The sequence below is a fragment of the Antennarius striatus genome, chromosome 2, assembly GCF_040054535.1.
Source record: "Antennarius striatus isolate MH-2024 chromosome 2, ASM4005453v1, whole genome shotgun sequence".
NCBI lineage: Eukaryota > Metazoa > Chordata > Actinopteri > Lophiiformes > Antennariidae > Antennarius > Antennarius striatus.
In genome coordinates, this window is record NC_090777.1 from 21,597,695 (window position 1) to 21,734,860 (window position 137,166).

General features: G+C 43.2%; 15 protein-coding genes, 1 long non-coding RNA gene and 1 pseudogene across 28 annotated transcripts in view; 8 read left to right on the forward strand and 9 right to left on the reverse strand.

Moving 5' to 3' along the window:
- Nucleotides 1-7,582: 7,582 nt before the first annotated feature.
- ccn5 (cellular communication network factor 5) lies at nt 7,583-13,098 on the forward strand. Of its 2 annotated transcripts, none has more exons than XM_068328581.1 (5): nt 7,583-7,837; nt 8,473-8,689; nt 8,912-9,301; nt 10,532-10,773; nt 11,589-13,098. In XM_068328581.1, exons 1-5 carry the CDS (start codon nt 7,775-7,777, stop codon nt 11,874-11,876), a joined length of 1,200 nt encoding a protein of 399 aa, XP_068184682.1. In that variant the 5' UTR covers nt 7,583-7,774; the 3' UTR covers nt 11,877-13,098. The 2 variants fall into 2 exon arrangements, with proteins under 2 accessions (XP_068184682.1, XP_068184691.1); XM_068328590.1 differs by having other exon boundaries at nt 7,588-7,837; nt 9,053-9,301.
- A 332-nt stretch (nt 13,099-13,430) lies between these two features.
- On the forward strand, nt 13,431-14,813 carry si:dkey-78k11.9 (P2Y purinoceptor 1). Its single transcript, XM_068328602.1, has one exon. The coding sequence runs from the start codon at nt 13,633-13,635 to the stop codon at nt 14,680-14,682; it is 1,050 nt and encodes a 349-aa protein (XP_068184703.1). The 5' UTR covers nt 13,431-13,632; the 3' UTR covers nt 14,683-14,813.
- A 447-nt stretch (nt 14,814-15,260) lies between these two features.
- LOC137604645 (UDP-glucuronosyltransferase 2C1 pseudogene) lies at nt 15,261-19,751 on the reverse strand (annotated as a pseudogene).
- A 4,022-nt stretch (nt 19,752-23,773) lies between these two features.
- Nucleotides 23,774-31,803, forward strand: pfkfb1 (6-phosphofructo-2-kinase/fructose-2,6-biphosphatase 1). 4 transcript variants are annotated; one of them, XM_068342277.1, is made up of 14 exons: nt 23,776-25,034; nt 27,604-27,729; nt 27,826-27,922; nt 28,073-28,139; nt 28,429-28,503; nt 28,584-28,640; nt 28,726-28,847; nt 28,939-29,146; nt 29,228-29,374; nt 29,501-29,605; nt 30,080-30,209; nt 30,308-30,370; nt 30,635-30,699; nt 30,827-31,803. In XM_068342277.1, the coding sequence occupies exons 1-14, from the start codon at nt 24,755-24,757 to the stop codon at nt 30,884-30,886; spliced, it is 1,602 nt and encodes a 533-aa protein (XP_068198378.1). In that variant the 5' UTR covers nt 23,776-24,754; the 3' UTR covers nt 30,887-31,803. The 4 variants fall into 4 exon arrangements, 3 of the variants coding, with proteins under 3 accessions (XP_068198378.1, XP_068198395.1, XP_068198386.1); XM_068342294.1 differs by having other exon boundaries at nt 24,844-25,048; XM_068342285.1 differs by lacking the exon at nt 23,776-25,034 and adding an exon at nt 25,745-26,757.
- A 244-nt stretch (nt 31,804-32,047) lies between these two features.
- Nucleotides 32,048-41,174, forward strand: itih6 (inter-alpha-trypsin inhibitor heavy chain family member 6). Of its 2 annotated transcripts, XM_068330143.1 has the most exons (19): nt 32,048-32,199; nt 32,282-32,545; nt 33,145-33,180; nt 34,216-34,370; nt 36,001-36,111; nt 36,230-36,477; nt 36,692-36,861; nt 36,966-37,082; nt 37,189-37,360; nt 37,450-38,490; nt 38,587-38,994; nt 39,090-39,116; nt 39,229-39,246; nt 39,372-39,419; nt 39,499-39,528; nt 39,659-39,703; nt 39,790-39,903; nt 39,987-40,373; nt 40,673-41,174. In XM_068330143.1, exons 2-19 carry the CDS (start codon nt 32,444-32,446, stop codon nt 40,930-40,932), a joined length of 3,489 nt encoding a protein of 1,162 aa, XP_068186244.1. In that variant the 5' UTR covers nt 32,048-32,199; nt 32,282-32,443; the 3' UTR covers nt 40,933-41,174. The 2 variants fall into 2 exon arrangements, with proteins under 2 accessions (XP_068186244.1, XP_068186235.1); XM_068330134.1 differs by having other exon boundaries at nt 37,450-38,994.
- A 180-nt stretch (nt 41,175-41,354) lies between these two features.
- On the reverse strand, nt 41,355-47,939 carry gdi1 (GDP dissociation inhibitor 1). The gene is made up of 11 exons (XM_068330154.1): nt 47,632-47,939; nt 46,713-46,820; nt 46,423-46,522; nt 46,187-46,321; nt 45,904-46,102; nt 45,610-45,741; nt 45,423-45,522; nt 45,153-45,324; nt 44,342-44,486; nt 44,167-44,221; nt 41,355-43,772 (listed from the first exon to the last, which is right to left on the reverse strand). The coding sequence occupies exons 1-11, from the start codon at nt 47,674-47,676 to the stop codon at nt 43,620-43,622; spliced, it is 1,344 nt and encodes a 447-aa protein (XP_068186255.1). The 5' UTR covers nt 47,677-47,939; the 3' UTR covers nt 41,355-43,619.
- A 1,012-nt stretch (nt 47,940-48,951) lies between these two features.
- Nucleotides 48,952-53,139, forward strand: atp6ap1b (ATPase H+ transporting accessory protein 1b). Its single transcript, XM_068334349.1, has 10 exons — nt 48,952-49,109; nt 49,969-50,089; nt 50,501-50,575; nt 50,643-50,836; nt 50,918-50,955; nt 51,057-51,142; nt 51,233-51,459; nt 51,549-51,584; nt 52,000-52,237; nt 52,332-53,139. The coding sequence occupies exons 1-10, from the start codon at nt 48,982-48,984 to the stop codon at nt 52,542-52,544; spliced, it is 1,356 nt and encodes a 451-aa protein (XP_068190450.1). The 5' UTR covers nt 48,952-48,981; the 3' UTR covers nt 52,545-53,139.
- Nucleotides 53,140-53,385: 246 nt separating this feature from the next.
- si:ch211-66i15.4 (uncharacterized protein LOC560315 homolog) lies at nt 53,386-55,662 on the forward strand. Its single transcript, XM_068324137.1, has 5 exons — nt 53,386-53,535; nt 54,468-54,566; nt 54,737-54,870; nt 55,011-55,128; nt 55,528-55,662. Exons 1-5 carry the CDS (start codon nt 53,386-53,388, stop codon nt 55,591-55,593), a joined length of 567 nt encoding a protein of 188 aa, XP_068180238.1. The 3' UTR covers nt 55,594-55,662.
- A 74-nt stretch (nt 55,663-55,736) lies between these two features.
- Nucleotides 55,737-59,256, reverse strand: taf8 (TAF8 RNA polymerase II, TATA box binding protein (TBP)-associated factor). Its single transcript, XM_068338146.1, has 8 exons — nt 59,101-59,256; nt 58,284-58,443; nt 58,031-58,129; nt 57,887-57,949; nt 57,628-57,752; nt 57,233-57,380; nt 56,995-57,137; nt 55,737-56,128 (listed from the first exon to the last, which is right to left on the reverse strand). The coding sequence occupies exons 1-8, from the start codon at nt 59,146-59,148 to the stop codon at nt 55,988-55,990; spliced, it is 927 nt and encodes a 308-aa protein (XP_068194247.1). The 5' UTR covers nt 59,149-59,256; the 3' UTR covers nt 55,737-55,987.
- Nucleotides 59,257-62,645: 3,389 nt separating this feature from the next.
- LOC137608966 (calcium/calmodulin-dependent protein kinase type 1D-like) lies at nt 62,646-69,863 on the reverse strand. Its single transcript, XM_068335627.1, has 13 exons — nt 69,704-69,863; nt 68,544-68,652; nt 66,446-66,571; nt 66,279-66,353; nt 66,053-66,191; nt 65,694-65,817; nt 65,325-65,400; nt 65,009-65,121; nt 64,841-64,919; nt 64,577-64,664; nt 64,002-64,351; nt 63,669-63,759; nt 62,646-63,404 (listed from the first exon to the last, which is right to left on the reverse strand). The coding sequence occupies exons 2-12, from the start codon at nt 68,627-68,629 to the stop codon at nt 63,702-63,704; spliced, it is 1,314 nt and encodes a 437-aa protein (XP_068191728.1). The 5' UTR covers nt 68,630-68,652; nt 69,704-69,863; the 3' UTR covers nt 62,646-63,404; nt 63,669-63,701.
- A 1,674-nt stretch (nt 69,864-71,537) lies between these two features.
- On the reverse strand, nt 71,538-85,446 carry mical1 (microtubule associated monooxygenase, calponin and LIM domain containing 1). 5 transcript variants are annotated; one of them, XM_068337456.1, is made up of 24 exons: nt 85,203-85,446; nt 82,897-83,186; nt 82,340-82,547; nt 81,941-82,048; nt 81,726-81,821; nt 81,428-81,583; nt 80,402-80,502; nt 80,013-80,270; nt 79,748-79,863; nt 79,475-79,601; nt 78,894-78,966; nt 78,616-78,763; nt 78,330-78,520; nt 77,347-77,453; nt 77,115-77,171; nt 76,780-77,029; nt 76,499-76,566; nt 75,203-75,974; nt 75,008-75,117; nt 74,830-74,937; nt 74,374-74,467; nt 73,736-73,829; nt 73,462-73,535; nt 71,538-72,715 (listed from the first exon to the last, which is right to left on the reverse strand). In XM_068337456.1, the coding sequence occupies exons 2-24, from the start codon at nt 83,152-83,154 to the stop codon at nt 72,522-72,524; spliced, it is 3,768 nt and encodes a 1,255-aa protein (XP_068193557.1). In that variant the 5' UTR covers nt 83,155-83,186; nt 85,203-85,446; the 3' UTR covers nt 71,538-72,521. The 5 variants fall into 5 exon arrangements, with proteins under 5 accessions (XP_068193557.1, XP_068193548.1, XP_068193520.1 ...); XM_068337447.1 differs by having other exon boundaries at nt 73,456-73,535; XM_068337419.1 differs by having other exon boundaries at nt 73,456-73,535; nt 74,830-74,943; nt 85,203-85,442.
- A 1,668-nt stretch (nt 85,447-87,114) lies between these two features.
- LOC137602780 (uncharacterized) lies at nt 87,115-88,306 on the reverse strand. Its single transcript, XR_011037201.1, has 3 exons — nt 88,236-88,306; nt 87,511-87,537; nt 87,115-87,431 (listed from the first exon to the last, which is right to left on the reverse strand). It is a non-coding gene; the product is annotated as an uncharacterized lncRNA (long non-coding RNA).
- A 3,164-nt stretch (nt 88,307-91,470) lies between these two features.
- Nucleotides 91,471-94,476, reverse strand: LOC137611800 (L-rhamnose-binding lectin CSL3-like). Its single transcript, XM_068339897.1, has 12 exons — nt 94,376-94,476; nt 94,143-94,169; nt 93,951-94,019; nt 93,697-93,808; nt 93,363-93,469; nt 93,239-93,283; nt 92,791-92,917; nt 92,586-92,689; nt 92,410-92,454; nt 92,177-92,309; nt 91,974-92,097; nt 91,471-91,696 (listed from the first exon to the last, which is right to left on the reverse strand). The coding sequence occupies exons 1-11, from the start codon at nt 94,398-94,400 to the stop codon at nt 91,974-91,976; spliced, it is 918 nt and encodes a 305-aa protein (XP_068195998.1). The 5' UTR covers nt 94,401-94,476; the 3' UTR covers nt 91,471-91,696.
- A 3,319-nt stretch (nt 94,477-97,795) lies between these two features.
- Nucleotides 97,796-100,867, reverse strand: LOC137611789 (L-rhamnose-binding lectin CSL3-like). Its single transcript, XM_068339887.1, has 12 exons — nt 100,765-100,867; nt 100,531-100,557; nt 100,339-100,407; nt 100,085-100,196; nt 99,752-99,858; nt 99,628-99,672; nt 99,180-99,306; nt 98,975-99,078; nt 98,799-98,843; nt 98,566-98,698; nt 98,360-98,484; nt 97,796-98,021 (listed from the first exon to the last, which is right to left on the reverse strand). Exons 1-11 carry the CDS (start codon nt 100,787-100,789, stop codon nt 98,361-98,363), a joined length of 918 nt encoding a protein of 305 aa, XP_068195988.1. The 5' UTR covers nt 100,790-100,867; the 3' UTR covers nt 97,796-98,021; nt 98,360.
- Nucleotides 100,868-104,159: 3,292 nt separating this feature from the next.
- Nucleotides 104,160-106,965, reverse strand: LOC137611809 (L-rhamnose-binding lectin CSL3-like). The gene is made up of 10 exons (XM_068339909.1): nt 106,826-106,965; nt 106,482-106,508; nt 106,293-106,361; nt 106,056-106,100; nt 105,594-105,711; nt 105,396-105,499; nt 105,208-105,252; nt 104,975-105,107; nt 104,771-104,895; nt 104,160-104,391 (listed from the first exon to the last, which is right to left on the reverse strand). The coding sequence occupies exons 1-9, from the start codon at nt 106,848-106,850 to the stop codon at nt 104,772-104,774; spliced, it is 690 nt and encodes a 229-aa protein (XP_068196010.1). The 5' UTR covers nt 106,851-106,965; the 3' UTR covers nt 104,160-104,391; nt 104,771.
- A 10,790-nt stretch (nt 106,966-117,755) lies between these two features.
- On the forward strand, nt 117,756-135,445 carry LOC137604019 (cryptochrome-1-like). 4 transcript variants are annotated; one of them, XM_068327934.1, is made up of 15 exons: nt 117,756-117,895; nt 119,307-119,470; nt 125,019-125,127; nt 125,326-125,468; nt 125,557-125,741; nt 126,431-126,519; nt 126,622-126,762; nt 126,896-127,207; nt 127,392-127,543; nt 130,511-130,713; nt 130,882-130,983; nt 131,073-131,258; nt 131,694-131,814; nt 132,036-132,157; nt 132,410-135,445. In XM_068327934.1, the coding sequence occupies exons 2-15, from the start codon at nt 119,313-119,315 to the stop codon at nt 132,526-132,528; spliced, it is 2,142 nt and encodes a 713-aa protein (XP_068184035.1). In that variant the 5' UTR covers nt 117,756-117,895; nt 119,307-119,312; the 3' UTR covers nt 132,529-135,445. The 4 variants fall into 4 exon arrangements, with proteins under 4 accessions (XP_068184035.1, XP_068184044.1, XP_068184052.1 ...); XM_068327943.1 differs by having other exon boundaries at nt 132,413-135,445; XM_068327951.1 differs by having other exon boundaries at nt 131,694-131,774.
- A 1,309-nt stretch (nt 135,446-136,754) lies between these two features.
- Nucleotides 136,755-137,166, forward strand: part of rps21 (ribosomal protein S21) — a 2,945-nt gene continuing 2,533 nt past the window's right edge. Inside the window, exon 1 of the mRNA XM_068341061.1 lies at nt 136,755-136,782. The gene's annotated coding sequence lies outside the window, so the exon portion shown is untranslated. The remainder of the gene's footprint in view (nt 136,783-137,166) is intronic.

Below are 137,166 nucleotides of genomic sequence, written 5' to 3' on the forward strand. Positions count from 1 at the left end.
GGATGTCGAGATAATAGAATCCATGTTTTTTTTATTATTATGACTCGTGAGTGTCTGGACTTCAGCGCAATGGATGAAAAACCAGGCCAATAATCTCCACTGAGTTGCTTTAAGCGAAAGGCTAACAGCAGCATGCGAACATGTGCAGAATGACAATGCTAACATACTGATGTTAATCAGATATCATAGTTAACTTTTACTCCACTTTAACATAGTGCACTTGGATGCAACAACATGCAAAAGACTAAGTACAACTCATGCTACTGATCATAAACCAAAACCATTGACAAGCTAAAAATGTGACCTGTTGGTGGCGCTAAAACTAACCGACAACGTTATTCTAACTGATACTATTAGGTCCAGTATCAGTTAGCGCTGTCACCTCACAACACGGCAGACCCAGGTTCGAGTCCCGCTCTGTGCGGAGTTTGCATGCTCTCCCCGTTCTCCGGCTTCCTCCCACCTCCAAAAGCATGCGCTTCAGGTTGATTGGCCCTTCCAAATTGCCCGTAGGAATGAGTGTGTGTGTGCATGGATATCATAATCCTCAGAAGCTAGATGAAAAATTTTAACCCCACTGACCAACATGTATGAAGAAGCTCTGGCTAACAAAGTCTTCCCAATTCACTGGAGACAGTGACCATAATGTTCTTATTTTCCTTACTGCTTTTCCCTTCAGGGGTCGCCACAATGAATCAGTTGCCTCCATCTAACTCTGCCTTCTGCATCCTCTTCTCTCACACCAACTATCTTCATGTCCTATTTCACTACATCCATAAACCTCCTCTTTGGTCTTCCTCTAGGTCTCCTGCCTGCCAGTTCAAAACTCAGCATCCTTCTACCAATATATTCACCATCTCTCCTCTGGACATGTCCAAACCATCTCAGTCTAATATTACTTCAAAAACCAGGCAAGGACCATCAAAAATGCACTTCCTACTGTCCCCTTAGCTGAACTGCTGAACTGCAATTATAAAATTTTATCAAAAGCAATTGCATTAAGAATGGAAATTTTTATTCCAAAAATTATCAATTTCACCAAACAGGTTTTGATGAAAAACTGTTATGGCTCTGATGACATACGGAGGCTTCTACATATAATTGAAACAACTCGTACGCAGAGAAGCCCTATGCATATTATACTATCAATGGATGCTGAGAAGGCTTTTGATACAATTGAACCTAGTTTTCTTTTACAAACTCTTAAAGCAATGAATTTTGGAGATAGATTTATTCAATATATTGAAACCTTCTTTAAGGGTCCTAAAGCACAAATGCTAACTAATGGGTTCCTGTCGAGTGCTTTTTCTCTATCCAGACAAGTTCGCCATGGTTGCCCTAGTGACCCTGTATTGTTCTCAATAGCCATAGAACCACTGGCTCTTGCCATTCCCTCCAACATCTCAATTAATTGTATTAGCTTTGGCCCACATGAACCCAAGCTAGCTCTCTACGCTGATGACCTCTTAGTTTTTTCATCGAACCCATCAAGCTCATTTCCCGCTCATATACAGTGCTTCCATCAATATAGCGCAGCATCAGGATGTATGTTAAATCTCTTAAAAGGTGAAGCTACGTCATTCAATATACAGGACAATGGTATTAGAAACCGTATTAATCCTTTACAGTGGTGCCCAAATGGATTTAAATATCTAGGTGTAGAAATAAGAAGATGTACGGAAAAGATTTGTGAAGAAAACCACATCATGCTATTAGGTCAAGTTAAGTTGGACCTACAAAAATGGAGAGAATTGTCCTTATCGTTGATTGGAAGAGTGAACACAGTTAAAATGACTATTCTCCCTAAGTTCTTATATCTATTCCATTGTCTCCTAATTAGAATTCCTAAGAGTTTCTTTAAGGAAATAAACAAAGCTATTACTAGTGTTTTATGGAAAAATCAAACCCAGAGAGTTAAATTTTTAATTTTGCAGGCCCCATACGCCAAGGATGGACTGAATCTTCCTAATTTTAGACACTATTATCTTGCAGCCCAGTTTCGTTCAATATACTGCTGGTTACATGGTAAAGAAACTGAAACAAAGTGGCTGCCTATAGAAAAACATTTAATAGAGAATGTCCTATTAGAGTTTCTTCCCTTTTTTTGGCCTGTAAAAAGTTCTTTCAGCTATCACTAAGAACTCCATAATTTTAAATTCATTCAGTGCATGGTATGAAGCTCAAATGAACATAGACTTAAGTACGTCACTACTCCTTCATACTCCCCTTTGGGACATTCCCAACGTTCCTCAGGAGATAGCAGACAGCACTTTAAAACAATGGACTAATAAAGGTATAAAGACAGGCAAAGATTTATACATAGAAGGTGATTTTTCTACCATTGATTAACTTTCCAGAAATTTAAATCTTCCGAAAAACAACCTATTCAAATATCTTCAAATCAAACACTGGGTGCACAAGAGCGACAAAGATTTTCCACTAGAATCTCCACTAGAAGAACACTTATTTAGTAAATCTGTACACCATGCAAAAGGCCTTATTTCCTCCATTTACTCCATCCCAAATAATAACCTTCAAGCTTATGATAAAATCAGTATAAAACTCAAATGGGAAGTAGATCTTAATAGTAAGTATTATGATGTCAATTGGAATAATGCCCTTATATCATCACAGACTGTATTAATCTCATCAACCCACAGGCAAATCCAGTTCAATATTATTAATAAAACCTATTACACTCCGCTTAAGCTACATAAAATACATCACAACACCTCTCCCCTCTGTCAAAGATGTAAAGTTCATGACGGATATGTTATGGAGTTGTTCACGTTTGGATGAATTTTGGAAATACAGTACATTGCCAAAACATCTTCATACATTGTGGGGTGTTGAATTCCTCTTGATCCCAGAATCTGGATTTTGGGTGACATAAAGGCCCTTAATATGAGTTATACTAAAAAATATTTCATACTATTAGCTAGCACAGCAGGGAAAAAATGTATTCTACAGACCTGAAAGGTGGAAATCTCCGCTCCCGGAGGCAATGGCTGATTGAACTTGCATCTTATAGTACACCTGAAAAGATGTTATACAGCGTGAGGAAGAAACCAGCAATATATCAAAAAATATGGGGATAATTTATGGAATTACTACCAATACTACATGTGCAATTACTCTTTGAAATGTCTTAAAGCCTATATGTTTTATTTTTAATCGAGCAATAAAGGAATAATCCTGTTTAATTTAATTTAATTTTGTATGTGTCTTTCTTTCTTATTTTTTTCTTTTCTTTTCTTTCTTTTTTCTTTTTTTTTAAAATTTATTTATTGTCGATGTGTGGGGGATAGGGGGTATGGGTTCCTGATTTTGTTTTGTTTTACACAATTTCATTTTGCTTGAAATTTTATGTCGTGTGAAATTAATAAAAGCTTTAATAAAAATATCTTTTAAAAAAAGGCTAGATGAAAGTTTGTACAAAATCAAGGCCTTCATAAGTTATCAACAGGTAACCATGAGTCAACATAAAATCTGCTAGTTAATGTGGTAGGTGATGATATAATTCAGTTAATAGATGGTGCACAAGAAAAAAACTCATTTAAATCTATATGGGTTCATCATCTATATGGGTTCATCATCAATGTTTGTAAAACCTTTAATGGTAATCCATCTTTTCTTAAGTCTATTCATCTCAATGTAGCGCTATCACTAAATCTGGGAACCATGAATCAGTCCAAAAGTTAACTACAATACACTTTATATTTCATGGAATAAATTCAGTGTTTGAGCTATTGGTGATGCAAAATGAAAAAGTTCACTAAAGTTCACATGGATATGACCTCTGGGCACGTCCAGGAATAACAAATGTCAGTCTCATTTAGAAGAGTAATCACAAGGTGGATAAATAGGAAGTCAAGTTGATAAATTCTCTGTGAGCCACGGTTACACAAACGCTTCTGGTGGCGTTATGCTGACACTTGTTTGCTGACAGTATCTTTTCATGCGTCTGTCATGATGTAGGTATTTCCATACGCACAGCGCTGACCTCAACCCTGCGTACGTCAGGAGGCGACCTTTTGGTCAGGACGACGTCCTCAGTGTCGACTCTTGGCGTTCCTGTGGTAACTTACAGGGATTTTCGCACATCGAGTCGGAATGATTGGAATTCCAGGTGTAGTATTATGGAAACATTTTGTGGCTGGAGTTATCCATGGTGGAGGAGCATGAGTGTTTCCTGCACAAGGTGCTTCCATCTGGACATAGTCGCTTGTTGAGAAAACACCTTTTCTTTATGAACTTTCCATTTTGTGATGCTCATTGTGTTCCAGTCTAGACGGTTTCAGACTTTTGGTGTGTGGAATGTGGGTAATTGCAGTATTTATTCTCTGGCTGAGCTGCTCGGTGGAATTAAATCATGTCTGAGCTCGTAGTTTTGGACATTTTTAGACCACTCATCAGGAGTTGAGCTTCTTGTTACATCATAAAATGCCTGCGCACCTGTAGCATTTCAAAAGTTTAAACTTTTCCATCTGCTTACATGTCCATCCCTTCCTCTTCTTTCCCATTTCAAATTCTTTAAAGTTATTCCTCTTCTGTGGACCTTACTAGTAACAAATCCATTCAGATTTCATTCAGCGTTGCCATTTTCAAGTACAACGAATGACGACATTCTAAATGAAAGAACCTTCGTAAGAACAAACTGTCTGAGTTGGAGGACAGACGACAGGAAGAGAATCAGACATTCATTGTGCTTTGAATGGAATGGGACAGCTCAGGGTGCGGCGGTGATCAAGTGATGCCCGACATTACATTACCTCTCCAAAATTCTTACTGGAATAATGAGTCAGTGTAAGTCAACATCAGCATCATAAATAGACATGTGCTCCCTGGCTCAAGACGGCAAAGTCGCAGGACTATTTCCGACTGTTCTGAAAGTCTTCACACTGATGAAGCATAGCCAACCTACCGACAGCTGTAAAGCTTTCATTGACGCAAGGTGCCAAAACCTCAGACACCAATTACTGAGTGCACTTGGCCCTGCTCTGCATGTAATACACGTCTGAAATTTTGTCCTGGTAAAAGATTTAGGTATTATTTGTGGCTTTTGGAGCCGCAGCCTGTTTATTCTGAGTTATATTCAAATCAGTTGCAGCGAATTGGCACCACCCAAACCCACAAATGGCCAAAGCGGTATATTGTTTGGGTTTGCTGTGGTCTTAAATGTCGGGGGGTACAAAATAAAACGCACAAATGTGAAGATTTATAGAGTATTAATAGGATGCCTTTAATGTGATGTGTATTTTTATGTGTATGTACCTGCATTGCATACTGGAAAGTATTTTTAAACCAATGTCAAATATGTGGTGTGCCTGTTTTTATTCTAGTTGTTGGCCTGTTTTAATAAATGAGCTGACACAGCCAATGATATTTAACCTTAGATGGTTAGATATCAGCTAACATTTCAAATAGCAAATAAGTTAAAATTCATTATGAAATGCATAAAAAATGAGGTCTCAAGGGGGTTGATGCCTCATGCTGTTTTTGATCAATTTCTTGACCTCTCAAAATTATTATCGGCTCATTCAAACTGGAGCATTCTAAGGACATTTCACCAGATTAATATCATCCAGACTTTTCCTCCAGAGGATCTATCCTTAAGGCGCCAAGAAAGTTCTATCCGGACCAATCTGGAACGTTCCACAGCGTAGCCAACAGACGAGGAGGTCTCATATCTGTGAACGTAATTAAGCACTGCGCACATCTGTATTTTGTGCTGCTTCCACTCAGAGGTATTTTTGGCTTGTCTGAAAGCTTCTGTGAACATGTGTTAGACATTTTTGTTTCACAACCACTGATTTTTTTTTTTCTTCAGCTCTTCAGATCACTTCATCCTGGTTTTAACATTTACAGGACAAATAATATTTTCATTACTTTGCCGTGCAGGTTTTGCATTCATGAATCAACAAGGGATCCACTGGGTTTTCCCTGCATACCGTCACATACCAAAACAATATCCACCAGGACTGAATGAGGGTCATTGTGCAGGACTCAGGCTTTCTTTAGACACTGTCTGAGTGATACTTGACTGTCTGGAGCCCTCCAACATCTGGATGTTCTGGAAAATGTGCCGGGCCTTCTATCCCTCTCTTGGTTTGAATTGGCATGTCCTGTATGATCTCATTATGACTGATACCGGCTCCACTTGTTGATGATATGACTCGAATAAATCCGTTTTACACAGTAGCTTTTCACGGATTGGGAATAATGGAGACCTTCTATTCGTGCCATGTTTCCCATCAAGTATATTTAGGATCTTTCAAAATCTTGCATTAATATTTTGAGCACAGGAAGACTTTTTTTCATACAGAACAACACTGGAAGTCCAACTGAAGCAGTCTGTTTGTTGAATGAAATAATTTGAGATCTCCCTCCATTACCCTGAAATCCTTCCTTGACATTCTCGGAGAGCGGGAAAAACATGTGGAAGCACAGATTGGAAAGAAAGCTCCACGCTGGTTGGTCACCTGGATCCCACCTGCCTGGATGCATTCTTTCATTCTTTCCTCTCCTCTTTCTTTCCTTCTATTTATAGCTCCTCTCAGAATGCCTGCGATGCCCACCCAGTTGCGTGGGAAATGTCTGAGGGTGAAATTCAGGAATCTTTTGTTTCTTTTGACTGAATCGTTTAACCCTGAGGCGCCCGTCGTCTTTTCAGCCACATCAGCTGCTTTGGGAATACTGATATCAGCAGGTGGGATTAGTCCTGGTGGAGATACATTAACAACCGCAGAGTGCATTGTGGTGAACTGTGGTTCATGGTGACCAGAGGATGAACCCTACTTTACTATATTTTATTATAACGCCAGCAGCACTGTTTACTTGGAGGAAGTGCAGGTATATTAGTTTATCTATAATCTGATGTAGTTCATCCAGTGGAAACCTTTATGTCCCTTTTCAATGAATAACTGCTTCATGCTAATTAGCTAATAGCATGTCAGTGATTATGGTAAGCATCATGTTTGCACTGTGTTTTTGCATACTTTTAGCTGTTAACTCTCAGTCTGGGATTGAAATACCCTGCTGTACAAATTAAGGAAACATAGACTGTATCCTGGGATGAGCCGGTCCTGGAGACCTGCTGCACATCCATCAACCATTTTCTGATCATCTCAGTTGTATTCAGTCTAATGTTTCCTTCGTTCCATATGTTTAACATCTTTTACCCAGGCTGCTGTTGGAACTCTCTTTTAAGTCCAAATCGCGTCACTCTCAATGAAAGAGATGTCAATAAGTTCAGGCCAACCTCAGAGTTGAGAGTCCAGAAGGAAAGATGGATTTGATCTCTTTTACATCTGACTGCAGTCACAGGCTGTAGGATTCCGCCCCATGTTCATGCTCTCCAGAGGATGAATGACTGAAGCCATTGCCTTGCGAACACATCAGATAAAATCTGGCCACAAAAGCCCCTGGCGGTTGTTGGACTCGTAGACAACCAAGCTAATGTCTTTTTCCCCCTTCAGATCCCGTTAAGCTGTGTAAACTCAGAGCGCCACAAGACTGGAAACAGGAGGAGGAGGGCTAGAGGACAGGAAAGACTTGGGGGTGGAGGTGTAGAGTGTGAGTCTGGAAGTGGAAAGCAGGGAGGAGGAATGTGAAACATTTGTGATGCCGGTCCGGCGCTTGTTTACACGGTCGTCAGCCTGTGACATCAGAGTCCAGACTTTATAAATGTCAGCATGGGCAAAAATGAGCAGTTAGCAAACAGCTGCTCTGGTCGCACCACGCCGTCACGACACCGTCAGCTACACCAGCTCCCATGGACCGACCGCTGCGAGACGCTGTGATAGTTCTGGTTGCACTGACATGTTTGTCGGCACAGGTGAGGCTCAGTCTGGTGCTTCATTGGGAATGGGATCATATTCTGGTCTGTCTAAGCTTTCATGTCTCTATTATAAATGTCTTATATTTGCTGGCCAGGTTAGGTGATAAAATATCTTTAGTTTCTAACTGCATGTTCATGATTTTCATTGTCCATTTGGTTTGGGTTTTTTTTGTCTTTTCTAATTTGTTGTGGGTCAGGAAATCCAGAATTGATGGAATTTTTGATGTTAATTTTCAACAAACCTTAAATAGTAATTAAATTATCATCTTTAAGTCAAAAGACATGCATCAAAGGCTCACAGGAGCAAAAGATTTTTTTTGGTATTTTTGAAAATGAAAAAAATGACAAGCATTACCTCAGATAAATTATCTGGAACTAGGTGGCATCAATCCTAAATATATTTTAAAAATGCATTTAATGTTGATGTAACTTGATTTTTCTCCTGCATGTTGCTATTGATGCTTTTTTAAGTTCATTGTAACTGTTAAATTACATCATAGTTGTTTATCTGGTTCTATTTATGTCATTACGTCTTTAAAGCTCATGTGAAGCAGTCATGAGGACAACAATAAATGACACCCAGGATGGAATCATAGTGACATCACTTCCTGTCTCCCCCTCCATCCTTGCAGGTGTTGTGCCAGCTGTGTCACATGCCCTGCCATTGCCCTGGCCCCGCCCTCAGGTGCCCCGCCGGCATCCCATTGGTCCTGGATGGCTGCCGTTGTTGCCAGGTCTGTGCCCGGCAGCGAGGTGAACCCTGCACCCCCGTGTTTCCCTGTGATGGCATCAAAGGACTGCGATGCGACTACAGCGCCAGCTTCCCCGGAGGCCCTGGGGAATGTGTTGGTGAGTGTGGGTAACACACACACACACACACAGACACACACACACACACACACACACACACACACACAACTACCAGAACCCTTAAACATTTCAGCTTCCATTTCCAGGACTGCTGTTGACACGGCTGGTCTGACGGCGGCGCTTTGAGTTTGATAAATTGCAGCATCGCTCTGATTGAAAAACAGGTTTGCTCAGGAGGAGCTTGTTTTTCCTCAGAGACAGCGGCTCCTGTGTCCTCGCTCTTCTGGTTTCCCTCCCCTCCCTTCATCATCACGCCATCCTTCCTGTTTAAACTTCCCCACATCACAGAGGTGCAGGTGTGGCCGACGACGCTGAGACGTCTGTGCTGTTTGTTCCTCGCAGGTCAGGAGCATCTGGCTTGTGAGGTCAACGGCGTCAGCTACCAGGACGGCCAGTCGTTTCAGCCCTCCTGTGATATGTCCTGCCACTGCAGGGGTGGAGGGGTGAGCTGTGTGCCGGCCTGCCCCCTGAACGCCCGTCTACCCACCCCAGACTGTCCCAACCCGCAACACATCCGCCTGCCGGGGAAATGCTGCAAGGAATGGGTGTGTGAAGACCTGGAGAACACGGTCATCCAGGACGCAATCACAGGTATCATCGCCTTCAGAGTGCGGGGGGAAGGGGGGGCAGTCGGTGAGGTCTGTCTTGTGGTTCAGATGTTTCACATTTTGGTAAATAAAACTATAATTAATAAGAAGTGGGAATAGATGGGCCGCACTTCCTTTAGCTCTGGACCTCCGTGGAGCATAAACTCTACAGGTGAATGCATGAGTTACCAAACACCAAACATCCTCCAGGTGGCCGCTGGAAGGAATCGTGAGACTGGCTCTGAGTAAATCAAACAAAATCTGCCTGCTAGCCGCTATAATGTTCAACAACTGGCATATTATAGCTATAATAATGTATAATTTGGGCAATTGCTACAAAAACCAAAGACACATTTTGTTTATTACCTTTGGACAGCACCTGGCTCATTTTTAGCCTAGCTGTTGATCTTAATTCTAAGCTAACGTCTCCTAGCTGCAGCTTCATATTTAATTTCTCATCAAATCCTGCAAAAATCAAAAACTTATTTCAAGAATCTTCCTTTACATTAGTTCATAACAAGTTTCCACATATTAGCCGGGACGTACATCCTCGCGTGCATTATCGCGTATTTCTCCGCCTGTTGATGACCTGTTGCTATAGCAGCAGGTTCCTTCCATCATGTGTATGAGATTTGTCATTTGTGGTCATGTCTGGAAGTTTTTACTGGAGCATGTCTTCATCAAACTGGGGCGTGTCTGACCACAGGAAAACTCACAAAGTTCAAATATAACCCACAATTCACTGGAAATGTCACCAGCCACTGTGTGTGTGTGTGTGTGTGTGTGTGTGTGTGTGTGTGTGTGTGTGTGTGTGTGTGTGTGTGTGTGTGTGTGTGTGTGTGTGTGTGTGTGTGTGTGTGTGTGTGTGTGTGTGTGTGTAAGCTGGAAATGAAGCCACTCTAAAGCCCATCTGGTATTCCAAACACCGTCGGACTCAGACATCATGAGAACATTTTGTCCTTGAAGACAAACGTTGTGATGTCATTCCTGAGGTTCTGCTCATTATTATGTCATAAACTTATTGCATTTGGCAGGAACAATATGTCACTTTGGATTTTTACATTCACAGATGTTGGATTAGATTTCAGTTGGACATTTCTGTGGGTGAAAAGTAATCAGGTTAGACATTAACGTCCCTGGAGGGGATTGATTCCAGTCCACAGGTTCTTGATTCTGGAGCAACATGAACTCTGGATGGGACTTTTATTGGTTCTAATTTCTTGTTTTTTTTCAGCCATGAGACCCACCTCGATATGGCCGTCCCTCCCGCGGGGTCACTCTCTGAATAAACTACCCCCACCCACCTCCACCTGTCCAGAGCAGAGCACCCAGTGGAGCGCCTGTTCCAAGAGCTGCGGCGCCGGGGTGTCCACTCGGGTCTCCAACCAGAACCCAGCCTGCAAGCTGCAAATGGAGACTCGCCTCTGTAAAGTGCGGCCTTGCCACCCAGTTGGACCCCCCCAAAGGAAACCTGTGGTGAGTCTTGATCACAGCGTGGCGCTATGTAACAGACGAACAAAAGAGGGTTTTAGTTTTAGTCTTTAAAACCTAAACACAAAGGAGTATTTCATCAGGTTATAAACGACCTTGATTATTTCAAACTTTCTACAGTTTCTAAGGTTGAACTAATCTGGTGTTCAAACTAACCCACTGCGTGGCATATTGAATGTGGTGACAAATAAACACAATAAAAACAAACTGTTGTCAACACGTCAACTAGTTCATTACTTTGTAAACTGCTTTCACTCAAAGTGTTTACAATATTCAAAGAGCAGAACATTCATCTACAAAATACGTCCCATAATTAATCTAATCAGACAGAGAATAAAACCAACAACAGTACTAAAATAAATGGAATGGATCAGAAGTTCTCATAAGACAAAAAGGACAAGAACAACGATGCAAGAATGAAATCTGAAGTTGAATGTTTTTAATCTGTGCCTATAAAGATGTGAAAAAAGGGTTCAGACAATACAGTTTTAAAATCCAGTTTTCTTTAATTACCATGCGCTTTCCTCCAAACGGCCTTATTCCTATTTGTGGGACATTTCAAGCGCTCTTTGGGTCCCCCTAGTGGCCCCTATGGGGATTGCATGCATTTTATATATGAAGCCAACTCTGAAGCCAGCGTAAGAAGATGGGACATAGAAGGCGTTCAAATAGAAATATAAAATAAAACAAGAATATAAGACGTGATGAATTTTGGATGAAGCTGTTAAAAAAAACTTTCACCTCCATCACTTACCGGAACCTTTATGTTCTTTTTTCTGTCTGCATGCTATTCTTCCCAGGGGGGGCAGCAGAGTCGGTGCGAGTCCAGCTATATGTCACCAGGTCCGGTGCGGCTTGTGCACCAGGGCTGCTACAGCACCCGCACCTACCGGCTGCGCTACTGCGGGCGGTGCGCCGACTCCCGCTGCTGCACACCCTTTCACACCTCCACCGCCAACGCGACCTTCCGCTGCCCCACCGGCAGGCTGCGACATCGAGCCGTGATGATGATCCACTCGTGCGTTTGCCACGACAACTGCCCCTACTCACCGTTCACCAACCCCGCCCTGTTGGGGGTGAGGCCCTGACCGGCCTGGTGACGTCACAGACCGGGTCAGGGGCTGGACGCCGACCATCAGCATTACCATGGAGATCCAGATCAACCAATCAATGGAGACGATCACAAAAACAAAATTGGATGAATCTGATTGGACGATCATTAATTTTCCCATTCAAAGGGTTTAAAAACTCACCGCTGTCTTTGAGGAGTCTCTTCACAACCTCTGACTTTTTCTTCAGATTCTAATCAGTACCAGAAACATTAGATGATGGAATTCTGGCTAGTTCTCTAAAATTTGAGTTTTCAGACTCTAAATCAGTCAAGCTTGACCAAACATACCCACTGATGCACTACAGATTATTAAGAATTATAAGAGATTGACCAAAATCCTTTAACTCCCTTAACCTTCTCTTATTCACAAACTATAGCACTTTTTTTTTAAAAAGAAGAATTTACAAAGTGCTTCACAGCAAAGAGAAAGTCTGACAAGAACAAAGAGAAGTTGATGTAAAACCTGTTGTTGTTAGATAAAAGTTGTTTTTTTGAGAGGATGTGCACTGATTCGCTCTTTTTCCTCCTGGATGTCAAAGGGCACGATTATTCCTTTAAGTATGGAGGTGCCTGATCAGGTAACGTGAAACTAAAGCTGATGTTTGATTTAGATTAATTTATATTCAGTCTTCAGCAGAGACAGAGAAAATCTTCTGCTCGTTTTTATTTTTCTACTCACGACATTTCACAAAACGATAAAGCAGGACTGACTTCTACTTTTTTAGGATCTGACACTTGGAGAAAGCAGGTTTGAACTAGTTCAACATTTATTTTTAGATCAGGTCATCTTTGGATTAAAGTTTAAATTTCTCCATTCTTGAAGTGAAGCAGATTTTACGAGATGACAGATCAGTTTGGTTTGACCACAGAGATATTTTTAAGACGTGTTTGACCGACGCCCTCGCTGTTTTTCTAACCTGTACAGTTTAATGTGTGTGTTTGTGCTCAGATGACTTTGCACTTTTGTCCTTGTGTTTTGTTTTGTTGTAAATAGTCCTGGATAAACATCTCCTATGTACAGTAAAAAAAATCCTGCATTTTGTTGCTGTTGATTTATATTTTTCATGTATAATATTCACATTTAGAGTATGATTGTGTATATAATGCTTTACATACCTCTATGTCATCATTTATCAACAATTCTCCCTTCCCAATTACTTGTTTCTGGACAAACCAACAATGAATGAATGGATATTTCATTGCTTTTTTGTTGACTTCTTTCCTGGAAAATATTCCAGATGAATTTAAGCACCAGTCTATAATTTTAAATTTTAAATTCCTTTAAGTTTTGAGTACAAATCATCTGATAGTTTGTTATCCATCCATCATTTTTTATCTGGAAAGCCTGTAAAACTGATTAATTTGTTTCCTCCTGGTATTAAACACTTTTTGCTCTCAATGTGACTAATAGCACTTTTAAGCACTTGACAATCAGTGTTTTCCACAGCACCCAGATCCAGAGGACCAGGAATATGTTAAACAGACATTACATATCTAATCTTGTGTTTTTTACTAATTCACATTTTAATGAAACTTGTAACCACAAAGCCTCTACTGAGGGACTCTGTGTGTTTCTGACATTGCTTCCTCGAACCACTTTTTCACCACAATTCACACGTCTAGCAGAAGAAGAAAGATGCATGATCGACCCCAAAGATGCTTCTGAACAGCTCTTATATTCAAGCCATGTTCACCTGGAACTCAGTCACAGAGTGTGAAACAGGAAGTCCTATATGAAAAATGCACCCACCTCACCGCAGGTCACTGCCAGTAAAGGCATCGTAGCAACTGAGAAGATGATGAATGTCTCCTGCCCTCGTCCTGGCTTTGAGTTCACGAGCAGATTCCTGCCTCCTGTTTACATCTTGGTGTTCATCATCGGCCTGGTGGCTAACGGATGGGGGTTGAAGTCTTTGCTGCACAACTGGAAGAAACTGGGTAACATTAACGTGTTCGTTCTCAACCTTGGACTCGCTGATATCTTGTACCTGCTGACGCTTCCATTCCTGGTGGTGTACTACTTCATGAAGAATAAATGGATCTTTGGCGCTACATTCTGCAAGATTACAAGGTTCTGCTTCAACCTGAATCTCTACGGCAGCATTGGGTTTCTGACTTGCATCAGCGTCTACAGGTACTTGGCCATTGTGCATCCCATGAGGGTGAAGGGGAGGATTACCCTCACCCACTCTGTAATCATCTCAGTGGTGGTTTGGCTGCTGGTGAGTGCTCAGAGTCTTCCAGACATGTTCTTCCCCAAAACATTTAAATATAACAACACTAAAAAATGCTTCGATACAACCAATAGCAAGCACATTGAGGATTACCTGAAATACAGCCTCGGATGGACTCTCGTTGGATTTTGCGTCCCGTTCTTCATCACACTGGGCTGCTATGGACATGCGATTGCCGTCCTTTATCGCATAGAGACCACTGACAAGATGATGAAAACGAGATGCTTGAAGCTGTTGCTCATCTTAATTCTCCTCTTCTCTGTTTGTTACATCCCCTACCACGTCTTAAAGAACCTCAACCTCTGGTCCAGAGTTCTGTTCAGGCAGAGGAAGTGTCATGGATGGTCGAATGGAGTCTTCATCGCTCGCCAGATAAGTCGTGGTCTGGTGTGTTTGAACAGTGCTCTCAACCCTCTTGTTTACCTGCATGGGAATGAAGACTGGGGTGTTGGCACTCAGCTGAGACGACTGATCTGGCCCTGCCGTCAGGTCCTCGTGGAGTCGTCTGCCCCCCCACAGGCAGAATTGGCACAAATGAGAGCAAAATAGTGCCATTGTATTGTTTCACATGACCAATGTATTTTTTCACATGACCATTTAACACTGATGTTTTCAGTGAACTCTTGAGTTTTTGGTTTTGGTTCATTGCTGTAAAAAATTCTTGAAAATATCAAATTAAAAACCAGCCTTCACGTCTGGGATTTGCTCATCTTCTGAGTGTGTGACTATGTTATACAGAGACTCAGTCAGACCCAGTAAGACAGGAAGTCAATGGTTTTGTCATGTGTAAAAATTGTGGTTCTGGTTCTCTGTGTAAACCCAAACCTGGTTTAATTGATTTTATTGATGATCTGGGGTTTCGGAATCAAACGTGATGCTTCCTTTAAGTGTATTTCAAGTCTAGGTTCCTCGGTTCCTCTTTTTGATAAAAATACACGTTCGTTTGGGTTTTGGCAAAAGTGAAAGTTATTCTACACACAGATATAGGATTGAAACTGAACACAGAGTCTCCAGCCCAGATAGTTGCATTATGAGACCATGCTATATGCTAAATTCTAATGTCAGCATGCTAATATCCTTACGTCACGTATGTTAGCATTCTAACAAAATACAGCAGAAACCAAAGGTAAGACATAAACTACATTTTTATTAACCTGTTGTTAAAATAAGGAAAAAGTAAGTACTTTTGTCTCTCGGGGGAGTTTTGTGCACGTTTGAAAAAAGGCAAATTATTTTGCTAAAATGACAACTTGCAGAGCTCAAAGAGAAAATTCTTCATCATCTGTAGGGTACATCTTCTGGGGACCATGAATGTGATAAATGTGTAGTATTTTCAACGCTGACATCCATGGAGTCTGCCACTAGCCTTGTTAACCAACTGGTAAATTAGCCATTTTATTGCGTTTCACGAGGAGGGAAGAACAACAAGTAAACAAACACAGAGAGATATTTAAGTAGTTGATAGTAGAGTGTTGTAGAACTGACTTGATTGATTGATTGACTGAGGGATTGGTTGATTGATCGATTGATTGATCGATTGGTCGATTGGTCGAAAAGCTGAAAAAATGATAAAACATGACATAACAGACGCACTTCAATAATCAAATGTGAAATCTGCACATGTTACAAAACAATTACTCGTGACATTAATTTTTATTTCAATGAAAAAATTAGATTTTAGATCAGAGTTCAAGTAGTTTGATCTTTTTAAAATTGCTGTGGACGACGATGACTGCTGATAAGTTCATGTGTGCCTTGTTGTTTCATTATAAATTGTAGGTCAGGTGATCTGATGCTCATCAACAGATGAGGATTTCATTCATTCTTAGACTTGGATGAGGACTTCTTCATCTTCCTCAAACATTTGATGAGACATTTACAGGAATTCCAAAGTAATATGATTACTAATAAACCCAACGCTGCAAAGACAGCCATCACGTCTAGACAGTAATAGGTATACCAAGGCAATTTATACGACTCTGTGCGCAAATGCCCTGCTCCTTTGTTCCTCATGACATACTCAATCCAGAAGATAGCACTCTCTATGGGTTTAATTGGTTTGTCACGATGAAGTTGCGACAGTTTGAGCATGTTCTTTTTGTATGGCTTTTGTGGATCTAGAATATTCCTCAGAGAGCTCGTCAGAGACTCAACAGTCAAAGTCGTGACCTCAACGATCTCAGCCACGCCCCGGGCTTGCAAACGCACCATGTTGTCATACTGGTCAAAAATGAGAGGTATGCCCAGAACTGGGACACTGTGGTAGATGGCCTCGTAAATCCCATTTGTGCCCCCATGTGTGAGTAAAATCTTGGTTTTAGGGTGACCCAGCAAATCGTTTTGAGGCATCCATTTAACTATCATTGTGTTGTTTCCAAGGTTGGTGGGTCTTTCGCCGGTGTGCCTCCAAATGACCTTCTGGGGGAGGTTGGCAAATGCCGATGCGAAGATTGCTGATATCTCCGGGCCAAGATCACCCAGCAGCGTTCCCAGGGTCATGATGATCACTCCGTGTTCACCAGAACTCTGGACAAAGTCCTCTAAGTCTGACGGAAGAGGGTCAGAGGGTTTAGCCTGGAACCCTCCGATGTAAATGACGTTGGGCATGGTGGGACGAGGGAACTCGAAGGTAAAGTCCATCCTCATCAGCCAGAGGTCAGCGCTCTGTGTGAGCGACATGACACTGACATCAGGCCCAAAGTAGCGATCACACAGAGCCTGATAAGGTGGACTGCAGATGAAGTGGAGCATGTACAGCAAGGCGCTGTGACGGAATATGTTATTGATTCTTTGGAAAAAGCCCATCTTGTCGGTATTATAGGAGTACAACTGAGGGACGTAGGACAGCGGTGAAGGAGCAATGGCAAAGTGGGCCTCTCCGTTCATAATCCAACGCACGTTGAAAACCAAGGGTAGCTGGAGGTAATGTCCCAACAGCAGTCCACCTGGAAATGCAGGGTCAGTCAGACAGAGGTCAAATCCAGTCTCCTTCAGCTGCTTAATCAGCGTCTCGTTCTCAAAGATGCTGACAACCATGTTTGCCACCCCGCGCTGGGTTTCCCGCACCATGTCAAAAATGTTCCCATAAAAATCCAGAAGCGTCCAAAGGGAGCCTTCACTCCGACGCATTTCTATCCACTTCTTCAAGAAGGAGGTCATGAAGGCTTGGCTCTCAATGTTTTCCGAATGCTGCTGGGGGATGGTGATGGAGGTGTAATGGGGAGAGGATTCCGAAATGTACCAGCTGGTGGAGGAGCGTATCACCGTTATTTGATGGCCACGAGAATGAAGCACCTCTACCAGGAATCTCATGTTGATCCAGTGACTCCCATCTAAAGGATAAACCAGGACTTTTCCTCCATCACACACAAAGGAGAGAGCTGCTGAGAAGAGCAGGAGGAACACCAGGGATGGACACGACCCCATCACTGCAGGGAGAGAGAACGTATGGTTCATGTAGGGTTCATAGAAGGTCCATGGACAGTTCATAGAAGGTGAAATACCTGCTGCAAAACCCCACTGATTAAGTTTGATTATTATTTTATTTTATTGCAGTTAATTAATAATTAGTTTTTAAAAGCTTAGTCACCAGGGAGGAGCTCGCATTACAGCTGCTGCTCCTCCATCTCGAGCGGAGACAGCTGTGGTGGCTCGGACATCTGTTCCAGATGCCTCCTGGATGCCTCTCTGGGGAGGTGTTCCAGGAATGTCTTACCAGGAGGAGACCTCGGGGAAGACCTAGGATGCGCTGGAGGGACTACGTCTCTCCGTTAGCCAGGGAACTTCTTGAGATCCCCTGGGAAGAGCTGGAAGAGGTGTCTTGGGAGAGGGAAGAATTGGCCTCGCTGCTGAGACTATTGCCCCCCGTGACCTGGCCCCAGTATAAGTGGATGAAGATGGATTGATGAATTATTATTATTGTTGTTATCATTGAATGGACAATTTGTATTTTATTTTGCAGTTCTCTCTTGGTGTCTGGTGTTAGTTTACAGTTCCTGTTTCTACCTTTTTGCGCAGTTAGTTTCTGCTGACCCAGTTTAACCTCCTGAATCTTTCTTTCTCCCAGCATTGCCTCCACCTCACCAGTTTGTTCTTTCTTTGTCATGTATTTCCTATTTGAGAGCATATTTTAGGGTGACAGGAGCTCAGTCCACTAGGTTTTGGCCTTTGGACCTGAGGGTGGACCCGTGTGGATCAAAACATTTGGAGTGTTTGCTGACAGTACAGAGGTGCCAGTTCACCTACTGAGCACCACTGAGGTGCCCTTGAGCAAGGCACCCAAAAAGTTACTCATTGGTGCGCCCCATGAGATATATGCCCGCCTCAACATTTATTTGCATGCTTATGGGTCCCCTCGTGTGTGCATGCTATACGGCCTGTACATACACAGCATATACGTGTGTGAGTGGAAAAATAATTTCCCAACGAGGTTAATTAAAGTCTGTTTCTTCCTTCTTAAACTTTTGGATTCTTTTCTTGTTGTCTGCTGGGTACAGCAGATCATCAGCTGTTCAGGAGCAGATTGGGAACAGCAGATCCCATCCTCCAGAGCCAAACAGGTTCAGTACCAGCATCCATTCTCAGTTTACGTGCCATGAGTTGCCAAATATGACCTCTTCTTTTTTTTTATGACACATGCAAGAATGCATCAGCGTGTGCATGCCTGTCTTTCAGGACCATCTGATCTGAATGAGGCTGATGATTCGAACTTGACCTGTATGAAGCTTAGATCGGATGAAGATTCTGGTCAATCACATGTTTCCAACCCCTCATCTCTCTCTCTCTCGCCCTCTCTCTCTCTCTCTCTCTCTCTCTCTCCCTCTCTCTCTCTGTCTCTCTGCAGTTTTCTTGTCCGAATTCACCCATTTTGATCTTTGCCCATTGCTTCCTTTCCCCTGCGGCTTTTAATTAATGTTCAACACCCAAAGTTCTCCAAAGTCATAAAGTTGTCTTGCAACCTCCAAGTCTGAACAGGTCTCATAAGAGTTAGTTGACCCTGCAATTTCATCCTAGCATATAGTTACTTGGTTACTAATGCAATCAACTTTCTGATTTATCTACATGGAAAGTTTTTTCTGTGTGGCTACAAAGGAAATCACCGTATCTCAATCTGTAATGTGGAGCAGAACAACACACCACTGCACAACGAAGCACACAAGTTACAGCAAGATAAAAGCCATACTAGATCAAACGCCCAGTAACAGGATGTGGTGGTGATTTTTAAGAAAGATTTTGGTCTCAGCACATACACAAAAGATGCAAAGTCTTACATAACAAAATGACAGGCTGGTCTGTGGCTTGTTTGTGCAGTCAGGTTTGCATGGTGTGATGTAATACCTTTAGAATCTCAGGACAGAAACCACATCGCTCATTAAAAGCAGCAGCAGCAGCAGCTATTTAGGGTAAAACAGCTCCTCACCTCAGCTCCTCTGTCCAGAAAGAATGAAGTTTGTCCTGCAGCAGTCAGTGTGGACAGCTTCTTGCTGTCTGTTTGTAATTAGCCTGATCTGCCTTCCCAACCCTCCACCCACATATTGTCCAACTATTGCTTTACAAAGTTCCGGTCCGGAATGCAGGATTTCAAGTTCAACCAGCAACAGGTTTCTAGATTAAAATGCTAAAAAACCTTCCTTCTGCAGCAGCGTCTGCACTCACTGCACTGAGCTGGGACGGCTTTTATCCCCCACTTCAGCTCCACACACACACACACACACACACACACACACACACACACACACACACACACACACGCACACACACACACACAGGTTCAGAGTAGAGGCTGGCAAACTGGACAGATTATTGGTTGAGGTGGATTCTGATTGAAGCCGGCTGTCTCCACTGGTCCGGTTCAGGTCACCTAAAATGATCTTGATCCTTGGAATATTCCAGAAAGTTTAAACAAAAAATCTTTAAAAAGATTTTTGATTTTTTTTTTAAAAAATCACTACTGTGATGAACAATAATCATGGTGGAGATGAATCAAAGGTATCCAAGCCAGGTCAGACAAGTGGACAATTTTTTTCTAGAATTACCTTTAAAACCCACCAATGAGGCAGGTTTTCGTTGTCAAAGGTAAACTGTAATAAATTTAGATGAAATGACAGAATTTATAAATAGTACCAAAAAAGATTTGCCCTTGTATGATACTGAATGGTTTCCTTAAGCCAGTTTCTAAGAGAATTACAGTAATGGGCAGAAGGTCTTGACTTAAGGTTCGGAATGAATTAAAATGAGCTGGCATCCTGTACGGGGTGTACCCCACCTTCGACCCGTAGGCTGCTGAGACCTGTGACCCACAAGTCAGATGAGTGGCTGTAGACGACTCGATAGCAATCTTCTTGTCTCCAAGGAAATGGGTGGAAGTTATGTTCAGCCTCGCATTAGATTGTATCTGAAGTCATATTTGAGCCGAAACTCAGAATGATGTGAGTTTTGGCTTCCCCCTTCCCCCATCCCCCAAAACCCCATCCCTTCCCCCAGGGATGAAATGAACTGAATTTATTTCTCTCTTCTTGCGTCATCATCAGTTATTTTTTCACATTTTTGCTGGTTGAAAAACATCATGTGATAAATGTTGTGCCACCACAAGAACACACAAAGAACAACAATGTTGCTGCCCTTAATATTCTCTTACACCTTTCATCCTGAGATAAAACAGAGTCCTGCTCGCTGTAGATTATAGATGTCTATAAACAGCTCTGCACCAGATTAAATAGTCTGTTTCTCTAAATGAAGTCTGATGTGGATGAGTTCCATCCCACAGTTTAGACTAGGCCGATTGACTTAAAAGTTCTTCTAGACCAGGGGTATTCAATTAAAACTTACAGAGGTCCGGACATAAAAATTTCCTCTTAGTAAAAGGTCAAAACCCAAGTCCTGTTTGTGTCTTATAGCCAGCACCTATATCCACATTATCATTTATTATCAATTTTCAATGCAGGATATGTTTAAGTGAGTGCACAGCTAGCTCTTTGACCTCACAGCTAGCTCTTTTACCTCACCATAAATAAAAGTGGACCCAGGCATATAAATTTCAAGCCTTTATGCTTGATTGAAGAACACACAAGCCTCATAATTAAAAAAGTGCAAAAAGAGCTGAATAATCCTTTTTCTCGTAAATTAAAGACGTCCAAAGAATTGAAGGCCTACACTTCAAGTAAAAACATTAACATGTTCAGAAAGCATAAATAAAAACTGGCTCTTTCACAGAGGTGTGCTCTGTGCACTAAGAGCTCCTTATCTTTGTGAAGGGACCCGACACACACACACACAAAAGCTGGACATTACCAGCAACATCTGTCGACTCATTAATGGCCACAGATATGCATGATGCTCTCTGAATAGCTGCATCAAGCTGTTGATTATTTGTGATTTTCTGTTTGCTGTTGAAGTTGACACCGGGATTTGTTTGATTTTTTTCACACATTTCATCTTTCTGTTTTCCTTTGAATAATGTCTCAACAACAGTGTTTAAGCACTCCTTCATAACTGTCCCATCACTGAAAGATTTTTTATGTTGCCCCGAAATCCACCATGCCTTTAGTGAACTTTCGTTGCATACATTTTGCTCCGTTATTTTTCCCTCAGCTCGGACTTCAGGGGATAACTTTGCTCAAACGCTCTGTGCTTTTCATAGCGGCTCTTCACGTTACCATTTTTAATTAATGCTACGTGTTCGGACCATATGAGGCAGGATGGTTTTAAACCACCTGACGAAAAAATAAACATTAATTTCGTCTACTCATTGTTAATCAGCGGTTTTCCTCATTAACCTCATTTTTGTTTGGAGCTATGCTGTCCTCACTGTCTCCCCTCCTTTGTGCTCCGCTGTAGCGATAAACTCACAGCGCCAGCGATCTGTCTCACTTCCAGGTGCGCTGACAGAGCAGGGTAAAGAAACGATCTGATTGGCTGAACTGAGTGGAGCTATTACCGTATTAACTTGAGGAGTAGCGCCCTCTGTCTGTAGCCGCGACCGTCAGAAAAATTCTCCAAGAAAATCTACTCTCGTGAATTTATTGTGGAGTGGTCACGGGTCCGAACAGAACCATCACACTGTCTGGCCATTTGGTGACCCCTGTTAAAGACCCTTGTGAAACACTGAAGTGTCTGGTTAGCAGCTTATAAATGGTGTCATCCATGTACATGCTGTCTTGCTGCTGTTTTACCCAAAAATGGCAGCAGAGGTAAAATCCCTGGATGGGGACCGTCTCAGTCAGGAGGTTAATGGGCCAATCTAACGCGTCATGTCTACGCCACTGCGTCCACCCTGTAGTATCTTTGTTGATGGATTCACCCAAGGTTCTGAGGCTGGTCTGATTTACAGCTGCTTTTAATCGGAGCTCTGATAAAACCCAGGGAATACCGCTGGCTCAGAACCAAACAGCCAGCTGGCAAAGGTAGAGACTAGCTGGTAAACAAAGAGGAGCATTCATCATTCAAAGAGTCACAGGATGTCTTGTGTTTGTTAGATCTGAGTATCAGCTACATTTAGTCCTACATAGTAAGGAGTTGAAGCTCACTTTCGCCTCCCTAACAGTTTTTACATTAAAATCAAAGAAAACAGATGCAACTTTACAAACAGCTTCCACAATCAAAGAGATCCAGCTGGGTTTGATAACCGTGGCCTGGGTGTATTACGTTACCAGACTCACCTTGATCTCAAACATTCAGTCCAAAAAATGCAATCAAAGTTTTAATTTAAGTTTTTAAATAATCTTTTTTGCAGAAAATGTCTGTTAACGAAATTCAAACAGCATCACATAATGTGTGGTTAAAGAAACTCCTGAATTCCCAGAGCCAAAATAACAAATCTAATGTCCGAGGCCATCAACAGCTGCAGAGCAAGTGAATGGTTAATTTCGCTTGCAAGGAATCCTACTAAAACTTTCAGCCAGTTTTGTTTTGTTTTTTTCCAGGGCTGTTTAGCCTTAATCCCTCAAAATGTTAACTATTGGCTGGGATGAAATTGCAGAGTCATCTTTCAGAGAAGAGAGTTAATAAGACAAGGAAATGAGCAAACGAAGACAACATGACAGAGCAAGTATGGATGAAACCAAGGAGTGAAATAAGGTCAGCTGTCAAGAGAAAGAAAGACTGTCAGGATTTCTACGGGAAATATACTTTGTGTGTGTGTGTGTGTGTGTGTGTGTGTGTGTGTGTGTGTGTGTGTGTGTGTGTGTGTGTGTGTGTATGTGTGTGTGTGTGTGTGTGTGTGTGTGTGTGTGTGTGTATACATACACATTTACATACATATATATAGGTATTTATACATATACATATGTGCATACTGTATATACAGTATATACAGTATATGCATATATATATAAATACACACACACGCACCTAACACAGACACACATGCACACGCACACACACACACACACACACACACAAACAGCTGGATGCCCTCAGGCTGGCAGAGGAAATGATGCAGTTTGGCCAACAGTTGAGAAGCACAAAGAGAAAAGCATGAAGGCCAAGAACGTAGCCCTGAGGTACACCATATATCACATGAAAATGATTTATTATTCTAGGAGAAACACTGTATTCTGTCATCCAGGTATTTTATACTGGATAATGAGGAGGAGGAGGATGTTGTTATCAAAGCCAAACTTCACTTACCACTTAAAATTTATTGATTATAGTTAGCAATGCAGGCAGAAAGTTGTTGAGGCGCACCTATAAAACAATATTGATAATAGAGGAGGTTCGGCTCTGATCCAGCTGAGTTTTGGTTAGGACAGATGTTAGTGATAAATTAATAATATTGAACAAGGCAAGTCCCAATGAGACTCGGAGATCTTCAAAAAGGTCATATGTGAGGTCAAGAGAGATGTTTTCAGCATTCCTGAAACATGAGTGCAACAGACTTGGCATATTTAATTCGTGATTGTACAGAGGTTCACGGAAAATAAATCTGAGACCACGACTCCTGAGCAGGTGAGCAGATGACAGATGCCTGTTTTTGTTACGTAAACTCGCAATGTCAAAATGAACCTTAATTTATTGCTGGAGGGGTAGCAGCCCGTTCTGCAGCAAAAACTTTGATTCAATGCAAATTATGGGAGGAAGAAAACGACCAGGTTTTAGTGCATGTTCTGTCTGTAGGCTGGCATCTAGACTGGGATTACCATAAATGGGAGACTGAACGACTGAATTTGAATTTTATGAGGGGTTGGGTCAAAGGTCAGCAACAGACCCGTTGAAGCTGATTGAGGGTCAGATAAAGACATTTGTTCATTTGCATTGTGAATCTAACATGAAAAAATGACTCATATTATTAGTATCTATGAGTGTGTGTCATGTGGTGCAGATAACAGCCTTCTGATTAAAGGTGCATATTTATGATCAAATCACCAACCAGTCCCGTCGCAACAACCTGCTGATCCAGGAAGAAGAACGGGAAGAGTGTCTTTATGAACTTTTTGTCATTTTTCTTTGTACAACAAGCTGAATTACGTCAATTTCATCATTGATCTTTTGAAAAATAAAGCAGGATTCGGGTTATTTCCGTTAACACATTTAGGCCAACATGACTGTCAGCTGATGACCGTATTTGGCTACATCAATATTTATTGAACCAGACATGAGCGCTGAGTGATCAGTGATTGTCTAGATGTATTCCTGTGCAGCAACAACCTTTGCTCTTGTGGCGTGTGTACGTCATGAACTCTGGCCCTGGCAGACATTAAAGGACAAGCCGTGTGTCCTGCTATCATATGTCTGTGCAGGGGTGGGAGGAAAACACTCAAGGGGGGGGGTGTTAGCTTCTTTAAAAAGAGCATTAGATCTGTTTACAGTGAACACTAAATCCCGCGGCTCGATTGTGTCATGGTCCTTGCCGGAGAGCAGCAGAAAATGGAGCCTCCCGAGCTCGAACATACGACGCTCCGCAGGTGTGACAGCGCAGGTGAGATCGCAGATGACCTGCGTCTGCAGAGAGAACATATAGACATACTATCAGCCAGCTTTCTACCCATACAGGATGCATGTAGGCCGCAGATATGTTCATACTGACCAAGCGCAGTTCAGACAGGAGTAAAAATAGACTCCACGTCTTGTCATGGGACGCTTATGCTACGATGAAATGTCTTCTGCACAGATAGGAGCACATGTAGATGATATCAAATAGACTGGCATGAGGAACCTGCTTTGGCTGCTGTTAAAAAAATAGAATTGTTGCTTCCTGTTAGTTTCTTAGTTTCCAGGATGCGATGAGTGATTATAAAAGGGGCTCGATCAATCATGTCTGAGTCTGGATGTAAACAAAACAAAATGTATGTTGTTTTCTAAAAAACTATAGCGCAACCTCCTGATGTTGAGATCTTCGTTAAGGAAATTTGTATATCCTGATGTGATTCTGGATCTCAATTTAAAACTTTAAGAAAAATGTCAAACAGGCAGTTAAAACCATACAATAAACAGCAATTTGAAACACATCAGAAACTCTCTCTCGTTTGGATGCAGTCAAGACGTTTATGCATGTGATGATTGCACGCAGACGTGTGTCGCTGTTGTGGCTATTATGATTATTCTCAAATTCGTGTGAGAGAGGAAGGCCGCCAACTTTGTCCCTCGTGGCTGCTGTTCTGGAGGACGTGCCAAACTCTAGCCTGGACATGACTTCTCTGAAGGGTCCAAAAACAGGAAACACAGACCGTTAGCGGCAATTACTGCCCAAGAGTAGCTGTCTGCTTATACTCAGATGAAATCATGTCCACCGGTTTGAGTTTTGTGTTCCAAAATGTGTCAGTTTAAGACTTCATGTTCCTTAAGCGATGAAATTGGAAGTAGAAAACCCTCATGCAGGGGAATCCCCTGTAGTTTCAGCAGTTTACATTCATTCCTTGGTGATATTTCCACCAGCAGAGGAGCAGATGTCACATTACTATTATTTTACAATCCATGTTTGTTTAAAAGATAAACAGCATTAACATATTTCTTTGAGCTTTTGTGGAGAGTTGGGCCTCAAGTTTCTAGAAAATTAGTACATGAAAACAATAATCCCATTTTTATTGTTTTTGTGAATCTCTCCATACATACTATTTCTTGTTACAACTTTGTGCTAATTGGATATTTGCTTGTTTCCACATAAAAGCATATTTTCAATTATTTTATTTTCATATTTAAGATTCATCTAGTCTATATAGACACTTAACTCAATGCCTCCGAGGATCAAGTGCTCCTTGTGAAGCTCTAAGCCGCCCTCTAGTGGTGAGGGAGGAGAAGACCCCTTTCTGGCTGTTACTCCTTCATTCACATGAGGTTCCTGCCTTTCTTTTCTTTGTTTCCCATGACTCCCTCTCAGAAAACTCAATGCCGTCTGACCTCACAGCAGGGATTCTGGCAGATCCCCTCGGGTCTTGGGTTTTTTGTTTTTTTTAACAGATGGAGAGGCCTATCGGCCGTGTCGCCTCCCCCCACCAGACTACCAAGTGCTTCTCCTAAGCAACAGTCAGCTGACCTGCAGTAGGACAGAGTTCAGTGACGCTCACACATGCACACAGATCACAGAGCTGTGCGCCATGAACCCAACAGACCAGAAGAAGCTGACGCAGACGCCTCTGCTGAAGATCTGGGTGCCGTGGATGGGCCGCAACCTGAACCGCAGGAGAGGATGTAAGTGCCTGAACCGGGCCGGATCAGCTCAGGAGAGGAGTAGAATAAATTCTATCCCAAAAACGCTGTAAGACCTCCTTCAGTGGTTTGCCCGTGAAATCCTCCTCTCCTGATCTCAGTCTCAGAGATGCTCTTCACAGATGACCAGGCTGGACCGAACTGGAGCATCTGCATGGAGCTTTAAGAGTTTTGCTGATGCGGCAAAATCCATTCATAATGGAACAGCCTGGAGGCTGCCTGTCTTTGAATGGGAGCGCAGCATAAAGTGTTTTTTTAGGCGTGGGGGGCAGTGGGTATGCAGCTACATACAGCTGGTCAGACAAACACGCAACACGTGTGTCATTGCCGGGTGAGAAACACTTAAAGAATAATCTTCAAACTGGGTTGTGTTCTTCTTCTTATTCTTCTTATTCTTCTTCATCTCAGGATCCTTGTTTTGTTTGGGTCAGCTGGTTTGGATTATGTGTGGAGAAGAGACATTTTAACACACATGAACTTTATCGTGTTCTTGTGATTGTCAGATTGTGATTTGTTGTTCTGTTGGTTTCTGAATGAGACTCCACTCTGAATAAGTCTTTCTTCGCTCCTTTTAAGGGTGCATTTGTGTTCTTCGTGTATCCGTTAATGCTTTCTGTGTCAGGATGTCCTGCCAGTGACACCGGTTTACAGATCAGACATCTGAGCTGCACATCTTAGCTCTTATTCTCTCTGTTAATTAATGAGAATTACCACAGCAGGGACACACACACAACACACACACACACACACACACACACACCACCTGTCCGCCTGAGCAGCACGATGCTGCTGCTCCTGTTAATCCATGATATTCTGTGTCTATTCCAGCCTCGGTGCCTCAGTTTTGTAATTCTCCCACTATGATTGTGATGGTGGGATTGCCGGCCAGAGGGAAGACGTATATCTCCAAGAAGCTCACCCGCTACCTGAACTGGATTGGAGTGCCCACAAAAAGTCGGTCCTCTTAATAAATCCATCATGATTGTTAGGTTTTTTTTTCTGATGTTTTAAATGGAATGTATGGTTTTTAATCTCCGTTAATCCCACCAGTGTTTAACGTGGGCCAGTACCGCAGGGAAGCTGTTAAGATCTATAAGAACTTTGAGTTCTTTAAGCCGGATAACGAGGAGGCCATGAGGATTCGCAAGTAAGATGAAAATATCCAGATGGAACACAGAATTTTTGGAATTAATTATCTGATGATCAGAATGTGTACAAGTCATTTGAATTTCATTTATATCCACACCTCAGTCAGGCATTCATACTTCTTCCTGACCTTTAACCTTTTCTCCCTCAGAGCTTGTGCTTCCGCTGCCCTAAAAGATGTTGCTGTCTACTTTGCTAAGGAACAGGGACAAGTAGCCGTAAGTAGAAGGACAGCTGGCATGGTCTCTGTATTCAGAATAAAATAAGTGGTAATTTTTTTTAGGTGTCAAATTTATTTGATAAAAGACAAACCGGCTTTTAAGAGAAAAATAATATGTAGTTGGATAAAATGGTCTTTACTTTCTTAAAAATATGGTACACCCCAAAAAGGTCATCTTCCGCACAGCCCCATGTTAACGGAAAGTTGACAAAACATTTCTGGAGCTTCAAAGTAACATAGCATAAAACCCCACACACTAGACTTCAATCTATACCCGTCCCATCCAGGTGTTTGATGCCACCAACACCACCAGAGAGAGGAGGATGCTCATCCTTAACTTTGCAAAGGAAAGAGGTTACAAAGTGAGTGCATGTGTGAATTTTGTTCATCTGCCTTCTTAACAAGACTGAAATCAAACTCCTGAATGATGCTTTGAATACAGGTCTTCTTTGTGGAGTCAATCTGTGACGACCCAGAGATCATTGCGGAGAATATTAAGGTCAGACGCCTCACACCAAGATGTGTTTTCCATGTGAATGCCAGCAGAGTGGAGGTCACATTTCAAATCTTCCTTCGTTTGACAGCAAGTCAAATTTGGGAGTCCAGATTACATCGACCGTGACTTTGATGAGGCCATGGAAGATTTCATCCAGCGCATCAAGTGTTACAGCACCTGCTACACACCTATAGACGAAGAGAAAGACAGGTGCTGAGCTTTAATTCTGGCGGGATTGAAGAAGGAAGTGGATGAATGACAGCTGATTTATGACAACGTCCTTTGTTTCCTCGACACTCAGGAAGCTCTCCTACATCAAGATCTTTGACGTTGGAACCAGATATCTGGTGAATCAGGTCCAGGACCACATTCAGAGCCGGATCGTCTATTACCTCATGAACATCCACGTCACGCCCAGATCCATCTACCTGAGTCGCCACGGAGAGAGCGAGCTGAACCTCTTGGGTCGCATTGGGGGCGATACGGGCCTCTCGCCTCGAGGTCAGAAGGCGAGTAGAGCTCCGCCGTTCAAATCATCACAACTTCAGACATTCACAACATTGTTAAAATGTAGAAATTACTCTCTCTAGTACGCCAACGCCTTGGCAGCCTTCATCAAGGGTCAGAACATTCGAGACCTGAAGGTGTGGACGAGCCACATGAAGAGGACCATCCAGACCGCTGAGGCTCTGGGGGTCCAGTACGAGCAGTGGAAGGCCCTCAATGAGATCGACGCTGTGAGGCCATCTCTTTGTCTTAAACATGTTCTGTATTCATGCACACACTCTCAATTATTAATGCTTCAAAGGTCAAAGATAAGCCTTTCCTTCCTTTAACCATCACTCCCACTGTTTCTCCTTCAGGGAGTTTGCGAGGAGTTCACCTACGAGGAGATTCAGCAGAATTTCCCGGAGGAGTTTGCACTGAGAGACCAGGACAAGTACCGTTATCGTTATCCTAAGGGCGAGGTAGGCGCTTCCCTGAGCATGCTGGGATTTTTAAAAAATTCTTCATTCATCTAGTAAGCAGACTTGTGGTTTTCTGATGTCATCTTACAGTGACAACATCATCCCAGGGGGTCACTTCATGTTTGAGCATATTAAAGACACAGAATAGGTACTTAAATTTAACAATATCACAGAGGCTTTTTATAAAAGAGACATTGAAAAAATATTCAAAACAAAACAAAAGTTTGCAGATGACTGAGACTAATTTATAATAATATATTAATGGTATATCGCAAATAAATTAAATTCATTTGAAGGAATAAGAAGTGTCATATTTATCAGATACATTTAGAATAATAAATAACAATAAAAGTATCATTCTACTTTATTACTATAATTGAAAAAGTATATTTTTATTCGCTTTGGAGCCTTTTTTATGGCTACTATCGGACAGAGATAGCGTGCTAAGCTAAGCGATGCTCACCTCTTTCCCAGTCCTACGAGGATCTGGTCCATCGCCTGGAACCAGTGATCATGGAGCTTGAGCGGCAGGAGAACGTTCTAGTGGTGTGTCATCAGGCGGTGATGCGCTGCCTGCTGGCCTACTTCCTGGACAAACCTGCGGGTACAGAAATCTGTTTCTTCTCTACATATGAGACTCTAAACACTATGTTGTGATGTTGTATCACTTCATGATAATCTCATTTACCCTTTCCTCTGAAGACGAGCTGCCTTACCTCAGATGCCCACTTCACACGGTGCTCAAACTTACTCCGATAGCCTACGGTAGGTGTTAAAGAAGCAGGTCAACACAAAGTGAAAGTCAGTCATTACCTAATTACCCCATGGCAAAGGAAACAGCATTCTCTGATGAGATCAAGAAGATCCCTGATCCCTGGATCACAGGTCACAATCTGTGCAGAATGATTTTGTGTTTGGTCTCAAAATGAGTCCCCATCTTCCTTAGCTGAGAAGTTCATGACTCTTTTCACTTTTGGGTGAAATGTTCTTACAGAATATCAAAAAGTAAATTGTTGTTCTTTCCTACAGGCTGTAAAGTTGAGTCATTTTTCCTCAACATCGAAGCGGTGAACACCCACAGAGAGAGGCCGGGGGTAAGATTCCATCAACACACATTCATCTAACAGACATGTAGGGTCGTTCTATGCTACTTCGGATGTTAGTGTGCAGAAAGAGTTTGGAACGTGTCATTTCTCATTGGATTTATTTCTGCCACCACAGAACGTCAACATCAACAGAAACCCAGAGGAAGCTCTGCAGACGGTTCCCGACCACATATAGAGGTCACATCCGGGAATGTGGGAACGAGGATGGCGTGAACCATCTATTATTCACCTTAGACCTGGACTGTAGTCCAGTTAAAGGTGTGAAAATGTGGGCGTCGGCCAGTCGATAAACATCTCAGAGACGCCTGATTTCAGGTTTCAGATCGAAATGTCTCTGACTCAAATGTACTGTCATTAAAATGTTTAAGACTGTTTGTTTACAAAGAATTGAGAGAAAAAAAATTGATTCCCAGAGGAAATGTCTTATAAATGCAGGATCGCCATGGTAACCTGAGCCACGATGTGTGTGGCTGTCACACAGATAACGTGATGATCACTTAATGACAGAATCAGAACTGTGGACAGTGCCCAAAGGAACAATATATTGTGTTGGAAATGCACCTCTGTCTTAATTCACAATTTTACCTGGGTAGTTTTTGTCATTTGAATGATAACAACTCAAGTTTCATTTCTTGTTATCTTTTACTGATTCTCTTCATTTAACACCAGAAGTATAAGTACAGTATCCTAAGTTTCTCAGCTGGACACAGCTGGAGTCTCCGAAAATGTGAGTACAATAGTAATCCTCCTCCTCATGGACCGGTGCAGCCTCCAGATGATGTCATCCTGTGGGATGGCTTTCTGATATTGCTGCTGCGTCTGTGGAGGACAGTGATGATGTCACACTCCACAGTTTCTTTTGATGATGAAGTCAGTATGAGCCACAACTGTGTCATCACTCTCCTGGTCGTGGTGTCCCATTGGTTCAGCAGCAGTGTGAGGTCATCAGTTCCTCATTGGGCTTAAGTGTTTAATAATATGATTAAAATAAATGAATGTCACGAGTCCCTTGAAGGTAAAATTAAGTCTTCAATGTTAAATGAAATATTGTAAATAAAGCCCCAGAGTGTTATTGTACATAAAATAAATCTACTTCACAAGTCAGGGACGTGCTGGTGTTTGCTTGGCAGCCGTGTGATGTCGACAACTCTCCCACAGAGGAGAGAAACTGAACCAAGTTATTTCACCTCAATGCAGCCTCTGTTCGTTTCAACCAGCGGGAAATAAAAAGTCACATTTGGGAGCAATTTAAGGAATAAAACTCCGGCCGGAGAATGTCCAACAGGAGGAGGAGGTGGAGGAGGAGGTGTTTTGGTAGGGGGTGTTTTCTCCAAAAATGGTTTAGCGGGGGTTAATAATCCCCCATTCCTCGAGAACTTCGGTGGAAGCAGTGCGCGAAATTTCCAGTATGCCTGAACGCAACTAGGGAGCTGCTTTCTTCCAAACCCAGCGGGAGTCAAGCAAATTTCTGAGTTTCATGCTTTTCAGGTTTGTTTGTTTTTTGTTTTTGCTTTTTAACTAACGGATATTTAACTCTTAACTGAACGTATTCTCCTCTTTGAAACCTCAGTGGCGCCGATTTAAATCGAACTGAGGTGAAGGAGTGGAAGGAGGAATAACTTGTGCGTAAAATGTGAGGTATGCGCACAGCGCCCCGCCGCAGAGCTGCTTCAGTCCCGCTCACACCTTGAGACCGATTCACTTCACCTCGGAGCCCTAATCCCGAATCATTATGGATAGGATGAACTTCACACTTCGCTGCTTTCTTATTTTCATCTCTTTGTATCTGCGAGAGGGATTATCGGTGGAGAATGACGCGAATCTTGGTTCACAGGTATGTTTACTTTTTTGGGGGGTTTTTTGTGTGCGTCAAAAGTCATCGCAGTTCGTGAAACACACCCCCTCTGTGGGACAGAAAAGCCACACTTCTTTTGAATTGAAACTATAAAATAATAACAGCTCCTCCAAAATAAAATGGTTTTTAGTGACGTTTCATTGAAATAACTTTCTTACTTCAGCTTTTGCTGCTTTAACAGTCGCGCACTCAGAGGAAAGCATCATATAGTCCCTTATTGTATGGATTATATAATATTTATATTTCTCTATAAAGGTTTTCCACCCTTCCAGGTATTTATTTATGTTAACTCTGCAGGATGTGTGGTAATGCATTAACAGCAATGACCTGTGTGCTAAATGAACCTTCGTGCAGCCCTCACTGGGCCTGTGTACAGTGAAAGCTTTTATTTCCAGTTCCACTTCCCTTCCATTCATGAATGGCTTTAATTCACGGGACTATTTTGACCCAACCTTCACATATAGGAAGATTGTGGAGATTTTTGGGTAACCGAGAACTTCTAGCACGCTACGTAATATTCCAGCAGTCATCAAACTTTTTTTTTTTTAAACTCTTTCCTTTCCATGTTTCTTTTGCAGAGAGCAAAACGTCAAAGCAGACCAACAAAACCAGCGGTAAGTTTGAAACAGGGCTAAAACATGATGTAATTCTATTTATTTCAAATGATAAGATACAAACCTTTAAAACACACATAAATCAGTTTGTAAAGCACAAAACAATTCAGCTACACACCAGTGAGCAAAAGGTGTGTGTGGGGGGGGGGGGGCTGATGTGGGTCCATCCTGCTGTCATGTGGTCGATTTGGAACAGACTGGTCCCAGCAGGAGATCAACAAGAGGGGAGGGGGGCTGGGAATTACTTTGTTTGTTTCTTAACAGCTCATTGGTTTGTTTTTTTCTAAACAGGAAAAAAACAATGCAATCAGAGACTGCAACATCCTGTGACACCCCTGAATTCAAAATTGTACGTACTATGCAAGTACGTATTTTACATACTTGCATAGGTCAAAGATCAAAAATAGTGCTCCAACCTACTTTAATAAATCAAAGCAGTCTTATCTTATCCGGTTCCTGAGTGTACAAAAGTTAAAATTTGACCTTGACCTAGTTTTCTCAAGGTCAAAGTGATCATTTCATTTTCATCCCCTTTGCTGCCCGAGTAAAGTGCTTCTTTTTTCATCTTGCTATCTGCAACGGGCACCAAGATATTTGGTAGACTAACAGACGGATGGACAGATGAATGGACTGACTGCATTACATCTCTGCTTTGAAGCGGGATGTAATGAACAAACCTTTGTGGCTTCTGAGATGTAATCAATGTCTCCTGATGCCTTGAGGTTTGACAATGTGAGAAGACATTACTTACAGTTGAAACGCTGCCTGGAACATCCAAGCTAGAAGTGTTAGCACACACAAATCATCTGAGGAGAGGAATTAAGCTTCAGATCACCTTGATCTTTCTTGTGCAGAGAGTGGATCAAACATTAAAAACATCTTTTTCAGGATGTGGTCTCTTCTGGATCTTATTAAGTCAAAGTGAAGCCATATAAACACATAAATGTCTTTCCTGCGTTCAGCGGAACCCGGCTGTCTCCTCTGTGGTGCTTTTACCTCTTGAAGGACTGACACCTGTGTTTGTGCCACCGCCAGCTGAAGGTGACAGAGTACCATGTGAGGTGTTCGGTGGTGTCCCGCTACGCTGTGACAACAGTCCAGAGCTCGGTGTGGAACCAGCTCCCCATCACCAAGGAGGCTGCCTTTGAGGTGGATCTGCCCTCATCTGCGTTCATCTCCAACTTCACCATGTAGGTCAGACGTTCTCCAACCTCCAGCATCTGCGTCAGTTGTTATCGGTCATTGGTTTTCTCTAACATCAGAGTTTAAGTCAGGAAATTAATACAGCCAATTACTGTCTCAGTGTGTTTCAGATTTTAGAAACTATTTATTGTCTTTTTTTTTTTTTTTAAAGACTAAAACTAATCCTTACGTATCAAGATATGTCCAGAAATCTTCTTTATATTCCAATAATTAACAATGATTCAGAATCATTTGGCAATATTTACTCCATTAAATGTGCTTGATGTCTTTCATTCATGCCTTTAGTTTTCAATGAGAAATCAAACCACAGTCCTGCATCCAGTGGCGTTTCCCTGGACACTCCCATGATGTTTAACCTAAGGCATTTAAAGGCCTTCAGATACCGACAGGCAGACGGGCAAAGATTATTGTCATTGGCAATTATTTCCAATGCATTCTAGTTAGAAAATTAAAAAAATAACAAATGTCCACTGTCAACAATCTAGACCTGAAACTTACCAGAAATTATGTAAGCAACTGGAATTCCAGTCCGGAGGAGATGCTAAAAGAGAGTTGTGGACCGCTCTCCTTCAAATAAACTAAATATAAACCAAACAAATAAGTCAACATTGGAGGCCAAACAGCAACCCTGGAGCTGGATTTGGAAGCGGAAGCGGGTCAGGAGGAGGGGGAACCCGAGAGCAGATGAATACCAGGCTTTGTGAACGGGAGTCAGAAAGTTAATAGAGAAAATGACAGGAGTTTGCTTGCCCCCCTTTTTTTCTCCTCCACACAGTTTAATAAGGCAGGCTGCCAGCTCAGTGGCGTCTACATGGACTGGACGCACGTCTTACCTGGAGCTGGATGTGGACTTAGATTTTAAAGTATGTGTGAGTCTGGAGCTTTTACAGCTTCGTACATGCATCGCTCTTTCCCGCTTCTGTCTTCAGCGTTTTCACACGACACTCCAAAGCTATGCAGCCGTTTGCACGCCACCAAACAGAGAAAAGCTTTCGCCCGATGCGTTACGTCTCTGGCATTCCTGTCTGACACTAAGAACCCTGTGTTCTGTGCAGGTCACCGATGCACAGCCGGTCCTGAACCCCGTCAGCCGGCCACATATAAATACAAGCGCCTCCATTTTCCACGTTCCTTCCATTCTGCTCTGTTTCTCAAACAAGACCCGTTTCAAGCTATAGGGTTTATTTTTGTTGGCCCTTGATGTTTTTTCTCTTTGGATAGATTTGTTCAAAGGACTTGACCTTAATTTGGCACCTTGTCACGCAACACCAGTGGTTACCAAAGTCTACGGAGAGCTCTGTGAATTTTGGGTCGTGGTTTTGGTTGGGATTTTGCTGTTTGCAGCGACTCGGGAGTGCCGGCGGCTGCACGATTTTCATTAATGTTGCTTTTAGAGGGAAATGAGTCTTTTCTGCTCAACCTGTTTATGACCCCGCTGCTCCTCCACAGGGTATGACCTCCATCTGTAAACAGGCACGATGTTTGTGAAGCAGCTCAAGAAGCAAAATCAAGTAAACCGTGCTGGACAACTCAGTGCACGCCTGGTTTCTGAAATATAATCTGGCTACTGTGAATCACACAGAGAGCTGTTTCTTCTTCTTCTCTCTATCCCATCAGCACGTCCAGCGGCAAGGTGTACGTGGCCCAGGTGAAGGAAAGAGCTGCTGCCAGGAAAATTTACGACGCTGCGAAGAAGCAAGGAAGAACGGCCGGACTTGTTGCTACCAAGTCAGTCCCCAGCAAAAAGTGCTCCTTTATCTAGAAAAAATGGGTTATTGTAAAGAATCTCTTTATTTTCAGCGTCCTGCTGTATCTAATAAACTCCAATACTGTTGTGTCGTTCCAGGGAGAGAGAGATTGAGAAGTTTCGTGTAGCGGTGAGCGTCCCATCAGGAGCTCGGTTGCTGTTCTCCTTGACATACGAGGAGCTGTTACCACGACGACTTGGCCGCTACGAGCTTGTTCTGGGTCTGAGGCCCGGACAACCTGTGCAGAACCTCACGCTAGATGTCAGTATAACAGAGAGGACTGGCTTCAGTTTCATCAAAGTCCTTCCTCTCAAGACCAGCCGGCTCCTCACTGGCACAGCTCAAGGTAACAGCTCAGAAAAAGGCGATTAACCTGTCATGGTATGTTTAATAAAGATGGCTAATTAGCATGAACAAATTTCGCGGAACAAAATCCACCCTGTTGTGCCGAACACGTAAAGTGCCTTCTGCAAATCTTCCTCAAACCATTCCCAGAAAGAACTGTTGCTGATCATAACTTTTCTAGGTGAAGGATTTATTCACGTATCTCCTCCCCACAGGCGACACAGATGTCCCCGCCTCCACTCACCTGGAGCAGAGCGCCGATTGTGCTCGGATTCGCTACAGTCCTACTTTACAGCAGCAGAACAGCATCTCCTCCAAAGGTCTAAACGCGGACTTCATCATCCAGTATGACGTCGAACTGAGAGACCTGATCGGGGAAGTCCAGGTTGGGATTATCTTATAAAATACTCCAGATTGCATGTTTATCTCAATGCGGAAATATATTTGATGTTTTAAAAGCTATCAACTGGTATTGCTCTCCTCTCTCAGGTGCAGGATGGGTACTTCGTACATTACTTTGCACCCAGGGGACTTCCTGTGGTTCCCAAGGATGTTATCTTTGTCATCGATGTCAGCGGATCGATGATTGGCACCAAGATAAAACAGGTAAAGTGGGCAAAACTGTGGACCGAGCTACAAAAAAATAAATAAATAAACAACGCCTGCAAAGATAGCAAGGACTGTCAATAATTCCAGCCATGTCTGTCAGTAGACCAAACAGGCCATGAGCACCATTCTGGGGGACCTGAGAGAGGGAGACCACTTCAACATCATCACCTTCTCAGACAAGGTTCACACCTGGAGGAAAGGACGGACGGTACGGGCGACTCGGCAGAACGTCCGAGATGCCAAAGACTACGTGAAGAGGATCATTGCAGAAGGATGTAAGACAAAATGTGAATCACATTATCCTCAATCATCTCATAGTTTCTCATTGGACGCTGAACGTCGCTGTTGTCCCTCCTCATTCTAGGGACCAACATCAACGCGGCTCTGCTTTCAGCCGCCCAGCTCGTCAATCCTCCGTCCTCTTCCAGCCACCTCCAATCCCGTCGGGTTCCTCTGGTGATCTTCCTCACCGATGGGGAGGCAACCATCGGCGTAACCGCTGGGGACACCATACTCAGTAATGCCAAGAGGGCTTTGGGTGCCGCCTCTCTGTTCGGCCTTGCCTTCGGAGATGATGCGGACTTCCTCCTTTTGAAGCGGCTCGCTCTGGATAACCGAGGTGTGGCTAGGATGGTGTACGAGGATGCAGATGCAGCCCTGCAGCTGAAGGGCTTCTATGATGAAGTGGCCAGTCCCCTGCTATCAGACATCCAGTTGTCTTACCTAGACGATCAGGCTTTTGACATCACTTGTTCCCTTTTCCCAAACTACTTCCAAGGCTCCGAATTGGTGGTGGCCGGAAAGGTCAAACCAGGGGTCAAAGATTTGAAGGTGTCCATGTCTGCCATTGATGCAAAGCAACACGTCAAATTGGAGAATGACGTGTTGATATCGCAAACGGAGGGGAATGAGATTGAGGAGTCACCGGATTGTTCAGCAGGCCTGGAAGGAATCGTTAGCTTTGTGCACCGTCTCTGGGCGTATTACACCATCAAAGAGCTGCTTCTGGCCAAAATGAACACTACTGATCCCGCGACTCAAAGGTTACTGGCAGAAAAAGCCACCAACCTATCCCTCAAATATAACTTTGTAACACCGGTTACTTCTTTAGTTGTGGTGAAACCAGATGAAGATGGAGCAGCACAAATATCAACCACTGCAAAGCCCACCACCATAACCACAACTGCAACGACTACCGCCATCACCAAAATAGCATCTACTGTTGCCAAGAAGCCCAGCTCACCTCCTAACCTCAGGCCAAACAAAACAAAACCAGATCATCCCCAGCCACCACCATCTAAAAAGTCATCACAGCCGACTTCCAAAGAAAAGACGGCGCTTTCCAAGAAAACCGCACCAACCTCGAGTCCGAGCTCTGTCAAAACCGCCCCGGCACCGTTCTCCGGTAAAAAACCACCAGGAAACGATTCCAGAATTGCTCCCCCTCCATCTCCTCCTGCTGGTAAGATACTTACCTCTCTGCTTAACGCTCTGAAAACAGCATCACCCCCCGCACCTGGGAAGGTCTCCACCCCCCAGCCCTTGAAAACCACTTCCTCAACACCCGCCACGACATTAACATTCACCACCAGCGCCACACCTCCAGTCTCTTCAGTGAGAACTGAAACTCCACCCCCACCGGGAAGACCATCTCTAACACAGCACAGCACAGCCCTGCCTACCGTCAAAGAGGTTGCGCCCTCCCAAGAGGCAGAAAACAGCACATCTGCCCCAGATGTTCAGCAGCATGCAGTTGTCACTGCTCTGTCTCCGTTCACCTCCACTGTGGACGACACCAACTCAAGCTCAGAGATGGACTCGAGCATTGCCACCTTGGTGTCGGCCACCTTTGCCCCTATGCCCTGGGTAACAGATGGGCCACGGCTGTGGGAAGCAGCAGGACTTCTGGGTACGTTGATCACTAATTTGAAATTGTGGCCGTTGAGGACCAGGTAGACAGATTTCCATTTGCTTCTAATTAAATGTTCCTCTTCCCTCCACTAGATGTCTCTACTTTCATTCAGAGAAAAGGTAAAATAGATCTCTTCTATTTGTATTCCAGAAACAGATTTGTTTGATTTTTTTAAATGACCAATTATCTGAGAACTGGATATAACTTTATCCTGTGTTTTATCTTTTACAGATATCGACCTTGTGAAAGGTGAGCATCACTGTTAAAGTATCACTTCAACCAAAAATGAAAATCAAGTCATTTGACCATCAGGTGATGCTTCTTAGTCTGTTGCTTCACAGTAACTGAACCCAGGCCTTGTTTTCCTTCCCCAGATTATGATGCGACGTACGACTACGACTACGACCTGACCTACGATGCCTGTAGGCCTCAAACATCTTTCATTTGCTTTGCAGTTCTTAGAAGTTTTATGTCTGATAGTTTTTTCTGACTTGTTTGCAGGGGATGATACGGCCGACACAGATTCATTTGGTAAGACTTCAGTGGGGGTTTTCTTCACAGCTGTGACGCCTAAATAATCTGTCCATTCACACTGGCATGGTCCTGTGACTGGTTTCCCTTCTGTGGGGTGTCTCTTAGTCAAATGTCTTGTGCTTTCTAGATCCTCCATTCAGACTGAGTACTGTACGGGTCTTCTCCTCATCAGGTCAGGAAACTGGAGCTTCCTTCATGACATCATCAAACACCTTCAATATTTTGAGTTGTATTAACCCTTTTTGATGGTTGTTGCAGTCGATGGAGATCCTCATTTCGTGGTCCAGCTACCAAAGCTGCATCAAAACCTGTGTTTCACCGTAGACGGCAGGGCCAATGACGTCGTCCGACTGTTGGAGGACCCAGAGAGAGGTGTGTCCTATTTTACTTGTGTATCAATGAAGATTTATTAATACATGTCACCTTTACAAAACTGTTTCCCCATTATCCTGAAGGAATCATCGTTGACGGCCGCCTGATGGGGGCTCCTTCCAAACTTGGCGCCGGAGACCGCTCCAGGACTTACTTTGACCTGCTCACCATTTCCTCATCCTCCCCTGGAGGCTCAGTTGACATCATGATCACCCTCTCATTGGACGATGCCGTGGTGGAGGGGGAGGGGCGGGATACCCTCCCCATTAATCAGCAGGGGTCTGTAAGGAGGAAGGGAGTGGCTGTCACCGTGGATGACCATCAGAGCTGCTGGATTGAGCTGGATCACGACGTACGGTTTCTCGCCCTGTTCCACCAGTATAAACACCCCAGCTATCTGCAGAAAGCTCATCTGGGGTTTTACATCATAGATGGGCGGGGCTTGTCCACTTCAACCCAAGGCTTACTGGGTACGTACTCACCAGCTGTTCAGGAGTTAAAGTATCAATTTAGTATGTCAGAATAAATCATTATTATCAAAAAAATATTGCCTTCCCAGTGAGTGGCAATTACCGTAAACATTATATGTGACATCATTATCTAGAATTTCGGAAAATGCTTCAGTTAAGGTCGTGAAAGCAAATGACCGTGAGCGTCAAATATTGATCTCCATGTTCTATTTGATGCTTGATGTAAACATGGGGTCGTAGAGGTCGCATGAAAAAACGTCAGAATGACTTCCTGCTGTTGCTTTCCTTTCTGTCTCCAGGCCAGTTTCAGCATTCCGACATCAGCGTCACCGCGGTGAAGGACCACCAGGATGGAGTCGCTAACCAGGAAGCATCTTCATCCCGGGGCATCTTGAGATGGGGGTCAAAACACATGTCGGTCACCCTCCAAGACAAGATGCTGAAAGACACAACGCAGAAACGCCACACGGGCAAGTGCTGGGTGGTGCCTAAGGCGGAGGTGGAGAGACTACTGGGCCATCCATACCAGAGCTACGTGGTGGATCATGTGGAGTTCTAGCCGAGGCTGAGGCCACAGATATTATCAGGGCGTGGTTACCGGACGATGAGCAAGAACTGGGACTCTGTGGCGAGTTCCTCGTCTCCAGTCGAGACCTCAGGCTGTATTTAAAGGACTAATGAGGACGTAGTTTGATGACTAGAACAACGCCACTGTTCTTCAGTCTGAGTCATGCTTCATGTTCTGGTGCAACTTTCTCCTGTTGGCATGGCAACCACAAAATGTATTTGTGCAGCAGCAATTTATGCCTGCTCCGAGATGTGGAGTACACAAACCAGATTATTCTTGTATTTCTTCATGGATTAATTAAAAGGCCAAGCCATATTTTTCTCTGTAATCATCTGTGATTATTAGAACATATATGTGTATATAAAATATAATTTTATTTGTCAGAGGATGATTGCATCGCCAAAAAAAGAAGAAGAAAAAAAACCATAACAGAATCGGGATCTTTCCAGGTTTGCCATGTGCTTTTTATTTTTTATCACTTCATTCAGTTTAATCATTTTATTTGTTACACAAGACATTAGGCATTGTTCACATACTAGTGATCAAACAAGGACAGAAAGTTTTCTACTGAACTATTTCTTTTGCCAATTTCATGGGATATAGTAAATAGTGGTTTCCAAAGGCCAAACAGGATGGACATTAAAAGAATACAACCACACAGGCTTCTGTTGTCAATAAATAAAAGAGAGGCTGATGCTGGGGAAGGGCAGGGGGAGGGGGGGGCTTCAGATATCTATGTTCCAGGAGTAAACAAACGGTATTCCAGTTTGAAAACCACCACACACATGATGTTGAAACGACGCACAGTGTGAACACGGAGCTGGGTAGATTTCCGCTGAATAACCGGCCGTTGGTCGTTTTCCTTCCTTCAGAACCTGTTTACGAGGAGCGCTAACAATCAACAACAAAAAAAACAACAACAAAAAAAACAAAACGGAATGATCACGAAGCACGATGCGGAAAATAATGGAAATATTCTCGAGTGCATAATATAGCATAGCATAATCAGCGTCTGACGTAAAGGTTTCCACAACACGTCAGTGAAATTTAAATAAATAGCGCGTAAACAATAAGACACGTTAACACCCCAAACACACAGGGAGTTTGTTTAGAGCTTTTTTTTGTTGTTAATGCGTAGGAAGAGGATAAATAAAACCCGTTTGTAGCTACGAATTAATCTTGACGAGGAACCACCTAGCGTCTAGAATAGAAACAGCGTCTCTTGGTTGGCATCCAGACCAGAAATAGGAACCAACAAACTTCAGCGACGCAAAGACGGACCCGCCTCCAACGCTCAACTAAAACAAAAGCAGTTCAATTTACAGGAGCTTCATGTTTTAGTAAGACCCACAAATTAAGGCTAAAACCAAATAAAAGCATCTTGGTTCATGGTCACGGGGCGGCGGCATCATTTCAGTCCTAAACCAATCGAAGTAGTGGGAGTGTCCAGCTTTTCCCTCCATTCACCACTATTAGATTTAGGACTAAACAACAAACATGAGGGTAGAAACAACCGAGACATGATCTGGTGCGTCCACCACGAACCGAAATTTCAGTCTTTGCCCTTCTCAACGCCTCAGTGAAACTTTCCGAATCATTCCCGCGTACATTCTGTGACCTCACGGAACACTTTCTCTCACGGTCCTCATCACTCATCCCACATCTTCCAGAGCCTCGCCCGTCACTTCCTCTCCACGCCTCTTTCGCTCCACATGTTCCCTCACAACTGTAAACTTCATAACTTCAGCCGGTGAAAAGTGCACCAAATATATAGAATTAAAACTCTTCAATAATTTAAAACGATAGAAACTATTCAAATTCAGAACCCGACATCATACAACATAGATAAACGAGGGAGATGGGGGGGTTTTTGGGGGGGAGGGGTGAGGATGACAGGTTAATAGCCACTGGTTAGTTTGCCTGCTAGCACAGGGAACACAACAGCGTTGCGAAGTGAGCACGATCAGTTAAACAGCCCATGTAGATTCATAGATTCATTTCTATCAAATTTTTTTCGTCTGACCGACAGACGTCAGGGAGAGTGGCGTGTTTCTGAAGTAACAGGTAAAAGACCGAGTAAGAGAAAAGTGAAAGCAGGGTTGACAGGAGCGATACGTGGAATGGTCCAGCCTCCGTGCAGCAGTGTCGTTTCAGTCTATGTACAACGGTGTAAAAGATGCATGCATGTCAACTGGAGGTGCCCCTCCCACAGGATTCTACGCTAAGCCGTTACGGGTATCTCGTGTCGGAGCTTGCGGTTCACATCTCGGTGCCGTCCATGTTCCAACCTCTCGTGTGAGGAGAGAGATGATACAGAAAGAATGAGATGCTTCGAAAATTAGCCACGAGTAATAAATTCACCTCTAATGATAGTTAAGACAAGATTACACTGTAAATTCTACAATGAATTAAAGACCCTATCAACCCTGCTTTTTCGGTGACAGAGGAATGTGAGTGTCTGTACGGTGTGTGTGTGTGTTTGTGAGAATCTATGTGTTTGAAAGTGTCAAAGAGAGGATCGTAAGGAAAAAAGAGGCCGAGGACAGGCAGAGCCCAGAAGGGCCTCGCCCTCCTCAACCCCCCAGGGCCCTCGATCGCAGGCTCTGTCTCCTCTTTTGCCCCTTTTTCGCCCCGCCTCCTCTCCAGGCCCTGCCCTCTCTTGGAAACCCCTCCCCCGCTCACTGCTCATCCTCCCCAAACACATCGTTCTGTTTGCGCTTCATGTTCTCAAAGTCAAAGTCGCTCCCGGTCATGCGCTTGTAGATGTCCTTGATGTCGTTGCAGGTGGTCTCGAAGTGAGTGGTGGCGTCGTAGGACCGCGAGGCGAACACCTAGGGGGGGGACACACAACAGGACATCTTATATGCTTACTGATCTCTTTGCATGTGTTTAGAGGGATGTGTGAACCTACATCTATCTGTGTAATCAGATTTGTGAATGTGTAGAATAACTTGTCCCGCAAACAATGTTTCTGCTGCTGTACCACCACCACGCCACTAGGGGGCAGTAGCAGCATAGCTACGCAGACAATTTCTGCATTTCCAAATTGGCACACGCTAACATGACTGATGCCTCTTGGCAACAAAAATATTTTTTAGCCATTGTCATGTGCAATTTGTGTACATTTATGCAAATCTCATTGTACACACAGATTGAATACACACCTCCAGATTTTTGCACACAGTCATTTTTCATAATTGCAATATTGTTGGAGAAACATCTCACCTGGCTCTCAGTGCCATCATCTGTGGGCTCATAAAGGTCACTAATAGCCACAAACCTGTCAAAACAAAACAAAAGAATACACTTCCATTACTAGCATTAATCTCAAGGACCCATCAACAGGTTTCATCATGTATAGTTTGATGGCATGCTGATAACATGAGGGTGAAATACTGACTTCTGGTCGATGGGTTCCAGCAGCTCCAGGGCCGGCTCTATCTCCGCTTCGGGCTCACTGGTTTCCACTGTGGTGCTGACAATGGCGATGTACTTTCCCTGCGCCGCCACATTGTGAGCATAGGAGATCATGCACACATAGATGTCTGGAGGGGCGACAACATGGTTAAAAACATGTCAAATTCTACCTAAAATGAACATTCACCATTGTTTTGACCACTTGAGGGCGGTAGAGACAAGATATGATGTTTCCACAGGAAGTGATGTTGCTAAACCGTTATTGTGTTTCTGAGGACAGAAGATGGACATCCACTGTCCTTTTCGCTCTGCTCTGATTGTGACAGCAACATACAGCTCTTAATCTATTTATTAATTTGCTATGTTTACCAGCTAGTCACTAACTTTGCCAAATGTCGTGTCATCGAAGCACAAATGTAAAACACTGAACTGAAAGACAATAAAACGCTTCTTAGAGTTCTCTCTGTTTGTTATCATTAACAACTCTGTTCATAAAAATGTATCCTGTAATGCAAGAAGAATAATTACAACCCACTTAAAGATATGCAGTAGCTGCAGAAGCATTACCATAGTCTGTAATGCTTCTTAGTGCATCAGGATAATAAACTATTGTTCAAATGTCTTAAAAGTACCGGCGGCTGGGCTGCTTCTCTCAAAGGGTGCATTCTGGATCCAAGCAAACCTTCAGGGCTTTAAATCAATCATTTACATCCAAGAATAAAAAAATATTTACTGTAAAGACATTAAATGATGAACGTTTTAGCTGACCTGAGAAACGTGACGGTGATTCCTACCTGAGTTGCGGTTAACCTGATTCTGAGGGATGATGATCTGGCAGGAGTTTGCATCATTGGTGTTTTTGATGGGGTGACTGAGGACGCAGATCACGCGGATCACCTGACCCGCCTTACGGACGCGGTCTGGGATGTAGCTGGGGTCGCAGATGAGCTGCTTACAGCGAGCCACCTGCAAGAAATGCAGGAATTAATGAAAGCGGCGTTCAGCATTTTAAAGGGCTTCCTGGGCTAAATTGCACAATAACAACAAAATCAGTGCAGCCGCACCTCGCCCTCGGACTTCACTCCAACCACGTGGCCCCCCTCCATCACTATCTCATCGACTGGTTTGTTCAGCATGTAGGTTCCACCGTAGATGGCGCTCAATCTAAAAAACAACAAATGGAGGAGTGATTCTGTACATCTTTATCTACGTGTTTACTCTACAAATACAAGCACAGTAAAATTCAAACACCTTGCAAATCCCTGCGGCAGCTCCCCCAGACCATACAGGGGGTAGAGGTAGGGGCTCTTCCCATAGCGGGCCAGAGATTCACTGTACAGCTTAATACGATTGATCGTCTCCAAACAGGCAACGTCCAGATAGCTGAAGGAGGAAACGAGAGGAAGGTCAGACTTGAGAAGTCTTAACATGAGGTTTTCTCAAGTTTGCGTGATTTTAAATTAATCAGGAAAGGCATTTAGATTGTAATACAGCTCCTATATTTCAAAATGTCGGCTGATGACATCAACATTGTGTGGTTCTCACTCATCCGTCCTGTAGAGGGCCAGGGCGTGGCCGGTGAAGTCAATGACGTCCTGACCAAGGTCAAACTTCTTGTAAACATCTCTCATCGTGGTGGCTTTGGGATCCATGCCCTCAAAGGTCTTGGGGTCGTTCTCATCAAAGTTGGCCACAAAGACTAAAAACTTCCGAAACCTACGCTTCTCAAACATTCCCATCAGATCTGGAAATTCAAACAAAGGTTTCATGTCGGGGTGTCACGCAGTAGAAGAGGGTTTAATCACATCAGTGCTAAGGAGACGCTTACTTGAAGCTAGCGCCTCAGTCTCGGTCGACGGCACCTTGTAGATCTTTCCTCCTTTGTAGACAAAGCTTCCCTCCACTACCTTGAAATCCAGGTATCGTGTCACCTCTGTGTATAGCAGCATCTTCACAAGCTGGCCTGCAGTCATGCAGACAAACACGTCACCTCATTTTGTCTGAATAGAATTAAAACGGAGCATGCCACATAACAAAAATCATAAATCGTAAAGTGGTTCTGACCGTTGGCCATCAGGAACTTGGGGATAAGGTCAACATTCCAGTCCCTTCCTCTGCCCATGGACTCAGGTGGAGTGTCTGGAAGATTGAAGCGTTTGTACAGCTGTGGAAAAAGACAGGAAAGAGTAACTCCCTCCAGTCAGGCTGGGATCCATGAAGCTGACATTATTTGAAGCATCAATGAGGGAATGGCAGCCAGCAAATGCAGACAATATAATAAATGGCAGCAGCACGGGAAAGACGAGATGTACTGAGGAGCATAAAATACATTGATTGGTTTTATAGATTTTTACCTCCTCCAGAGGGGTGATGGACGAGCTCTCGCCACCGTAGTAGGGGTTCCTGTCCATGTGTAGAACCTTTTTCCCATTCACAGACATGATCCCGGACAGAATGCATTCCTGCAGGAGGGAGATTTTAACGCCCCAGGTCAAAAACGGAACATCAGTATGAAAGTAAAGGGACAGCAAATGAATGCGATTTAGGGGAAACTGCCTCTCAAAAGGAAGGAGGATTAACAAAAGCCATGAGGGAAGTTGGGTTTGAGCAGAAGGCTGCAGGGAGGACAGAAGTAACGCTGCGCGCATGCGCGACTCGCTCGTTTCAATGTTATTACAGTATCATGATCGTTATTATTACTACTACCATGTGTAATCTTATGAACAATAACCGATAAGACATGACCGCATCACTAATTACAAATCATCACCCACGAATGGACAAAAACCTGTTTGATGCCTTTTATAAATCGACTTTTGCGCTGGTGAAAATCCACGTTAATATCGTGAATCTGGTGTATTTCTGCCGCACTGGGTGTGACTTGTGAAGCCAGGCCGGCAGCAGTAGGAGGAACAGGCGTGAAATAAACCCGAACACAGGCCCTTCGACAACCTCAGGATGGAGGCCCGTCCGTGGAACAGGACCATGACACCGTGGGGTTACGCCTAAAGATGTTGCTGGGTGGAACACCGCCCTGCGCCGGCGGAGATCACCGTCAAATCCACGCCCGGTGTTGTGTTTGCTTCATGACACGCACAAGGAAGTGCGTTTAATCCCGTTTTACCACCGTTTTGTCATAATTTCCCAAATGATCCAGTCACAGAAGGATGCAGGAGGCTTTTCCCTTCTGCACACCCGGATAGATTTGGGATTATAAAATCTGCTTTAAATGGCGACAGGGTTATAATTGCTGTGAATGAATTAAGCACTCACCGTGAGCCCGGTGCCCAGAACGATCACATCATATTCCTCATCCATGTTGTATCACCGCCTTTTCCCGTCTCGCCCTCTTTTAACGCCGAAAGAAATGAAGGGTATTGAAGGAAAAGAAAAGCCAGCGAGTCCACGAATCCGGGTTCGGCTCCTTTTCTCCGCCCAAAAAAGCGATAAACGGCTCGTTTGAACTGAAATATTATTGGTGAATCATTCAGGCTTTAGTGACGAATGGAATATACTGTCCACACTGTCACCGGCGAGGACGACCAAAGATGGCCCTGACAGTGGAGCGCTCCAGAACACCGTTAGTGCGCGTCAGCAAATAGTGCGCAGCCTCCGTCTCTCTCTCTTCCAATTCCGCTACACAATGGATTCAGGCGGCGAAAAAGACTCACGTTAAGTTTAAACTGGCTTCAGCGAGAGATTGTGCATATGTTGGTGTTAAAATTCGAGGTGTGTTTTAGTGCAAGGTTATAAATACATAAATGAAGTCTGTGCGGCTTTTATTTCATTTTCTGTCCTTCGTTTCCAGTTGTAGGCGCAAGCGTTGCATGGACGCAGGCAGTTGTATCCCTCCGCCACCACAGATGTAACTGGGAGTTGCTATGGCCAAAGGTCTTTCCAGTAGGAAAAAAAAAAACCCAACAACTTAATTTTTCACTTGTTTATTTTTGTTTTGGTGGCGATTGAAGCAACATCTTTGAATGAGGTGAAACGATGACACAAGTGGTTGAAAAGCCACAGTTTCAGTTTGGCTCAGCAGTAAAGCCAGCTGCAAGTTTACCTCTCCGAGGATAAAACGGGGTTGAACCCACCTACGTCACGTGTTTGCTAATGGCGCTTTTAATGTTTGGCGGTGCAGTTTTAATGTCATAGCAGCTGCTATTCTGCTATGCGCTAAAATGAAGCACAAACCAGAGAGCAATAGCATTAGGGGAGCGGTATTTAGACCTTATGTTACCTGTGTCAATATAAATTAAACTAATCTTGAGTTTTCTATGTGATATAGCTGCAGTCCGTCTATTAATGTAAGGACAGATGCAGGCAGGGCAGAAAATTTATTTATCCTACTATGATGAAGCAAGGTCCCGCCCTACTGCTTCCCTTATCCTGGTAGTCTCATCCTAACCAATTAACGCGCTTAGCTGATTTAAACCAATCCTATCAATGAAGGCAACAAGTATTAGCCAATGACAAGGGGAAGGGGGCGGGCCTTACCTTCACCGTAGTAGAAATCGAAATGAAGCGGCAGTGCTGGCCGGATGAGAGAAGCAGGAAGTCTTGACGTCCGTGCGACTTCACGTGTGTGTCAGCTGGTCTGCGTCACATGAGCAGAGTTTTACGGAAATGAAAATGTCAGGATCGAGGTGCAGGAGTTCGAAGAGATTAATAATTTTTCATGTCTTTTTCTTCACTTTTGCGGCAACAGGCAGCTCAACCCCACAAGTTCCGGTTCTGATATGGTCCAGTGAAGGGTACTGTGCAGTTTATAACGATTTGTTCATTCCGTAAGACTCACTTCAAAGCAAGACCAACTTTTTGCGGCGCTATTGCTAGCACTTGTTGCTAGCTCGGTCCTACTTCCATACGTTAGACTTGTCGGCCGATCAGGCTAACAGCTAAAATCAAGTTAAGACGTTTGTATTTTTAAGCTGTCGTTGATAATATTGGAGTCAGAATAATATCAAAACATTGTAGTTATTAATCATAAATCGAAAGTTTGATGATGAAAAGAGTTCAGCTGTCGTTTCCACGCAAAACAGAAACGATCTAGTGATGAGTAGATCGATCAAAATGAGAATAGATATTGCTCTAATTTCGACATTCTTGGTTCATTTCGTGCAAATGTGATGACGTTCAAACTGATCATTATTAAATATTCTAGTAGTTAAGCCTGTGAACCACAGTGGTATCGTTAGCCATTTACTCATTTAGAGCAGGTGAAACTGGTTTTACATTCAATATTTATCTCAGTTCCTCAGTATGGAGCAGACAGACATGTATCGGGACAACTTTTATGCCTGCATAACATAGATTTTAATCTATGAATACATTTATCTTTATTCATTTACATGCATTTTACACTGTAGTTTATCTGTTTGATTATGATATGAAAACAAGTTAATGGTAACAGGAAACTTGGAAAAAGTATTTTTCTATTCACTGTTCCCCCAAATATTAGCCTCCTATGACTATGTACGAAGGAGATGTAAATATAAACGTATGGTGTTAGTTCTGACATGTAGGGGTCAGTTAAAGGGTTCCTTTTTAAAGGCCATGCACATTGACTTGGTCCTACACTCACAGTTATTCTTTTCCTTTATGTGTTTCCAGCCTTCCGCCTCTGGCCTCACCTGCAGCCGGTCACATCACCACCCATGACCAGTTGGCCTCCTACCTGAACTCTGCCTTTGGCTCCGGGCCCCACACTGTTCTACTGTTTCTGCAGGACAAGGTCAGTTGTCCACAGATTGAAGCTCTGCTCCAGCTCTGTTGCAGTCACGGCTTCATTTGCACCATGGGGGGAAAAATGATGAGGACAATGACTCGGCTTGTGTGGTCAAAGATTCTGTGAGATTTTCATGGATTTCAGAACATGTGATAGAAAGACAGCCCTTGGAAATATAAGTTGGGTAAAACTGGGTAGCAGTGAGTCAGGACTCATGTGACCCAGACTTCTTATTCTGGTGTGACAGTAAATATTTGAATTACTTCCCCATCCCAGTTCCTCTGTAACACCGACATTTGTCACATAAAGTCACCAATGAAACTGGCTAAAGAGCTTTTTTTTAATGTTTTCTGTTGAATATTTTCCACTCCTTTTTGGTTACTTGTGATATTTTTTATTGTACTTTTTTGGATGCAGTTAAGTAAAGATGACTTCACAGTCTTCGGCGGAGTATATGGAAACAAGCAGGACAGCGTCTTTCAAAACCTGGAGGTAGGTTTTCTAGATTTTGTCAGACAAACAACGTTGATGTTTTAATTTTAAACCCACTCTTCCTCAGGCTGCCCTGCAGTCCTCTTCCTCATCGGTGACGCTTCCAGCATTAGCGTGGTCGGGCTATTCTGCCGTCCCGTCTCTGCTGGAGGAGAAACTCGGCGTCTCACCTCTGCTTGTAGACGCGGACACTCTGTCACATCTCAGCATCAACAAGTCTGTCAGCAACCTGCTGCTGATCAGTCTTTCATACTGCACTGGGTAAGATTTGTGTTTTCACTGAAAACCAATTTTCTACTGTAAGGTAGCTGATTGTGTAAAGGTTCCCTGTGTTTTTTGTAGGGCGCAAATGTCTTGCAAGGAAGTTCTACATGCCAATGGTAGGTTTGAAGTGATTTAGCATTTCTAATTGTTTTTGTCATGCTGTGAGTATTATGAATTAAAGTTTAATGTGCATAAATGAGTGTGTTGTTTTCAACAGATGTGATTATTGGGGAAGTTATGAGTATCATGAAGCTCAAAAGTGTCCCATACACTGCAGTTTACACCGGACGCCAGCCATCACGAGTAAGAGTCCAAGTAGACTTAGCAGAATCTTACCGTTCTTTTCAATGTTTCCATCTTCTGCTGTGTTAAAAAGAAGGCTTATGTCTCCAGGTGATTCCAGAGTCCTCCATCTCTCACCGGCCTATGGGGCGGACTTTGCTTCAAATGGTCCAATCAGATGACAGGCCACCCATCATGTATAATTCATCCAATTCTACTTGCATAATGCTCTGGGCTCAGAGTCTCAACATCAGCCTCTCCAGAACATCATCATGGATCGACCTCATGAACGAGACTGCTTCTCTGGAGGGGTCTGTATGTAACGGCACACACTCACGGTGAGTGGACCCACGCTTGTTTCTTTAGGAAAGATCCTCGGCTTGAATGAACAGATAGAAAAATAAGTGTTGTTTTCTTCTCTCCCTAGGCTTGTTCTTAATTATGCAGACCGTTATGTACTTAGGTAAGAAACTGAAGAGGTGGTTTGAGTCTTTTAATCTAATCCAAGACAACCAGCAAACAGTGGTGCACAATCATTTTAATATTTATTTTTAAGGCTCCCTTTTTTAACTTCAATTTCTCGCTGTTGTCTCTCAGACTTGTGATCCATGTTTGTGCCCATGTCTCGATTACACATGAAATCAATCTGTAAACTAAATATTATCGTCCAATTTCTTTCATTGTGTTTTCTGGACCTGGAGCATTTTTGAAAAGACCGAAGAGACTCTTTTTCTTCTTCTAGTTCAGAAAAATAATTATTTGTGTCTTTCATCACCAGCTGTATCATTCTTTTTGTCGTCCAGTCAGTATAGCCTTTGTTCCAGCTGGTCTGCTACATTCATCTGCTGTATCTAAGATGCTCTTCTTTTGATATCCAGTTTTGACATGACTCAGCGGATGTATCCTGTGTCTGGGCGGAACTGGTTCACGCTGGACACGGTGCAGCTGCAGGTTAACGGTCAAACTGCCACGTTCAACGGGGGACGGGGTATCTACGCCCCTGCTGAGTATTCCTTCCACTGCGAGTCTGTCACCAGCTTCCGAGATGCTCTGCTCGTGCCGAGCGGCTCCCTGGGGAACTCCTCAGACTGGAGGCTCAATTTTGTCGACTTCCAGGTGCGGCTTTAGCAAACGTCTGGGAGGTGGGACTTTTTATCACACATGTCTGGCCTTTCATTGCGTGTTTTTTGCGTTTCATTTTCCAATACAGATCCAGGGCTTCGGTTTGAACAACGGTACAGTTTTTTCCTACGCCAGTGACTGCGCCAGCTTCTTCACTCCAGGGATTTGGATGGGGCTTCTGACGACGCTGCTCCTGCTGTTGATCTTGGTGTATGGTCTGCACATGATTATGCAGTTAAACACCATGGATCGATTCGACGACCCCAAAGGTCCCACGATTTCAGTGCCTCAGACGGAGTGAAGCGCTCCAAATCACAAACACTTCATTGATTCAGTGCCTCCCAATAGATGATGGACACCAGCGTCCCTTGGCTTTTAGCTGTTGTATTTTGAAGATATTGATCTGACAGGTTGAGCATCCCTCTTTCTTGAATCCTGCCACAGGTGTCTGGGATTACAAGACACATTCCAGGTCACCTCTCCACATGTGCAAGTGCTGAAATGAACTCACCTTTGTATGAGTTGATTGTGAGGGCGTTTGCTGAAAGAGAAATTCCTGCTGCTGTTGGCTTGGCACAGCGGATATTGTCCCAAAAATGATTTTTCAGTGATTTCTTTCAACAAAAAAATGTGCCAACACTGAATGTTTGCTGTAGGAGCCTTCAGACCTCAGTTCTTCCTTGTCTGTAATTTAAAATGGTTGTGAAAGAATTGTCTGTATATAAAGACCACAATGCTGTTGAAGGATGTTAAAGACCCTCACAAGTGCCAATAAATAAAAATTAATTTATTTATACCTAAATGATTAACTTTAAAGTTGACTTCCGGCTTCAAGATAATGCTTTTAACGTGCCTTCATTTCCTGTGACGTCAGACTCCGTGACTTGTACACTGTCAAAATGAATATAAAATAAAAAATAAAAATATGTAAATAAATTGATGGTCTTATTTGTGTTTTACTGCAACGAATATTACGTCATCACTGACGCGGAAATGCCAAAAGGTGACAAAGCTGTTGTCATAGTTACACCAACTCACAACACGGGGAGGCGGAGACTAGAGCTAATAAATTCTACTCTGAGCCAAGCTGAGGTGTTTCCGTTGCATTTACTTTGCTTCCCGGTCTTTAAGTTGTTCCCGGAATGCCAGCAGCTTCAGGGCCGAGGATCTGTTTCGGTACCGGTCAGGAGAGGAAACTCTTTCCGCTCCATTACGCTCCGGACCGGCTGGGGAACCAAATGTCACGACAGGTAGCGCCGCTTCTCGGCCCTGGTTGCTATGGTAACCACGAGGTTAGTCCCTGTTCATGTTTGTTTAAATGTGAACGAATTAATGCAGTGAAACTATTACCCAGTGTAATCTGTGTTAGTGTGATACACATGTGTGTAGTTGTATTTATGAAGGTGTAAAATAATATAAATATTTACTGAGATTTTAAATTCTGAGGGAATTAAATTCACAGCAAAATATCAAGATCTTTCTTACGTCATCAATGATTTAAAAATCACAATAAACTTCCAGTTCAAATTGACAAATTTTTAGTGGTAGTCATAATCATAGTCAACTTGACTGTCAAATGTAGCATTTATGCACGACATACAGGACAGATGAAATTACAGTCCTCTCAGACTCACAGGTAGTAAAAAAAAACACACACGAAAGAACCAAATAGATTTGTTGCGGTGAAACCCAACAGAACCTAACAGAACCCTCCAGAGCAGGCATAAGTGACAGTGGCTGGAAAAGTCCCTCATTGAGGAGGAAACTCCGGGCAGAACCCATACTCTGAAGGGCGGATGAAGGGCGGTCATCCGGAAGAGAGAGAGAGAAAGAGAGAGAGAGAGAGAGAGAGAGAGAGAGAGAGAGAGAGAGAGAGAGAGAGAGAGAGAGAGAGAGAGAGAGAGAGAGAGAGAGAGAGAGAGAGAGAGAGAGAGAGAGAGAGAGAGAGAGAGAGAGAGAGAGAGAGAGAGAGAGAGAGAGAGAGAGTGGCAGATAGTTGCTGAAGTAGGGATTTCCAGGCCTTTGGATTTCCTGTCTTCCATAATTGTTCACAACCTGTCGAGCAGAAGCACAGAGACAGCAGCAGCGTCTTGCGTGGAAAAAGCCTCTAACCGCCTAACAATACTCACATTTCCACACATGAACATTTGCAGATTCCTATTCATCATAATTTGTAAGTAATTCCACACACGTGTACGAATATGTGATTTCATATCATTTCCAGTTTGGAACCATTCTTTACGATCTACTGAAGAAGCCGCAGAGTAAGAAAGGATTCGGTCTGTCTGCCAGGACTGCAGCTCGGTTCCCTCCCTGTGTTCAGGTACATGAAACAGATAAAACCGACCCATTCATGCAGATCCAGTTCTTCTGGACCTTGACCGTTTTTGCCTTGATGCTTTAATTTTTCCAGTTCTGTTTTAAATGTCTTTTTAAAGGAATTCTGTAACAAATCATATCCAGCAATAACTGATTCCCCCCTCCCCCCAGCAGAGGGTGACACCTTCCCCCCAGCAGTACCAGCCGGATCAAAGTCAGTCTACAGTCCCCCCACCCGGTAGGACACCCTTCAACTCGACCACACGGAGGTTCAGGAGCAGGTGGAGCACAGCTGAGGACACCCCGGGGTGAGACCCAGTCTCCTGCCACCACATAGTCCTACCCAACTCCAGCCAACCGAGGCCAACACACACGCCGGGTTTTGGGTCGTTGGTCCTTGGTAGGCTGGTATGGATAGGATTCACCTCCTGCTCGTTTTGTGATGCAGTCCCGGGACCTACGCTCATGATGAGGCCCGGAACAGGAAGGTTCAGTGGCCCATGTGCTTCGGGAGGCCAGACTGGTCCAGGCTGCCTCAGCTGGAGAAGAAGTCGCTCCGGGTAAAGGTGGGATGAACTTCCTGTCAGTAAAAACCACGACTCAAGAGAAATTCTGATATGTGACACCTTTTACCTGAGGCAGACACACATTCGCATTTTACCAAGCAAAAAAAAAATTTCTGGATGCAACAAAAAATATACAAACTAAAGCTTGAATTTGTCCGAAGTTTCAATAGAAGTAATTTTCCTGGAAGTGATTTTCACACTTCGGACTTTACAGGATTGATCCGTTCCAGTCAGGTGTTGATTGAGATTTCCTTTTTTGTTGGAATCAAATTCAGAACAAGCTTTTTTCATGAGCAGTGGAGGTGAAATGTTAAATATACTTCTAAATGTGACCTTTCTGTGATTGTATTTGTGTTCCCAGCGTTGACCATCTAACTGTCGTGTTTCTGTTCTCTTCAGCTGCAGCCTGACGAGGCGTTCGTGAAGCACAGGAGCAGAGTGGCATATTTGAATTTGTACTATTAACTCTAAAGCTGTTGGATTCAACTGTCTGCCCCTCCCTCCCACACACACATACACACATATATGTGATTGTGTTGTTATTCTTATGGTCCTGAATGGTTGCAAAGGGTTCATCACAAGGATATTTATGAATGTAAAAAAAAAAAGAAACTTAGATTTCTTTATTCACAAAATGACTGTTTTACATTGAATGATGTTACTTACAGAGTGAACGCCTGCTGAACATGAATGAAAGTTAACACAAAGATACAAAAAGTCAACAGCAGTGCAGCTCCCAGTATCCAGGGGGTGGGGGTGGGGTCGCCGCTGGTCCCAGGGTTCCACCGCCGGCGCTCCTCCGTGGAGGACCGCTGGCAGCACCAAACAAACAAGTCTACTGCTTCAGGCTGGGCCCGACTTATTTCTTCCTCCTCACTTTGGGTTTCTTGACCGGCCGGAGGTACGGATTGTCGATCATGCTGTCCTCATTAGCTTTCGCAGAGGGAACGACGCCGCTGGGGGCGAGGATGGGGTTCTCTTTGTCGGCTCCTGGGTCATCCTGAATGAAGGAGAGATGAAAAAAAAAAAAAATGGAAGTGAGCATCTCAAACACATCCAATCAACAGCCAGCAGGAATTATCTTAGCATAGAGGGAAACCATTAGCCTGCCTTACTGTAAAGAAGCATCTCTAAACTCATTATTAAAGAAAAGAATTACAGCATTCATAACTCCTGTGTTAAGCTTCTGCTTTAGTCTAGATCAAGTGAATAAGATGCAGTATTTCCCAGCTAGCTTCATGGAACAGGGTTTTTTTTTGGTTTGTTTTCTAACTTTAGACAGATGTTTCTACTGTCAAATTACCAAGTTTCTCAAATTGAAGCTCAATTTGACATTGAGGCACATCTCAGTTTGGATGCAGATAATGCTCCAGAGTTACAAACGCTCCGTTACGTAGGGTTTAATGTCAGGGATTTGGATCCCAGCATGTCCTGGAAGTTCTCCCTACATCCTGCTGGTTCCAGTGAAAACTATTCTATGCACAGCAGTCACATGATCAAGCACACCTCCTCCAACCCATGTCATGAGGCAACTCTCCTAACTAATACTCGACCCTCGCTGTGAAATGCTATTATCACACCACTCAGATCGGGCAGTGGTGTCTTCTGCTCTGCTCTGCAATAACACAACCACTCAGACACGAATGAAATTGGTGGCGTCAAGGTGATACACAGAATTAAAAAGGGAAAGACAACTCTATAAAATCTACTGATTTGCATGAGTTTCTCATTTTACAAAAAATATTCACCACATAATGAGGGAATTACTTAAAAAATGTGAGGAATGACAGCAAAACAGTAATAACACACGGGAAAAAAATCAGGAAGCGAGGGGAGAAATGTTTCAGAATAAGCCGGAACACTCACAGTGATGATGTTTCCTGCTGCGTTCTCGCCGTCTGTCTGGTCATCCTGCTCGGATGAGTCCGTCTCCTCAAGGGTCTGTAACTCCAGCTCGGATGGCAGTAGGGCGCTGAGATATGGGATGGAGCTTGGTCGCGCTGCGATCACTGAGATTTAAAAAACGACAAGGCGACTATAACACAATCATATCCACCCAAACATCACGCTAATCGACATCAGACCAGATGACAGAATGACCCACAGGGGAAGGCAGTGATGTCGTCTTTAAAGAGGCTCTGAGTTTCTCCGGTTTTGGCCATGAAGCGTGTGAGCGCTCGCTCCACGTCTCTCCTCTGACTGGCAGCCTTCTCTCTGACCACCTGGTAGTCGGACACCGGCTCTCTGAACGTCTGAATGCAGAACAAACAGCAACCGTCACACACACAGTGTTAACAATTAAGTGCGTCTCCATGTTAATAATAAAGGATCAACGTTATTCCAGGTTTGATTGATCGGATGGTTCCAGTGCAGTCCAAACAATCACTGAAGAAACAATCAAAGTTTATATTTCATTACTTTCTTTTATCACCATTTAAATAACTACCAAATGTAATAACATAAAATCACATTATTTGACTGACAACTGCTGTGACTCACAGGCGTTTTGATGTACGTGTGCGGGTCAGGGAATTCTGGGAAATGGCAGGGGATGTAAGTTGGATGCGTACGCTTCTGTCCAGCTGACAGTGCTCTTGGGGTCACAGGGGGGTTTGTCACTGGAGCTGAAATACAGGCAATGTAAAAGTCCATAGCCACCACATACAGGTGATTTAGTTTCCATATCAGAATCAACAAAAGGAACTTTTAATCAGACAAATGTGTGGTGCTAACAGTGGAGAGGAGAGAGGCGACTTACGAGCAGTTATAACCATCCTCTGTGATCTCTTGGCGTACACGGGGAGGGTGTCGGCATTGAAACCTGCAGTGATACAAACACAGTGATCGGTATCCTCTGTGTTTGACACGCTGTATTCCTACACTCGTGTCGTCCTGTACTCACCCATCTCAACGAGTGTGATGACTGTATCCGACAGGGTTGGGACACTCCTGGCCGTGTGTTCACAGTACGCTTTAGCACACCGTCCTATTTCAGTTATAACTGGAAAACAAAGCAGAGAAACATGACTAAGAAATTAAAGAAATAGAAGTTAAGAAAATAGAAGTTTGACGTTTCAAACATCAAAAAACATGGAAATGGGAATGACTTTGGCCATCTCCGGACTGGATGAAGGATTGACTTTATTCATACTCACAGCTTTGCATCATCTCGGTTAGTGTCTCCACTGCTGCCTTCTCTGCGCTGTCGAAGCCGCTCTCCGTCAGGAGGGCACTGACAACAACCTGCAGCGTTCGCCGCCGGGCCAGGTAGTAGTTCTCTGCAGGGCTGGAAGCTGCTTTGCTACTACTGCCACGCTGGAAACACACGTTACATCAGAGACTGTCAAAAACTTTCTGGTTAGGATCCTTCCTCTTTTTTTCAGATTATGAAAAATGAACCCTATTTGAGGAGATTTTTGTCCCAACTGAGCAGTGTTCTCAGCTGGGAGGTTCGATCACACTTGACTCATTCTTGGAAGTTGAAAATATGCACAGTGGTGAGTCTTTTTAATCCGCCTCAATGAAATATTACAAATCAGACACATCAGATAAACAGAGCCGGTGCAATATGGGAGAAAATAAATGATTAGAAAACAGAAAAGCTGACAGAAATGCATGTTCACACCAACAACGTGTGAAGTTAAGAATGGACGCTAAAGTTAGCCCGGATCGAACATCTTTTATTATTGACAACACCGATATTTATTAGAACAGCTATACAGAAACATAGCCATGAAATGAGAAGGTAGCCTAAAAACACTAGATTATACTGGTGTTTGTCTAGAAAGTCGTTAGCATTCAGAGATTAACTAAACGGTGAGGTAACCCCAACACTCCTCAAGGAGGTCCAGCAGGAGCGATCCGTACTTCTTTGTAGTTCTGCCAGCTCCTACAGACAGGTCCGCTGGCTAAACATCTCGGCTACATGCTGCTCGGTGCTCGTTAAATGACGTTACTAAAAGCTTCTCTTACTCCTCCTGCACTCAGCGCTCCTCCTGAAGCCACCGCAGGATCCGCCATGTTTAATTCCCCGGGTGATCAGCTCGCTGTATTAAACTATTTTAACTCAAAATGTACAAACAAAAAACGACTCTATTCGTGCGCCGATCATTTAGCCACTGCTAGTAAACACGGTCTGATTTTATGTCGTCACTTCCGTCGGTCGAACGGATGGGGGTGCTCACAAATTGATGTTTGTTATCGCCATCTAGTGGTGAAAATAGAATTACACGCCCTGTGCTTTCCACATGTCAGTCTTTAGAAATCCAGTGTACTTCATCGATTCTCATAAAAATATATAAAATGTTGTATAATGACATCAAATAAAACACAACACCACCAAAACTAAAGAGCTGGTCATTGACTTCAGGAGGGACAGACCCCAACCTAGACCAGTTCTGATAGGAACGGAGGAGGTGGAGATTGTGCAGACCTATAAATATCTTTGGCTGTGGCTGGACAACAAGCTGGACTGGACCAGCAACACGAGGCAGCTGTACAAGAAAGCACAGAGCAGGATGTACTTTCTGTAGAGGCTGAGGGCATTCAACATCTGCACGAAGCACAGTCTGTGGTCGCCAGCGTCCTGTCGTTCACTGTGGTGTGTTGGTGAGGGAGTGTGACCAAGGCGGATCTCTCCAGGCTGGAGAAGCTGATCAAGCAGGCCAGCTCGGTGGTCGGGATGAAGCTGGACCCTCTGGCAACGGTGGCAGAGAAGAGAACCTTGGACTGCTGGACATCAAGGACAATGTCAGCCACCCTCTGCACACCGTTACCAACAACCTGAGAAGCCTGACCAGCCAGAGGCTGCGCCTCCCAACATGCAGGACAAACAGACTTAAGAACTCCGTGCCATTAAACTGCTGAACTCCTCTCTGGGGGAGATGAAGAAGAAGAGAGTGCACATGAGAGCTGAGGGATGACAGAAACAATACAGCAAAAACAATACAAACACTATAGACAATTTACTATACCCATACTTAACCAGGGCTGTTTATTTTTTATTTCTATGCCTACTTATGATTTTTTATTTATATATTCTTGATAGGTTATTTATTAATCTTTGTATTTGGTGTTGTACTACTTTCTGTGCTGGTGCTTTCTGTGTGCTTTTTCTGTGTTTTATGTACTTACTGTGCTGTGTGCGACGGAGAAATGAATTTCCCTGATGGAACCTCCTTAAGGGATAAATGAAGTTATACTCTACTCTACTCTACAAAAGTAGATACGAGCCGCATAATGTGAATTATGGTTTTGAATAAGCAGCAGAGAATACAAGAGATGACTCAAATAAGTTAGTGGCAAACCTTTTGTCACATGCACATGTTGTCCATCGGCCAGATATTCCATTTTTCAGTGTGTCTGCACATTTCCCAGTCACATACAAACAAACAAATCTGAAATACAATACAGATATTTCGACGCGATAACCAACATTTCAAGTCTGAAGTCCACAGATTGTTCCTTTAGGAAGCATGTAAACGGTTTGCTGAGCTTCTATCCCAGCAGTCAGTGGGTGCTCATCTTCATCAGTGTTTGATTTCAACTCTTCCTCCTGCTCCATGATCATCTCTGCTTGTGTGCCCTCAGTGGTCTCCTGCTCTACAAATGACTGGAGAATGGTTTCCACAAATCCACCCACCACCCCGAGCATTGCCAGAATGGAGCATAGTATGCAGAGTATCAGGATGGTCCATCTGGGCCGCTGGTTCAGCACTTCCTTAGCGAATAGGATGATCTCACCAATGGTTTCCATGGTGTGTTTTATCTGTTAAAAAAGGGGAAATTGTACCCAAATGTTCTGTTTTCAAATCAATCTTTAACTATATACATTCCGCGAAAATTCTCACTTTTTCAGCATGTCAGTATTCCACAGAGGCAGATCCTCAAACACACAAGTGGAGCCGGGCAGCAGCAGTGTGAATATTCATGAGTCTAGTGCAAATGCTTTTATGGAGATTAGAGCTTGTTTGAGAAGCAGGTAGGTGAAAAGTCATGTGACATCACATGGGCTCCGCTGTCCCGACTGAAGAATAAGGACAAATCGTTTAAATATTCAAACACGTTGGTGGACGCTGACAAACAGGAGTGATTGGCTCATTATAGGTGGCTTAACACTGTAAACATTGATCCTTGTCAGAACTTGACCAGCATCTAATCAGTGTATATTCAACTCTGCTAAGTCAGTCCCATTTATTGGCTGAATGCATAGCTTGATAACTGTAGAGGTACACACAGCCCCATGGAACAAATGTTCCTGATGAACAGATATGGTTCAAGTCTGTAAATCACGCAGTGATCATGGAGCTTGTGGCAAGACAGAGGTTACAGGGATTAAGACGTGTGTGTTTGCCGTGAACTATCTGCCCCTTTGACCTCATCCCTCACTCAGGAAGTGAGTGAAGCAAGTGAGTTGCAAAATGATTTTGAGCTTTGTATCATCAGGGCTCGATGCATGTTAGGCTGTCATGATGGGTCAGATGGCTGCTAGGACAATACAGAACCTAATCACAAACCGACACATATCCAAACCATACCATTCATCTTTACCATTAACAATAGACTTCATGTGTGACTGTACTGCTGCTCTTCAACTGTGATTGAGCTCAAGTCCACAGGAGCCTAGTGCCCCCTGCTGGTGGTATTACTGCAGGTGCAGCTCATTTTGATAATCCTGATGAACTCCTAGAGCAGACATAAAACTCCTGGTGAACTTCCTCTCAGACGGAGTCAAATCTGAGTTCCTCAATACCATGATAGTGTTATTACATCCTATATTATCCCTATGATTACAGGGTCAGTTGTGTATCTTTGAGAAGCTTAATGAGGAGGCTGGGCATTTAAGTTTGCCAAAAATGTTCCAGCTGTTTGGAGACCTTTGCCCCAAATTGATTGCACCAACATATGTTTCAAATAACTGATATAGGTTTTCAGCAGTGGATTCAGATTTATTCTGATAATCCTGATCTATTTATCTGGTTGCAAGAAGATGTTTGGTTTCTGCAAGTTTATTCACTTAATTCATTTTCTTTAGCACTTCCTCCACTTTTGTGAGTCACAGGGGTTGCTGGCACCTTTCCCATCAGACTCCAGGCATAAGGCAGGGAGATGCTCCCAACACGTTGCGTGTGCATTGTGGAACTCTGCAGGTTTACTGTACGGCAATAACTCCTGCTAACCTCGGCTGCGCTCAGAGAGCTAATGTACCGTTAATCTTTTGAAAAAGAACAGCTGGTAATTGGTTTAAAGGTTAGCTTTAATTAGCCGGGACCCGTCGAGTCACAGTGTAAGGATGAAAAAAATATTTTAATATTATTTTTTTAGTTGAACATTTACAAATTGATAAGGAGATTGTGTCTTATATTTTTTTAAATTATAATTTCTTTAGTTTAGAAAAAGGAAAGAAAAAACTTGATATCTTGATTTGATTATAAATGACCATTTCTCTATTGTACTTCACAATTCAGGCAGAGAGAAAAATAAATAAATGAACAAATAAAAGCATGCAGAGTGTGTACAAGTTTATTCAGGAATGATCCGTTACGATACAAAGAGCAAACATTTGTCCAAACATCAACACAAAGCAGATTTAAAGGACTGTTTCTAGCAAGATGTGTTATGACACATTAATAGTGGTGGTTTTTAACATCGTTAATGGTTTGAACTTACATTTTTTTCTTTTTTTTAAAAATCTTTACTGTTTTTTTATAAAACAAAATACATTAAGATTTTAATAAAACAAAAAAAGAAGCAATTAACACAATAAAGGTCGTAAAAATAAGAGAGGAGTTTTGCAGACATTATACATTTTGGCTTCAGCATGCAGGTTTTCATATTTTTGTGTAAATAGTATTTTCTTAAACAGCAGCCCAGAATAAAATAAATGAATGAAACACTCTGTGATCCATTAAACCAGGAGGATTTAAATGACCTTTGTGAACCCAGAGGTCAAACAGAGACAACCCCCGAACACTGTCTGGACTTTCACCTACTCTGTGTGAACCAGTTAAAGTGCATTTCAGTTTGTGGTGTGTGTGTGTGTGTGTGTGTGTGTGTGTGTGTGTGTGTGTGTGTGTGTGTGTGTGTGTGTGTGTGTGTGTGTGTGTGTGTGTGTGTGTGTGTGTGTGTGTGTGTGTGTGTGTGTGTGTGCGTGTGCGTGTGTGTGGGGAAGCTTCATCAGGCACTCTTTGCAGAATTACACGTCCCACTGACGGCATGAGGATCGACCTCGTTCTCCGACACAAAACAGCCGAATGATGAGTCAGCACAACGCCGACCTGCAGAGAGAGAGGTCATAGAAACACCCCGGGTGAGACATCCTAAAGAATTCCAGCATTCTCCTAAACAACTGTTAATAAACTATTTGTAAATGCTAAATAGAGACGTTGAAATTGCTGTAATTGGAGGCAATGACAGACAGGAAGAGCTTCTACCACCTTGTGGAGTGGAGGGGGAATGTCTGGTTTTTTAGGATATTTCTAACAGTTTGAAATCTTTAAAGTTGATCATGTATTGGTTTAATTATACTTTATTGAACCTACCAAGTTTGTTTCCAGGCAAACTTCATGCAGGCTTCACATGACTGAGCAAACTCCAGTCTGCAATGGTTTGCCATGACGGTTTTTACCATACCTGGAACAACAAGAAAAAGCATTTAATATCAGACTCGAGAAAATTTTTTATTTTCAATTAATCACGTAATTTCAGAGCAACAGAAAATAATCTTATATCATATCTTATATCAGCTGTAGTGTGAAAAACAGGATGAATGCAATGTTTATTCATTTAGTAATTCATGTATAATGTGAAATGAAATGAAATGAAATGGATTTTCTGTTTTTTTGGCATGTGGCATGTGGATGGATTGTACAAACCCATTGAGGTTGGCAGGCTCTGAGTGGTAGACGTGCTTGCCCTGCTCAGCTATAGTGGGTGGGTGGTGCGATCCACAGTCACTCTGAGTGGCCTTCAGCGAATGGTAATGGCTCTTGGATTCCACGTTGCTTGTTGGCAGGGTCATGTGATTGGTGCCATGTGGTTTCCCACCTGTCTCTGCCCCTTTGTGGTCAAGTTTGTCTGCACCAAGTTGCTTGTGGGTCTTTGGTGGGGAGGACACATCGATCACCTTTATGTCTGGAATGCTGGTCTGCCTCAGAACCTGCTCTGAATGGGCTAGCTTCAGTTTCTTCATGTGGTTGATGGCCACGGCAGCATTGTAGGCTTGCTGTGAACAAAAGATGGATTTGAAATGCACATGAATGACTTCACATTTTATGTTTTATTTGACTAAACCAGAAGTCTTAAATACAGAATATCTTATTCTGCACAATATCTTATTCAGTATTTAAATCATTAATCAGGAAGGATTTCAGTGGGTTACATTAATCCACTATAAACAGCAGGTTGTTAATGAGATCACATCAACATCAAGACGTCACTGAAGACTCACCTTCCACTTGGACTTGGCAAAGTTCTTTTGGATCTGGATGCTGACAGAATAGTAGATGTCTTGGCTCCGAGCCGTCTTTCCAATAATCCTGGAAAGCAGGAAACGAAGCTTACATTTATTTCAAGATAGAGGGTCGTCCAAGACTTGTAACAGGTGAACATCAGTGACGAACACTTCAGGAAATTGAAGCTAATTAAAATCTCATAAAATTAACTTAAAAGCCAAAAGGTGGGACAAGTTAACCTTTAGAGGATTGTGACTCACCAGGGATGTCTAAGTGCAATGTCAGGAGAGTAGCGCATGCTGGGATTCTTCTGCATCATGTTCCGAATGAAATCTTTAGCTGTAAACGAAAGGACGACACACTTCAGAAAGCTGATACTGAGCTTTAATAGGGAAATAAAGTCAACTCAACAAGCTACGATTAATTACCTGATTCAGAAATGTCATCCCAGAAGGGTGAGTCAAACTCGTACTGCGCCTTCATGATCTTGGAGAATAGCCTTGTTTCACTCTCTTCATAAAAAGGGGGATATCCACAGAGTCTGCAAGACAAACCTTTCATTACTGGGGCATTATGGAGGTGTTCTACATGTCCACTAGGTGGTGCTGTGCTCAATCGCTCCAGCCTCATTCTGTATGTAGGTAACTGTGTCAGGTCTCTAATCCAAGCACTCCTCTAAGGAAATCTGGACTAACTCGCATTCTTCCCTACATCCCAGTTTTCCCATTGTGACGTTATACTCACAGGATGTAGGTGATGACTCCGATGGACCAGCAGTCTACCGCCTTGCTGTAAGGCTTCTGTGCCAAAACCTCAGGAGCTGAAAGGATGAAAAGACGTTTGAGCTATTCCAGCAATGACTTCATGTTTTTGCACTTTTGACAATGCAAAATAGCTTTTCAACTTCCTGCTCCCAAAAACCACCTATTCTCATCCCCAACATCTCTGATAAAGTTTCATGCAACTTCCCAGCTAGATGCCTGACCTTACACCAAAGTTCAAGAAAATCTGTCCCATAGTATTTGTGTAGAACGGTCAGTCAATAACTACGATCAGTCTGAGGTGACTATCTTTTCCGGTCTAGACCATCTCCTGGTTTGAGGCATTCCTTACCGACATATCCTGGGGTGCCACAAGCTGTTGACATGATGTCTTGGTCCACCATCTTGGACAGACCAAAGTCACTGATCATGATCTTGGAGTTCTCATCCTGGCTGTAGTACAGGATGTTTTCTGGCTGCACACAAAGACAGGAGATCAAGGAATGTTTTGCAGTTGATTAAAGATCAGCTGTTGGAAAGTGGATCATTGACGATGCATCAAACATGAGCTTGTTAGCTTAGTATGATATAGAAAAACTACAAACAGCAACTTTGCATGTAGCCTGGCTAAATATTCAAACACTCTATGCAGAAAATGAAACAATCCAGCGCATTTGACCACGATTTGATGTTGTCTTGTAGCATCCATACCTTCAGATCACGATGAACGACCCCGTTCTGGTGCAGGTAGCTAACAGCCTGCAGCACCTGCTTGATCACGCCACTGGCATCCTTCTCTGAGTAGACTCCCCGGTCCAGGATGCGGTCGAAGAGCTCACCCCCTGAAACACTAGAGTAGTACATCCCCACAATCAAAGTGTGAACTGAAATCATGTTTAATTTAAAAATATAATAACATTAAGAGTGAAAAACTCACAGCTCCATGACCAGATAGTAATGAGTCCGACTTTCGTAGAAATCTTCCATCCCCACCACGTTCTCGTGTTTGATTCTGTTACAATGAAAAGGTTCCTTTAAAATAATCCCACAGATAAATTTGGATGTTTTTCACAAGAAGAAATTAAATGAAATCCACAAACTGACCTCCTCAGCACAGCAATTTCGTTCTCCAGGTTGAGGTCTCTTTTCTGTTTCTTCTTCACACATTTCATAGCGAACAACTTTCCCGTCTTCTTCTCCTTCACCATGTAGACCTCTGAGAACGCACCCCTGGTGATGAAGACGTGATGACACATTAGTAATGAAGACTGGAAAATTACATCATACCTCCAGACGGATAGTTTGAGTTCATTTCAGGGAAGCTTTCCAGGAAGGTTTTATTTTTTGTTTTTAGCCATTCAAGCGTCATCATATTTATCCCTCCTCTACCTCGGGGACAACACAGCAACTGAAATAAACACCGGGCAGAAATAGATACATCAAGGGATTCAATTAAAGCCAGTTAAAAATCTCTGTGGCTTAAAGATTGGCATGCCAGAGGCTTGTTATGGGGCTTTGTGACCGGGCTATCTTCAGCCAGGTCTAGGAACACTTGTTCTACCTGTTGGATTAGGACCTTTATCCCTGACGCAACGGAAAACAGTACCGTCTGAGGACTCAGGATGCAAAGGTCAAACTGAGCAACAGGGAACAACAAGTTCCTGCAGAGGGGGGGGGGGTGCAGGTTGGGTCACAAAAGAGGGTCAAGGGCTGGGATAGGCACCCCCAAGGGTCAGGGGTGCCTCGGCCTCCATTTGGAAAACAATGACCCTGAAGTAGTGCCGCACACTTAACAACACAATGATAAATGGTGTTGTTGTTTGGTATTGAGATCTTGCAGGCCTGTCACCCCCCCACTCCCACCCCCAGAGAGGCACACGCTTCACGTGCAGGACTTATGTGGTTCCTCTCACATCATTTCTCCTTGAAGCTCTTTGGGGCCCTCAAGAGAAATTATCAATCAACCACAGAACATCACGGTCAAGTGTATGTGTGTGTGTGTGTGTGTGTGTGTGTGTGTGTGTGTGTGTGTGTGTGTGTGTGTGTGTGTGTGTGTGTGTGTGTGTGTCTGTGTGTCTGTGTGTCTGTGTGTCTGTGCGTGTGTTGTATGAATATTCTGTGTGTTCTTTCTGTTATTCAAGGTCACATGTATCGCTGAGGAGACCCCGTCCTAGTTGCCTGGCGACCAGGAGGATGCTGATTACTCTGTGTGAGACCCAATGGGGAACGTTCTACTTGGTTCTCTAGAGGACGTCCCATCCCTTCCACCTTCACCTCCTCACCCTGTGATGGAAAGATGACGGGAATGTAAACAATGGTCGATCCGGGTCGCTCCGGTTTCTCTTTTTAGGCTTTTTTATTTCATTCGTTTTGTTTTTATATATATTTTTAATCAACATGAAGAAATAAATGAAAATAAAACTCCTCCACATCTGAAGCTGATGAGTCATTGTTTTACAGTCTGGGGGGAAATTAATGTAATTGCTGCAAATGGGACCCTGGCATCAGAGGACATCAATGGCCCCTGGAGGGGGGGGGGGGTCGTACTCCCTCTTTTTCAATAATTGTCTAAATTCTAAACCACATCTTAAAACCACATCTTAATCTTCCTAAAATAACTTTTTTTGTTTTTGTTCGAGATAAAATATGAATGAAGGATGCTTGTTTGTTGCGAGGTTAATTGATTTATTTGTTTGCCAACTGGATTAGGGAAAGCTACTGACTCGATTTCCACGAAGCTTTGTGGAGGGGGGCGGGGCTTGAGCCAGGTGAGGCAGGTAAACAGATCTGTCCCTTCTGGTCGTTTTGTGCTTTTAGTTTGTGAATGAAAGGCTCAGCTGATTGGACCAGACTTCATCAGGACGTCCAGACAGGCCGGGCGTCACTCAAAAGCAAACCGATCATCTGTCCTCAAACTCAACCCGAATCACCTCACACGTATTTACCCCCCCCCCCCTCCAAAAAAAACAAAAAAACCAAAAAAAACCTATTTAATAGAAACGGAAAAATATTCCCAGCAGAAGACTTCTTGATCAGAAGGTTTGGTTGAGGAACTTTGAATTTTTAGAAACTAACCCAGCGGGAATCTTAAATATGTCTGTTAAAATTTTAAATTTAAATATCCCTTAATAAGGCTTTTTTTTTTAAATTCTCTTGTCACTAAATTTGAATTTATAAACTTATCTCTAGCACGTATACTTACGATCCAAGCTCTTCCATGATGTCGAACACCTCCTGGATGTTTTCGGTGGTCTTCTTCCACACATAGTCGGCCTCCTGTCGGCCCATGTCTGCAGACTTCTTCGGAGATGCTGCACATGCAGGTAAACAGTTTACTGTCAATCCTTCATCATCATCATCACCATAAATCCTCCTGGATTATACAGGAGTCGTGACAAAGCAGGGGTGAAGGTTGGCGCTCAGACGGGTCGGGTCAGCCCGGTAATCCGTCCGTATCATCGGTGTCTGGTTCACCACTTCATTCAGACCGGTGAGAAATAATCCGAAGATAAACGACTGCGCTTACTTTTCTGCACCTGATTCGGCACTTTGTGTCATAAATCGGTGATACAAAACATTTTTTCAGCAGAAAAAAAAACAATTCACGTCCAATAAAACTGAAGGCAGGGAGAAGGATTAGGAACACTTTAAATGAGCAGGTCACCCAGATTGGTTCCTGCTCTGTTTCCTTTTATATAAGGCATTACAGACTCCTGATCTGGAGACTTGACCTCAGCCCAGGTGGAAATGTAAAAGTAAAGGGTTGTACTTTAAACTGATGTTGCGTGAGAACATAAGAAAACAGACCCGATGAGTTCTTGAATGAATCCCTGATTGTGTTCCTCTTCTGTCACCACACTGATTCGATCAACACCTCACACGCCAAATGAGCTCCGAACGCGCAACGGCCGCTGCGCAATTTAACCCAAAAACCAAAAAGAAGCGTGGCGTAATTTATTTTACATGATTGATCAGGCAGCAAGTCTTCAGCACCTGTCAGCACAAAGACACGAACAGAAACCCAACAACCAACTAGGTGACGGGATGAGAAATCGCGATCCGACGTTGGTCCCGCAGAGCCGCAGAGAAGACTGCGGCATCCGCGGCAAACCAGATTCCCTCAGAGACTCACGCAGATCTCTGCTGTGCACGAATCTAACAGAAACATCTAACATCCGATGAACGGAATCAGGATCGATGATGATGCACAAACTCTCACAACTACACAAATTACGCACAAAATGTTTAGGAGCCACTGCAGCAGCTCCACGTCATAGCATAACCGGATTTTACATCATCATTGTCTTCATCATATTCACGTTATTCAGATGTTGTCTGACCAGCAGACAGGATGAGACTCACCGAGACACTCTGCGCTTGAAAGGTGCTCCGCTCTGACTCTCCTCTCCAAGGTTCTGCGCAGATTAATCTGTCTGGGACCTTACATCCACGGAGATCCGATGGGAGGGGCCGGAGGGCCCCCAGCGAGCTGGGATTTAACTGATGCTGCTCTGCTTGACAATCACGTCCCTCCGCGCAGCAACAGGTTTGTCTCTAAGGAATACGCGTAAAAATGCAGCTAAAACTGATTTCGAGCAGTGGTTTCTCTCACATGACATCACACAAATCACCCACAGAAAGTTGCAGAAAAATAGGACCATGCATATTTGACATTTTTGGATTATTGCAGCGAAAGCACGAAGCGTAATTTAAAAACAAACCCCCCAAAAAAAAACATAATTGGGGAGGTTCAACACTGTCATGGGAGAATTTGTCCCAACCTGGCAACCCAAAAGATATTAAGCCATTTGTAACAAGCTCTCCAAGAAGCACACACTTAATAATAACTTTATATTTTACATAAACGTAGAAATCTGACATTTAGAGCATCAGCTGTAATGGGATTCATCTGCATCAGGGGCTGCGTTCACCTTCAGATGCATGCGGCCACCAGACACATGCAGCTGGTTGTGTTTGATGCACACACAAAATGACTAAACTGCGCAGACGTTTACGCAGGCCAATAAAAATGCTGTTATTGGTGTAAGTGCTGCGTCTTTCGGTCCGGATGGTTTTTCAGCTTCCTTCTTGTTGTCATGGATACCGGTTCAAGAGGCTCATCTTTGAGATCAGGCGTTTCTCACTGAGGACAGAATCAGCCTCCTGAACACCTTCAGTCCTGTTTCAACCGATGTTCGGTTCAGGATGCTTGGGAGGAAGGAAAAATTCGACCATTTATAAACATCAAAAAAGATTTTCCATCAGAATGATTTGACAATTAATACTTTCTTATCATCTGTGTCCATTGATGAAACACCGACACCGGTCCTGGCTGGTGTTGCCTTACGTCACCAACCAACCCGTTGATAAGAGGAACAACAGGATCCATGTGATGTTTTTAATCCCACCTGTGGGATTATTCCTCCTCTATTATGTCATTATAGTGATGTAAAACAAGGCCTTTCATTCTCCACGGGGAGAAAAACCTCCTGACATGCATTGTGACCGGACCGGGATCACTGGGATTACACTAAAGGGATCAGGTAAACGTCCAACACCTTATGCAACCTGACCTGGGCCCATGGGGAAGATGACGTCACAGAGGGCGTCTCATCTTCATTGCGTCCAAAAAACAGAAGGATTTACGAAATTGATTAATTATTAAGTGCTAGATTTACCCGCACACAATCCAGGTTACATAAAGAAATTAACTCCTGACCCCAAAGGAGACGCATGATTCTAGGAGTTTTAAAGCAAATACACGGATAGCCCAAAGAAACGACACAGATACCTCACTGGACCATCAGCTTTAATTATTTGCTTGGTGTTATTTAAATGAGTTGAAATGACGTCACACCTCCCTTAAACCCTCCCACCTGATTTTCCTTGTGCGTATTCTGTGTAATTTGAGTATTTGACTGGTTGTATTTGCATTTCACAAGGGAATAAATTTTACAATGCTTTCACACACACACTGATATTATTTCTGTACCTTTCTATTTTACCTCATTAAAATGTTCCCTTTTCATTTTAAAGTAGACATTTGAGTTCTTTTAATCTCATTAACGATGGTTTCACTGGTAATGAAGATGAAGGCGCGCCCCCTACAGGCCAGTTGTTGGTGCAGCAGCCAAACTCCCCATGACCTCTTCAAGAGATTCAGCTGAAACTCTTAAAAACCTGAATGCATCACCGAAAACACAGAAAATATCAAAGTGCATTATGTTTTTTATTATTATTATTATAATTATTACATTAACTGCCATCCAGGTAGCAGAACAATGAATATATAACAGAGGCTCCTTTTGATGAACTGGTCCCAAAACACAAACAGTAACCCCAGAAATGATCAATGGTAACATTTACAAATAGAATAAACTGTTCATTTGAGTCTATAACTCCCCAACACCTCCCTCGTGTTCATATGATACATCCCCATTTAAAGAGTAGTGGGCAGGAGCCGGGACTGAACCATCGACCCCTGAGATTAACTATCCAACATGCAATCAGGGAAAGTGAAGCACAAGAAGGGCTACAAAAGGCCAAAATTAAAAGTAAACTGGCAAAAAGCATAAGTGCTTTAAAAATCCTACTATTTTATCTAGTTTTTCTTCCACCAGCATACTTTTATAATCTATTAAGGTAACAAATGTTAAAGGTGGAACTATGATATATGAGATATTTTGCTTAGGAACATTTAATCAAAATGAATATGGATGTATTTCAAAAACACCACTATCCTGTGTTTTCAGTCTGGATGCTGCTTCAAGCCTCTGCGGGTTTCCCTGCTCTAATAAAAGTCTTCACTTTGGACTTGAGTCATATGTTTCTGACCTCCCCCAAACCAGGTGAGGTTCCCGGCTGGGTGATGATCATCTGCCTGCAGGTCTTGAATCCCTCGATCACATCTCAAACAGCTGGACTCGTTGGTTCAAGCCTCCCGTCTCCAGGTTTTTGTCTCCCTCTAGTGGGCACAGTGCAACTAGCATTCAGCCACTGGCCCTTTGGCATTCCGCACTCCAGTTGGATGAAGAGGGACTGCTATTGGTGGGTCGCCCTACACGACAATCCCGTCCCAACTTTGGATTCCTAAAAGTCCCATCTCTGAGGCGAGGCTCACACTCGGTTGAGGAGAGGGTCTCCGCTGAAACAGGGTCACGCTCGTTTGAGCCCGAAATTCTTACTCCCAATGGACTTGAGCTCCGACCTTTGAGTGGCGTTTTGCCTCCCTGATGGAGAAGGCCTCCTCTTCCTCGCTCATCTCTGTCAACCTCTTTTCCTCCAGGAACAGCACCAAGGAGTCCCTCATGTCCACCACCTCGATCAGCTGCTGGAGGACCCGCTCTTCTTCTGCCTCCTGACACGAGGTCTTGTCTGCCAGATAAACACAACAGTAGATTTAGTGTTAAAATAACGATAAAAATACACTTTAAGGAGCTTTAAGTCAGCTGCAGTTCAGTCATCGAGGCTGCAGCGGCGTCGCTTTTACTCTCTGCTCTCATCCTGTTATTTTTGGACGAAGCCAAAAAGTTCCAGAAGCTACTGCAGAACACCTTCCTTACAGAACAGACACAGCTAACAACTGAATGGTGTACAAGGTGGTGAGTCTAGAAGATGGATATTCTCCACAGGAGTTAATCAAGACACAGACAACTCTAAAGAGAGTGAAGACTGGTCTGATGAAGGATTAGTAAATTAGCCGTTTGCTCACATATTCAACATCAGATTTATTAAAGTTTAATATTCCCTCACAGACGTCCCAGCGGCGCATCAAAGAGCCTGTCAGTTCTTCAGGTATAGGCTCCTCTCCTACCTTAAACACACTGAATAACCATGACGCCTTTTCTTATATCTATTTGGAAAAAATTCCTGTTGGGAAATATTCCTGTAGACGCATGTTTTTACAGAACAGGAATTTACTCGTCTGCGGCGGAGCAGCCGGCGTCTCCTGCAGCATAAACTCCACTATCTAGTTAAGTCAAAGATAATTCCAGGTTTTAAGGAGTGTGACATCATCAAACATCCAATTACTTGGGCTAAACACAACTGGTGTTTGTTTATAATGCGCTCTTTGACCCCTTCATGAACACACACGTTCTGGTACCGGTACTGACCCGCACCGTTCATGTCCATATACTGCCTGAGCTCCATCTCCAAGGCGCTCTGCTTGTCCTCCAGCTCCAGCTGCCGAGATCTGAGAGGAGAACAAACAAAAGTCACGTCGACATCACACCCTGCATAGTTGCTATGGTGACAACAAACAGGAACTAGAAGGGTTTGAAGTCATCTGTGTGGGATGTTCTGCCTGCTGAGACAGAAGCTGTGTTGTAATCGCAGCCGCTTTACAAGGCTTTCATTGTGGGACCCTGCTTGTCTTGGGGAGGGGACACTTACGCCACCATGAGGTCAGACTCCTCAGAAACCAGAGCGTTCTTCTGGTGGACTAGCTGGATCCAGTCCTCAATCATTTCAGGAGAGCCGCCGCTGCCTGGAGGAGGAAAACAGGAGCATGTGGTGAAACAAAATGTAGGATGTCACACAGAAAAAGAGGAAGATCGGTCTGATGGAACAGAACAAGATTTAAACACACACACACACACACACACACACACACACACACACACACACACACACACACACACACACACACACACACACACACACACACACACACACACACACACACACACACACACACAATGTAGTATTTCTGGTGCCCATTACACTCTTTGTATTTTCTTTCCATTCACTTATGAGTATTCGTCATTTGCAGAGAAACCTGTATGTCAGCTGAAAAGGTCAATGCTAAGTTTAGCTGAATGCGTTAGCAGTGATCAAAAACAAGAGGAGCCTCTAGAGGTGTAAGATCACCCCCCACACCTCCCCCCTGCTCCTGTGCACGCTAAGCTTCAGGTTCAGTGAAGTCACAAATGGGTTCCTTCATCATTCTAATTTCTGTACTGGGGAGATGACACTCGTATCCCATGAATGATTAAAAACATGCTAACAACATGCTAACATTTAGGTCTTACCAGCCTCTCCTCTGAGCCTCTGCTCCAGCACGACACCCTTATCCTCCAGATCCTTGAAGGTCACCTCGATCTCGTCCAGCCTCCTCTGGATGGACTGAAACACAGACACCAGAAGAGGGGAAGGTTGAAAACACCGAACTCCGTTTTATGATGGAAGACCATTCCAACAACATGATGGTTTGTCTAAACCCGGATTGAAGCTGACGCTGCCGTCAGGATTCAGACAACCGATGTAAACAGGAGGGATTTAGATGAAACGTCTGTAATTGGCTGTTACTGCCGCCTCCGTCTTTACTCTTCATCCCTCCGCAGCTGCTTCAGAGCTTCATCTTATTTCTGACTAAACATTTTCCTCCACTGCCGCTTCACATTTAAAGCTATTTGGCTGACAAACGAAGACGCAGCAGGAAATGGAGCAGCTGGACTCCACCCAACGTTTAAAACAAAAAAACTCACCTGGGCATTGCGCAGCCTTTGTAACTCGCTCATCCTGGCTCGCCGCTCCAGCGTCTTCATCTTCTTCAGCTCCATCTTTTCAGCCTCGGCGGGGTCGGACAGTGCCGTCTGAAACTACGCATCGAGATCGTGAGCGAAAGATGTAACCTGAGAGCGCCAGCTGTGTCAGCATGCTCACCTTCTCGTCAAACAAGTCGATATCGTCTCGTCCAAATATCTCGTCGTCATCATCATCGTCGTCTCCATCGACGCCTTCTGAGGTGCTGTGGACGTTTCTGATGGAGGCTTCTGCAGTCAAAGTCGAAGTTGGGAAATATCTTTATTGACAAAAATCCCCATGGCCGAGGCTTTCCATTCATTCATCGGGGCTTACCGACTCTCCCTGGGGGGTTGGACAGGACGCTAAGCCTCGCGTCCCGGTTGATCCTCGGGGAGGACAGATTCCAGGGGGAAAACTTGGATCGTACTCTGGTCTGACCGCTTGGCATCTCTTTCCTCCTGAAGCAGCGTCGGTTCCTGTGCTCGCGGGCGTGGCTCGCCGTGCTGCCGCTCCAGTAGCCCTCTTCCTCCTGCCCATCCAGGCCCTCAGCTTTAGGATGTCCTGCACCTCCTGTTGTCGCAGAGGAAGAGGAGCAGGAGGAGGATCCGCCGGGCGTCTCTGAATCCGAGTCTGCGCTGAAGCTCTGGAGGTTCACCAGCTGGGTTCTCTCCTCGGTGGTCAGCTGGAGCTTTCGAAGCGACTGTTTGGGACGGGAGTCTGGTTCCGTCTTGGGGATCTCTTTCGTTGGGGTTGGGGAGGAGCGATTTTCTGGGGTGGAGGAGTTAAAAAGAAGGACTTTGCGAGGTTTTACTGAAGGAGGTGAGGGCTGAGGGCTGGGCGTGTCCCAGCAGCGGCGAGGCTTAGGAACAGGACACAGAACCTCTGGTAGGAGCTCCTCAGGCTTTTCCTCAGAAGGAGCTGCTTTCTTCGGTTTTGATGGTCTCTGGGGTGTCTCTTTGGGTTCATGTTTACGGTGGTCGCGTTCGTTGGGTTTACATGGCCCACAGTCCAGGGTGTGCTCACACTCCTCGTCTGATGGAGACGGCGTGTAATCATCACTGGACTGTCCGTTCTCTTCAGGTCCTCTGATGTTTCCTCCACTATCCTGAAAACAAAACATGCATCAGAACAGAGAACACGTCGACCTGTAAAGCATCGGGCAGCAGCCTCAGCGGCGAATCGAATCAGGCAACCTGAATAGTAATGTATAAAAAAGAAGAACAGAATTGGAGTCTGACATCCAACCTCATCACTCCCTGCAGATGTGATTGTCAGGATATATTGGGGAGTGACGAGACAACTTCTCATTCTAAATTTATCTGAGTGCAGCAGTAACAATAGAAGAGTCTAGTTAGCCAGTTAAAAATGGCTTAAAAATCATGTTTCCATGGAAACAACAGAATAAAATAAAAGGTGCAACTAGTTATTCTAGTAAATAAGTGGGTTGAAAGCCGGTCAGTGGTCTTTGAAAAAAATTAATCTCTTTTGTGTGGTCTTTCCTTCCATTTGATCAAATGAGCTGTAGCTGATGACATCACACCCAGCGTCACATCGCTAACATGAGGATCCAGTGGCGTCCGCAGCGGCGTGCGACAGAACGCTCTACATCTGTTGTGTTCACTGACCCACCTTACAAGATTGTTCAGCCCCATTTTCCAGAATCAGCTCCTCCGAGTGCAGCTCGCAGTAAAATCTCCCTGGGGAGGGGACATCATAGAATAAAAACATGAAAACCCTCCCATGGTAGTAAAAGATTCATCTTTAAATCTAAACAGAACCGCCTTTATAAAAGGTTTCAGCTCAAATTATTAATTAGGCAAATAAATAATTAATAAGAATGACTTCAGAAAGGAAAACAGAAGTCGTTACACCCAATGTGAACACACGCTACAGCGGTCATCACTCCTCACCTGTCGCCTGGTCAAAGGTGTAGTCCCCCAGTCTGAGGGTGACGCCGCACCGCTGGCAAGAGAAGCAGCTCCGGTGGAAGAACTTGCCCTCGGCGCTGATCCGCTCCAACGCATAAACCCTCTCACTGCAGAAGTAACACACCTCGCTGTTCGTTATCGGTGGATGGGTAGTGACATCGGGTTCAGGATCGGGTTCAGGAACGGGAGCGGGTGCAGGACTGGGCTCAGGGAGCGTGGGAGGCACCACCTTCTGAGGGAAAACATCATGAGGCATTCAAGTCCGTGGAGCAAACAGAAACAGAGATCAGAGAAGACGGGTCGCGAACACAGCTCACCCTGTCCTCATCTCCCATCCTCCGGTCTCTGCCTCGCTTCTCGGATAACAGCTTTTCCTGCAGAGTGCATGAGAAACATCAACCGTCACATGACCCGGCTCTGCCGTCATGACAAACTAGGAACTGTCTGCTGTGAACGAGTGGGCCGAACAGAGTAACAGACAGCGCTATGAGGACCGGCCTCCAGCCGGAGTGCTAGTTAGGCAACGTCTTCACCCCTCGTCACACGTACCTTACGTCTTTGCAGGGAGTTGTGTTTCAGCTTGCTCAGGAAAAAGACAGCTGACTGCGTCCGGGAGAGCGTCAGAGGCTTGGATGATGGCGGGAAGCCTGCAGGTTCTGGAGAAAGAAAAAAAAAAAACGTCAGACACACCAAATTAATTTCTCCTTGTTGTAAACGAGGACTTGATTGCGATTGTCGGTCCACTCGCAGCGACAACATCCTGACTGAGGATTTATGGAATATCTCCCTGTCAGAAATAGAAATATCCCCTCTTACTTGTATTTTCTGAAGTGTCACAGCATCAGCAGCTGGATGCAACTTGCCAATCCACCCCCCACCCCTCCCCAGAAACACTCCCCACCTCTGGCTCCAACTACCGCTCCCACCGTTTCATCATCAGGATAAGGTTACAGGAGAATGACAGCTCCCCCCTGCCTGAAACCCCAGCACAGCGTCTATCACACCCACTTCAGCCTCCTGAGTGCCTCCTTAGGCTGCACAAACTCCTCACTTCGGGTAGATGGTGGAACACTTCTGCTCCACCCAGCAGGAGAAAATCCTCCTTCAGCCCAGGAATAGCAGCCCCCCTCCCAGCAGCGCCAGCGCCATCAGACCCCTGATAATCCAGGTCCGCACGGCGACTGTTTGCTCCGTCTGCTGCTGGGCTGGTTCAGTGCAGGAGAGCAGCACAGCTCTGGCCACTTAAGCCAAATGCATTCTGGGTAATAGGTTCTTAAAGAGACAGCGCTGGCTTAATCACTTCTCAGCACCAAACACATTTCAGTGGGAGGACACCTGAGCCTTTTAAGGTTATGCTAATGCTGCGCAGTGTCTAAGCAACCAGATTATGTAAGGCCGATGCTGCTGTCAACCAAAAGCTTCAGATCTCTCCTGGAGCCCAAAGAACATTAAAACAACACGATTAAACCATAAAGTCGTGGATTTATTTTCCTTTTCAGCTTTTCATTCAACACAAACACACCCTGTTTTACCTTTTGGAGGTACACTGAAGGCCTTCTGGATCTGGGTCAGGTAAAGCACCATGGATAGCTTGTCTACGTGGCTGCTGTTCGCCAGGTCAGCGGCAGACATGACGGGTGGGATGCCCAGCTCTTTCTCTAGGATGCTGAATGCCAGCTGGTTGTTGCGAGCGGCATTGGATTCGTCCAGAGACGAGATATCACTGTGGAAGAATTAAACACAGCAGCAGTAAATAATCTGACTGGTTGGGTGAAGCGTGTTAAATATCTATCCATGAATGGGGGGGGGGGCGCTCACAGGAGCTGAGGCCTGAAGCGGTGGATCAAGGCACACAGGGCCAAGCCGGACCTCCAGGATTGGGTGAAATCCTTTACGTTCACGTTCTTATAACCGGCCGTTTGCTTCTGGCACCACTTCAACAACTCCTCAAAACCACTGACTGAATCTGAAACACACAAAACCCAGCACCTCCTAAACAAACGTTTGTCTTTGACATGTAAATTTTGCTGCCGGTGAATATATCTCCTGCAGCACAGCCGAGCATACGAGTGGACAAACAAAGGTGACAGGCTGACCTTGACGCATGGGCGGCTTGTTCTGCTTCCTGCTCTGCAGATGGGATTTATCAACATCGTAAAGGTGCTGCACCTGAAGGAGTCCACAGGTAGATCAGTCATCGTGTCCACATGAGATCACATCAGGATTCTAAACTCTAACAAGGCAGTCAAGGACTGCAACATCCCACAAAGGGTAGGTCAGGGTACCCTGAAAGTAGTACCTGACAGTGCATAGCTTTGGCCTTTCAGGGTCAAAGCTAGTGCATAGGTAGATCAAAGCACTAGTTTTGATCTATGGTCTTACACTGGCTTTCTCCCTCGGTTCCTGAGTGTACAAGTTGTACAAAAGTTGAAATTTTTACTTGACCTAGTTTTCTCAAGGTCAAGGTCATCATCTCATTTTCATCCCCTTTGCCACCCGAGTAATGTGCTTTTTGTTTCATCTTTCTATCTGCAACGGTTGAGAAGATGCGGATGAACGAACCAATGAACCAGCGGACTGACGAACGGAAGAACACTGAAAATTACAATACATCACTGCTTTGAAGCGGGATGTAATAAGAGAGCTGTGCTGGGTGAATACAGGAAATACTTCTGACCTGGCTGGTTTGGATGGAGGACAGGTTCACTCTCGTGTATCGTGATTTGGGGCTGATGCTGTAACCTGCGTAGTTCTTGCTGGTGTTTTCTGGAGTGGTCTGGGACAGGATCTGGTAGATGCTTTCTCTGTATGTGGTGGAAAGAAAAATAACTGAACCAGATCAATAAAACAGATTGCATTGTAATGAATGAAAAGGATGAGAAACAGAAGCTAAGAATTTCTGAGAGCAGATGGCAAGAAATCTTGTTCAGTATGGATCAAAAAGTTTTACCTTTCGGCGATGACCTTGAGATGTGGGACCCCCGTGCCCCAGCTCCTCACCATCCACGCTGTGTCGAAAGCTGCCAGAAAACCACGGGCGATGCCCGTACCCAGAGGCCAGAAGGGCTGCAGACAGAGCATAACCAGAGTCAGGCGCCATGATAGTTATATATCAATCAATGCTTAGTATGCATGTAGCCTCACCATCCAGAACCAGGTTCTGCTAGCTAAAAATGTCATCTAGGAGCCTCTTGGAGTTGATCGCTAACCCCTACCTCCACCAGGCAGTCTCCAACCAGTCCCATCAACAGCTTCTTCCCCCGCCTCTCTCTGACCAGGGAGGCGTTCTCTGCTCGGTACATGCAGGTGAAGTCGAACATGGCCACGTCCGGTTGGCCGGTGTGTTTCTGAGCAAACTGGAGGTCGGGCAGCTTCCCGCCCGTGGAGAAGCGGGCGGCGTCGTAGGCATAGAGACGCAAAACCTCTTGGTCCACATTTGCAGGTGACAGAAGCTCCTCAGCATCACTGAAGTCCTGCAGAGACACGGTTAGAGGAGCCAATGAGACTCTGAGAGACACTTCACTTACTTCACTGACACACACACCTGGGTGTGTGTGTCGACAACAATCAGACTTCTGGTCAGTGATGGATGTGCTGCTCTCACCTGTTTAATGACCCCCTTCTTCAGTAAGCTCTTCTTCTTGGCAGTCATGACAAAGTAGTGGGTGTCGTCTTTATAGTAGACGATGTTCTCCAGATCAATACCTGAAAGGAAAAATGGAGACAGATCAGAGATGGGGACAGACCAGTGTGGGAAGGAGTACTTTTGAGTTTGATTAACCTATCTGTGACCAGTTTCACATACAGTATTTGCAGTAAGCAAAAAGGGGCCATACAAACAGAGAGCATGGCTTGGGTGTGGGGGATGGGGGGTTCATCTCGCTTCACGCCTTCACAGGAAATGAACCAAGTATGAACAGACTTCACTTTGATTCATGCCGTGCCTTCAGGGCTGCAGCGAGGCAACAGAAATAACAGCGCAGCTGTTGGTGGACGACGTTCTCACTTAACGCATACTGAAACAAATGGTTTCCTCTTTCTGGATTTTATCTTGATGTGTTTCACTGGAAAAGAGCTGCTGGAAAAGAACAGCTGCTTCTTTGGTTAAACTTTTTATGTAAAAAATTTTTTTTGATAAGCATGAATTTTAAAAAAAAATGTGTGTATGTGTATATTAACCAAAAATGTAGCTGCTTTAAAAAAAACTGCAATTCATTTTAAAATATTAATTTAAATAAATAAAACCATTCCTCCAATTCTTCAATAACCTGAAACAAATGATCCCTCGTTACTCGCGGTTAATGCGTTCTAGCACCACCCGCAAATAATAAAATTCCGTGATATTGCGACAAACTATTTATTTTATTATTGACGGTAATTTAAACCTTTATGAACCCTCCCATTCTGATATTAAACCACCTTGTACCTGTATTACCTATTCCCACACTCTTATAGATTGATTAAAGCAGTGCACTTCTGGATGTTGTCAGTCAATAGAATGCCTGTATGGTATCACATGACTACGTAGAAAAAATCCACAATGAGGTGGAGCCAAGCATCTTGATGCGCAAATGTGTGAGGGATTACTGTACCAGTATTCAACTGATGCATCACTGATATGGACCCCTACCGGTCTCTGTGAGGAGGTCTTGAAAGAACTTCTGGTTGTAAATGCGGGCCACGCCGCTGATCTCTGCCACCTGGGCCTCGGCAGTCGTGTTCCTGTTGATGAAGTTGGCAGTGATGCCAATCGCCAGCTTTCCTCGAAGCTCCTTGTGTTTAAAACCTGACAGTTTAGGAAAGAGGCAATGAGGAAACCACGATGACGACAGCTGAAGCTCGACGCGGCTACCAGAGGAAGCTTGTACAACAGCCACGTGTTGCAATAGGTCTGCAACTCCTCTGCAAGAATCATTTGTTTGTCTCACCGTCAGGGACGAACCTGCCTCCCCCAGCAGAGATGAAGACGTCAAACTGGAAGGTTGACGCAGGATGGGATCCGGGCTGCAGCTTCGCCATCCAACCTATTAGCAGCACATCCAAACTTTATAAGCCCCGTCCCTCAGCAGATTAAATGGGTGCTTTCTTGTTTTATACATTACCGCGTCATAAAATCAATCAAAGATGATGAAAGTTTAAACACCATTTTCTCCTGACGGCTCAGTCAAGCCTTGGAACTCCACTCCGGTGTGCACTTCCACCCCGAGGAGGAGCGACACCTTCAGCAGAATCAACTGCAGCTGACGGATGCCTGAAACACACATTAAAAGTGTCGATGAGTTAAACATGACGCCACGGCTGCACCACTGATCGGACGTGGTTTAGGTAGTCATCAGCCCTCAGGCCCTGAAAGTCCGGGTTCAGAAGCAGGGTGAGTCAGAAAACCGACACTGGGATATGCCACTTATTCTCTGGAACTGTTTACACTCTTTCCACATCAACACACACTGGATATCAGTCATTCTAATCTCTTCAATTCTAATGAGAACATTCCAAAGTAACACCTGACCCGGTTCTCAATCCGGACTTCACCGTCACTCACTGATGTGATCCAGAGACCCGCAGCAGAATTTGCCGTAAAACTTCTTGGCTCCGAGGCCACGGAGGTCGTAGATGGTGAAGGGCCAGAGGTGGAGAACATTGTTCCTGGAGAACGTCTCTCTCTTCTCCACCACCAGAACCTGGGCCCCCAGCAGGGACAGCTCGATGGCCGTCCTCAGCCCACATGGCCCAGCCCCCAGAACCAAACACTGAGGCAGAGCAGGACGTCAGGAGAGAGAAAAAACAGTGATCCGAAAAAAGGAGGAAAGCAGGTTTAGTGACAGATCAGGTTTCAGTGAACCTCTTTTAAACACCGTGTGTGACAGCAAGAATCAGCCAATCAGCCGACACCGCCAGTTGACAAAAGATTAGCATAATAAACATTAATTTCTTAAAGTAACATATTACACCCTGGATATTAGCTTTTGCCATTTAAATTAAATGATAATGTGTTTTCCCACAGAACTTTGTACAGACACAAAGACAAGAATTTTATCTTGATTAAAAAAGTACGATTCAGTTCACCAGGATAACAGGAGGACCCTTAGTTTTTACTACCTTATTTTTGGAACAGGCTTTCCCTTGCTGATAATCCGAGTGGGACGCCCGTTTGTCCAGTTTGGTCCACAAGGCTTTGGCCTTCCAGTAGTTTAGTCTTTCCTTTAACTTGCTGTAAAAGTTCCTGAAATCCTTTGGATTGAGTTGAGTTTGTCTGCAGAGCTCAGCAAAGTAGTGCTGCACATCCTTACAGGTCTGGGCTTGGACAAAGAGGTCAAACGTAGCGTGAGAAGGATCCACCAGGTCCTGGTTCGCCATCGTGGCTTTTCCTTGCTGGGTTTCACTGTTAACTGTGAGAGAAGAGGTTATAGCCTGTTTTAAGAGCTTCCTACTAGTAAAGACTCCCAGCAGGGAGAGGTTTGCTGTAAATAATCAAAGGGTTGCAAAGTCCTTCTGTTAGCTGTTGCAGATTTGTATCAGATGAGAGTCTTTAAAGCCTCCTGTGCCAGAGGAAGTCTCCTCCTAATTATAGTGAACAACTTGAAATGCGGAGGACTTCATTGTCACCTGGTTGGATGAGTCAACAACTTCCCCAACGTGACGTCTTTGAATCTTTCCCTAGAAGCAACTGCTCTGAACTGAGTCACCGTCATGTTGCCTCAGGACGGGAGCTTGTTTTTTAGTTTCTCTAAAGCAGAAAGAGCAGCGAGGTAGAAAAATACAGCGAGAACACGCACTGTTTCTTCCCACGCTACATGTTTGAACATAAAGCAGCGCTTGACGTTAGACATTACCAACGATCAAGGCTTTAAAAGGGTCAACGCCATCTTACTGCTCTGATGTCTTGAGGTCTTACGAACAGATCGCAACCCAAGGTCTCGTGAGACTGTTTTTCAAAATTTGCTTTAAAAAAAGCTGAGTCACTTAAACTTAAGTAATCAAATAAAAATTAAAGGTTCCAAGTTGCGTCAGAACAAAATCCAGCCAGGACAGTTTGTCGGAGGGACATCAGCAACAGTTTATAGATGGGTTCGCGTGAAAGCCGATTTATTAACAAGATAAAGACGTGATCTATCAAACGTATCTACATGGAAATTTGATGTCACCATGGTGATATCACTTCACTCACTCAACCTCGTGTCAGATGAAGTCACACCGCCTGCTTCCTTGAATGTGAAACCAGGAGTTTACCATCAGGACTTTATTAGTTTATTAGTTTATGAATGTCGAACACATCTAACCCTCTCCGTTACCCAATAAACACCAAATCCAGATTAAATGCAGAATCTGCATAGACTTTGACTTTTGTGAGTGATCCAGAATCCACATTCATTTGGGGGCGGGGGGGGGAGGTCTTTTCTCGCTTTTCATTTATGCAAACATGGATCTGTAACAGTGTAAGCACTGCTTCAGCACATCACTGTATATTTCCAGCAGTTTCACTTGAGGCTGACATTTCCTGTAAGAAACACACTCATGGCTTCCTGCTGATAACACTAACCCATAGACCTGCCCTTCCACCACCACCACCCTCACCTCGATGAAAGACAGCGTTTATAAAACCAACACACCATGGTAACTCCTCTCATATTTTTTCACAATTGAATGTCGTCACTTAAAGTAAGATGGATGGTCTTAATCAAACAAGACAAGACAGGAAGTCTCTTCAAACAGTTCCAGAAGTTGGAATGAGTCTCCATGGAGACATATGAACTGTACCCAATGCAGGTGTGTTCTGATGTGATTAATTTACATAGAAGCAGTAACCAAGAACAAACACTCCCGTCAGAGACTAAAAATACCTCACAGGACCGTCCTGAAACTTTTATCTGATTCCCTCAGGAGGTGTTATATTTAGTCGGAGTGGTTCAGAAATCCTCCTCCGACCCGCTCCTACTAATTACAGGAATGAGTTTCTAGCAGGAATTCTGTGGATTGGATTTAAAGGTGAATTGACCTGGTTTTCCTCTGAGCCAGCGGACTGAATTGGACTGACCCACCTTGTGACACTTGATCCAGGATGCTGGATCAGACGCTGACCTCCATCCTGGTGCTCATCAGAATTTACGAAGCCACAGAAACACGCGATTTGGATTCAGACGTTAACCCTTTCCAGCAATGGCAGGAAGCGATAACAAAAAGGTGTGGCAGGAACGACAGTATGTCCCAGAGCAGGTTGGACTCGAACCTAAAGGATACCGACACCGACACGCGCTGACACTCGAGATGAGCTCACAAGTAAGCAACTAACCAGCAGAAGTAAACAACCGAACACCTACAGACAAAAGTTTAAGACACACAATTTCTCTCCGGACAAACGGAACACAGGTTCGACACGTTGAACGCGTCGGACGGAATCCACTGACCGGAGCTGAGGTCGTTCCTGCCGGCCGGGGACAGTCCAGCCGCGCGCTGGGTGCTGCTCTCATCCGCTTTGTTTACAGGTCAGAGTGCGCGCGAGCTCACCTGCGCCTCGAGCCCATACACACACACACACACACACAAACGTAAGAGTGGAGCCTCTTCCGGGACTTTCTGGTTGGTCTACAGGCAGCGCGAGCCTCGGCGCACGTGACGACAAGGTGGGACTGGTACGTGTTTGGCGTGGTCAGGCTCTCATGGTATCACTGGTACTACTATGACAATACAGTATAGTAATAATATTATGACAATAATATAATAATAATAATAATAATAATAATAAAGGAAGAATTAAACTGTAGAAAAAGAGGAAAGAGGGGAAGATTTACATATAACCACCTTTACATTTGTATACAATTTGCGTATTTCGTAAAGAAAGTCAAATTTCATCTACAGTAGTTGTATGATTTCTTATTAAATATTTAAATGTTGTTAAACATGATTTCATGTTTTCTAATATTTTTAATTAGTTACTTTCTTCATTACCTCTATTAAAATTCATGGATTTGAATCGAAATACATCTGTACTTGACCTTTAAATAAACCTATGGCATCCTATCTGTAAAGTTCAATGATTCCTGAGGCTGTTCAGCACAGAGCCGTCATGTACGGAAGCTCTGAGAGGACAGTGAGGAACAAATTTTGGGGGTCACTGAACATTTTAAAGTTCGATTCACCTCTGCAGCAAGCTGGTTGTAGAGAGGTCAAAGTCTGTGGGTCTGTCCACCACTGTGAACTAATGTCATATGGTTCATGGTATCCAGAGGATAACACACTAACATGGCCTATAGGACTGTAGCTTGTCATAAACGTCATCATATCAGAATCACGTCTCACAGTGGATCCTTCTCTTTAACCTCCTGTGTCTTGACTTTAGCGCCATCTCCTGGCTAATAGAGCTATTCATGTTCTTCAGAATCAGGCATTCTTGTTTATTTAAATCTATAAAAATCTACTTCTATTTAATCTTCACCAACTCCATGATGAAAAAGAGCACAAAAGACTCCACTGGACTTTCTTCAGGTTGGTTGAAAACGTTTCATTCTCACCCAAGAGGCTTCAGTTCTGAACAGAGAATCCGCACAATTGTTGGTGACACTGTTCCCTCAGGGGCAGGGGAGGACACATGGGTGACTCTGATTGTTTTATATTATATTATATTATATTATATTATATTATATTATATTATATTATATTATATTATATTATATTATATTATATTATATTATATTATGTTCTTGTCTAACTCCCAACAAATGTGTTCTTTCAGCAGCTAGCTCACAGCCCGATGATAGAGCTTCACGTATTCATGTTGTAGTGTTGTATTATTTGGTTGGAAATATACATTTTTTTTAAACATGAGAATATTGAGATACAGTATTCAAATATATTCCAAAATGAACAGAAATTATACTAGAAGAACCTGAAATTATAATTTTAAAAAAACAACAACCATTAAATGATACAACAAGGAAGTTAAATAGTTAAATAAAAGTTATAATCTCCAGTAGACCATGATGCCCATGCAGAGACACAGGTAGGTGGAGAACACTGCGCATTAGGGATGTCAAACACACTTTCACTGAGGGCCACATCAACATGGCTGTCCTCAAAGGGCAAGGTGTAACTTATAAATGTGACTAAATGTAAGTTAATGTAATGCAACATGAATGTAAAATAATTGTAACTACTCCTTAATTTTAAATAATGCTGAATTTATTACTTATTCAAGTTACAAACATTACAGTGGCACAGAAAAAATGTGTGCTTGTTTCAAATTAAATCCTTTTAGTTTGTCATGTTATGAAACCTACAGAACTCTGTCAAGCAAGGATCAAACTATCCAAGTGAATAAAGAAAAATAACATCAAACACAAATTAGGACATTGAATTTGTTCAAAAAGATTTTGTCAGAGTTAATATGTATTGCATTGTGGGATATGTAGTTTTGGTCAAAGCACACTTTTGACCTATTTATTTTTAGACACTCTGACCTTTTATGCTCTAACGGGCCACACAAAATGATGTGGCAGGCCACGTTTGGCCCCCGGGCCTTGAGTTTGACACATGTGCTGTAAATGTAGCTGAATTTGAAATGAGCTCCATGTTGAATGTCCTTCTTCCACGTTCCATTGTCTCCACCTGCTGGACAAACGAGGTCTCCACGTCTCCATCTTCCTCAGCAAAGACTTCCTGTGATCCAGAAGCTGAGTGAATGTTAGGGATGCTCTTATGAGTCATGACAGAGTTCACGTTCCACATCTGTTCTAGAGACATTTTCTAGCATAGAGAATAATTAGAGTAAATGGTGAAAGCTACACCATTGTGCAGAAAAATAATCTTATTTGTGAGCTCCACCCCCGGTACATGCTAGTTAATGCTGACTAGCTACACTAATTGCATTATCTAGTAGAGTTGCCTTGTGTTCTGTTCATTTTCACACCAGAATTCAAATGTATGAGAGTGACATCTGCTGCGGTGTGTCCATGACATAATTCCATTCAGAAAAACACGACTGCTCACGTAAAGTAACGTTATAGAGGCCGGTTCGAGCCTCCAAGGAGCTCAAAGCAAAACATGTTTTGGGGGTCCCACAGCCAATGTTGATAATACCGATCAAAGATCATTCGCACATCTACTATAAAGTTTATAAAGTTATTACAAATACACTTGTAAAACTCAATGTGAAAATTCCTTGTTAGTAGATTGTAATCCATAATGATAAAGCTTGTAGAGACAGACAACAAATTTGGTAAACTTGCCAAAAAAATCCTGCTAATTAATATTTGGCAAAAATCATCAACACTTCCTATTGGCCAAACAGAAGCAATGTATAAAACCTCAAACTGCTGCACAGTAGCAGCAGTGTAGTTTATATCATCCTGATGTCATGTTTTCACCCTTCAATAGTTTATATTACCTCCTTTTTTTGACTAATTTACGAGAACACAACTGCAAGCTTGTCCTCACCTCCCTACCTGATCACTGGCGGTGAAGAGTTGGCCTACAGAGGTGAGGAGAAATCCGGGACAACAACGTCCTTCTGAACATCAGCAAAGGAAGAGACGGTGGCAACATGACACCCGAACAATTGCTGAGACAACTGAGTCAGTGATGCAGCATCCAGGCCCCCACCATCAGGTTCAGAGAAAGCCTCATCCCTTGGGCCCCAAGACGGCAGAATTTTCCCAGAGAAGTTTTTTCTGCATTTGATTCCAGCTCAGTGGAACCAAAAGTCGTTGCTCTGTCCAACTGACAGAGCTGCACTGATCGCCTCACGGTCACATCCACAAGTTCACAGCCTGACGAGGACGCAGGAAAAAGAGGTGGTCCATGTTTGGGTTTTTTTGAGGAGCAGAGAGGTCACGTCAGCTTGTTGGCTGTAAATGTGACGGCCTCAGGAAACAATCATCTGTCAGCGTCACACTGTCCAACATCCATCCATCCATCTTCCACCACTTATCCATAGTCGGGTCGCAGGGGCAGCAGCTTCAACAGGGAGCCCCAAACTTCCCTTTCCCCGGCCACATCCACCAGCTCTGACTGGGGGATTCCAAGGCTTTCCCAGGCCAGTGTTGAGATATAATCCCTCCACCTGGTCCTGGGTCTGCCCCGAGGTCTCCTCCCAGCTGGACGTGCCAGAAACACCTCCCTAGGGAGGTGTCCCAGAGGCATCCGCACCAGATGCCCAAACCACTTCAACTGACTCCTTTCCACGCAAAGGAGCAGCGGCTCTACTTTGAGCCCCTTGTGAACAGCAGTGTTTCTCACCTTATCTCTAAGGGAGACACCAGCTATCCGCCTGAGAAAGCCCATTTCAGCCGCTTGTATCCGCGATCTGGTTCTTTCGGTCATGACCCATCGCTCATGACCATAGGTGAGGTTAGGAACGAAGATTGAACAGTAGACGGAGAGCTTTGCCTCTCGGCTTAGCTCCCTCTTTGTGACAACAGTGCGGTAAAGCGACTGCAATACCGCTCCTGCTGCCCCAATTCTCCGTCCAATCTCACACTCCATTGTTCCCTCACTCGTGAACAGGACCCCAAGATACTTAAACTCCTTCACTTGTGGAAGGACCTCATTCCCCACTCAGAAAAGGCAGTCCACCGGTTTCCTGCTGAGGACCATGGCCTCAGATTTGGAGGTGCTAATCCTCATCCCTGCCGCTTCACACTCGGCTGCAAACCAGACCAGTAAGTGCTGCAGGTCACAGGCCGATGACGCAAACAGGACCACATCATCTGCAAAAAGCAGCGATACAATCCTCAGGCCACCAAACTGTAACCCCTCCTTACCACGACTACACCTCGATATCCTGTCCATGAAAATCACGAACAGAATTGGTGATAAAGCACAGCCCTGGCGAAGGCCAACAGCTACTCGGAACAAGTCCGACTTACTGCCGAGAACCCGAACGCAGCTCTCGCTTTGGGCGTACAGGGATTGGATGGCCCTGAGGAGAGGCCCCCTCACCTCTCCTAGTACCTCCCACAGTATATCCCTGGGGACCCGATCGTACGCCTTCTCTAAGTCTACAAAACACATGTAGACTGGATGGGCATACTCCCAAGCCCCCTCTAGGATCCCTGTGAGAGTAAAGAGCTGGTCCGTTGTTCCATGACCAGGATGGAACCCACATTGTTCCTCTTCAATATGAGGTTCGACAATCTGTTCAACTGTTCAACAATGAGATTTAAAAGTAAACACAATTATCTTAAACAATCTTGAGAGTTTATTTGACGGGAGACATCAGACTGCTGTAACAAGAGAAAACATTATTTACATTTGTCTGAACAGAAATAAATAATTGAGGCAGAGGTTAAACAAATGTTTAACTAAAGCTCAAATCCAAACTCGATGCCTTTATGATTCCGGCTATAGACCCATACATGACCGGTGAATCGTCAGTAGATGATATTGTTCTGCAAAGAAAATGTTTTTTTAGTCATTCTAGAAAATGGGCAGCACTGAATACTTTGATCGATGTAAAACAATAGATCATGTTCTATAATAAACTGTGATTTGAACTTGATGTTTTCTGTGCAGACGTACCAGTAGAAAGCTGTTAGCAGAAGTCCCTGCCTCTTATTGCAAAACTCCTTACAGGTGTGTGTGAAGACCTGACTTTGAGCCAAAACATCAGTTCTATTTCTGCACCACAGTAGAAGTAAAATAAGAAGTGGTTAATTATAGAAATGCCCTCTTTCTCATGTGGTTTATTTTTACTTCAACAGGTCACGTCAGGGGTCGTGAGAATTCTGTTGCAAGGCTTGACAGTGGTAAGATGGCAATTTTACTTCTTCTTAAAGGGGCCCTATTATAAATATCACACTTTTTCAGGTCTCTACATATACATAGTGGTCCTCCGTAACCCGACCAACTCCTAAAATCTGGTAAACAAACTCTCCCTGCATCAATAGATATTTGGAGTTTTAGGAAGTCATGGCTCTGAACGACTCGAATTGATCATATAGCGCCAGAATAGCCATTCTTGACGTCAGACTAGAGACTCTGTGCTATTGGACAGAGTCTTGGACGATATGAATTGGTTGACATGCTCAAGGGCGTGGCCATCCCCAAGACGGAGTTGTGTGCGTTGGACGTGAAGCAGCAGTCTGTTAAAATGGCGTCCGTGAGAGGGAGAAAGTTGTTCAGTTTGCGCGTGCACTCCAACACGTGTGTGTGCTGGACCTACAGTATCCAGCTACAACACACATAACTTAGGCTCACATTTTATCTTTTTTCATTTTGTCTGTTAGCATGAATGAAGTCATGTTATGCTAGGCTATGTAGAGAAGTCTCCTTTGTTTCGCGTTTCCCTCTCAGTGAGGGACTTTTTCCCCACCGTTGTTGTTCAGGCTTGCTCTGGAGGGTTCTGTTGGGTTTCTCTGCCTGTTAAAGCGCTTTGAAATGTCTGCTGATGTCATTTAGCGCTATACAAATAAAGGTTGATTGATTGAAAGAGAAGGATCTAATGTGAGACATGATTCTGATTTGAGGACATTTATGACAACTACAGTCCAATAGGACATGTTAGTGTGGTCATCTTCTGGACACCATGAACTCCAGCACCACATGACATGACATTACTTCACAGTGGTGGACAGACCTCCTGACTTTGACTGCTGTACAATCACTGTCCTCTCAGAGCATCCCTACATAACGGCTCTGTGCTGAACAGCGTCAGGAATCATTGAACTCCACAGATGGGATGCAATAGGTTTATTTAAAGTTCAAGCACAGATGTATTTCAATCCAAATCCATGAATGTTAATACAGATAAAAGTTAAAGAAGCTAACAGCTAATACAGGAAAGGAAAGTAACGAAGAGGAAATGAAGAAGCTGAATGAGACAGATGAACATCTTCCTGTTTGAATTTCAGCTTCATTACAGCCCACACTTGTCTGCGTTCTGTTTTCATGCAGTGAGGACATGGATCTGAAAAGGAATTAAAAAAAACACAAATTTAGGGTGAATTCAAACAATGAATGATACCAGATGTTCTATTTGCCACATGCTGAATCAACCATTCATCAAATTTTAATCAGAAACAAGTGAACATAAAAGTTTGGTTTAATTCTTCAATACATTTACTTTTTTTATGTTTGCAACATGAAAATTAAAATATGTCTGCACTGATGCTCTTTTAGAGCCTCATGTGAACACAGTGAAACTTTGTGTTCAAAGATTAGACTCAAGAGAGGGAAAACTTCACCTAAGTTGGTCTTCGGTAGCAGTTGTAGTGGACATACAGGTACTTGAAAGTCCCTGGACAGGGTTCTCCCAGCTTTGTCGGGTTCACTTCAATCTGACAGCTGGTTTTGCCCTCACAACCAGAGCTGCAGAGACATGCAGGTTCCACATTAACAAACAATAACACGTATTCATATGTTTAAAAAGCATGTGAGCAGAACTTACATATGAGGATGACCGTAAACTGACTGTTTACAGTTGGTGTTGCTGATCTCCTCCGGACGTCGTCCAGCGACACAAGTGGTGGTGTCATTGCGACCATAAAATCTTTTGCCTAAGTTTATAGTTGTTCCCGGTTCTGAGAATAAAACATCAGAGTTGTAGAGAAGACAGAAAAGTAATTAATGTTTGTCTGACTAGAACAAAATCAGAATGAGAATCACAAATTGTCATCTCACCACATGACAGGTTGATTGTCTCCCCCTCACATCCTGTTGTGGTTTCTGTTAAATGAAGAGCAATGTAAAGGTTCTGGACTGTGGAAATAAATATGGATAGATCTACAGAACTGACTGTTCAACAGACTGTCTTTAATAGAACCAAACAGAGCTGGCTGTTGTTTTGAGCTCTTTACTATGACAAATGTAGGATGCCTCCAGGTAGTTGGAAGGACCGCTACAAGAGCCTACAAACATCGAGCTTTGCACAGGAACTTCACAAGTTTGCATCAGGTTGCATCTGTGGATGCAGAGTGATCCCAGTTTACATCTATAGATAATGAGTTTAAACACATTAAGTTCAGTCAACAAACTGATAAGAAAAAGACCCTGCATTCATACCTCCTTTGCATGTAAAACGTAGCATCGTTTATACAGGATGTCCCGGCATTTGGATCTGCGCTGGGACACGAGTCCTTATCCATTCTTCCATACTGGGCTTGGAATATGTATATGGCACCATTTACACCTGACAAAAAAGAAGAATATAAAGTTTCGACTAAAGAGAACAGAGAAGTCAGAATGGACCCTTTTTGGTCATGTTGTCACAGTCTGCATGTTGAGTTGACATTCATCCCATTGGTTTTGTCTGACTTCCAACAATCACATAGAAATGGGTGGAAACTTGTTCAGTCATAGGTATGATTAAATTCTGGTCTGCAGAAGCCAGCCGCCGCAGCGCAGCTAGCAGAGTGATGTTATTCAATCTGGTAGTAGTCCTGATCAAATCTGTATGTCTAATATAACTAGAATGATCTAATGGCATTATGAAGTGAAATTGTCATCTTACCACAATCAAGTCTTGCAACAGAGTTCTCACAAGCCTTAACATGACCTGTTGAAGTAAAATTAAACCACATTATAATTAACCTCTATTTGTGTTACTTTTACTGTGATGCAGAAATGGAACTGACGTTTTGGCTCGCAGTGGTGATAGGTCGTCACGTATGCGTAAGAGCCTTTGCATTGAGACGGCGGGAGATCTTTCAAAGCAACGTCGCACACCTTCCTTCCATTACACCTGCACGGACAAGATCAAGCGTAAAACACAATTAATGGTGTACATACTCTAATCTGTTTTACATCAATCAATCAAGTATTTGGCGCTACTCACTTTCTACAATGACGACAAAATGTTTACTTCTTCATTCAATAATTAACAGATGACACACAAACTCAACTCTGGATTAAGTGAATTCAAACAGATGTCAGTAGATTCAGCACAATAGTCATCTACTGAGATTTTACCAGCTCTGAATGGGTATATTTATTGATGTATCCTTGCATGACGTCGGAGGGCAGGTCTGACTGTTAGTATGTCCAAACTCAGCTCTCGTAATTACGATCACTGTATCCCCGTCTACACACCATAAGACAGAAAGGCCATCAGTTACCGTACTAATGTTACTCTACATTTAGAATCATTGAAGTGGATGGTACAGATAAAATCATTAAAACATTTTTATCAACATGCTGCTGCCATTTCATAATTTCTGTCTTACCACAGCTCAGGTGGAGGTGTGTAGATTGGGGCTCGCATGCAGCTCTGTGGAAAGTTTGTTCCAGATATCCTACAGGGAAAATGTGGTTTTAACAATAATCATGCAGAAAACATTCAGGATTCTAGCTGAAGGTAGAAAAACCCTCTGTGTGTGCAGACAAAATCTGTTTCCATCCACTCACACACAGTTTACCTGGTTGGAAAAGCACACACAGCAGGCCTGAAAAAGAAACAGACTTCGTTCATGAATACATAAAGGTCATTAAAACATTAATATACAAAGATTATAGTAAATGAAAAATAAACATCAAGCTTTTGATTTGAACTTTGGTTTTTTTAATCATTAAGTTCTAATGAAACAGACAGAAATTAAATGTAGATATTCCTGAAGACAGGAAGTCTTGTTCTGTTTCCATGGTGACTCACACAGAGTGGTGATGAGACAGATCATGGTGCTGGGAGATGGACAGACGGATCAGACACAGTTCAGATGATGATGATGATGTTGATGTTGAAAGACGCGTCAGCTTCTGATGAGATGAAATTCCGGACGATGACATTTTATCAGCCCCGATTCATGAATATGAATATTTTACCTGCTTGACTTGAAACGGATCCTGGAGATCAACATATTTAACAGTATTTTCATATTCAAGCCCTGAGGGGTGATGACACAAGATCTTGTGTTTGATCCTGTTCATCCTGGGAAAAGTGAAGCTCAAACACTTCACGTTGCTTCACTTTTCAACCATTAAAACCATTTCATCCGTTCATTTAGGTTTTTGTGGAGGAGGCAACCTTAATCATATTGTCTGAAGCTGCTTTTCTGTCTTGTGGGTCAAGGGTCTGTTGGAGCCTATGCCAGCCTCTCCCAATGTTGGGTACACCCTACTAGACCCCAGCTCATTGTGGGGCATAAAACCTTCCCAATATTCCCAAATGTCTACATTTGCAAGAAAAACCAGATTTAATTTATGCTGTGCAGAGACAGAACCATCATCCATTTACAAATGAATTAAAAAAACAAATCATTTATTGTAGGCCAAATTAATCATCACATGAATCACCTTTTCAAGAAGGGGGACCAGATGGTGTGCTCCAACTACAGGGGGTCACAGTCCTCAGCATCCCTGGGAAAGTCTATCCCAGGGTACTGGAGATGAGGACTAGAGTAGAGCTGCTGCTCCTCCACATGTATCTGTTATGTGTGTGTTTCGGATGCCTCCTGGACCCCTCCCTGGGGAGATGTTCCCAGATGTCCTACTGGGAGGAGACCTCGGGGAAGAACTAGAAAAAACGAGACTCTGTCTCTCGGCTGGCCTGGGAACACCTCAAGACCCCTAGGAAGAGCTGGATGAGGTGTCTGGGGAGAGGAAGTATAGGCATCCCTGCCGATGGATGGATGGATGGATGGATGGATGGATGGATGGATGGATGGATGGATGGATGGATGGATCCACACTAAAATATTCTACAGTTGCATTCTGACAACCAAATAGTAAAAAATCTGATTCAGTTCAAACACATCCTGTATTTATATTCATTCAGGCATTGATAATAAGAATGTCTTATTAGACAAGTTTGTTTAAGTCAGCTGACACATTTCCTCATAAGACAAAAGAGTTTACTTAAATTTTTCGAATAATAAAAAAGGGACGAGTCTCACCCTGTCGCTCTTTACTGAACATATCTTCAACGTGGTCCAATGGACATTTGTTTAACCTCCACTTTAAATATTTATTTCTGTTCAGACAAACACGAATCGTGTTTTCTCCTGTTACAGTAGTCTGATGTCTCCCGTCAAAGAAACTCTCAGGACTGTTTAAGATAATTGTGTTTACTTTCATCGTGTTTACTTTCAAACATCCTTGAACAGCGTGATACTGACAGAAGATCGTCTCATGAGGTCGACACATCTACAGCCAACGACCTGAGGTGACCTCTCTGGTCCTCCAGGTAAAACCCCATGGACCACCTCTAGGACCTCCTGTGTCCTCATCAAGCTGTGAACTTGTGGATGTGACCATGAGGCGATTGGTGCAGCTCTGTCAGTTGAACATGTTTTATTATGCCTTCCAGCAGCGACTCAGTGCAGAAAAAACTTCTCTGGGAAAATTCTGCCGTCTTGTGGCCTGAGGGACGAGGCTTTCTCTGAACCTGATGGTGGGGGCCTGGATGTTGCATCACCATCTGCAAGACAGCAGGCAGAGTAACTTGTTGCGCGGGTGACGGGGGTGTTTAAGGATTCCAGTGGCCTTCCTCCTGCCCCACTGGATGTGTAGCTCCTTCATGAAGGGCAGCCTCGTGCTGGTGATGTGCTGACCACTCTTCACTGCCTTCTGTAAAGAAGCGGCTGAATTGGATGGTGATACAACTGGTCAGGATGCTCCCTATGGTCCACCTGTAGAAGCTGCAGATTATCCTGGACTCCATATTGAGGGTCTTTAGCTGGCAGAGAAAGAAGAACCGTTGTCTGGCTGATTGTAAATGGAGTCTCTGGAGACTCTGAGTTAGGTCTTTATCTATTTATAGATTTGTATATATGTTACCTTATATATTTTAATTGTATTATCCTATCCTATGCTGTCCCATCATATACTTTGAGTCTAAACGTATGCTAGAAATTGCCTGTATAAAGGTTCCAGACCATGAACCCTGTCATGACTGATCAGTGTATCGATAACATTCACTCAGCTTCAGGATCACATGAAGTCGTTGTTGAGGACGGAAACTTTATTTGTCCACCAGGTGGAGACAACAGAATGTGGACTGAGCAGACATCCGTTTTGGACAAATTCCAAATGAAGCTCATTTCTAACCCCACTACACCTACAGGGTTCTTCAGCAGGTTCTTTTCCTACCTGTGTCCCTACATGCACATCATGGTCTCTTACTGGATCCCTTTGGACCGCTGGAATTGGATAGAAAGCGTCTGCCCCTTGAGGCCGAACCTGATTCGGGACAGAACAGGGCCTCGCCACTACTATTTCTATATTTGGAGTTAAAGTCCAATTATTTCTTCTTTCACCTGTGAATTATAGTTGATTTCATGACTTGATTATTTTTTTAAATTTTGAAATATATTTGGATATATATTTCTATATGTGAAGTTTAAGTAAAATTGTGAAACATTTTCCACTTTGTCAATCAGAAGTTTTTTTCTACATCGCTTTACGTTCTTAATGGGTTGATTTCATCTCCAAGAACAAATTGAGTTATCAACCATGAGTTAAAGTCTGTGATAACCTCTTTGGTGTGTCGACATGTTTAAATTTAAATTCCAAAGATTTTGAACCAAATAATACCACACATAAAACATGAATGCGTGAAGCTGTCTCATCGAGCTGTGAGCTGGCTGCTGTATGAATACAAATGTCTGTGACACTGAAACCTAATATGGTATATAACAATCTGGTGTAAACGAACAAGAATGTCTGATATTGAAAAACATGAATATTAACCAAAAGATGGCGCTAAAGTCAAGTCACAGGAGGTTAAAGAGAAGGATCCACTTTGAGACATGATTGTGATATGAGGACATTTATGACAGGCTACAGTTCAATAAGACATTTTAGTGAGTTCATGAAATATGACATATGTACATTTTATAGAAATGTAAATGTTGTTCATGTGAACCTTCTTTTCCTTCCTCTTCTTCTTTCTTCTTCTTCTACAGTTCAATTCTTTAATTATTATTATTATTATTGTCATAATAGTACTGAGGTGTTCAAACTTGGTTATGTTCAGTGATCCCCAAATTTTGACCTCACTGACCTCTCAGAGCTTCCCTACATGACCGCCCTGTGCTGAACAGCGTCAGGAATCATTGAACTATACAGATGGGATGCAATAGGTTTATTTAAAGTTCAAGTACAGATGTATTTCAATTCAAATCCATGAATGTTAATACAGATGAAATATAAAGAAGCTAACAGCTAATACAGGAAAGGAAAGTAACGAAGAGGAAATGAAGAAGCTGAATGGGAATGATGAACATCTTCCTGTTTGAATTTCAGCTTCATTACAGCCCACACTTGTCTGCATTCTGTTTTCATGCAGTGAGGACATGGGTCTGAAAAGGAATTTAAAAAACCATGAATTTAAAGTGAATTCAAACCATGAATGGCACCAAATGTTCTGCTTGCCACACGCTGAATCAACGCATTCATTCATTTTCTAAAACGTCTACTTCCACTTGCGCGGGTCGCGGGAAGCTGGAGCCTATCCCAGTGACTAAGGGCATGAGGCAGGGCAAACTCAACTGTTTGGTTTAATTCTTCAATTCATTTACTTTTTTTATGTTTGCAACATGAAGATGAAAATATGTCTGCACTGATGCTTTTAGAGCCTCATGTGAACACGGTGAAACTTTGTGATCAAAGATTACACTCAGGAGAGGGAAACCTTCACCTCAAGTTCGTCTTGGGTGACACTTGTAGTGGAAATACAGGTACTTGAAAGTCCCTGGACAGGGTTCTCCCAGCTTTGCCGGATTCACTTCAATCTGACAGCTGGTTTTGTGCTCACAGGCAGCGCTGCAGAGACATGCAGGTTCCACATTAACAAACAGTAACACGTATTTATATGTTTAAAAACCATTTGTGAGCAGAACGTACACTTGAGGATCATTGTAAATTGACTTGTAACAGTTGGTGTTGCTGATCTCCTCCGGACGTCGTCCAGCGACACAGGTGGTGGTGTCGTTGCGACCATAAACTATTTTGCCTGTCCATATTTCTGTTCCCGGTTCTGAGGATAAAACATAAGAGTTTTAGAGAAGACAGAAAAGTAATTAATGTTTGTCTGACTAGAACAAAATCAGAATGAGAATCACAAATTGTCATCTCACCACACGACAGGTTGATTGTCTCCCCCTGACATCCTGTTGCGGTTTCTGTTAAATGAAGAACAATGTAAAGGTTTTGGACTGTGGAAATAAATATGGATAGATCTACAGAACTGACTGTTCAACAGACTGTCTTTAATAGAACCAAACAGAGCTGGCTGTTGTTTTGAGCTCTTTACTATGACAAATGTAGGATGCCTCCAGGTAGTTGGAAGGACCGCTACAAGAGCCTCCAAACATCGAGCTTTGCACAGGAACTTCACAAGTTTGCATCAGGTTGCATCTGTGGATGCAGAGTGATCCCAGTTTACATCTATAGATAATGAGTTTAAACACATTAAGTTCAGTCAACAAACTGATAAGAAAAAGACCCTGCATTCATACCTCCTTTGCATGTAAAACGTAGCATCGTCTATACAGGATGTCCCGGCATTTGGATCTGCGCTGGGACACGAGTCCTTATCCATTCTTCCATACTGGGCTTGGAATATGTATATGGCACCATTTACACCTGACAAAAAAGAAGAATATAAAGTTTCGACTAAAGAGAACAGAGAAGTCAGAATGGACCCTTTTTGGTCATGTTGTCACAGTCTGCATGTTGAGTTGACATTCATCCCATTGGTTTTGTCTGACTTCCAACAATCACATAGAAATGGGTGGAAACTCGTTCAGTCATAGGTATGATTAAATTCTGGTCTGTAGAAGCCAGCCGCCACAGCGCAGCTAGCAGAGTGATGTTATTCAATCTGGTAGTAGTCCTGATCAAATCTGTATGTCTAATATAACTAGAATGATCTAATGGCATTATGAAGTGAAATTGCCATCTTACCACAGTCAAGTCTTGCAACAGAGTTCTCACAAGCCTTAACATGACCTGTTGAAGTAAAATTAAACCACATTATAATTAACCTCTATTGGTGTTACTTTTACTGTGATGCAGAAATGGAACTGACGTTTTGGCTCGCAGTGGTGATAGGTCGTCACGTATGCGTAAGAGCCTTTGCATTGAGACGGCGGGAGATCTTTCAAAGCAACATCGCACACTTTCCTTCCATTACACCTGCACGGACAAGATCAAGCGTAAAACACAATTAATGGTGTACATACTGTAATCTGTTTTACATCAATCAATCAAGTATTTGGCGCTACTCATTTTCTACAATGACGACAAAATGTTTACTTCTTCATTCAATAATTAACAGATGACACACAAACTCAACTCTGGATTAAGTGAATTCAAACAGATGTCAGTAGATTCAGCACAATGTCATCTACTGAGATTTTACCAGCTCTGAATGGGTATATTTATTGATGTATCCTTGCATGACGTCGGAGGGCAGGTCTGACTGTTAGTATGTCCAAACTCAGCTCTCGTAATGACGATCACTGTATCCCCGTCTACACACCATAAGACAGAAAGGCCATCAGTTACCGTACTAATGTTACTCTACATTTAGAATCATTGAAGTGGATGGTACAGATAAAATCATTAAAACATTTTTATCAACATGCTGCTGCCATTTCATAATTTCTGTCTTACCACAGCTCAGGTGGAGGTGTGTAGATTGGGGCTCGCATGCAGCTCTGTGGAAAGTTTGTTCCAGATATCCTACAGGGAAAATGTGGTTTTAACAATAATCATGCAGAAAACATTCAGGATTCTAGCTGAAGGTAGAAAAACCCTCTGTGTGTGCAGACAAAATCTGTTTCCATCCACTCACACACAGTTTACCTGGTTGGAAAAGCACACACAGCAGGCCTGAAAAAGAAACAGACTTCGTTCATGAATACATAAAGGTCATTAAAACATTAAAATACAAAGATTATAGTAAATGAAAAGTAAACATCAAGCTTTTGATTTAAACTTTGGTTTTTTAATCATTAAGTTCTAATGAAACAGAGACAGAAATTAAATGTAGATATTCCTGAAGACAGGAAGTCTTGTTCTGTTTCCATGGTGACTCACACAGAGTGGTGATGAGACAGATCATGGTGCTGGGAGATGGACAGACGGATCAGACACAGTTCAGATGATGATGGTGATGTTGATGTTGAAAGACGCGTCAGCTTCTGATGAGATGAAATTCCTGACGATGACATTTTATCAGCCCCGATTCATGAATATGAATATTTTACCTGCTTGATTTGAAACGGATCCTGGAGATCAACATATTTAACAGTATTTTCATATTCAAGCCCTGAGGGGTGATGACACAAGATCTTGTGTTTGATCCTGTTCATCCTGGGAAAAGTGAAGCTCAAACACTTCAGGTTGCTTCACTTTTCAACCATTAAAACCATTTCATCCGTTCATTTAGGTTTTTGTGGAGGAGGCAACCTTAATCATATTGTCTGAAGCTGCTTTTCTGTCTTGTGGGTCACGGGTCTGTTGGAGCCTATGCCAGCCTCTCCAATGTTGGGTACACCCTACTAGACCCCAGCTCATTGTGGGGCATAAAACCTTCCCAATATTCCCAAATGTCTACATTTGCAAGAAAAACCAGATTTAATTTATGCTGTGCAGAGACAGAACCATCATCCATTTACAAATGAATTAAAAAACAAATCAATTATTGTAGGCCAAATTAATCATCACATGAATCACCTTTTCAAGAAGGGGGACCAGATGGTGTGCTCCAACTACAGGGGGTCACAGTCCTCAGCATCCCTGGGAAAGTCTATCCCAGGGTACTGGAGATGAGGACTAGAGTAGAGCTGCTGCTCCTCCACATGTATCTGTTATGTGTGTGTTTCGGATGCCTCCTGGACGCCTCCCTGGGGAGATGTTCCCAGATGTCCTACTGGGAGGAGGCCTCGGGGAAGACCTAGAAAAAACGAGACTCTGTCTCTCGGCTGGCCTGGGAACACCTCAGGACCCCCTGGGAAGAGCTGGATGAGGTGTCTGGGAAGAGGAAGTATAGACATCCCTGCCGATGGATGGATGGATGGATGGATGGATGGATGGATGGATGGATCCACACTAAAATATTCTACAGTTGCATTCTGACAACCAAATAGTAAAAAATCTGATTCAGTTCAAACACAACCTGTACTTACATTCATTCAGGCATTGATAATAAGAATGTGTTATTAGATAAGTTTGTTTAAGTCAGCTGACACATTTCCCCATAAGACAAAAGAGTTTACTTAAATTTTCCGAATAATAAAAAAGGGACGAGTCTCACCCTGTCGCTCTTTACTGAACATATCTTCAACGTGGTCCAATGGACATTTGTTTAACCTCCACTTTAAATATTTATTTCTGTTCAGACAAACACGAATCGTGTTTTCTCCTGTTACAGTAGTCTGATGTCTCCCGTCAAAGAAACTCTCAGGACTGTTTAAGATAATTGTGTTTACTTTCATCGTGTTTACTTTCAAACATCCTTGAACAGCGTGATGCTGACAGAAGATCGTCTCATGAGGTCGACACATCTACAGCCAACGACCTGAGGTGACCTCTCTGGTCCTCCAGGTAAAACCCCATGGACCACCTCTAGGACCTCCTGTGTCCTCATCAAGCTGTGAACTTGTGGATGTGACCATGAGGCGATCGGTGCAGCTCTGTCAGTTGAACATGTTTTATTATGCCTTCCAGCAGCGACTCAGTGCAGAAAAAACTTCTCTGGGAAAATTCTGCCGTCTTGTGGCCTGAGGGATGAGGCTTTCTCTGAACCTGATGGTGGGGGCCTGGATGTTACATCACCATCTGCAAGACAGCAGGCAGAGTAACTTGTTGCTAGGGTGACGGGGGTGTTTAAGGATTCCAGTGGCCTTCCTCCTGCCCCACTGGATGGGGAGCTCCTTCATGGAGGGCAGCCTCGTCTCGGTGATGTGCTGACCACTATTCACTGCCTTCTGTAAAGAAGCGGCTGAATTGGATGGTGATACAACCGGTCAGGATGCTCCCTATGGTCCACCTGTAGAAGCTGCAGATTATCCTGGACTCCATATTGAGGGTCTTTAGCTGGCAGAGAAAGAAGAACCGTTGTCTGGATGATTGTAAATGGAGTCTCTGGAGACTCTGAGTTAGGTCTTTATCTATTTATAGATTTGTATATATGTTACCTTATATATTTTAATCGTATTATCCTATCCTATGCTGTCCCATCATATACTTTGAGTCTAAACGTATGCTAGAAATTGCCTGTATAAAGGTTCCAGACCATGAACCCTGTCATGACTGATCAGTGTATCGATAACATTCACTCAGCTTCAGGATCACATGAAGTCGTTGTTGAGGACGGAAACTTTATTTGTCCACCAGGTTGAGACAACAGAATGTGGACTGAGCAGACATCCGTTTTGGACAAATTCCAAATGAAGCTCATTTCTAACCCCACTACACCTACAGGGTTCTTCAGCAGGTTCTTTTCCTACCTGTGTCCCTACATGCACATCATGGTCTCTTACTGGATCCCTTTGGACCGCTGGAATTGGATAGAAAGCGTCTGCCCCTTGAGGCCGAACCTGATTCGGGACAGAACAGGGCCTCGCCACTACTATTTCTATATGTGGAGTTAAAGTCCAATTATTTCTTCTTTCACCTGTGAATTATAGTTGATTTCATGACTTCATTATTTTTTTAAATTTTGAAATATATTTGGATATATTTTTCTATACGTGAAGTTTAAGCAAAATTGTGAAACATTTTCCACTTTGTCAATCAGAAGTCTTTTTCTACATGACTTTGCCTTCTTTTTGGGTTGATTTCATCTCCAAGAACAAATTGAGTTATCAACCATGAGTTAAAGTCTGTGATAACCTCTTTGGTTTGTCGGCATGTTTAAATTTAAATTCCAAAGATTTCAAACCAAATAATACCACACATAAAACATGAATGCGTGAAGCTGTGTCATCAAGCTGTGAGCTGGCTGCTGTATGAACACAAATGTCTGTGAAACTGAAACCTAATATAGTATTAAACAATCTTGTGTAAACGAACAAGAATGTCTGATATTGAAAAACATGAATATTAACCAAAAGATGGCGCTAAAGTCAAGTTACAGGAGGTTAAAGAGAAGGATCCACTTTGAGACATGATTGTGATATGAGGACATTTATGACAGGCTACAGTTCAATAAGACATTTTAGTGTGTTCATGAAATATGACTTATGTGCATTTTATAGAAATGTAAATGTTGTTCATGTAAACCTTCTTTTCCTTCCTCTTCTTCTTTTTTCTTCTTCTGCAGTTCAATTTTTCAATTATTATTATTATTATTGTCATAATAGTACTGAGGTGAATCAAACTTGGTTATGTTCAGTGATCCCCAAAATTTGACCTCACTGACCTCTCAGAGCTTTTCCTACATAACGGCTCTGTGCTGAACAGCGTCAGGAATCATTGAACTACACAGATGGGATGCAATAGGTTTATTGAAAGTTCGAGTACAGATGTATTTCAATTCAAATCCATGAATGTTAATACAGATGAAATATAAAGAAGCTAACAGCTAATACAGGAAAGGAAAGTAACGAAGAGGAAATGAAGAAGCTGAATGGGAAAGATGAACATCTTCCTGTTTGAATTTCAGCTTCATTACAGCCCACACTTGTCTGCGTTCTGTGTTCATGCAGTGAGGACATGGATCTAAAAAGTAATTAAAAAAAACATGAATTTAAAGTGAATTCAAACCATGAAAGGCACCAAATGTCCTGCTTGCCACACGCTGAATCAACGCATTCATTCATTTTCTAAAACATCTACTTCCACTTGCGCGGGTCGCGGGGAGCTGGAGCCTATCCCAGTGACTAAGGGCATGAGGCAGGGCAAACTCAACTGTTCATTACATTTTAATAAGAAACAAGTGAACATAAAAGGTTTGATTTAATTCTTCAATACATTTACTTTTTTTATGTTTGCAACATGAAAATTAAAATATGTCTGCACTGACGCTCTTTTAGAGCCTCATGTGAACACGGTGAAACTTTGTGATCAAAGATTAGACTCAGGAGAGGGAAACCTTCACCTCAAGTTCGTCTTGGGTGACACTTGTAGTGGAAATACAGGTACTTGAAAGTCCCTGGACAGGGTTCTCCCAGATTTTCCGGATTCACTTCAATCTGACAGCTGGTTTTGTGCTCACAGGCAGCGCTGCAGAGACATGCAGGTTCCACATTAACAAACAGTAACACGTATTCATATGTTTAAAAAGCATGTGAGCAGAACTTACATATGAGGATGACCGTAAACTGACTGTTTACAGTTGGTGTTGCTGATCTCCTCCGGACGTCGTCCAGCAACACAGGTGGTGGTGTCGTTGCGACCATAAAATATTTTGCCTGACCATATTTCTGTTCCCGGATCTGAGAATAAAACATAAGAGTTGTAGAGAAGACAGAAAAGTAATTAATGTTTGTCTGACTAGAACAAAATCAGAATGAGAATCACAAATTGTCATCTCACCACATGACAGGTTGATTGTCTCCCCCTGACATCCTATTGCGGTTTCTGTTAAATGAAGAACAATGTAAAGGTTCTGGACTGTGGAGATAGGTATGATAACCTCTAAAGAATTTATTTTTCCACTGACTGTCTAACAGATTGTCTTTAATAGAACCAAATGGAGCCGGCGGCTCTTATGAGCTCCTTACTGTGACAAAAGTAAGCTGCCCTCAGGTAGTTGCCAGGACCTTTACAAAAGCTTCCAAACGTTGCGCTTTTCACAGGAACATCACAAGTTTGCAACAGGGCGCACCTGTGGATGCAGAGTGATGCCAGTTTACATCTATGAGTTTAAACAAATTAAATTCAGTCAACAAACTAATGAGACAAAGAACGCGCATTTATACCTCTCCTGCAATCTATGTGTAACATCATCCATACAGCGCACCGGATCTTTTATGCGACACGTGCTCTGATCAGTTCTTCCATACTGGGCATCGTATATGTATATCGCACCATTTGGACCTGACGAAAAAAGAATATGAGGAACTGAATAAACAGTACAGAGAAGTTACAATAAACCCTTTTTGGTCATGTTGTCACAGTCTGCATGTTGAGTTGAAATTCATCTCATTGGTTTTGTTTGACTGCCAACAGTCATATAGAAATGGGAGAAAACAACACCTCATCGGTGGAGGTAAAGTCTCTGATTAAATTCTGGTCTGGAGAAACCAGCCGTAGCAGAACGGCTAGCAGAGTAATGTTATTTAATCTGGTAGTAGTCCATTAAATATCCTGATCAAAACCATAGGTCTAATATAACTAGAATGATCTCATGGTATTAAGAAGAAGTGACATTGCCATCTTACCACAGTCAAGCCGTGCAACAGAATCCTCACAAACCTCAACTTCCTCTGTTGAAGTAAAAATAAACCATATTAGAAAAATAGATCCGACTGTTTGTACGTCCAAATTCAGCTCTCGTAATGACGATCACTGCAAAGCCAGCAGTCACTAAAGTTCTTCTACATTTGGAATCATTGAAGTAGATAGTGGAGAGAATTCATTAAAACATTTGATCAACATGCTGCTGGTTTCAGTCTTACTACAGATCCGTTGGGAGCGTCTTTCTTCGGCCTCGCATTCAACTCTGTAATGTGTGTTCGCCGAGTATCCTGCAGTGAAAACGTGGTTTTAACGACAGTCATACAGAAAACATTCAGACCTCCAGCTAAAGGTAGACAAACCCTTTCTGTGTAAACAGAATCAGTTTCCATTCACTCACACATGTTTACCTGGTTGGAAAAGCACACACACCATCCCTGAAAAAGAAACACGCTTTGGTCATAAAAAGAATAATACATTTTATTTAAAGGCGCCATTCTTGACATTCAAGGACACCGAACAGAATTATACAAAGTCCATTTAACAATCAACAATAACAATAGATAAAATCAATAATACATATAAATACATAAAGACAGTCATTAAAATGTTAATACACAAAGATTATAGTAAACCAAAAGTAAGTTATTAAACTTTGGTGTTTAAGCATTAAGTTCTAATGAAGTGATGATAGAAATAAAATGTAGATATTCCTGAAGACAGGAGGTCTTGTTCTGTTTCCATGGTGACTCACACAGAGTGGTGATGAGACAGATCATGGTGTCGGGAGATGTGCTGGTGGGTCAACAGACGGATCAGACACAGCTCAGATGATGATGATGATGATGATGGTGTTGATGTTGAAAGACGCGTCAGCTTCTGATGAGATGGAATTCCAGACGATGACATTTTATCAGCCCTGATTCATGAATATGAATATTTTACTTGCTTGACTTCAAACGGATCCTGGAGATCAACATATTTAACAGTATTTTCATATTCAAGCCCTGAGGGGTGATGACACAAGATCTTGTGTTTGATCCTGTTCATCCTGGGAAAAGTGAAGCTCAAACACTTCAGGTTGCTTCACTTTTCAACCATTAAAACCATTCCATCCGTCCATTTAGGTTTTTGTGGAGGAAGCAACCCTAATCATATTGTCTGAAGCTGCTTTTCTGTCTTGTGGGTCACGGGTCTGTTGGAGCCTATGCCAGCCTCTCCCAATGTTGGGTACACCCTGCTAGACCCCAGCTCATTGTGGGGCATAAAACCTTCCTGATATTCCCAAATGTCTACATTTGCAAGAAAAACCAGATTTAATTCATGCTCTGCAGAGACAGAACCATCATCCATTTACAAATGAATTAAAAAACAAATCAATTATTGTAGACAAAATTAATCATCACATGAATCACCTTTTCAAGAAGGGGGACCAGATGGTGTGCTCCAACTACAGGGGGTCACAGTCCTCAGCATCCCTGGGAAAGTCTATCCCAGGGTACTGGAGATGAGGACTAGAGTAGAGCTGCTGCTCCTCCACATGTATCTGTTATGTGTGTGTTTCGGATGCCTCCTGGACCCCTCCCTGGGGAGATGTTCCCAGATGTCCTACTGGGAGGAGACCTCGGGGAAGACCTAGAACAAGATGGAGAGACTCTGTCTCTCGGCTGGCCTGGGTGCGCCTCAGGACGGAGGGATGGATGGATGAATGGATGGATGGATGGATGGATGGATGGATGGATGGATGGATGGATCCACACAAAAATATCCTACAGTTGCATTCTGAAAACAAAATAGTAGAAAATCTGTCTCAGTTCAAACACATCCTGTATTTATATTCAGGCATCGATAATAAGAATGTGTTATTAGACATGTTTAAGTCAGCTGAGACATTTCCCCATAAGACAAAAGTTTTACTCACATTTTCTTTATAATAAAAAAGTGACGAGTCTGACTCTGTTGCTCTTTAATAAACACATTTTCAACGTGGTCCAATGAACATTTGTTTAACCTCCCCCTCAAATATTTATTTCTGTTCAGAAAAACCTGAATTATCAAACACATCCTGTATTTACATTCATGCATCACTAATAAGAATGTTATTGGACCTGTTTGTAAAAGTCAGCTGAGACATTTTCCTCATGAGACTGAAGTTTAACGTACATTTCCCTAGTGATAAAAAAGTGACGAATGCAACCCTGTTGCTCTTTAATCAACATGTCTCCACCGTGGTCCAATGAACACGTTTAACCTCCACTTCAAACATTTATTTCTGTTCAGAAAAACCTGAATCATGTTTTCTCCTGTTACAGTAGTCTGATGTCTCCCGTCAAAGAAACTCTCAGGACTTTTTAAGATAATTGTGTTTACTTTCATCGTGTTTACTTTCAAACATCCTTGAACAGCGTGATGCTGACAGAAGATCGTCTCATGAGGTCGACACATCTACAGCCAACGACCTGAGGAGACCTCTCTGGTCCTCCAGGTAAAACCCCATGGACCACCTCTAGGACCTCCTGTGTCCTCATCAAGCTGTGAACTTGTGGATGTGACCATGAGGCGATCGGTGCAGCTCTGTCAGTTGAACATGTTTTATTATGCCTTCCAGCAGCGACTCAGTGCAGAAAAAACTTCTCTGGGAAAATTCTGCTGTCTTGTGGCCTGAGGGACGAGGCTTTCTCTGAACCTGATGGTGGGGGCCTGGATGTTGCATCACCATCTGCAAGACAGCAGGCAGAGTAACTTGTTGCTCGGGTGACGAGGTTTTTTCAGGATTCCAGTGGCATTCCTCCTGCCCAACTGGATGGGGAGCTCATTCATGAAGGGTAGCCTCGTCTCGGTGATGTACTGACCACCTTTCACCGCCCTCTGTAGAGCAGTTGCTGTACCATGTGGTGATACAGCCGGGCGGGATGCTCTCCATGGTGCACTTGTAGAAGCCGCAGATTCATCCTGGACTCCATATTGAGGCTCTGCAGCCGGGGGAGGAAGACGAACCGTTGTCTGGCTAATTGTGTAGTAGGAGTCTGTGGAGACTCCGTGTCAGGCCATCATTGTTTTGGACCTTGAGGAAGTTGAAGTTGATGACTCTCTTTACTGTAATTTCAGCAGTTGTGAGGAGGTCACGTTTCTCACACCGTCTCTTCCTTTACTGATGCTCAGAAGAAGGTCGTTGTCCCGCATCTGACCTCACCTCTGTAGACCAACTCTTCAACTCTGGTGATCAGGTCGATGATTGTCTGGTCGTCAGCCACATGGTTGATGGTGGGGAGCCTTTGTGTGGCCACAGTCAAGTGTGAACAGGAAGTACAGGAGGAGACAGAACTCTTTCACTGTCATTTCTTCTCCAGGTGTATCTATCTGGACATGGACATGGACATTTGCCTCAGCCAAACCCTAACAGTTCGATTTGTTTGTAACGTTTAAAAAGAAAACTCACTTCTTGGAGTAAATTTTCAGACCAAAATGAGTTTAATTGCGATTCTTTTATTAAACGAAAATGGAGTCCTCAAACGTTTACAGCATGGATACACCTGGCAGATGCTGACCTCACCCTTCTGTTCAAATAAGCGAGCTAAAAAGGCCTCCGGAAAATACAGTGCTCATGTTTGACACTACAGGATTGACTAGACTGGCTTTAACTCCACAAACCAGGATGTGTAATCGTGAAAGTTAGAACATCTTCTTCACATCGCATCACAGCGGAAAGAGAGATTGATGAAGTGTTGCAGGCAGCCATCATGCCTCACCTGTGGGGACAGGGCTTTGATTTGGGGTTGGCTTACTTGGCCCGGTTAGAGATGACCTACATAAACTACAGGACCTGGTTTTTCCACCACTGAAGGTTTTTCTTACCTCACTCCAAAGAAAAGGGAAAAAAAGGGGGGGAAAGTGTAAGATAAATATGAAAAAACAACAAAAAACAAACACAAAACAGGAGTGGCAGAAGCCTAAACAACATAATTCAGAATCCGTCTGCAGATGATTTTATTAAAGTTCTATGGTTTGCCAGGTCTTAAAAATAACAACAATGCATCCAACATTTTGTATCCAGCAGCAATTCACTAACAGAACTGTTACTGAAGAGTTACTGACTTGCTCTACGCATCAGTTCAGTATCCACAGATATGTGAGGTTCATTGGCTCAAAGGCGCCACCTCCTGGTGGCAGGAAGTCATGACAGTGACAGGCTTGAGCGTTCTGCTGTGTGAACGTCCTCAAGTGAGTCATGCAGAGTCTAATACATGGAGTTGAATATTGATATTGATATTGATATTGAAGACAATAAACGTGGTTCTAAGCGAAACCGCCTGCAGATCAGTACGGGGAAAACTAAGAAACTTGTTGTGGATTTCCATAGGCGAGCACTCTGTCCGGCGATGCCGGTGAACATCCAGAGAATGGACATTGAGGTAGAATTCATTTTAGATCAAGAAAGCAGTGCATCCCTGGAATATGCTTCAGCAAAAATTTGTGCATCCATTTTGTCATGGGTACTGACATTTAGCCATGCCTCATCCATGGAAAAAAATCACACCCATTGCGTTACAAAAGTTCGGATATTTGCTGGTTTTCACTCAGCTTCGTCTGCATCTTCTTCCGTACTATCCACAGTAATATCTGTCTTTTTCTTTTCATTAACTTTTGTTTTTTATTCAGGAAAACACTCATTGTCACTCGGGTTTTCTCCAACTTTTGCATCTTTTTTGGAAGCATGGTGATAATGTAAGACTAACTTGTCGCTCTCTCTCACTGCAGCGTGTAACATGAGCAGATGTCGTGTTGCCATTTGGTAGATTTTATCCATTTATTCATTTATTGTCACAACCGCTTCATCCATCTATCCCAGTTGGCTTAGGGCATGAGGCGGTGGAAACTCTGGGTCACCGGTGCACCATGGAGCCACACAGAGATGCAGACAAACACGTACACACACACTCGAAGCTACGGTCAATTTGGGACCGGCCAATTAACCTGGAAATGCAAGGAAGCTGGAGAACCTGGAGAGAACCCACTCAGACAAGGGGAGAATATGCAAACGCCACACAGAGCGGGACACAAAACCCTGCACTGCCTTGCTGTATGGCAACAGAGCTGAATAAGGCTGAATCAAGTAGATGAGTCTCGTGGCAAGAAACTCATGCAAATCAAAACACAATGCCGATTTCCGTGATTGAAATTTAAGAAATGGATAAATTGTGAATATTTTTGTTGAATGAAAGTACATTTTTTCCCAATATTATATTGCAGAAAAAGGTAGCCTCGATTTTACTTTATTGTAAGTATTTCAAGCTTGCATCCCAGGGACGTACGTTGTCTGATCATCGTGCGTCACTGTCAAAAAATGTGCACCCAACACGCAAGGACACACGCAAACAATAACACTTTTGAGGTGGTGTCGTCGTATAAGTACCTGGGTGTTCACCTCAACGATAATACAACCGAACAATACAACTGCTCTCTATAAAAAGGGTCAGAGCAGACTCTCTGCTCAGGAGACTGAGGTCTATTTGAGTGCAGGGGTCACTCCTGAAGACCTTCTATGACACTGTGGTGGCCTTGGCTTTCTTTAATGGGGTGGTCTGCTGCGGTAGCAGCATAACTGCGGCCAACAGGAGACGACTGGACAAGCTCATTAGGAAAGCGGGCTCTGTCCTAGGATGCTCCCTGGACTCGGTAGAAGTGGTGGGAGAAAGAAGGCTGACAGCCAAGCTGTCATCAATGATGAAGTACAGCTCCCCCCCCTGCAGGGCACACTAAGATCACTGGAGAGCTCCTTCAGCGATAGGTTGCTTCACCCAAAATGTGTGAAGGAACACTATCGCAGGTCTTTCCTTCTCACAGCCGTCAGACTGTACAATCAGCACTCCTCCTAGCTGGCCACAAACAGACAATCACACACACAACCCGGCTGACCAGTATAGTTTGTAGCTTGTAGGCTGTAGTTTGTAGCTGGCAATGTGAATTAGCAATTGGTAATATGTACCGGTATATCATACGTTAATCTGTATATCATATGTTAATATGCATATCATATGTCACATATGTTAATATATATATATATTTTTACAGTAGTTTTGCAGTATCTTTACAGTATTACTGTATGTATGTATGACCCCCCCACCCTTCCCTCTGCTGCCTCGGTCACGCAAATTTCCCCACTGTGGGACTGATTAAGGTCTATCTTAAATTTTGCTGCTTAAACTGATTGTAATCATTTGTCTGTCAGAGAGAGGCAGACAATGAGAAGAAGGAAACGGGAAACAGAAGGAGCAGAGGGGAGGTGTGGGCGCTGCTATGAAGTGGAAGCCCTCTTGGTGTGAGAACGAGTCATGGAGCGTGCTCAGAACAGCCGCCTCCATCTTCCAATGTCAGTCAGACACATTGCGTCACCGTGGTTTAAATGGGTGTGTGCACACATTGTGTGTGCCAATGAGACAAATGGTGTGTAGGCGCCATTGAATACTTGTCAGAATGAGGCACATGGATGTGCATGTGCTTCTGAGACGTCAACGCACACAGGTTTTCGTCAACATGAGCATTTGATTTGTCTAAATGAAAGGATTTGGGGCTAATCTCAGTCAGACTTTCAGATTTATATACCATAACGTTTTTCCATCCATTGATTTCTTTGTAGAAGAGACGATTGTAATCATCTCGTGTACAGCCACTTCTTCCGCTTTGTGGGTCACTGGGGTTGCTGGAGCCAATCCCAGCTGACTACAGACAGGAGGTGGAGTATGCTCCGGATTTATCGACGCAAACCTCACTTTTAACCTGAACTCAATTGACATTGGCTAAAAGGAGTTGGTAGCATTGAAGTATTCCACAACTTCGCATTCCACAACTTCCTTTTTTTTTTTTTTTACTTCTGTGAGTATCAGCAAATAAAAAAAACTTTATTAGTCCCCAAGGGACAATTGAAATTCAATCATTTATTATTTCAAAAATAATAAATATTTTGAAACTCTAAATATAATAGTAATAATAATAATAAATAAATAAATAATAATAACAATAAATTATTATTTATTATTATTAAAATTATGTATATGTGTATATATACATATACTGTATGTGTGCATACACACATATATATGTGTGTGTGTGTGTGTGTGTGTGTGTGTGTGTGTGTGTGTGTGTGTGTGTGTGTGTGTGTGTGTGTGTGTGTGTGTGTGTGTGTGTGTGTGTGTGTGTGTGTGTGTGTGTGTGTGTGTATACAGTATATATACTGTATTTAGAAATTTCAAAATGTAGCATTCAGAATTAGTTTACATTTACAATAATCAGTAAGATCTTACTGTGAACATCTACAGAGGGTCTAGTCATTCCTGGTCAAGCCTTGCATTGGAATCGACTTTGCAGAAGTACACAACCAAATGTCCAATATGCAGCTTGTGTGCATATACTGTACATCTTGGGACACTCTTTTCTTATGTGTTTGTACTTCCATGTGGGCTTCTCCGCCTGCGTGGAGTCCTATTCTTATCAGTGAGTTGGAGGAGGGCAGGAACTCTCTGCCGTGACTCATCCATGTGCTAGAGATCCGTAGAACCCTCAACAAAATAGACGGATGTTGGGCAGATGGACATTTAGTCGATGCAAGCTGGACGTGGTAGTCACTGCAGACGTCATTCAACCTCATGATTTATTCAATTCAAATAATGTTTGTGCATAGTGTGTCATTGGGACACCAGGGTTCACCATGAGGACCCATTAGCTTTTCATTCATGGCAGCCTCTCCCACCCACACTAACATCCTTTGAAATTCATCAGAGTGTGTGCTTTGTTTTCCTTGGTCAAACAAACCAATATTTGCATCTTGTTCAAGATGAATGAATGAATGAATGAATGAATGAATGAATGAATGAATGAATGAATGAATGAATGAATGAATGAATGAACAATAAGTTCTTTCAGTTAGTGTTTTACTGAGATCACATTGCAGAAGTTGAATTAAATCTTGTCTGTGCAGCGGTACATGTCAGGAGGGATTGATGCAATGAAACCACAATGTGTGGAGTTAAATACTCCACACATCAAACACAGCTTTCACAATTAACACCATAATGTGAGGCCTAGTAAGAAAGAATACATTTTCCAATATGAGGGGAAATGTCATGACACTGCAGCAGTATATGTAAAATTAAGATTTTCGGCTGCATCTCAGAGGAAAATTAGCAGGAGATTTGACAGGATCAAAGTGACGAAGGAAACCAGACATTAGTCTTGTGGTATTTTGATTTGATGTGTAACATGTTTGATTTTTATTTTTCTCAATGTGGCCCTAATACTCAAGAGCAGCATTAGTAAATGAGCAATGTTGAGATTATTGAAACTGTGTAAAGTTGTGTGATGAGCATTTGGGGTCTAGAGTTGTTTGAATATGTGATTGAGGAGGGAGAATAGCCTTTTAATTTTGTTCAACTCTTCTCCTTTTTGCGATTTATAGGAGGGAGGTTAGAGCTATACCGTTTATTTACTATTTTTAATTAGAAAAGTTAGGGAACTGGGGATGTAGCTCAGTGCATGTATGCTGCGCCAGGTTCAATCCCCAGCAGATGCAGCCCTATGGGGGCACAAGCCAGTGTCAACCGTAGGTTGGTCCCAGATAAATGTAGAGGGTTGAGGTAGGAAGGGCATACTGCGTGGAAAAAAACTTTGCCAAAGAAATATGAGCATTTAAAATGAAGGATGACACTGTGGGGACCTCTAATGGGACAAGCCAAAAGGAAGTTTAGTAGGAAAGTTAGAGCTCATTTAGATTCCATTCTTGTTTATGTTGGCTTTATTTTCAGATATTCATATAAAAATTGTTAGATTTGAACTTTTATTGGTTGCTGCAGGTGTTTTCCTTGTGGTGGTGGGAAGCACATATGTTATACCAAGGTTCCCCTAGGCTGGGGCATAATAGTACTAACTCCATACAGGACAGATTAAGCTCTCAAAGGTTTAGTCATTCTTCTTTCTTGCCATTTGGGGCCGCCAGCCAACACGTTGTGACGTTTGGTGAGAATTCAGTGAGTGTGGGAGGCCTCCCACCGGCTAATGTTGGCTGACTGCCTCAGGGCTTCTCTCTTTTCAAACTTGCTTTTTTGTTCAGCACAAGAAAGCCAGACATAGAAGGAACTGTCTGTCCTGATAACGATCATCAGACGTGCTCTCGTACTCCATGTGATTGTCAAAAGTGTTGACTTTAGCTTTTTATCCAGTCAGCACTGCACTGACAAAAAAACGTCCACAGGAGAAATACAATGCATAAGATTTGATTTAAAAAAAACCCCCACATTATTGTTTAGCAACTACTGTCTGTCTTTTTAGAAGCACGTCTTCTCGTGGGAGTTTTATCAGAAATGTAGTAGATGAGAAGATGAAGTCATTCTGACGAGGCATTTTGAAGAGATTTGTATTTTACTTCCTTTTTTTTTCTGAATTACTATGTCAAGTTTGCTTTTATTTCAAATAGCACTGAAGTTTCATCGCTGTGGTTTTTCAGTTTGAGCACAAGTTAGCGTGTGACAAAGCGTTTCAGTCATCTTGAGCAACAGACGAGTAAAATATAATGTTGAAATATTATCTAACATTACTACTTCCAGTTTCGCTTATGGAGGTAGGCAAAATCATTATGTGGCGGATTAATTAATCATTGCAGCCTTTAATATGTGTCAGTTTTTTTTAATGAGTATATGGGTGTTCGGACCCCGGCAGGTTCTCCTGCCAAGGCTCCGGCTTTAACTGTTTCTTTTCGATTCAAACTCTTGCTGACTGATCTCATTATTCCTTGTGAAACTCCTGAGTGGCACTCAAATGTATCCAAAAATGGCCCTGCAGTCGACCATGACAACTATCTCCTCTATTATACAGGTTATTTCCTCGCAGTGTGTTGAGTTCATTTTTCAGAACAGATCCACTTTCTTACACAATCTTTTCAAGGCCCTGCTACTGGTAATGCGGTGTTGGTGTGTCACGTTGCTCCATGTTCCTCATTTTGATGCAGGTGATATAGTAAAGTGTAGACTAAAAATTAGACTTAATGCGTGTTATTACCGTATGTGTTGCCTTTTAAAACTTTACGATTATCAAGAATGGGAGGACTGAAAGTCAAATAAAGGTCTCAGGGGTCCAGATTCTTTGACGCGAACGATGCCAACATCAAAACAGCTTTAGTTATCATAGTTATAATTGCGTCACTTCAAGTGAAAGAACGTTCCCGCTGACATAAAATACGACACTTGGAATAAAGAATTTGATGACTTTGCAGAGGTAACGTCAACGCACCATGAGGCCTTGAGAAAAGACGTCATTATCAGTACAACATTTTCAAGGAGTGACTGAGGGAGCTGTGGTGTTTCTGCCCTTTACTCGTGCCTCTCCTGGAACAGCGTAAGCACACAGACAGCTACATCATGACTTACGTGAATTGGTCATTATTGCTGAATAGAAAAACTATGCTTTGGCTTCATGAAGGCTGCATTGGCAGAATCTTATCTTGTTTAGAATGATGAAGCAGCAGCTTTGTTCTTATATCAAATCCCATTAATATGACCTTTGATTTTTTTTTCTTCTAGAAGACATTTTGTGATTATGATTCACTTTTGTTTTATGTTGTGCTTTTTAAATTTCCACTATATTGCTCCTACCAATTACAATGAATCTAAGGTAGACAAGCTGTTGTGTGTTTGTTTTGTTTGTGATGTTTGCATGGTAGTCATGAAGCCCAGGTAATTGTCATGATTACATCCCATCATTGCACTCGTCGTTGCTCCTCTCTCTCTCCCTGCTGATGCAGTCTTTCTCTGATCCTTGTTTTGTTTTTTTGTTATCCGTCTCCCATCTGCTAGATTCTACATACATCGAAGTGCAGGTTTATTAATGAACGTTATGCGCCATGACATAATTTATGTCTGTGTCACAGAAAGACCCCAGTTACTTCAGCGATGCTTTCATTCCACGTTTGAAAACCTCCAATTAAATATGAGATAAGAAAGAGGAAAAACGCTTAAAAAAGACGTGTCTTTTAAATGAAGAAGGAACGCTGTTCAGGCAAAAAAAAAGTACACATCTTCAATTCATGTTAATATTTTGACCTCCTCGACTTCAACTGCTACTGCTGTGGTGAGCGCCAGCTTCCGCATCTCCATGCCTGGTAAACGTGACCGTGTTTCTCTGACGTATTTGTCTAACCGGCCAATGGGAACGCCGGATTGGCAGGACGTCTCCATGCACGTTTGACTGTTGAAGTGATACATTCAATTGTAGTAGGAAGAATTAAAATTGTGATTCTAAAAAGTTATTCTTATGTTCAAGTAAGCTCGTGAACATAATAATAAGCTCGATTCATACAAGTATTTAGTATGGCATCTGTATATTTAAAAATTAGTGCTAAAATCACAATTTCACAAAGTCTTTTGAAACTTGACTCTAAAAGAAATGCACATTACCCATTGTGACATGAAATTAAACGAATGTGTTACAAGTAAATTAATATTTTGAATCAATTTTCAGAAATTATTAAAAAACTGCATTATGGAGTCGAGATATGTCTAATTTGTATCAACAGGTGTTCCTGTGAGAAAACGTTTTCCAAAAAAAAGTTGTATATTCAACGGGGGTTCCTGAACGCAGCTTCCGAGTAGGACGAATTATCCACACATGCGCAGTGAGTGAAACTCTTATGAAACAAACTAGTGCAGCGGCAGAAACAGACTGAGGGACAGCACGGTATAGACTAAAAGCACCGTATTAGAAGTCATCAAAACAAAGAGAAGAAATGTTTCTTTCATTGGGTTTGACATAAACATCATCTTCGGGGAGGCAGCTCAAGGTAAGAGGGGTCTTTTGGAATCTTTTGGAGTGTAGTTTAACGACTAAGACGGCTATACTTTTATAAACAGCGCCACCGCTTGCATAAGCATTGCTCCGGTGACCCCGTTATGGTCTTCTGATGATTCCCTGCTTCAGACATAAACTTCACTGACATTTATGACACGTTTATAATCGCTGAAACTCATGAATTTTACCTCGTTGTGTTTGGCAGATATTTAATCTTACTAAGTCTATATGTCTTGGTGATAATGACCCGTTTTTAGGTGCATCAGCCTCCATTCAGAAAAGACGGCGTGACCTATTTTCCATTAGTATAAGTCATTAGCAGCCATCAGGTGACCTGGTTTACCAACAAACTGTATTTTTGATATTTTGAAATATTAGTAAAGTTATAAGTGTGGACTTACAAATTCTTGATTTTTATTTAAGAGCTATCATACAATTATTTTCTTTAATTTACTGTGTATGCTAATGTGAATAGTGGAACAGACATATTTAATGTTCATACCACTGAAGAAATACAAGTGTTCTCCTATTTGCTTGTAAAATGGCTGTATTTGCACTATATTTATGATTGGGTTGGTTACTTGTGATTTGACATCTTCTTGTCTCATTCCAGTACATCACTTTTCATACCGGCTGGTCTTTATCCAGTCGACACTCATGACAATATTTGCAGTTTCATTTAAATGTTGTTGACTTGGAGTTTGTTTTTAAAGGATGATCAGATGTTGAGTTGTTTCTTAGAGAACTACAGATAAAAACCGGACACACATTCTTTAGAGAAGAAGACCCAGATTTTAATTCTTTTTTTTTCTTCTCCGTTGTGATTCAGATACTTATATGATTTTAAACTCTACTGTCACATATAATGAGTGAACAAAAATTGAACACAATTACAACCTCATAAGGTCCAGCACATATCAAAATCTGGTCTGGATTGAAGGAATATTCTGGCTCTGGTGATCCAGAATATTCAAAATCCACTCCAATTTAAATAATAAAGATCCAGATTGACCTGGGATCAGATTGGAGCTGAAACTGATTCAGTCAGGATTAGAATTTTACCTGTAAAGTTCCTGATGTGACCAAAAGGCAGGGAGCCCCTGTCTGACTTGTCAGCCTGTAATTTTATTGTATCGTTGGTTTATTTCAAGAAATACATCTGAAACCTAAAATCATCTGTGCTGGCAGTGGAGAGCTGAAGACCTCTCTGGATGCTGTTCTTGTTCAGATTGTTCTATTCTTGGCTCGTCCCACACTGTATGCTGTTCACACAGCCTGGATGCTTCAGTCGGAGCGCCTGTTAGGAGGCGTTACAGTTTGTACTTGTTGCATTCTGGCTGAACTGTCGTCGCTGCTTTGCTGAAACCAACTCACCGGTGGTTCTTCTCCTTTTTGAATTTCAGAATAAAATGGCCCCAAATTCCATCCACTGGTTCCGGAAAGGCCTCCGTCTCCATGACAACCCGTCGCTGCGGGAGGCGGTCCAAGGGGCGGGGACAGTGCGCTGTGTTTACTTCCTGGACCCATGGTTCGCAGGCTCCTCCAACGTTGGGGTCAACAGGTGGAGGTAAGATGGGTTTTTTTGGTGGGGTATTCTGTTGTTCTTTCATATTTGTGCAGGCTGAAGGCACTTGAAATCAAAAACCATAAAACAAAATCAGATTTTATTCTGTAATGAAAGTCCCCAGAAGTCCAGAAGCATCTTGATTATTTGAAACGATGCTATTTTTCATAATTTCCTTAGCTTGAATCTTCAGTGTAGGCTCGTAGCTAAAGACGTTAGCATACATCCCAGCCAGACCTGTGTTGTGGATAAAATTGATCCTCGTGATCTCTTTATGTGTTAATTGGAAAAAAATATAAACTCATAGTGTGATCAGCCTCTATCAACTCTGAACCCATATAATGAGGAGGAACTGGAATCACATTAGCCTGATGTGGATCTGAGAGGTGAAATGTTGAGAAGCTGCAATGCTTCAACACACAACATGATGTCAGCATTTCTCTGTTGTAGTGGAGTTGCTGTTCACTTTTGAACTTTAAATAGTCAAACTGGTAAGCGGAGGCTGCTTCTCTTCGTCTTGATGCTCCTCCTCCTCTTTCAGTTAGAATTCTTCAGGAATTGAATATGGTTTGCAGGGGGAGATGAAGTTCACAAGCCACATGGCATCTACCTGTCAGGCTCTTTTTTTTTTTTTGGATGTTGATGTTGTAAATGTGATGAAGGTGAAGTCTGTTATGATAACATGTCAGAAAAGAAAAGAAACTAAATAAAAAAAAAAGACTTTAAAAGAATTAAAATCTGAGAGCTGAGGACACCCTCGGCTCTGGGAGTCCTGCTCGACTCCCAGAGCCGAGGGTGTCCTTCTTTAAATTTCGTCTCTATAATCCTTTGTTATCGAGGTCAGTCTGCAGGTGTCTCAGCACCTAGCGGCGGCAGCAGGAGTCCCTTTTAGGAGTAGTTTTACAAGTAGGTTATTAGAAAATGTGTTCAGGTTGCAGGGATAAGTGGTTTCCAAAGCTCTTTCATGTGTCGAGAAAACATGTGAGTTCACGTGAGACTGTGCGTAAACCGTGTCTTCTCTGCAGGGGAGGAGGGTCCCGCTCCAGTGTTCATTGCTCACTGGCCAGTTTTGTTCGGAGATGCTATTTGTGGTTCCCTGAACATGTGCGGTCGATACTGAAGTTGGAGATATCCAACAGATTGTGATGCTAAAAATGTACTCAGATAGCAGGAAACACACGCCATTTGTAGGTCACTTATGAAGCAAATGCACATCTTTGTGTGTGTCAGCTATTCATGATGAAACCGAGTTCAATAAACTCCAGTTACGAAATGATGACTTTGCTGAAACAGGCTTAATGTTTTTTAAAATATATCTCATTAAGTAAATTAAAGTAGTTGTTTAATCTCCTTCAGCTGCTGTGATACCTGCAGTCCATCATCCAATTAAAACTGTTATTTTGAGCTTAAACCGCAACCCCATATGTTCCGTAGGTCTGTTGTCCATGCATCCCCTGCATTACAATGCTCCCGTCTATCACAACTTGGGAATGAGAAAAAAATTATGGAGTAATACCAGAACTGAAGGAGGTCATTTCTGGACCCAGGTCCATAAAAATTATTTCACATACTGTTGATTAAAACAAGCAACTTCTAGGGGGAAGGTGCCTTGCTCAAGGACAGTTCTCAGGAGGTGAACTGGCACCTCCCCACTGCCATTTCACACTCAGTACTTTTTGGTCCACTTGGGCTTTGAACCGTCAACCCACCGGTTTCCAGCCCAAGGCCCAGTGGACTGAGCTACTGCCGTCCTTAAAAAACTTCATTACACCACAGTTACAAGAACAAGAAATTAATTCGTTGTGAACTGTTTGTAATGAGTTCCCTAACTCATTATTCACTCATTAGTGACTCAATATTAATTCCTCACTAACTCATGACAAAGCAGTCTTGAGTCATTGCGTTCCCATTTTTTCCCCTCCAATATTGTGAAAAATAAGGATGAATAAGACAGACAGAGTGTGTCTTTCTCCTTTTATGTGCTGAGATTCATCCTTGACCCACTTTCTTAGTGTAAAGATGATTAAAAGGTCATGTTGGGTAACGATATATTGGGAGGTTTCTGACATGTAGGTCTTTCTGTGTACCTGTAAAAAATGGTACCTTTCTCTCAAAGAGAAAATACAGCTTCAGCTGTTGGATATTGCTTTATGGCATTCTTCATCCTTGAGTAACCAGTTAGTAGGAAACCATCTACTGGATCAGTCTTTTAGGAGGGAACCAACTAGTGGATGGGTCTGTTAGGAGGGAACCAATTGGTGGATGGGTCTGTTAGTATGTAACCAGCTATTGGATGCAATGATGCTGATGTGTTTATCCAGTTTTAATAGAGAGTGTTCAGTTATTGTGGATGAATTATTACTACCCTTGTGTTTCATGGGAAGCTTTGTCCTTGAATAAAGCAATTCGAGTTGGAGGAGAACATTGAATTTTTATGAATCTAACTAATCTTGATGTTTGCAGACTTCACCTGAGGGAATGAAGGACTTCCTGGGTTTGTTTTTAAATGCCAGAAGTAAATACTTTTCTCAATGAATGTCCTCAAATAATCAAATAAATCATAAATCATTGAAATAATTGGAGATGTCAGCCCCCATCGTTTGTCTTCTATATCCAACTCTTCCTCTTCTCTTCTGAGTTAGAACATTGTTGTATTGTCTTTAACTCTTTGTGGATTGTGAAACAGTTTGATTTATATGTGAAGGCTGCCCTAAAAAGAGCTTTTCTTACTTGCCGACTCCACTAAAGGCAAAAAAATTGTCATTTTTTCTCCATTCTAGGTTAAAATGTAAGAAACGCTGTGCGACAGATGTAGGTTAGTGTGCCACTGCATTAAACTTGTGACTGGTTATGTGATCGTGACCTACTTGTGGGAAGGCTGTCTTGTGTGGCCTATTACCCGATGGGTGCCTGCTGGAAAACCCAGGAGGAGAGCTCATACAATACATCAACAAATAAACAAATTATCTTCCATTCTTTGCACAAGCTCTGAGGTTTCAGACGTCATCAGGCGTCCCGACAGTCAGATTTGACATTTTCAGACAGACATGTGCATGAGTAATACAACAATAAGCTGAAAGCAGTCCGAATTTTTTTTTATTGCACTTGCAAATGGTCTTCGCAATTAATGAAAGTTGAGGGAAAACATTAGCATGACAAAGTAGAGCAACATATTCAGATTGTTGTCACTCCCAGATTTCATGCAACATGTTGTTTTACTCAAATTCTCTGCTTCTCTTTCACAGCATCCGACAGTCATCGTCTCTTTGCTGTGAATGTGTGTCTTTTTTCCCTTGTGTGTGTCTGTGTGTATCTGTTTGACCAGGAATGAGGTTACTAGCTTAGCGACTGTGTTGTGTTGCTGTCCATGCTGTGTGTGTGTCTTCTGACCAATGTAGGGCAGAGGAGTTATATAAGGCCTGATGCATGACTAGGCAGCTGGCCAACACAATCAAACAGGCATGAACATTAAGAGAAGCGGTCAAAACACGGACACAAACAAGGAGGAAGCTCACACTGATGCTCACGCGTGTTCACATGAGCACGCTCCTCATATGTATTCATGTACTTTATGTGCTCGTGCGCAAATGCAAAAGTTTTGATCAATGCACGTGGACATACATGTTTATCCGCTTCACGTTAGGCTGCACACATACCCGTATAACAGCTGATAGCATGTCAGCCAGAATGATTTGGTGGTGTTATGTAAATGCTTGTTGCCACTGAGAGTGGAAAGACTGAAGAACGATATCTGGACTAACTCTGGACGATAATGTGACTCAGAGAAAGAGAGAACATGTATCTTTATTCTCTAATGGGGTTTGCATCATGTTGGGTGGACTTAAGAAGGTCTTTCCCTATGATTTAAAGGGCAAGACACATGTTAATGAAGATTTTGTCCAAGCCTGTCTTTGTTGGCTTCTCCACTGTCTCCCAAATGCCTGTCACATCAACAACTCCATCTGATTGCATTTGATGACAAAGGGCGATGCTGTCCATTCTTGTGTCACATGTCTGGTTATCACAGTCCAGATAGGCCAGGATACAGATCAGTGAAATAATGGATCATTAATGTGGAAAATACTAAAGACATTGCTTGCAGCAACATTGATCTGTCTGTGCCATTTAAGCAGGAGACACAGCGCAACTGCATTATTTACATCTACACACAAAAAGGTGACCCTGGAGATAAAAGTTTGGAGTAAAATTTTTAGTCTACTTTTAAAACCCTAATAGTAGACTAAAGTCTGTAATTGGGCGTAAGTCTGTAAATTAATTATTGATTAACTAGAAGCTCATCTACTGCATCTTCCTGTCTTGACCTCTCCTCTTTATATCTACAATTTGCAAGAGTCAATCATCAGTATTAGAAATGCTAAAGCCCCTTTCAACTACAAATTAGCCAATTATGTCTGTGGTAATTACTTAAACCATAACTTCATCTACTGATGACGAGCGGCGTCACATTTCAGGGATTATTTTAAAATGTCCCTAGTATTTAGGTTGTATAGAAGACCTGTCGTTTGTATGTTATCATTTATCATGTACATGTTGGTAAATATGTTCTTGTTCTTTATTGGATCTAAATCTTTTATTGGAAACGACAATTCAGGAGCGGTAGGTCTACAGACTGTCTGACCTCAAACACTCCGTTATGAAACTCCCATTCATCTCCCCCGGTCTAGTTGGTTTGAAATGAGCCACGTGCCTGAAGCATGAATGACCTTGGCGCCCAGCTCAGCTCGTCTGCATGCGGATTGAGAGCAAACAGAGCTTTGTCTGCTAGCGAGCTGCCGTCAAGTTTACCGATCAGGCTAACGGGGTCAGATGAGAGGGAGCAGAAAAGAGCAGAACATCGCCTGTCTGCTCGGGTGGTAGATCGCCTGTGATCCTGCCGGGTTCTGCTAATGCTCAGGACTGCATGTGCAGACACGCGTCTGAAAGTGTGACCTGTGGCAGAACTGTAACTGTAGAAGCAGAGGTGGTGTAGAGATATCACAGCCGTAAAAGACGCCGCTACGTGTTAAAATTTCAGTTCTCGGCTCATTGAGAAAAGAGAAAGCTGAGATGTTATATCTACAGGATTCTTCACTGTAAAAACATCCTCTGTCAGAGTTGTCCTGAACATAGGGGAACATGTCAAGGTTCACGTTGAATCTCTGTACCAATCCAATGTGATTTTAAATTCTGACTGTTGTTTTTCGCATCAGTGAACCATACTGTTTGGGTAAAACCATTACAGTGCCACCGGAAGGAAATTGGAATATTCAGGGAGACAAACAGAGAATATTGATTCCTTCATTAAAGCTAAAAATACAACTGACTGTTCTCACCGGGTGGTTGTATGTGTCATGAAGCCCAGACGGTGTGGTAGTTATCGCTGCGTATTTTTAACCCTGCAGAGTGAGGTCATGGCCTTCTGTTGGCAAAGTGTTCCTGCTGTGATGTCAAATAACTGAGCTCCAGAAATTAAACTGTGGAGACGTAGATGCAGCAAATCAAATGACACAAGAGTAAATAGAGTGATTGATGTGTTCGCTTCCCTCTGCAGGTTTCTTCTCCAGTGTCTGGAGGATCTGGATGCCAACCTCCGCAAGCTCAACTCTCGCCTTTTTGTCATCAGAGGCCAACCAGCCAACGTGTTCCCACGGCTCTTCAAGGTGAGTCGGGACAGGAAGTTCACAGCAGTTAAAGGTCAAAAGTCTATCCTGGACTTGTTTCTTAGTCCACAAAGCCTTTCTTTCAACATTGGATGAACATCTTCAGCTGAATGCTTTTAGCTCCCATTTCTGCATGTGAACTTTAAAACGTTCTGATTGGATTTGGAGAGGCTAAAGAGTCTTTCTCTCTCTGTGCAGGAGTGGAAGATCTCTCGCCTGACCTTTGAGTACGACTCGGAGCCTTTTGGGAAGGAGCGAGATGCTGCCATCAAAAAGTTGGCCATGGAGGCAGGGGTGGAGGTTATCGTCAAGATATCACACACCCTCTACGACCTGGACAAGTGAGTTCAATGCAAACGGAGAGCTTTTTGAGGGGTTTTTTGTGCAAACTCAATGAATTTAGATTAAATTCTGTCTCCTGTTCCCCAGGATTATCGAGCTGAACGGCGGACAACCTCCTCTCACCTACAAGCGTTTCCAGACCCTGATCAGTCGACTGGATCCTCCTGAGATGCCTGTGGAGACACTATCAGACAGCCTGATGGGGCGCTGCGTAACCCCCGTTTCTGATGACCACGGCGACAAGTACGGGGTCCCATCCCTGGAGGAGCTGGGTGAGAAACCAAGCACACCTGTAAACACAAACATTCTTGGAACCAGGTGCCAAAACCAGAAGGAAGGGTTACAACTCGGTAATCAGAGGATGTGTTATATTAAAAATATACACTCAATCATTTGTTGTTTGGTCAAAACTTAGACAGATTTTTTTCCTCATCATGTCTTAGCAAAATCCCTTCCACAGTGAAAATAACCTTAATCCTTTCCTTTTAAAGTTGCATGTTGTCTCAGTCCTTATTGGATCAATCATTTATAGACTTTCTGTCCTGATCTTTGCTTCCTTCACCTGTACAGCTGTTAGATTGGTTAATAGGTGATCTTAGCGGTTAAACCACCGGTGCAGCTGTCTGGTTTCCCCCTGAAAAGGTTCACTCCACATAAGCTGCCTGAATTAGCATGCTAACCCAATTACACTGGTTTCCATTCACAAAAAGCCACTTCATTCATACCATCTGCTACACAGGCTGTCCTGCAGGAAGTCTCTGGCTCACCTGTTCAGAACCACTGTATTAAGAATTCATTATAGAGGTGTGAGCTCACGTTCCTTAAACTGTCTCCCAATGTCAAGACATTCGTGAGGGTTTCCACTTTGTTCCCACCTATGCTGCCGGCTTTGGAGTGGAATAAAAATAATAAGAGTGAAGGATGAGTCCAACGACCTAACGGATGTTGTTTTGTATTTCAGGCTTTGACATCGAGGGTCTGCCTACGGCCGTGTGGCCCGGTGGAGAGACCGAGGCACTAACAAGGATAGAGCGCCATCTGGAGAGAAAAGTGAGCACTGCACTACCTCATAGGAAGTGAAAACCAAACCTAAATGAAGTCTGAAAAGTTGTCCTGTATCACATCCCCTCTTTATTTCTCTCGATCTTCCAGGCGTGGGTGGCCAACTTTGAGCGTCCCAGAATGAACGCCAACTCGCTGTTGGCCAGCCCGACAGGCCTCAGCCCGTACTTGCGTTTCGGGTGCCTCTCCTGTCGCCTGTTCTACTTCAAGCTCACCGACCTCTACCGCAAGGTCAGCCAGCAGCATGTCCAGTGTAGCTGGTCTCATCTGCCTCTACAGAGAGTTCAAACAAGAAGACATTAAATTTCATGAGATTCCATTCTGTTAACCTGCTTCCGTTGGTGTCGTCTTTATTTTCACGTAGGTGAAGAAGAACAGCTCTCCTCCGCTCTCTCTGTATGGCCAGTTATTGTGGCGGGAGTTCTTCTACACGGCGGCGACAAACAACCCACGCTTTGACAAGATGGAAGGCAACCCCATCTGCGTCCGCATCCCCTGGGACAAAAATCAGGAAGCGCTCGCTAAGTGGGCCGAAGCCAAGACTGGTTTCCCCTGGATAGACGCCATCATGACTCAGCTGAGACAGGAGGGCTGGATTCATCACCTGGCCCGGCACGCTGTCGCCTGTTTCCTCACCAGGGGGGACCTGTGGATCAGCTGGGAGGAAGGGATGAAGGTGAGGGTCTTTCTTGCCATTTGGAGGAACGCGCACCAGAACATACGCAAGCAGATGTTTTCGTATTTTGAACTCCTGTAATGAGTGATATATTAAGATCCCGCGTCCGATTAAGACTCATTTACGTTTACGTGAAGTCGCTATTTATCTGATGACCTTGATGACCTTTCTAAATCCCTTGCAGGTCTTTGAGGAGTTGCTCCTAGATGCAGACTGGAGCGTGAATGCAGGCAGCTGGATGTGGCTGTCCTGCAGTTCATTTTTCCAGCAGTTTTTCCATTGCTACTGCCCCGTGGGCTTCGGCAGGCGTACCGACCCCAACGGGGACTTCATCAGGTGGGTACCTTTCCTGGCATCGCCTCCTTGGTGCCAACTGCTGACCCCGCACCTGGATGGAGCCCTTCCTCCCTCTGTCTCTCTGGGCTGCAAACACACACACACACACACACACACACACACACACACACATAGAAAGACACACAAACAGACATCTAGACATTTAGGAAGTAATGAAGCAACCATTTCCTAATAGATATTTACACACACACACACACACACACACACACACACACACACACACACTCACACAAAGTTTGCTTTAGCAGACCAAAGCATTGAGAGATGGAGGGATTGGGGGGTCTCCCATCCAGATTTCTGGGTAAGTGACTGAAGGAGGAACCTTCTATGCTCTCACTCTTTGCCCATCAGTCCATTTTCTTTTCTGTTAAACTTCAGCACTTTAGTGTTTTAAAATCAGGCATGTCTTTGTAATCATGTCGGTGTTCACAGTGATCTCTTGCGTACCTTTTTAATTGTGTGTGAGTGTCCGTTTGGTGATTGTTCATTTAGCTGTCGAGCAGATTATTTAAAAGAGAAGGCGTAGATGAACTCTTCTTTCTGTGGATGTGGTTCTGTGTTTGTGTCTTGGCTCATTTATTTTTGGGAGATCAGGGGAAGGTTCAGCTATCCCTCTCCTCGTAGATTGTAGCTGATTGCTTTTAAGGTGATTGGCCGTTCTCAAGGCCCCCTCCCCCACCCAGGTGCAGCCGGGCCGCTGGCCGGCGCTGCCTTGGATGGAAGTCTGAGACCGAGTTGGTCGCTTGTTTTCACTGGCTTGTGCGACCCTAGAGGGACGGATCTTTGCTCGCGCCCCAGCAGCACCCTCTGGGCTGGTTTGTGACTCGGTAGCGTCTCGTTTCGTCAAAAGGGATTCTGACCGCTTGTTAGGGAAATGCAAACGCTTGGTCTGCATTCGTTAGGTAGGGGACTATGAAGCATTCCCCAGAGGGTACCGAGGAGAGGCGGTGGGTACTCGATTCCTTTGCTGTGCCATGCGAGCCCCTCCACTGTCCTAACGCTGGACAAAGCCCCTCATCATGACCCTTTGTGAAATGTTCAGTGGTGCTCTGCTTATGTGAATGCAGCCTTGTCAGTACAGGTGGACCTGGAGCAGCGGCCGGTTAGTTGAGGCCCTCAGAAACACCCCAACACTGTTTAAAGTCAACAACACCAACATCTAAGAGAAGTTTCTCAGACACAAACCGGCCTCCACACAAAACAGAAAGAGTTACACCAGGGGTCTCCAAACATTTTCCTTTTAGGGCCACATAACTTCTCCCTTCTTTGATGGGGGGGCCAAGGTCAGTTTGTAACAGAAAAACTCTGACAATCACAGGGGTGCCGAAATTTAAACATTCATTGACTGTCAGGAAGCCACACACACATAAAAAAAGACATTAAATATTTAACACTATTAATGAATAAGATAATAACCAGGGTGTTTTTCTGATACTGTTAAGGGCACATGCCAAATGTGGAAGTGGGCCGTAGTTTGGGGACTGCTGATTTACACAAATGCGCAACAAGCAGCAGCACAATCTGTAACACACACACACACACACGCCGCCCGCTGTCCTCTGCAGGGCCACCTGTTACCGGCAAGTCGAGGTTCTTCCTGGCAAAAAGGTTGTCGTTCCTTTTGATGAAATGAGGGGGCCCCCTAGTGGACCGGCCCAGAGTATGGCGCTGTGGTTATGGGAGGGGACAGTCAGTCAGACCACTTAAAAGACAACCGCCACAGTCTAAGGGACAGGGGGAGCAGGCTTGAGCTCTTTTCACTGTCCACAACTGTCTGATCATGGGGATTGAGGTGGGGTGAAGGTTGGAGGGGGTGGGGGGTGGGGCGGCTGGAGCTGTGAGGTATAATGGAAGACTTCTGTCATCCTCTAGTGGGTATTTAGACACTTCTATCTGGACTCTGGAGGAGACGTGGAGGCCTAGCAGCCTAAAGGGAAATCAGATTAAACACTGAAATAAACGGATCTCGATGGCAGAACTGTTCCACTATACACCTGCTCCGGTCAGGGTGGGGTGGGTGGGGGTCAACACACTCTGCTTTCTAACAGCGTGTTACAGTAGACGTCTCCTAGCCTCATCGACCCCATTGGCGGCAGGGTGGTCTCCGTTGCAAGCGGAGCGCCGCCGTCCTTTGTGTGCGTGTCACCATGACCCGCACCTCCCCCTGCGCCCCCCCCCCCCACTGCTCTCTCTGCCCCTCAGCGCTGCACAGTGCCACTTCCCACAGTTCCACTTGCCCCCCCACGCCCCCCCCCCACTCCTCCGTCCTGTCCGCCTCCCCTCCTCGGACCCGGTAAGGTCGGACCAAGTGCAGTAGGTAGGTGGCCTCTCTTTTTGATGTCACGTGGAGCTGAAAGGAAAAGACACCACGTCAGCAGGTTGGAATGGTACTGTGAGACTCGTCTATCTTCTTGTTTTACTGGCTGCACCTCTTGGAGGACCAGTCTTTGTTTGCGGTGTAACCAATGTCACACCAGCTGACAGTAAATGTCGTCCGGGACCACAGCCTCTCGTTGTTCTACCACGTTGTGAGCTACAGTGCTCCTGGCGCACTGTGATGGTAACTCCCTGCAGTGCCAGATCAGATCCTGAAGCCCCTACAGTGACTTGTACTCATACTCTCATGTACTGTAGCCATACTGTGCAGTGTTGTGGTTGTTCATAGCTTTCATTTTGTAGCAGCTATTTTTCATAACACTTGTAAGCATGAAGTGCTGAAGACCAGCATGCCTTTATCAGTAAAGTTAAAACTCAAATGTTTCATATGACACAATGAATCTAACATGTGGAGCAAAGCACTAAACCTTTAACAAACTAACACAAAAGAAGTAAAACTAGCTACTTTTGAATGTTATAGAAGAATAATTGACATCCCTGATCCACTCTGAATCTGTCCTTGTCCTTTTGACACAAGCTGGCAAATCTAATGTCTCCCTGTGCTTCCAGACGATATTTACCTATCCTCCGAGGTTTCCCCGCTAAGTTCATCTATGACCCGTGGAACGCTCCAGAGTCCGTGCAGGCAGCGTCCAAGTGCATCATCGGCGTCCATTACCCAAAGCCCATGGTGCACCACGCAGAGTCCAGCCGTCTAAACATCGAGAGGATGAAACAGATCTACCAGCAGCTGAGCCGATACAGAGGATTAGGTATGATTAGTAAAGTCCAGTATGGATGAGTTAGCATCAGAGATAATGACTTGTTTTGTGTTTTTACTAGCGTTAGCGTTCACCCAGCCAACAACTGAGAGAAATTACATTTAACGTTTTACTACATTTGGCTGTATTAGTCATGTTGACAAAATCTGTGTCCTTCAGGCCTTCTTGCATCGGTGCCATCCACCAATGGGAATGGGAATGGAGGAATGATGGCCTACTCTCCGGGAGAACAGCAGCCAGGGACCAACAACAACTCACATTGTAAGTTTCTGATGAACGTTTCCTTCAGAAAAACATGGTGGTGGAACTTCTTCTCTATCGGCTTACCTCTGCTGTGGCGTTCGTTTCAGTGCCTGGAATGTCGGGAAGCTCTGTTGCTGCCAGTAACGGTAGTGGCAGCATCCTTCTCAACTTCGACACCGAAGAACATACCAGGTCGAGCAGTTGTGGACAGCAGCAACGACTGCCGTTGCTCCCACCAACACAGCAACAACAACAACAACAACAACAACAACAACAACAACAGCAGCAGCATGGTGGGTGGAGTCTGGCAGTAGGCTTTTAAGACAGGCATCGACAACCACATGTAGCTGTTTGGAAAAGTTGATGCTGGGGATCAGTGGGTATTTTACTGTTTCAGATGGTTTAGCTTAGTGAGAGAAGAGGATGTCAGAAGACAGGGTTAGATGGAGGCAACTGATTCGCTGTGGCGACAGAAAAGCCGAAAGAAAAAGAAGATGGTGTTAGCTTAGCTTTTTACTTACGTTAGCAAACAAGCAGTGATTGAATGTGTCTGGATATTTCTCATCAACATTTGGATTCCATTCCAGGTTAATCTTTGTCTTCAAGCACTGATTGGTGAAGTAAAGTGTTGAAAAAAGGCGTGTTCCCCATCACAACTGAATTCAAGTTCTCTTATTGGTTTAAAAATACACACTTCTTTCCTGTCCTCTACTTTGTCTGCGCTGCAGGATACCACTCTGTCCAAGACACCAGCCCAAACATCACCAGCAGCTTACTCTACCACAAGTTTGCTGTGCCTCAACATCCAGGTAGGAAACAGGAAGTAGCTGCTGCAGATACACATCCCAGGTGTGACATCTGATAAATATTATACATAGTCTTATTTTGATGCTTCCACTTGTTAAGCTGTTTTTAATGTTAACCATTCATTTTGCTTTATTGAGTCACATGTTATTCCAGAGGTTGATGATTTATTCTGGATTGTGTGAATCTTGTCACAACAGGGCCACTCTGTGCCTCATTTGAACATTTTTTTTCAGACGATGATGTTTTTCTTCTTTTCCATCCAGGACTCCTCCTACACAACAGAAGCATCACAGGAAAGAGGGAACGCGAGTCGGAACGGGACAGCTCGATGGAGAAAGACATGGCGTCCTGCTCTGTGAGCAAGATGCAGAGGCAGAGTGCAGAGGTGAGGCTCCACCAGTGGATCTACTGGTTCCAGAGACTTCAATGGTATCTGAGATGAGGTGGCGTTTGTTCCTGGAAAACATCTGTTTCTTGGTCTACATTTTTCCTGTGCTTCCATGTAGATCATAAAGCACTCTATCATCACCATAGTAACCCATAGTGATGATTTATTTTTGATGCTTTTCCTGGTGTGAATTTGAGATGAATTTGAAGGATTGGCCCCGTTTTGCTGACACTTGTCTCTTCTTCCTAGCAGACCTCTTAGATCAGACGGGGCTGAGACCGTCTGGTTCAAACATCAGAGTCGCCATCTTTCCCGGAGGAGTGAGAGAAAACCCCACGCGTTCTCCATCACCCCAGCTCCAGATGTGACTACCCTTCACACTCAGAGCATCTTCAACCTGTTTCACCGATTTCCCTGGGGCTGGTGGGGGGAGCGGGGGTGAACACAGAGGTGAAAATGTCCTGATGTAGCACAGACGGGTGTAATGACCTCAGAGGAAAGTGCAACGAAACGCCTCAAAACTTAAATCCCTTGTAAAAAGTTCGATCATTCTTGTCTTAAATCTGCTGCCAGCAGCCAGTACTGTATGAACCGAGGCAGCTACGCAAGGAAGTAATGACATTTCCAGCTCCGTCACTTCCTCCGTCTGCCCCAGTAGAACCAGGCCAATGGCATCAGAAGAATTTTGTACCTTTACTAGAGCTTTGTGGTGTTATGTGTAACAAGTATTACACAGGAAAACCCAACCTTCACACCCAGGGACTCCTCAGCCGCCCTGTAGGGACATTTTCTCGTAGTACATTTCATGCTTATGTCAAAATTTCTCTCTTCCTCCTGTTTTTCATCTGAAACATTTATAAATAAGTTATTCGATTTTTAAGATGAGCCCTGAGGTCACCAGGCGGAACTCGTGTTCACAGCCTGGTAAGTCGTTTCAGGGACTTTATACGGTGGTTTCTCAGCTTGCGTCTTGTTAGTCAGCATGTAAATATAAAACTGAAGGGGCGCTGTAGTTTTAGAGAAGCATTAACACATCTGTTCATGTCACAGGAACGTCGACTCGAATTGATCTGTATCGGCAGCTGAAACGTGATTGACTGGATTTAAAACACATTGAGTTAACACAACTGTTGTTTTTGATGGTCTGTTCAAAAAAATGTTACGCTGTTACAGTAGATTAGTATGGAGATGTAACGCTGTCGTTAGAACGTGGCATTATGGTTAAACAAGTTCCTCTGTAGCTTCATCTGCAGCTCTTTACGCCATTGAGAAATTGTATCCCTGATTCTTTTAGATTTACGCTTCTTTTGGTTCTTTAAAGGAAATATTTTGTCAAAATTCACAATTCATATATGTGTCGGTTAATCCAATACAGACATATTAAGTTTTTAAAGAAGTATAAAAATTACTTTCTTTTTCATCGACTGTTAGCAACATGTTGTTGTCATCCTGGTCTTGAAATCCACATTTTCATCTGTGGTTTCACGCCTGCGTGGTTTAAACATTTGATTTAATATAGAATTATTCTATTACTATTATTTACATTATTATTATTATTATTATTATTAGACCGCAGAGCCTGGATCATCTTTGTGTAACATTTTAGTTTTGCCTTCACAATCGAGACATATTTTCACCTCTCTGTTCCCCCTGACTCTTGTGTCTCAAAAACTGTTGATGCCTGTAGAAGTTGAGAAACAAATCATCAACCCTGAGGCGTTCAGGGCTGTTGGAGATTTTGAGCTTCAGTGACCAAAATTCAGTTTGTTTTGTTCAAGATAACTTCTGTGAGACATCACGAGGATGAAGAACAATGGAGACAATTGGTGCAAAGTCTTTGCTTCTTTCTTTTTTTACTGACTAAAAACAGCTTCTTTTTTCAAACTGATGGTTTTTCTTTTCTTTTTTTTGATAAAGAAAATCACAGAAATAAAACAGCATTTATACCATAAAGAACAATGTTACAGACAAAAGCTTATGCCGACGCAGCACACATTATACAACAAAACAAAAAAGGAGTGTTTCACTTTTTTCTGAATTTCTTACAAAAACCAAAAATGAGCTGAAGAAAAAGTCAAATAGAAAAGGAAACAAAACAAGAGATAAGATGGTGTCTGAAGTGTGTCAAACTGAAACATTCCTCGGAGACGAGTGAGTCCTCCTGATGAAGCTTGTGCTGCTGTTCAACCACGACAACACAACACCTACAGCAGCTGGTCACTTTTCCTGGACCAACAATGCAGCCCCAAAATGAGGTTGAGAAAACGGGAGGATTGTGTGACAGTGCTGGAAAGATGAAGCTGGTGTTAAATTTTATCAACTTTAATCATGGTCAAAGAATACAGAGAATGTATTTCTTCTTGTAAAATAGACCCAAGAACTGTTCTCACTGATGTTGACACACACACACACACACACACACACACACACACACACACACACACACACTTACGATTGAAAACGTCTTCAAAATTTCACAGATAAATTAGTTCTCCAATTTCAAAATACAAACAATGCCTGAAAAGACTCAAATATCTTAATTGTGACACGTCATGCTTTTATTTTGTAAAGTAACATAGCTGTCTGTGTGAGTTGGACTTCCTGTTTGTTTTTCCACATAAGAAAACTGAGGAAAGTTTAACGATCTGGAGTGGCTTGTGTCCACAAATGAACATCTTCTTTATTTAAGCATTAATGATACAGCTACACAAACACATAGAGGCATCACCTGAAACACACAGACACACTTAATGGCTTGACAGGAGAGTGCTACAGCCCCAATCTGCTCTGGTTGTTAAAATAACACCCATAAAATGACTGAATAGCTATTTGAAATCAAATGCTTTGTTTTATGTTAGGCCTGAAACATTTGAGAAAGAGTTGTCCGATTTGTCTTCTGTCTCTTCTTGAGGCAGGTTGGGGCTGTAGATGAGGAGGTTCTTGTACCAATGGAGCTTTAATGACTTGTGTCCGTGTACAGTGCTCGATATTCGTTCATCTGTGATCATTGACATCAGGAGTGACTTAGACGAGAGGACGGAGGGTAGATAAAATATTGTGTATCTGTATTATAATTCTGTTTGTTCTCAAGATCTGAACATCATTAGTTTTTTGTAGCTTCTATCACTATGGAAAAATATGTCAATGTTTCGATTTTTTTTCGGTGAGAACAGATGCCAGCCATCACCTCTGTAATATTATGCTCTTTTTCTGTATCTCCTTGTGTTGTGGATGGCTTTTCTTGTGCTTGATTCATGACAGGAAATAAAAATACTTAAATAAAAATGTTTTTGTTTTGTCATCCTCACAAGTCCATTCCAGGGTTTCATAAAGCAAATTGGTAGTTCCTTATATACTGTATAGCCAGCTAAAGGTCTAAAAGTAAAACACCTTTTACATCACAAAAACATGTTTCAGGAAATAAAAGATAATTATCTTGTGTTTCATCTTAATCCAAATATCTTCATAATTTATCAGAACTATCTTGGCGGTGCTCAATCTCATTCAACTATGCATACTGGTGGAACATTGAAATGCTCCTGTGTTGTTCAGTTTGTTTGACCTTTTAATATTTTCTAAATTATTGGTAAAATGTTTTCTTGTTGAGGTAAATTTAAAAAAACCCAAAACATTTACCCAGAATTAAGATAAACTTTAATTCGTCTCACATTTGGAAAAATGTCCACGATTGCAGTATCAGTATCAGAGGTAGTCAATGAGAAATAGAGGAACTGAATAGACACGACAGATTAGATAAATAAAAATAATGTGAAGTAAAGAAGAAAAACAAATGTAAAGGACGTAATTAGAGAACACATAATAGAAATTTACAAATCAACACTGGTTATGCAGATTTTCACTGGGAGTTTGATTTGAGTCACGACTATTCCATGCCGGGCCTCCATGCTGCAGATGACCATATCTGACATACAGTCCCCGTTCCTTACAAACTTTTAAGTGGTTTGTGACATTGTCCAAAATCCAGTCTGTGAGATGATGGTCCAACCCAGTAATCTCCTGTCTGTCCCTCAGAAGTGCTGGCTGTATAGAGTTGAATGCACTGGAGAACTTAAAAAACAGGGTTCTCCCAGTGTTTCCAGGTTTATCCAGGTAAGAAAGGGCCCAGTGTTGCAGGAAGATGATGATGTCATCTACCCTGATGCCAGGCTGATAGGCAAGCTGGAATTGATTCAATGATAGGCTCACCAGGGGGTGAAGATGACCAACGACCAACTGCTCTAGGGCCTTCGTCACGTGTGATGTTAGTACCACCAGCCTGTAGCTGTTGAGGTCCTTGGGATGTGGAGTCTTGGGCACAGGTGCCACGCAAAATGTTTTCCACAGCTGTGGCACCCTCCCCAGCTTCAGACTCAGGTTGAACATGTGTTTAACAACCTCATAAGTAGCATCCTTGCCCAGATCTACCTTAAAATGTCAATAGAAATGAATCCGTTTCAAAAAAACGTTTTTTTCCACATATTAAGCATACACATGGAGCATTGCTTCATCCCTTCCCCTTGTAGTTACAATGAAAAACCATTAGGTGGCGACAAAACTAGCCTTTTTTTTTTTACTTCCGGGTCGTCGGCTCTTCCTTTCCTGTCGGCCATTTATCGAATACGGTGAGCACCCGCCGAGCTCTTGCTTTGAGAATGTTTAAAATCAGTTGTAAATCCTCACATAGGCCAGGATTGGGATAACATTGATGAATCTCAACGAGACCTTGACATTTTAAAGTTTTTTAACAGCGTTAATCGCAGAAATGATTTATAAACAGGCTTAAATCGAGTGTGAGTGTCCCCACGCGGCCGTGCTGCATCGTACTCAAGCTAACTGGCAAGCTAGCTCTCCTGTAATTCCTTGTTTATGTGAAAAAATGTCGCTAATTTTGTTTCTTTGGTTATATTTTACCCACATTCGAGACACTAGTATTAAATATTTTGCTTTTACTGCTTCAACAAAGTTACAGCGGTCACATCACGTAAATTATATTACATGTTCCCTAA

Excerpts from the sequence above, each read along its gene's own strand:
- gdi1 (XM_068330154.1), bottom strand. The coding sequence starts at position 47,676 with ATGGATGAGGAATATGATGTGATCGTTCTGGGCACCGGGCTCACG. Across the intron at positions 46,322-46,422 it reads CAAGTTCCTGATGGCCAACG|GCCAGCTTGTGAAGATGCTG; the intron begins GTCAGAACCACT and ends GCATGACTGCAG. Across the intron at positions 46,103-46,186 it reads GACTGAGGCGCTAGCTTCAA|ATCTGATGGGAATGTTTGAG; the intron begins GTAAGCGTCTCC and ends TTGAATTTCCAG.
- LOC137608966 (XM_068335627.1), bottom strand. The coding sequence starts at position 68,629 with ATGGGCCGACAGGAGGCCGACTATGTGTGGAAGAAGACCACCGAAAAC. Across the intron at positions 66,354-66,445 it reads GAAATTGCTGTGCTGAGGAG|AATCAAACACGAGAACGTGG; the intron begins GTCAGTTTGTGG and ends TCATTGTAACAG. Across the intron at positions 64,665-64,840 it reads ATTGCACTTAGACATCCCTG|GATTATTGGAAAGACGGCTC; the intron begins GTGAGTCACAAT and ends CCTGCTTTCCAG.
- si:dkey-78k11.9 (XM_068328602.1), top strand. The coding sequence starts at position 13,633 with ATGAAAAATGCACCCACCTCACCGCAGGTCACTGCCAGTAAAGGCATC.
- pfkfb1 (XM_068342277.1), top strand. The coding sequence starts at position 24,755 with ATGTATTCCTGTGCAGCAACAACCTTTGCTCTTGTGGCGTGTGTACGT. Across the intron at positions 29,606-30,079 it reads ATCGTTATCCTAAGGGCGAG|TCCTACGAGGATCTGGTCCA; the intron begins GTAGGCGCTTCC and ends CCTCTTTCCCAG. Across the intron at positions 30,700-30,826 it reads CCCACAGAGAGAGGCCGGGG|AACGTCAACATCAACAGAAA; the intron begins GTAAGATTCCAT and ends CTGCCACCACAG.
- LOC137604019 (XM_068327934.1), top strand. The coding sequence starts at position 119,313 with ATGGCCCCAAATTCCATCCACTGGTTCCGGAAAGGCCTCCGTCTCCAT. Across the intron at positions 125,128-125,325 it reads TGTTCCCACGGCTCTTCAAG|GAGTGGAAGATCTCTCGCCT; the intron begins GTGAGTCGGGAC and ends CTCTCTGTGCAG. Across the intron at positions 130,714-130,881 it reads GAGCCGATACAGAGGATTAG|GCCTTCTTGCATCGGTGCCA; the intron begins GTATGATTAGTA and ends TGTGTCCTTCAG.
- LOC137611800 (XM_068339897.1), bottom strand. The coding sequence starts at position 94,400 with ATGATCTGTCTCATCACCACTCTGT. Across the intron at positions 93,470-93,696 it reads AATATACCCATTCAGAGCTG|GTGTAATGGAAGGAAGGTGT; the intron begins GTAAAATCTCAG and ends TTGTCCGTGCAG. Across the intron at positions 92,918-93,238 it reads TGTTGCAAGACTTGATTGTG|GTGTAAATGGTGCCATATAC; the intron begins GTAAGATGACAA and ends CTTTTTTGTCAG.
- taf8 (XM_068338146.1), bottom strand. The coding sequence starts at position 59,148 with ATGGCGGATCCTGCGGTGGCTTCAGGAGGAGCGCTGAGTGCAGGAGGA. Across the intron at positions 58,444-59,100 it reads GAGCGCTGAGTGCAGGAGGA|CGTGGCAGTAGTAGCAAAGC; the intron begins GTAAGAGAAGCT and ends GTGTGTTTCCAG. Across the intron at positions 56,129-56,994 it reads CAGCAGGAAACATCATCACT|GATGACCCAGGAGCCGACAA; the intron begins GTGAGTGTTCCG and ends TCCTTCATTCAG.
- atp6ap1b (XM_068334349.1), top strand. The coding sequence starts at position 48,982 with ATGAAAATGTCAGGATCGAGGTGCAGGAGTTCGAAGAGATTAATAATT. Across the intron at positions 50,576-50,642 it reads GCGTCTTTCAAAACCTGGAG|GCTGCCCTGCAGTCCTCTTC; the intron begins GTAGGTTTTCTA and ends ACTCTTCCTCAG. Across the intron at positions 50,956-51,056 it reads GGAAGTTCTACATGCCAATG|ATGTGATTATTGGGGAAGTT; the intron begins GTAGGTTTGAAG and ends TGTTTTCAACAG.
- si:ch211-66i15.4 (XM_068324137.1), top strand. The coding sequence starts at position 53,386 with ATGCCAGCAGCTTCAGGGCCGAGGATCTGTTTCGGTACCGGTCAGGAG. Across the intron at positions 53,536-54,467 it reads GTTGCTATGGTAACCACGAG|TTTGGAACCATTCTTTACGA; the intron begins GTTAGTCCCTGT and ends TATCATTTCCAG. Across the intron at positions 54,567-54,736 it reads GGTTCCCTCCCTGTGTTCAG|AGGGTGACACCTTCCCCCCA; the intron begins GTACATGAAACA and ends TCCCCCCAGCAG.
- ccn5 (XM_068328581.1), top strand. The coding sequence starts at position 7,775 with ATGGACCGACCGCTGCGAGACGCTGTGATAGTTCTGGTTGCACTGACA. Across the intron at positions 7,838-8,472 it reads TGACATGTTTGTCGGCACAG|GTGTTGTGCCAGCTGTGTCA; the intron begins GTGAGGCTCAGT and ends CCATCCTTGCAG. Across the intron at positions 8,690-8,911 it reads AGGCCCTGGGGAATGTGTTG|CGGCTCCTGTGTCCTCGCTC; the intron begins GTGAGTGTGGGT and ends CCTCAGAGACAG.
- itih6 (XM_068330134.1), top strand. The coding sequence starts at position 32,444 with ATGGATAGGATGAACTTCACACTTCGCTGCTTTCTTATTTTCATCTCT. Across the intron at positions 36,478-36,691 it reads CCTCACTGGCACAGCTCAAG|GCGACACAGATGTCCCCGCC; the intron begins GTAACAGCTCAG and ends TCCTCCCCACAG. Across the intron at positions 39,904-39,986 it reads GTTGGAGGACCCAGAGAGAG|GAATCATCGTTGACGGCCGC; the intron begins GTGTGTCCTATT and ends ATTATCCTGAAG.
- mical1 (XM_068337419.1), bottom strand. The coding sequence starts at position 83,154 with ATGGCGAACCAGGACCTGGTGGATCCTTCTCACGCTACGTTTGACCTC. Across the intron at positions 76,567-76,779 it reads CACCTTTGACCAGGCGACAG|GGAGATTTTACTGCGAGCTG; the intron begins GTGAGGAGTGAT and ends TCCCCTCCCCAG. Across the intron at positions 74,944-75,007 it reads TCGACTTGTTTGACGAGAAG|TTTCAGACGGCACTGTCCGA; the intron begins GTGAGCATGCTG and ends CTCGATGCGTAG.
- LOC137611789 (XM_068339887.1), bottom strand. The coding sequence starts at position 100,789 with ATGATCTGTCTCATCACCACTCTGT. Across the intron at positions 100,197-100,338 it reads ACACCTCCACCTGAGCTGTG|ACGGGGATACAGTGATCGTC; the intron begins GTAAGACAGAAA and ends TATGGTGTGTAG. Across the intron at positions 99,859-100,084 it reads AATATACCCATTCAGAGCTG|GTGTAATGGAAGGAAAGTGT; the intron begins GTAAAATCTCAG and ends TTGTCCGTGCAG.
- LOC137611809 (XM_068339909.1), bottom strand. The coding sequence starts at position 106,850 with ATGATCTGTCTCATCACCACTCTGT. Across the intron at positions 106,509-106,825 it reads CTGTCTCATCACCACTCTGT|GGATGGTGTGTGTGCTTTTC; the intron begins GTGAGTCACCAT and ends TTTCTTTTTCAG. Across the intron at positions 105,500-105,593 it reads ACACATAGATTGCAGGAGAG|GTGCGCCCTGTTGCAAACTT; the intron begins GTATAAATGCGC and ends CTGCATCCACAG.